The sequence below is a fragment of the Parambassis ranga genome, chromosome 3, assembly GCF_900634625.1.
Source record: "Parambassis ranga chromosome 3, fParRan2.1, whole genome shotgun sequence".
NCBI lineage: Eukaryota > Metazoa > Chordata > Actinopteri > Ambassidae > Parambassis > Parambassis ranga.
The window spans coordinates 6303259-6441410 of NC_041024.1; the positions used below are offsets into that span (position 1 = coordinate 6303259).

The 138152-nt window shown below is 41.1% G+C and overlaps 5 protein-coding genes across 8 annotated transcripts; all 5 read right to left on the minus strand.

Annotated features, from left to right (window-relative positions):
* Window positions 1-26748: 26748 nt before the first annotated feature.
* uacab (uveal autoantigen with coiled-coil domains and ankyrin repeats b) lies at window positions 26749-60944 on the minus strand. Its single transcript, XM_028401356.1, has 19 exons — window positions 60765-60944; window positions 44532-44662; window positions 40931-41019; window positions 40047-40111; window positions 38739-38796; window positions 38202-38272; window positions 37797-37903; window positions 36659-36840; window positions 36028-36065; window positions 35523-35579; window positions 35241-35348; window positions 34808-34840; window positions 34396-34488; window positions 34191-34221; window positions 34009-34058; window positions 31010-33709; window positions 30681-30833; window positions 30343-30408; window positions 26749-29236 (listed from the first exon to the last, which is right to left on the minus strand). The coding sequence occupies exons 1-19, from the start codon at window positions 60810-60812 to the stop codon at window positions 29165-29167; spliced, it is 4152 nt and encodes a 1383-aa protein (XP_028257157.1). The 5' UTR covers window positions 60813-60944; the 3' UTR covers window positions 26749-29164.
* A 2759-nt stretch (window positions 60945-63703) lies between these two features.
* LOC114433222 (mortality factor 4-like protein 1) lies at window positions 63704-70425 on the minus strand. Its single transcript, XM_028401672.1, has 12 exons — window positions 70217-70425; window positions 69749-69795; window positions 69567-69634; window positions 69361-69447; window positions 69090-69170; window positions 68902-68927; window positions 68157-68245; window positions 67322-67423; window positions 66640-66728; window positions 65705-65877; window positions 65221-65305; window positions 63704-64190 (listed from the first exon to the last, which is right to left on the minus strand). The coding sequence occupies exons 1-12, from the start codon at window positions 70254-70256 to the stop codon at window positions 64106-64108; spliced, it is 972 nt and encodes a 323-aa protein (XP_028257473.1). The 5' UTR covers window positions 70257-70425; the 3' UTR covers window positions 63704-64105.
* A 5445-nt stretch (window positions 70426-75870) lies between these two features.
* Window positions 75871-77231, minus strand: rxfp3.3a1 (relaxin family peptide receptor 3.3a1). The gene has a single exon (XM_028401497.1). The coding sequence runs from the start codon at window positions 77113-77115 to the stop codon at window positions 76102-76104; it is 1014 nt and encodes a 337-aa protein (XP_028257298.1). The 5' UTR covers window positions 77116-77231; the 3' UTR covers window positions 75871-76101.
* A 466-nt stretch (window positions 77232-77697) lies between these two features.
* Window positions 77698-119451, minus strand: LOC114433135 (E3 SUMO-protein ligase PIAS1-like). Of its 2 annotated transcripts, XM_028401495.1 has the most exons (14): window positions 119424-119451; window positions 98580-99075; window positions 87842-87926; window positions 87589-87727; window positions 87366-87500; window positions 86812-86917; window positions 86652-86725; window positions 86234-86394; window positions 84830-84966; window positions 84304-84532; window positions 83640-83779; window positions 82820-82860; window positions 82290-82358; window positions 77698-81945 (listed from the first exon to the last, which is right to left on the minus strand). In XM_028401495.1, exons 1-14 carry the CDS (start codon window positions 119445-119447, stop codon window positions 81595-81597), a joined length of 2187 nt encoding a protein of 728 aa, XP_028257296.1. In that variant the 5' UTR covers window positions 119448-119451; the 3' UTR covers window positions 77698-81594. The 2 variants fall into 2 exon arrangements, with proteins under 2 accessions (XP_028257296.1, XP_028257297.1); XM_028401496.1 differs by lacking the exon at window positions 82290-82358.
* Window positions 119452-124381: 4930 nt separating this feature from the next.
* LOC114433410 (SKI family transcriptional corepressor 1 homolog-B-like) lies at window positions 124382-131095 on the minus strand. Of its 3 annotated transcripts, XM_028401964.1 has the most exons (9): window positions 130948-131095; window positions 128303-130094; window positions 127776-127866; window positions 127630-127698; window positions 127390-127458; window positions 126690-126764; window positions 126479-126553; window positions 125857-125922; window positions 124382-124500 (listed from the first exon to the last, which is right to left on the minus strand). In XM_028401964.1, exons 2-9 carry the CDS (start codon window positions 130082-130084, stop codon window positions 124406-124408), a joined length of 2322 nt encoding a protein of 773 aa, XP_028257765.1. In that variant the 5' UTR covers window positions 130085-130094; window positions 130948-131095; the 3' UTR covers window positions 124382-124405. The 3 variants fall into 3 exon arrangements, with proteins under 3 accessions (XP_028257765.1, XP_028257767.1, XP_028257766.1); XM_028401966.1 differs by lacking the exon at window positions 125857-125922; XM_028401965.1 differs by lacking the exon at window positions 125857-125922 and having other exon boundaries at window positions 124382-124503.
* Between the last annotated feature and the right edge of the window lie 7057 nt (window positions 131096-138152).

The window sequence follows — 138152 nt, forward strand, 5'->3', positions numbered from 1 at the left end:
CAAACACTGAGCCTGATTTGCATAGCTTAGGATGTGCATCGCTGCAGAAAAGGGGGCCAAAATGTCCTTAAAAGCTGCAGCAGCTTCAGTAAGTTTTTGTTTTGGTTTTGTTACCCCTGTTTTTTACTTTAATGTGCTAATAAGTTGTCAGAGGCAGTTCTGGATTTTTTGGCACAGGCACACACACACACACTTTCTCATTATTCCTTTATCAGCACTCTCTTTTCACTGCTCCTCGCTCTCAGTGCCATTCTCGCTCATCTCTCACCCGCAGCCCCTCTCGTCGCCCCCCCACCACTCCCCCCCGTCTCCGTCTCAGTCTCCCAGGGGAAAGATGCCCAGGCTTTTCTCATGACAGATCTGCTCCCTGCAGATTTGAACTACACATCCTGCCTGTCTTCAAGGTGACAGACTGTTGTAGGCAGCGCTTTAACCCAATTCGCCCCTAAAGCACGCCCCAGTGTCTCACTCACACTGACTCAGAACAAAGCACACACACGCTTCCAACAGATCAAACACAGTCTCATCCCTATAAACCTTATCAAAGAGAAGCTGGGAACAAGCACGAGGGAAAGATCCTGATGACCTGCCAGAGGGGGCTGTAGAAATGATCAGGAGAGTATGCAAATGCACCTGTGTATTCTATTCAACCCATCAGACATAAAAGCTTTTAAAAAAAAAAAATAAAAGCACATCTTAGCTAAACAGGTAGGTGTGTTAAGTATCATACAGCAATGTCCAAATTATATTTTCAGACAAAGTACAGTGTTTAAGTATGAATCACTTTCGTCCCGATTGCCATGGCACATAAATAAGCTACTCACATTTTATTTCCAACCAAAACAAAACATTAATGACATAATGCCTGACGTTACCAAACGCATCACTCGATCATGGAATGATAAAGGAGCAACAGTTGGCAGGTTGGTGATGGTCGTGGTCGTATAACTGCAGACTTCCACCCAGGAGTCTGAGGTTTGTGCCTTTCTGACACCATTGGTTTAAAAACCAGTAGTAGTAGTCACGGTTACAAATCACTTTACTCACCATAGATGCAATATTACAGACTAACTCCTTTGGATACCTCCCTACTGGCACGTGCGTATTTACTTATGCTGCACATGCTAATGTCGGTCTTCACTGTTCATCTTATTTTATATTATTTTTATTTTCTGCTCTTCTTTTGTAGCTTTTAAACTGGGACTAAGTCCTAATTTTGTACCATAAACATGTAAATGTGAGCTGGTATGACAATAATTTCCTTGTTATTGAACCCTACCAGCATCAAAGGGGTCAGTGTGGAGGTGGTGGAGGAGTACAAATACCCCGGCATGTACTTGGACCACAAACTGGACTGGAGTAAGAACGTGGACACTGTTTACAGGAAGGGCCAGAGTCGCCTCTACTTTCTGAGGCAGCTGAGGTCCTTCAACATCTGCAGGATGATGCTGAGGATGTTCTATGAGTCTGTGGTGGCCAGTGCCATCATGCATGCTGTTGTCTGCTGGGGCAGTCTGAGGGTGAGGGACATAAACGGACTCAACAGAATCATCAGGAAGACAGCCATGTTGTGGGAGAGGACCTAGGTGTGTCAGAGGAGGATGTTGTCCAAAATAAAGACCATACTGGACCGTCCCTCTCACCCGCTCCACACTGTGCTGACCAGCTACAGGAGCTCGTTCAGCAACAGACTCCGACTCCCACGATGCACCACTGAGAGACACAGGAAGTCATTCCTGCCTGTCTCAATCAAACTACTGAACTCTGAACTGAGTGACTCAGACACTGTACATTCATACTGGTACATTCATGTCATGCTCTTTACACAGTAGTAAATATGTTCTTCTTTAGATACAACTCAGGGATTTAAATGCTATCTAGGTATTTATATATTTATTATATATTTCAATTTCATATTTCAATTTATCTTTGATTTCTATTTGTCTGTAACATATAAGGAATTTCCCCCCCGGGGATAAATAAAGAAATTCTGATTCTGATTTCAGAATTCTGGTTATTATTTAAACATAAATAAATGGTGTTATTTATACACCATTTGGTGATGGCAGACTGCTGAAATCATGGCTCTGGATATAAAAGTAGGGTTTGATTTTTGAAGCCAATAGTCAAGGTCAAAGGTCACTAGAGCAGCTAAGAAAATGATGGAGAGGTTTGTTAGATCGGAGAAATTTCCATTTAATTTAGTTTTCTACACCTAACCTGCATCACTGCAGCGAGGGCTTAACTGTGAGTAAAAAAAAAAAAACTGTATGTTCTTTAAATCAACCTTTCGTTCATCATTTGCTTCAATTGCCTGCGTGGGTACCGGCTGAATCTCAGAAGAGTCCAGTTCATCCACAATCACACACATTTAGTGTTTAATGTTTGAGGCGCGATGACAGCATGTTTCTCAGCCTGCACTACAACCCTTCAGGATTTTTAACAAGGCACACAAAAGAATCTTAGATGTCCACCATCTTAGATGTCATCCATCACATCCAATAAAGGTGAAGCGGCAGAAGCTGCAGGATGAGACTCATTTTTCAGCTTTTCTTCACTCTTTTTACCTCAGGCCAGTCAGGGCGAGTTAGCGTCACACCCCGATGTGTTCATAATTCAAACGGCAACACTGTCTGTCACACTGATGTGCCATGCATTATTCAGCACAATACTTTCCGGCTGCAAACAGACAAACATGCAGCTATCATGGCGGCACTGAGGCAAACAGCGAGCTATCAAAGTAGCAGGCATTAATTGCTTAATTAGGAGACAGAACAAATGGAGAGGTGACGATGAGGCAGCAGTCACTTGCAGTGATGCAGTAATACAGATCAACTGGAAAACAGGCTGAGGGTGGCATGTTTCTGCAATACAAGGATGTTTGACTACTGCTGAATAATGTTTTGCCTCTGCTGAGATCATCCACTGTGATCGCAATCAGTTTATCAATATACAGAAAATTATTCAATTTATTAATGAATCATTTTACTCTAGTGAGAGAAAAATTGTGACACATTATTAGCAAGAGAACTTAAACTTCTGAATAGAATTAACACATAATTTGCTCCTTATCGTAGGGATGTTGTCAGAAATAAAGCCTTGGCTGCCTGAAATCTCATTTCCTTTTCATCTGATCAGATTTCCAAAGTTAACAAGGCAACCTGTAAACTCTCACCGAGGTGGCAGCATCTGAAGGTAACAGTGAAAATATGCACACACCACCAGGGAGAGGCTGCCGGAATGAGCCTCACAGCAACGAGCTTCTTCTCTTCTTTATTCATCCGCTTCTTATCAAGCACAGAAACAGATGTGTTCTCCATATGAAAGTGACCATTAGGAATTAACAGAAGCATAATAAAGCAACCAATAGACCAGGTGAGTGACTATTCAGCCCTAATTTATTGATTATTCCGCTCATGTTCTTCAGTTTAAATTTAAACCTTGATCAAATCCACTAAAAATCAAATACTGTGATGGTCTTTGGGAAAACTCAAGTCCAGTTGAACCCTTTGAATGAAAACCTGAGTGACTGAGAATCTTCATCAACAACATAGCAACCACAGAATGATCATAAAGAAACAATGTTTATGTTTTTGATTGGTCAAGTCAAGGTCCAGACCTTGATCCACTATCTTGAGATAACAAAGCTAATTTTCTTATCCTAATGCCACAATTCTACTAAAGATAACAGTTAATCTCATTATTTTAATATCAAAGTTCATTGCCATGTAATGACTTAGATTATCTATGGATAATGAAGATCATTTCCTGGTGATAACACCAGTGGTGTCAGGATGTCAGCCAAGTGCTTAGCCACATGGCATGATGTGAAGGAGTTTGTGCGGCTGACGATGGGTCTGAGGGGGACTCCTCCTCTGTGTATGTTGATAAGATACACAGTACACAGGAGTGTCCTATCCAGGGTAAAGCCAGAAGTAGAGCGTGTAGTTCATGATTTGGTCCTTCTCCAGTTTCTGTAGGTAGCTGACTAGCTTTTTCCTGTAATTGCTAGTGGGATCTCTCTTGAGTGTTTCAGTCATTTTGGAGATGTAGTCCTGTGTGAGGGGGACCATCGTGCATCTTCCTTTATCTGCTGATAAGACTGTAATGTCCTGGTCTTTCTGTAGTGAGGCCACAGCCTTCCTTTCCTCTGTGAAGAGGTTGGATGGCGGCACTCTGGCAGTGGAGAGTGTGGCTGTGACCTTCATCCAGAGCTGTTCAGCCTCTGTGTCTGAAAGGTTCTTGTTCTTGATGGCTGAATGTGGCTATGATGGAATCTGCTCCTGTGATATGGCAAAGTGTGGTCCTTTAGCCTGCACTTCTTTGTCAGGCTGGCTCAGTTCTCTGTCTGATAGGTTTTTCGCCCTCTTCTCTTGGATGTGCTGCTGTGGCGGTGAGTGGTCTCCTCTCTGTGCGTGTGGGTCAGTTGAGTTAGTTCCGAGTGAAGAATTTTCAGTTTCTGACATTTGTAGGATAGTATCTGCTCTATGGCCCCTTGATCGGCATCAACTTCTGCTGTCTAGGTGGTTGCTGTAGTCTGCAAGCTTCCCAGTGTGTCCTTTCCAAAGTGATTGGCAACATGTTAAAGAAGATTCTTGAAGACTAGTTATGCTTCCATATGAAGAAAACATCAGTTTCTGTGCTGGATAAGAAGCGGATGAACAAACAAAGAAAAGCAGCTCATTGCTGTGAGACTCACTCACAGCCTCTCCCTGGTGGTGTGTGCATATTTTCACTGTTACCTTCAGATGCTGCCACCTTGGTTAAGGTGTACAGGTTGCCTTGTTAACTGTTCTGGATGTGTGCACAGACCTTTTGTTTGATAATCTGGGTCAATACTGTCAATACAATCATGAATAAGCAGTAAGGTGAGATAACAGGAGACGTACCCTCAGCTCCGGGCTGATTAAAGGCTGATATTAATCCCAGACAGACTCCAGGAGCCTCGGTGGACAAACACAAGGGAATCGTCTCGACTTTCATCAGGAGCCCCCTTCACTCCACTGTGATCAATCAAAATCACCATCAAATAAAGCAGATACTCTGCTTCTGCGTTGATTAGAAGCTCCTGTTAAAAGGAGCCACATTACATAAACCGAAGCTGATAAACAGTTATCATGTCAGTTCATACATAATGCTGTGTGGGTGTGTGAGGGAGAGAGTCAGTCGAAGGGAGGGGATGTTGTTCCACCCGACACCTCCACCCACCTGACAAAGCGCTCATTTTGGGGAGCGGTTGTTTCTTTGTTTCTCAGAGGAACAGAGCCACCAGGTGGCCGCTGTACCTGTCTGCTGATGTCTCATCACACAAAACACTACATAGAGTTTCTGCACAAACACACCTCTGCTTAATGCTTTCATCGTGACAGACAAAAACACACACGTTCACGCCACACATGGAGCGACAAAAAGAAAAAAAAAAGGAGGAGACACTTGTTCTAAAAAGACACTGATTTATATTCCAAAGTGCTCGTGTCAGATCCCGCCATGTAAAAAGGGTTTTATTACTAATAAATGAACACGCGATAAAAAAGAAAAGATTCCCTTCAAATCTGCCTGTGTTACGTGAATCTTTTATGCAAATGGAATTTCAAATGAGGTGGAGCTATCTTCAGAGACCTTGACTGTTTTTCCACAGCCCTCTATTAAAATTTATGCCACCGCTGATTTATAAAATTTATTAATAGCTTGCTGCTGAGGAAAGGGAAGCAAAAGTGATGAAACAGCTTCACTTCTGTCTTTCTTCTACGTGGTCCCCGTCTCCCATCGCTGGTCCAGCAGGTCCCTCGTCACTCCCTCTTTTATGCTCCCCTCCCTCTGTTTCTCGCACTCTCTCCCTCTCTCCCTCTCACGCCTCTGCGGTGTCTCATAGTGATTTTATAATTGGGCTCTGCTCATTGTTATTCAAAACCCTGTAGAACCAATTAGTGGCAGACCTCCCGACCTTCAGTTGCTATGTAATGGTGGTAACTAAAGACTCTAAGTGAGGCAGCTGAGAGCAAAGGTCTGAATTTTCTTTAGTTCCTGATTAATAATTCTGTCAACCCTATCACATGCAGACATTAAACAGAATGGCTAGTTTGACGCACCCTTCTTCTTTTAGAGGTTTCTCTCTCTTTTTACTGCCTTTTATTAATCTTTTAAAATGGCCTGGATACTCCCTCCCTGCTCTCTTGTCAGATAAATGTTGAGATAAAAGGATAATGAGAGTTTGCAGGGAACCTGGTGCAGTCAGGGAGGGGCGAGAAGCCACCTCTGACCACACCTCTGCCCATACATATTAGTATTTAAACAGAGATGTTGACTTTCATTAAAATGAATACTAACTATGTAAAAACTATGTATTTATTGTCAGAAAGCTGCATGGCTAAATCTTGGAGTTGGATGCAAAAAAATAACACCAGTAACTGTTGCTTTTAATATTTGAAATGCCTTCAGAACTGAGGGTCTGACCACATGAGGTGCAGATCTGCCTGAGGTTTTAGTGTGAAGATTTTGTCAGCTGCAATCATTGAGCCAAGTTAAATCATGATGCAGCATTTGAGTTCACTGACTAATACGATGTTAGACCTTTTTTTGCAGAGCTCCCATTGGCCTTATTCGCCTTTTATGTGATCCTGTACCATAAGCTGGACTTACAGGATCCGTGCTTGATGCAGGAGCAAATGCTGCTTTTCTATATAGCATGCTTCAACTTCAGGCTACCAAATGTCTGGGACCAACACCCCTGCATGCATTAATGCAGTCACTCACCTTATGGTTTCCATTTTACACCCTGTTCTGTCCTAGCATAATCTAAGGGCACAGCAAGCAGAAAACAAAAAGCCAAACACCGGCTTAACTTCCCTCTACCTCCTCAGTGTCAAACTGCACACAGACTAAATTATCTCCAAGATGATGAACCATGAGCAGCTAAAGGGCAAGATAGTTCCTCAAGTGTTTATTTACTGCAAACAGAGCTGAGAGAGAAAATATGAAAACACAGACCAGAAAGTGAGTGAATGTGGCGTGTCTGCTAAAATGTGTACACAACATGTTAATTACTGCATGTCAGCTTCTTTCATTTAAATACTTTTACTACTAAAGCAGTTTAATAAAACAAACGTAAACAGATACAAAACAACAGCTAACTTGATATGAAATCAAACTCAGCCTGAGTTTTAATAACCCTGACCTGAGGCACCAGGCCCCTATAGAACCCTGTGGATGTTTAAAATACAAGTGTCTGGGTGTCACAGTCCATCAAAAGCCAACTTCAATCAATCTGGTTAAAAAAAGTCACCGGGAAGCAAACACAATAAGCCCCTGAGGATATTTGAAAGTAGCAGCAAGCATGATGGTAGACAATTCTCACCATCATCACCACAGGTCATTGTACCACCTAAAACATGCCCATAACTGCTACTAAATTCTCTCGACATGTCAACTGGCCACAAGCACAAACTGAATTTGTGCATATTTGTGATTTGACAAAGCTCATGCGGGTCTCTCCGGCCTCCTTACACAGCAGACTGATGCACACATTTGCAAAATTAAAACAGAAACTAAAGGGGTGTTATGATACGAGTGGTGCAGATTGTGTTTTTTTTCCTCAGCAGTGTGGTGGTTAAAGTCACAGCCCCAATGCATCGGAAACTTAACTGCTCTTGTATGTTTCCCCACTTTATATTACAGTTTTATTTATACAAGACCTCTGTTAGAGACATAAAAAAATAAGCAGCAGCTTGCAAAAAGAGGAAATGAGAAAGACGGAGAGAGGCAACCTAAAAGATTTAACTCCACACACACACACACACACACACACACACACACAGACAACCTGCCACGGCCTATACGTCTCTGACTGGGCCCTGGTCATGCCCCCTGACAAACAGAAGATGAACTTTGTGCAACCTTGTCAACACTGAGTCACAGTCAGGAAGAGAAAAGAAGCCTGTTGTTGACCTACAACAGTAAATACTGACAAATGTCGTGAGACAGTCCACAGTCACAACAGATAACTCGGGTGGAACATTAACCCACTTGTCACCCAGTAACACTTAGGCAGCACCTGACAGCCCTCAGCATCAGAAGAAAATGTCTCACGCAGAAAGAAGGCCTCAGGAAATCCCTATAAATATATCAGCAGAGAGAGACCGACTAACACAGAAATGTAATGCTGACTTATTGATAGACACACAGGCAGATAGGAGCAGACAGACTGGTGCACACAGGCAGTTTCTTTCTGGGCTTTAAAGACTCTTTTCAGTAGCTATGAGATCAAGCTATCATCTTAAATGTCCATTTTTAGTTTTGACTCGTCAGACAAAAGTGACAAAAGAAAATCTGCACTATTCACAATGTACAAAATAACAGTCATCTCACAGGAGGTCATGTGATCTGTAGTCTGATCCATCCTGTACCAATCTGGAATAAATTACTTCATGTTCACTTGAGCTGATCAGCTCAGGGGGAAAAAATGCTAGCAGAGAAGCCTGGAGGCTGAAATATGAACATGTCTTCACCAAAAAAATGACACATTTGGTTGACAACACATCGCCCAGATACGAAAGATGTTTATGTTTATATTCACAGACCACATGGATCGTATGGCCTGTGAGTATAAACATAAACTCTCCAACATCAACACGTAGAAACGGCCGGAGAACAGGCTAAACATGAAACGACAGATTACAGATCCTTAAATGGCGACATGAGGTTGGCTGCTTAGTGGAGTCCAGTCATCCATAGACCATCCGAATACAGATAACTGGCTAAAAACAGGTTATTTCTACATTTTATGCACATTTTTCCCACATATTTTAGGACTGATTGTGTACATATTGGCGTGCTAAAGCCTTAAGACATTCTTCTTCTTTGCTGCATTGATTACAGATCAGAAACATGTGTTGATATCAACACACATAAACACCAAAATAAATGAGCTCATATATAGAAGCAGAGGTGGAGAGAATGGATGAAATAATTCCAAGTACTCCCCCAAAATACAAACTCAGTCAGTCTGTTCAGTTAGTTTTAGATAATAATCATGATTTTCACAACACGTGTTAGGGGGCAAACTTATCTCTGGGACATTTTCTTGGTTACCATGGTGACCATCTCTGTCCATCTGCAGGATTCTGCATGCGCTTTTTTTTTTTAAACAACCACAATTATCTTAACATTTTCCTCTGCTGTTGTGAACAGGCCCGGGTGTCCTGGTGAGGAGAGGCTGTCTGACATCCACATCAGATTTCAACATGAAAATGAATAAATGTGAAAATTATAGGCTCACTTTTTTGGTCATTTTCTGGGTACCCTCTGGGTTAATTGTGAGATTCGTGGTGGTCATACAAACAGAGGTGGGGTAAGTGAGGGCATCTGTGGAGAAACGCACACCCCTCCAGGAGCAGAATATCCAAAAGCAGCAGCCTTATCAGCCAGGGATACCCGTCAAACTCCTACAAGTCCTAATTGACATCTCATATTAAATCCTGATAGACAGCACAACATGTCGTTGACCAGATTGGTCCGAGAACCTGAATTTTGTGTGCACACGGTAAACTGCAGGAGGAGTAATTGGACCTCAAGCCAGATGGAAAATAAATTCTTTTATTGCTGGCGGCATAATGTGCAAATGATTGACATCGAAAAGCAGCGACTGCCATTTCAATAATCTCGCTTTAATAAGAATTCATGAGGGCGGTTTGCCTGATTTTCCCTCTTTATGGCCGTGTATGAGTGCATTTCAGATAGGAGGAGTGTGTGGGTGCACATTTGTATACGTGTGTGTGATTGAGATACCACAGTGTGAGGTAGAAGAGCGGGTGCAGAAAAGACGGGCAGCAAAACAACATCCAACGACTTATTTTCACTCGTGGGCTGCCAGACAAAAAAAAAATTAATAATACAAATAATGAAAAGCAGAGAAGGCCTGTTTTCAGTGCTCCTGTGTTCAGACATCAGGGGCTTGTATGAGAGGAACTAATGACACAGATGAAAAAACAGCCCTCTAGTTAGCCCCATTAGCTTTACTAATGATAAACATTGAGGCTTTTCACACAGTAGTCCTTTAGCTTACATTGCTAAGGGCCATTTTGCTGTGCATAATGCTGACCTATCAAGGGTCTACTGTTCCCCTTAATCAGTAGTAGTTCCCCCTCTTGTGTATTAAATACTGGATCATTTAAGACTGAAGCTCCCTCTTACCAAATTGGCAGTTAAGAAACCACAAATTCTAGTGAATTACATGCATGAATGCATGAGCACAAACAATCCCACGCATGTGAAAAGAACTAATGAGCATCAGATCAATGCTACAGGCCGAAGCGTGAGACTGACATGACTGCACTCACATCATAATAGTTCTAACAACAATGAAGATGCATTCCTTTATAGTTGACTGATATCAAACAACGTCACCACCACTGGCCAAAAACGAAGGACGACATCTGCACACACACACACACACACACACCCCTCCTTTTTATATGCTCGCATGGCATCCTTGTTTACTCAACACCAGCCATGTTTCAGTGTCTTCTTTCATTTAAATCGGAGTGTCCGTACACATATGTGTAAGGAAGGATGAGCAATTTGTTGGCGGGATATAGGAAATGAAGCTTCCTGCTTTTTATTGGGTTGCTGCTGGGTTCACTTGACACTGCAGGGGATTTGTGGTTTGTGGAAAAGCAATGTAAACCCCGGTGATTCCTTCAGATGGCCCCATCTCACCCACATGTATGTTCACTGCACATACACATAACGCTCGTCTGTTTTCTCTATGACTCCAAGTGCAACTAATGAGTAGTGTGAACCCAACTGACACAGACCAAATATATAAATGCTGAATTCAGTGACATCGTAATTTTTTCAGTGAGCAAAACAAGCAGAATTCAAAAGGCCTCTTCGTGCTGTTTGTGAAGGTTTTTCATGTGTCAGCTCCTCAAATGTCTGCGTTTTTGTCTGCATGCATTTTTGGGATTTGTACTGACAGTCGGCATTCTATGCATTTATACTGTGGATACATCACAATTTAGCCACCAAACAAAACACACACACCTCCCTACTGTGCTCTTGCAAATGCTTCCTGCCCAAAAGTCAACACAAACAAGAGGGCGCAAACAACAACACAGAAAGTTGTGCGGTGTAGCAAGAGTAGCAGATTAGTAGATTATTAACTCCCACTTTAAAGTCTTCACACACACAGACACACCAATTGTCAGATTCCTTGATCACCATATTGTAACTTTGTGTCGCTTTGCCATTTCAGCAGCTGCAAACACACACACACACCTACGTGTTACAATAAATCAGCAGGGTGTAACACACTTCACCAAAGAGTTATCAAATTAGGGGAAATGTTTGTGGAGAGCCAGGCGGCACTGTGAACTTTACTTTAGAGAAAAAAAATTGCTCATATCTCCGTTTGGTGTGGGGGATGCCAATGACTCATGGATTCTGAAGGGGAAATGCTGCAATAAGGTTGGGTTATGTGGCCTTGAGAGCAGCAACTGGCAACAAAAACAGGGAAGCTGAGGTTGTACTCTGGAAATAACAGAAAGTTCAGCATGAGAAAAAGACACATTATGGAGTAAAAGGAATGAAAGAGGGGGAGGGAAAAGTGAAGGGGTTAAAGAAAAGGGGAATTGAGAAACGGGAAGTAGAGAGATGATGAAAAAAAAAGTGTGAAATGCAAGTTGAAGTAGTCATTATGTTGGGTATTGGTTGAAGCATCATGTGGTTGTGGTGAGTACACATGGGCATCCATCCAGCCGAGTGGAAAGCAGGTTGTGAAAGACAAATATGCTGACCCAAACCCGAGCTGTTCCGCAAAAGTTAAGAGCGGTTTCATGTTCGCAAAAGGCAAGAGCTGAAATTCAAGTTGACTAACTCGACTGTGTAATGTTCCTCTTTTAAAAAAAAAAAAAAAAAAAAACAGTATTTCTCCGTCTCAAAACATGCTCAGTTAAAAAAGGATTCCGTTTCGGATACAATGTTTTTGCAAGCACGTTAAATTATGATAAATACACTGTTGACTGTGTAGACATGACAACCCCATTGTCCTGGGGTTTTCCTCCAAACCGCTTAAACCACTAAACAGATGGCGATCCACAAAACTGTTTCCCCCCCCTCTACTCACAAGAAGGGAAGCAAATGTAGCACATAGAAATTGGCCAGCGCCATGATGTGACAAGGCGACAGGATTATTTAACCCTCCAAACGACACCAAACTTAATCACTTTCACATTGCAGGGGTGTGACGTTTGCATCAGTTACACTTATTTCTCAGTCGGAGCACCTGCCCTCTGAAGAGTCTGGAGCGTTTGTCTGAGCTCTGCGAGCCCTCCTCCTCCTCCTCCTCCTCCTCCTCCTCTCCGTGACCACTTCTGCAGCCCACCATAAATCCTTAACGACAAACTCTATAAACTTCTCTGGGCTTGAATATTTATGGATGCCTGCGGTTCCCCAGAGTGCCGTTTCCTGTCTGGGGCCTCGACACACAACTGAAACTTCTCTGAAGCAGCTCTGGGCTGTAGCAACTCTCATGGTGGAAAGAGCTTGCGAACACAGACGTGGTGGTCTGCCCGGCTCTGGCCATAAACAAAATGGCTCCCCTGCGGTAAAAGAGGAGTAACATATCGCAGTTTACACAAATCCATAACACAAGCATGAACCAGCGACTCCAGCTGCCTGTGGCTTCAGCACCCAGAGCTCAGGCCACCCAGGCTTCCCGGGATTGAATCAAACTCAAGTCTTTTAATCAAATTTAACTGACGGGTCTTAAAATCACCTCAGGCTGTATTTACCCCATCGTGAGTCATCATGGTTAAAATTACTGAAAACCTGTGAAAACAGAAAAAAATGGCTGCGGTTTTTAACATATGCTAAAAAGGTAACACCCAGAAAGCACTGTGCTCACTCATTGCTACAACAAATAGCTGTTAGATGTATTAAAGCAAGGCTAAACCAGCATAAATAAAACTTGTATAGCGGCGCTGCTGTTAGTCTGTGTGCTTCATCTTCTTTAGCTTGTTCCCCTTTCATTTCAGGACCATGAAGTTTGTACTCATCCCTCTCTGTTGTTGATGCTCTCCTGAAGCATTACTTCTGCTCTAACCTAACAGCTACACATGGCAACTCTTCCTGACTGTCTACTGTACTGATCACCACAAAAGGCCAACGTTAAGCTATAAACTCCACAACAAGCATGCAAAGAATGTGTAACAATTTCAAGTTGGACTAACAGCACAAGAGTCCATCAGTAGGCTGCAGGAAAACTGGGAGTCCTAACAGCAGGATGTGTGTCATCACAAATTGCAAAGTCAATGCAACTGCATTCAAAATCTGCAAAGTCACTTCAAGTATCAGAGCAGCCGTTTCTGTAGACGTTCCACACGGCGTGCCACCACACTACTACACCACTACATTACTTTTAATATGCTGCTCTTGTTCTATATCTGAACCTCACAGCACCTCACAGGCTAAATTGCGAAACAAGTGCTCAATGCAAACTTTATGATGAAAGAGCTGTTTCTGTAACAGACTGCATGCTGCACAAACTGTACACTTTACAATTAAAATGCATGTTGTTCGAGCTCAGAGTTTCCAATGAACTGTAAAAATACATAAATACATAAATATAAGAATGTCATGTTACATCCCTAAAGGAAATATACATCACTGCCCTCCAGAGACTGCATAATAAGAGATTATGCTGAGCTGCAGTACTTTCCCTCATAACTAGATACTCATGTCTCATATTTTATCCTGTTTTTCCAGCTATTTTTTGCCAGAAATAGTTGTCCCTGGAATTTATTTGTGTCACAACAAGCGTCAGGTCAAGTTTAGTCTGGGGATTCCCCACGTTTTACTTAGCATCATTTCTTTTTTTTGCAGAAAACCCCATACACGGAAAGGCTGTAAACGCAGCATGTCATAAACAGCAGCAGCAGTTTTTATATATCTCGTCTTTAGACACTTGTTGTCGCTCAAAAATGGTTTAGGAATAGAAGACTACTTCTTTACAGCACTACTATGCCCACTACTTGTAATAATGCGTTTGTGGGGCCTCGGAGTCTGTCAGGGACTCTGGATTATTTTCAGCACAGGAACAAAAACCCTGCCACACCTCATGAAACTACAGCTCATGTGTGTGCAGAGGTGTTAACGTACGCTGTAGTGGCGGTGGCACAGGTTGAGCTACTGTCCAACTTCTGCTGGTAAAACTTTTGACCTCATAGTTTTATAAGTCTCTCACCACCACTTCACTGCAGTAAGTTTCACTCTTACTTGCACTTTCTAATAACATTAACCCCCCACCCTTTTTTTCCATCTGATTCATACGTTTTGCATCTTTAAAAATGGGGGGAAAACACTATTTGTGGAGGTCTGCCAATACCCAGCTGAAGAAAGTAATTTCCCCGTGGAGTTTGTGGAAGTATGAAGCCAATCTGATTGGGCTCAAAATGAATGTTAGATTACGAGAGGAAGGCGGAGGATGCAGGTGGTGGTGGTGGTGGTGGGGAAGTGGGGGCGTTAATGTGTCGACATGATTACAATAACAATCAACCAGATGCTGACAATACTGAGCATTCCCTGCCAGCATTGTGTTGTTGAGTGACTTACATTTTTTCCCCTCATTTAAAATCTTGTGGTGAGCAGCAAAGAGTTCACCGACAGTCTGAGTGTCAGTGGGCAATTATGAAGGCTTGCTTCACTAAGCATGTGGTTTCCACTGACGAATCCATCCACGCCCTGCAGCGAAGTGCTATTTTTGAATCCTGGCCCACTGTGACTTTAACCTTGTAATGCTAACATTAAAGTTCACAGAGTGTGAAAGGTTTGATTGTCCATTACAAGCTCATGTGGCAGTCGTCTCCAGGTTTTGAGTGACAACGCAGAAGGAAATAATTTTAGCAGGCAGAGGTATAATGTTATCGCAGACTTAGGAAAACATCTCAGTGAAGTATATATACACACTGCACATTTCACTCAGCCAAATCCTGAGGAACGGATTATGGGAATGCAGCATAATGTAAGGTGGACGTCTAGCCTCTTTACTCACCCCACCCTCAGTGTGGCAGCGACAATTACAACGTCCACACACACAAGCTGCATCAGGTGGAGCTCAGTGCCAACCATGATGTGACGGCGTGTCAAACAGAAACTGCAGCCGCACATTAAAGCCACACCATCAGCCGAGGCCAGAGTTCAGCTCCTGGACAAGCCACAGAAACAGCACCCTGTGCAGCAGGAGTCAGTGAGTCACGCTGCGCGTTATTCCTTTATATTCTGTGGTTTTGGTGCATTATTCTGTGCTCCTTTCATTCTAGTGCACTATATTAATGCTATAACATAACAAAAAAAACATAAAAACACTTACCTCTACTGAAGACGTGACGTCTTTCAATGCCCACCTGTTGGAGAAAGAAGCGTCATATTACATATTGCATCATGTTTACAGGAAGTAGTAAGATCAGGTCATTCATTTTGTGTCTACTATACAGTGCATAGTAGAGACAAAGATTGCACGAGCACACAAAAACACATAACTGTAGCATCAGGGCAATGTTTTCCTGGCATATTCAAGTCAGTAAACTGAAGTGTGCCCTTTAAAATCCTTATTAAACATGAGCAGGTATATCTAACATTATGTGAGACTGTTAAACATGGAGCTCAGATCAGGTTCATTCTGTAATAAGTTTAATAATTACTAGTCGGGAAATATTTAGCAAGAACTCCACTATTTACAAAAGCACTCACACTGTCACAAAGCTTTACTGAAGAGCGACTATCTGACAGTTTTATTACCTTTACTTTCTAACAAACACACACACACACAGGCTGCCTATTAAGTCAATAAACAGGCAGTAAATGAAGGAGCTCATTGGAAATACAGCTCAGTCACAATCAACTATTTTCAGAACAAAGCACAAAGGAGATCAAACATCGCAGGAGTTTATTAGCACCCAGAGTATCTCTGCTAACAACCAGCAGATAAATAATTTATAGCTTTTACCCAACTGCTGCCTGCCTATGAACGAGAATGCAAAACATCCTGGTTGGTCTGCAGCAGAGAGCTGTTTACAAACTATAGGAGAAAGAAAACAAATCTGTATGAGCACAGATCCAATAATCTGCTACAGTGAGAGGGGGGGGGGAACTGTGCATCATTAAAGCCATTTCTGAAATGTGCTTGCTCGTGGCCATCTCCAAAGGCAGCAGGATCATCCTCATCATCATACAGTGTTTACTTCCATCCTGGTCGACATATGGATGCTCTAATCCTCAAGGCGCAGTGAGGAGTGTTTTTCACAACCATTTGAGCAGATGTTATGAGACGGGAAGTCGTAGAATTGTGGAAGGATCCTCCTTTTGCCAAAACCGATGCAGCGTTGTGTTGGTGAATCATCACCTGACGCTCAAAGCAATGATTAGTATGAGACACTAAACTCTGAAACATCATATGGAGGTAAGCTGGACCTGACAATGAGCTGAATTACTCTGCAGATACAGCACTCTGCTGTTTAAACCTCCACAGTGACAACTTTTTTTTGCTGCATTGGACCAGGTACTGGTCAATAGGACACTTTTTCCCTGTGTTTACATTGATCAGATATGACGACCCACACAGAGGTGGCTACAGTGGGTTATCCGCTGAGTGCAGCACTGGCGTTTCAGTCAACAGAGCTACAATACAGGGCCCCCTGTATGCCTCCACCACTTACCACCACTGTGAGACTGAGACTGGACTGAACTCCTCACTCACCACAGGCTAACCCCACCCTCAGCATGGCCACAACAACTACAGCATCCACACAAAAACTGCATTAGATGGAACTCAGTGCCAACCACTATACGTGACTGTGAGTCCACCACTTACCACCACTGTGAGACTGGACTGGACTCTGAAGGAGACATTTCTTTTCTGTGCAACGTGTAGGCCACTAGTATTAGTGGACTGTAGTCCTGGATGGAGCACGTATGGTGAGTAATATGCCCAGTTTATTCCAGCCTGAAGCAGACAGCATGTTTGGCTCGCTGCAGGTTATAAACAAGCCGAGTCAAATAAGGCAAGAGGCTCCAGATGGAAACCAAAACCACCGTTTCAGGCAGCCAGTTTCTCAGGACTCCAAAAGATTTCAACTCTTACCATAATAGTGAGACCTGCCCACAGAGCCACAATAACTACAATAATGGGAAAAACAAATTAGCCGGAATTGTCCTTCACATTCAGGCCTAACTGCTCCTGTGGTTTTATCAGAGAACAGACTAAGGGCAGTGAAACTGAGCTAAAATACTGAAGTGGTGTCTGAAAACCAAAACCAAGAGGCGAGAGAAGCTGAGAACTCAGTCTGCTGATAACTCTCTGTGGGTTTGTCTCTCTGCATGATACTTCCATATTCATTTAGTCATGTGAACTTACAAAAACACTGACTACATCTGCTCTGAAGAAGCACCGAAGCAGTTATAAAATACAGACGTTTAAAAAAAAAAAAGCAGCTCTGCTTACAAAACTTAGTTCTGCAACTGTTTTGCAGCAATTAAACTGCTCCCAGCTCTGCACAGCAGACTTTAAACTCAGAGGTATAACTTCAAGATTAAAACTCAAATGAGGGATTAAACAGGCCGAGAAACAATGGAGGTGAAAAAAGAGAGCTAATCTAATTAAGATCTCAATCACTCAATTAGAGTTGAGCAGGAGAAACAAATGGCAAGTAAATTCTTTCATCATAACAACCCGTTTTAATTGCTCCAAGACAGAGCACTGACATCTGGCATGTCCCCTCCAGACTGCTGAGTGTGTGTGTGTATGAACACACACACTCTCAGTGTGAGGGAGTGTTTGGAACAACAACATGAAGGGATTGGAGGGGCGGGAGTTCAACGATGAGTGTGCTGCTTTCACTGAGCCCTGACTGTGTTTACGAGCATGAAGCTGCCCGAGTGCAGTGGATCAGCCGCCTGGTTTATGCATCCACACTTCACCCACATGGTCAGTGGAGAGCGGTTGAATTAATGGGATTGGGGGCCATTTTTTTCTCCCCCTCATGAGTGCAGCGTTCAGACACACAAAACGAGGTCATCTGCTCTCTCTGGGAAAGAGGCGGCATGCTTTAGGTTGAGGCCTCAATCGCCGACAGACAGCCTGAGAGTTTCGTGAGGCACAGGAACTGCTGCGGTGGCCTGAGGTGTCGTGCCAAAAACAAACTCTAAAGGGAACAGCCTCGGTTTCTCAGTACTCAGCTGCAGCAAGTCTTGTTGTGAGTCTGCCTAACCACTTCCTCATGCTGCAGGCAGAGAGGTCAGGGTTCAGTCAGGTCCTCCGACAGCCAGAACAGGCTGCAATAACAAGAGGGCTGGAAACGAGAAGTCTCTTTCATTTTCTCTCCTCAGCTACTGCCTTTTTTCTACTTCTGCCCACAACCTCTTTCCTCCCTGTACACAGGAATCACATTTTTTAATGAATATGTCTGTGTGGGGGCCTCATTATATATAAAGCCTGCATGCACCACGCACCACCCTCCTCATACGCTGATCTTTGTCTATAAAATTATATAGAAAGTCAAAATGTGAATCTGATTTTGAGACAGAATTCATGTAAAAAGCAAATATGCTGCACACAAATTTAAAAAAAAATGAGTCTTCAAGCACACAACCTGCTCTGAGGGGAGTGGCACTGATCGCACTCATGTTGTTTCTTCACAAAGAAACATTACCAACATCAGGACTGAACAGGCAGTGATATGCTGCCCTCTGCTGGTTAAGACTGAAGCTGCAGCCACAACACAACATTGTCTGAACATGTAAATAAACCCTGAACACATCAGCTTACCTAAAGTGTAACATTAAATACATTTGACCAGCAAAGATTCACAGAATAAAACTGCTCCCTCCATACTCATCAAGTTTCCAGCATCATTTATGACGAGCTTTTTAGTGTCACCTATAGGCATCTAGATCACAATTTATGCTGATTTTAAGAGCACATAACAAGATCCCTCTAATGACCTATGTAATTATTCATAAAGCCTGAGCTACAATATTTTAATATTATTGCACTGAACGCATAAAATAACCTTTAAAACTTACCTGCCTGTGTTCAAAGCAGCGCGTGCCTTTGGTTTTCTTCAGACTCTCTGAATCTTTTAAATATGTGATACAGCAGATGATGAAATCCACAAATTCCTCCTGTAATATTCTGAAATTCGACGACTTGCCTGCACCGCCTGTCACAGTTTTATCTTCTCTCCCTGCTAGGACTGAGGCGTTCGTCTTCGTCCCAGTCACTCACCTGTATCCAATCAATGCCATTAGCTGTGAGCTGTACTAGCAGGTGTTTTGTTTTAGCATCACACACACTCGCTGGTTTACTGATTTACATGGTGCACACTGTCCCAGCCTCTTTTTTTTTTAATTGAGGCTGTAAGCAAACCTTCATATACAAGCAACTGTAACCATAAATACAAAGCATATAAAACACTATTATTATCTTATCATGTTTTAAAAATACCTCCCACAATGAGAGAAATACACTGTACCTTACCATGAACCATGTATCCATCCATCTTCTGAACCTGCTTTGTCCTGCTGCAGGATCATGAAAGTCTATCCCAGCTATCTACAGGCGAGAAACAGGATGCAGCCTGGTCATGCCACCAGTCCATCGCAGGCCGATATACACAGACAAACAACCATTTGCACTCCCGGAGCAAACCCACCCAGGCACAGGGAGAACCTGCACCACTGTGGTGACAAATATACTTCCTCAGTTTCAAATGAAAAGCAAATAAAGTGGAAACCGTGGAAAATAAAGTGATCACTGGCATGTTAGGGGTCTTTAATCTGAAGAAGAAGCTACAGTAAGCTTGTAGTGACAATCAAATCAAATGGGCCTGATGGCAACAACAAAAACAACACAAAGCAGCTGCAGCAGCATGTGGAAGAAAGGCGGCTGAGCTGTGGATGCTGGAAGTTGTTTCCTAGCTGAAGTACCAGATGTTTACATTTGATCTTCCAGTAGTTCACAATCCCACAGGGCGCATGTTGGTATTAATAGGTCAGAGTGTTGTTTGTGTGATATACAAGTCCTCTAAGTGGGTCAGAGATGTGGTTCTGGTGGGTCAGCGGGCAGGCTTGGAGGTGTATTTGCACATTTCTGGCAAGGGCGTCCAGTCGAACGCCTTTGCCCTTGCAGGTCGGCTTCAATATTTGTTGTGCGGATGATTTATAAATATTTCCCTTTGGTCTCACCAAAGGCGAGGTATCCTGCCAAGGGAAAGCTCTCTCTGAAGTGAGGCCATGAAAGTCAGGCCTGTGAGATGCCCGCATACTGAAACACACACAACTTTCTGCATAACTCTCTTTCTTCTCTCTGTTACACACACACACTCTGCTCTGCAGCTCGTCAAAGCCAAACAACCCTGATCAGGTGAACAGGAGCACTTCCCACCAGATTATAAACTGAAAGGCAGGAAAACCTCAGATCACTGCAAATTTTCATCAACGCTGAAAGACACAGAGAGGCAGTCATCATCCAGGCAGGCTGAGATCACACAAAAACAAACACTTTAATATCCCGTGATGAAAGCAGCCACTTTATACGAATTAAACACACTGTATTTAAACTCTCAACTTGCTTTTAGTGAGCAAAAAATATAACATGCTGGCAATTAAAGAAGGATACACTGTGAGGGAGAAGCAAAGGTTTCTGCCGGCGCATCAAAAGGTTAGAGGCTGTGATTAAAAGAGTTCACAGTATGGAAACATCACAGCAGCCAATTAGGATTTCATCATTTATATATTTACCTCAGCCTTTACAGAAAAACACCTAGCATGTGAAATGGCTGATGACTAAAGTTCCAAAGGTGAACTAAAATTTTAATTGAATGTGAAAACTTAGCAAGCAGCAGCGCAACTGGCATCTGTATCATGTATATAAATAATCTGAAACACAAACATATTGCAGCAGAAGCATGATGAGAGGATGCAGGTCCATGCTAGGCTAACAACATCCAGAAAACTGCGACAAACCAGTGGACACCACTGTGTTTACATCAACTCTGTGGGAGTTTCTAGTTACTTCTAATCTGTGGTGGAGGAGCACGCCGACTCTGCAGTTCCTGTTTTCACTAGTAATCTGACATATCTGTTGCTATAGCACTGCACATCAGGATTAAAGTAGATTAAGCATGACAAGGCGATTAATCCAAACAATACCAAGTCTACCTGGAGTAAGATATTATGACTTTTTCTTAAAGGTTTTACACATAGTTAAGAATCTATTAAAAGTCGTTTGTGGTTTATAAAGTCTTAATCTACAAAGTGGCTGTTAAATAAACAAACCAAAGTCAGTATTATTTCTGGAAGTAGTAAGTAAAAAAAGTAGTCAAGTAACCTTCAGAGCAAATGATTTAAGTAGTTACTTGGCAACATTCTGTTAATAGTTTTAATTCTGAGCCGTGTAGACTAAAGGTTACCAAATGTGGAGGAAAGGAGCAAAAAGGATACAGATGTCCCTGTTTTACAGCCTGTTTACATCTTGTGAACTCTTGCCCAAAGAAAAGACTTTCCTTTTATGTGTCTAATTAGATGGTGTGACAATATAGCCTTGTATAACTCCTAACCACCAGCTCCATCCTATAAAGCTGATCTGAAGTTAGACTGGGTTAATATCTACGATCCAGCATGACAATAACTCAGCGACTGCAATCACTACTCAAACAGGAAGGAGCTTTGGAGTGTCTGACCTTCTAACCTCCTGGCTACTGAATCCCAGCTCTGCTGAGGAAATGAACCCTCTGAACCACTATATCATCATCAGACCACTACAAAGCGAAACTTGTGCATGTCGGGCAAGAGGCAGCAAATTAAGCAACGAGCTGGATGCTCTAAATTACTCGCAGTCTGCTCGCTCCTAAATGAAAACAAGAACAGGGTTTTATTGTATTGTCTGCAGATTCTTCAAACACAAATAAAGCTTTTAGAACGCCCAGCTGTTGTCCGCTAAGAAACGATCAAGCACATAAAATGTTTACTTTTTACTTTGTCTGTGGAAAGAAGATGCACTGCGTTAGAGTTTTAAAAGCACTCAGAGGTGGATTTTGTTACCTTTGAACACATTCAGGATAGCGACTTCTAGCCTTTATGCCATATATGGTGAATAAACAGGAAGTAAACAAGAAATGTGCACACCAATCATTTAGCCATGAGTTTACATGGCTAGGTCTTGTTTTGTGCCAGCAGGGTGCAGCTCACAGTAAGGTGATGAGCTAAACTTAACATGTAGACACAGAAGCAGAGTGAAGGAGTTAACCTGGGTCACCATTGTCTCTAACAGTCACTGCTGTGTGTTGTTTGTGTGTCTCAAAGGCAGAAAAAGTGAAAGCCCCCACAGGGCTCAGTCCTCCGTCAGTAAGTCTTATACATAAGTAGCATGTGACGGTTTTACCATTTACATATAATAAGCCTTCGTGTCAGTGGTCTGCCTCGGCTGAACTGCCTACCCAACCAGCATGCCATCCCAAGACGCCACAAATGAAAAAAGGAGCGGCTCCCAAATGCCAACAGCCAATCAGCGCCAGTCCTCCAGACTTGCAGCTTTTCATCCTGTCCTCATCATGGAATCAAACACGGCCTTTTCCGACCGCACTAACAAGCTCAAGCTAACACCCCCAGGCCTAACCCAATGTCTTTAAGATGACTGAAGCAGCCAGAGGTGGCCTCTGCCATGTTTCCAAGCATCAAGCAACCCCAAAAGCCTTATCCTATTAAACCACATACACTGTCTCATGTGTTGCGCCACGAGCAGACATGCAAAACTGGGGCGATTTTCCGTTTGAGAGCGAGAGATTATAGTAAAAGAAGTGGTGGGAAGGATGACAGTCAGAAGGGAGAGGGAGATGTGGCGGTTTGGGCCCATCTGTTTCTTGCTAAGTCAATGAAGGGAGGAAGAAAAGCTGAGCAGATACACTGAGCATTAGCGGTTAACCAACTACTAATGAGGGAAAAAGAAAAACATTGAACTCAGATGAAACCGTTTAGCATGCAGGGGTGTACAATGTCCTTACTGGGTTTCAGGGGAAAGATGGCCAACACTCACGTAAGCCTTGTGTGTAATAACCAAAGGGATAAAAAGGCGGGGAGGCCAGGCCTGTTTCCAATCTATCTGTGCGTGTGTGTTTTAACCCATCCTGAGTCTGTTTAAACACATGTATCCCATACATGTACTTCCACACCTTTGATACAGCGAGCATCCGAGGCTCTTGGCACTGCTGTAGCTTTGGCATGTAAAGCCTGATCCTTCTGCCAGGGTTTGGGGCTTTGCTGGTTTTCATTCCTCTGATCGCCTCTCTTCCCTCATCTACCCCCACTGCACTCCCTCCTCAAAGCTCTGGAATAAATCCTGGGAAATGAGAGGGCCTCCTGCCCCTTCGCTGCTACTCATTCCCAGGTGTGCAAATCCCAGGTCAGCCCAGGATCAGACCGTTACACTGCCAAAGTGTTAGAAAGAAGAATAATAAATGACGGTGGATAACAAGTACAGGGGGGGACGTGAGGTGAGGAGCGAAGAGAAAGGTGAGAAGTGTAGGAAGAAAAAAAAACAACATGAAGTGAAAGAAAGAGATGGAGAGCAGGGTGAGAGACAGGAGAGCTGGTTTTGGGAATGTGAGCCATGCTGAAACCATTCAGCTCAAATCAGCACCATGTGTCCTCCAGAGCCTTATTATCCCATAAATGAACTTTATTGAGGCAACAAAGTGCCTTGGAGCTCTGCAAAAACATTAAAGGGGCCTCGCCTGTCTCGGCCTGGAGCCAAGAGGAGTCCAGTTCCTCTAGGGACTAATGAAAAAAGCGAGGCCCCCCCCTGGCCTCGTGTTCGCTGCCCTCACCGTAGCCTCACAGGCTGGCTGGACGGTCCTGTCTGAGTAATAGCCTATTAGTGACAGAGAAATAGTTAGCAATTACACCGGGGAGACAGATATGGCACGGACCTCTCGACCGACCCGACCTGTGGAATTAAGCAGGAAGGAAAGATGAGAGACAAAAAAAAAAGGTAGACTGCAGGAAGGAAGGAAGAAAAAAGCAGATGATGGAGCAGAAAGTGAGAAACCAGCCTGACGGGAACACAAGTTTTCACTTTTGCTTATTTGATCATCTGCAAGATCTGGGTTAAATTCTACATTCATAATGCTTTTCATTCACAAAGTCCTACACAAAGACTCAGCGACCACTTAAAGTGACAGTTACATTAAATTTATTTTCCCTATGACATACAGCGCTTTTGTTTTAATGTAGAAACCAGACAGCGACGTGCTACTGTATCACAACGGTGACTGGATGCTAATGTTATTACAGGGCTATATACAGGCTGATCATCAAGTGTAGACAGGCACACGTGCCTTCTGTGAGGTGGTTTCTGGGTGTTATTTAATTGAGAAAAAATAGTTCCTAGATTAAAACTGGGCACTAATTTGGATTTTGACACTTTAAGCACCACAATCGAAGTGTTATCTACATTTCCTTCTTTGCCCGCTGATTTACAGAAACTCTGTGATTTTCCAGTAGAGGAGCACTGGCCTACTTCCACAAACGTAAGCGTGCCATATGCACTGTAGGGGAACGCTGACTCTACACATCAAAGTCTGTTTACAGGTCTTGGGTAGCACTACTGTACATGGAGCCTTTTGTGGATCCAGAGGGAGCTGCAAAAAAGTCTAATAAACTGCCTCTAGTGATGAGGTTGGAAAATGAAAACAATCTGGGGATGCTTACTTAGAAAGAGTTTATCAGATATCTGAAGCCCGCCACTCATCTCTGCTCCAGGGTACAAGCTTAGCCGTTGCTGGCACAGCACAATTGTGAGAAAATCTTGCAGATTGTGAGAGAACAAAATGTTCTGTGTTTATTTTTGATGCCTCCTGTTTGTTGGAAATTAAAGGAGAGCAACGTGAAATACACGGAGTACTCCTTTAACAAAAAGTTGGAGGAAGAAAAAAAAAACCCAAATAACCACACAGGTGATGAAAGTATTTAACATGTGAGGAAGACAGGAACAGAAACACTGGATGAGAGAGAGAGAGGTGTCTGAGTTTCTGTGTGGCTGACAAAGCGCAGCAGCTCCTCCAGGGAACAAGTGTCGGGAGGAGAAAGGAGCAGCCACTGAGGTGGAAGACTGCTGGGAGAGACAACAAACGTTCGTGACAGCTCGGAGGGCTGCAAGCAAGGATGTGGGCGTGTTATTTGATGTGTATAAAACCACCCGCCTGGCTCCTCAGCCAGTTCACCACTCACAAGGCACGCAGTGGACGGCCGGGGCTTATTCCAACATAAATAATGTCTCTGATCCTTCTCGGGATGACGAATTTTATAAAGATGGGGTCCTTTGCGGTGGGGAAAGGGGGTTACTGTGGTTAACCAAACGGCCACAAGTGGGTGTATGGGACTGATTAGGACCCTGGAAATGAGATTAAAGAGAGATCTAGCAACAGATTGAATTGTATTTGCCATAATTGCTGAGAACAGCTTATTCAGGGCTGACCGCAAAAAAGGGAATCATAAAACCAAGGAAGGAGGAGGAGGAGAGACGAGGCAGGGCTGCCACTTCTCAAAGAAATCCAACCCAGGACAAGTCTTGTATCAATTAGTGGGGTGTGTGTGCATGTTGTGCATTTGTGTGAACAGATGATGGGATAACAGAAGGATTAGCTCTTGACTGAGGTGGTATTAATCTTTTTTAGAAGTATTAGAAATCTTGATTATTTTCAAAAGAATGAAGCCAATTTAAACACGCTGCACTCTTTAAATGAAAAATTCCCCCGCACTCAGTGACCGTGCACGCCACGAAGCGAGATAACTGACGCAGCCCTGACCTCTGTTCTCAGCATCCCGTCAAAAGGAGCTTTAATGAAAAATAAATCTAGTGGAAAAAAAACAGAGCAACAGACAAATCAAAAGAGGCGCAGGCTTAAAGATAAAAGTGAGCGCTGTGTGCCAAAGAGCTACTCGCTCTCATTCCTGGGTTGATTGTGCTCAAAGTGAAACCACATGAACTGAGCTACTCTCACAAAGGGAAATGAGTGGAGCTGAGGGCGCACACAGGCGATACATAATGCTCCACAGAAAGAAGATATTCTTCTGACTAAACAACAAAATAAGCAACTATCACAATAAAGCAGATTTGTCATTTTTGGATCAGTACGGATCGTTTGTGTTATAATGGGGTTTGCTTGTGGTTTTACCTGCAGTAGATGACTGCAAGGACACACACACACACAAAGTCACTTTATGTGTCAGTATGTGATTTTTAGAACATCATCATACTTTTGCCTCACTGTCAGACAGCCTTATATTACACCACAAAATAATTTTACCTTACAAAACACTAGTTACATGATGTACAGCTGTGTAACTCATTTTCCCATTCTAATAACACCAAAGTCAGGTGGTTACCCGGGAAACAACAGACCATTTCTCTTGTGTTATGAGATAAAATTGCAACAACATCTGGAGACAACCGTTCCAGTTACTTATCACAAAAGTCTGTGATTACAAAAAAAATGTAAGAAACTTATATTTCATAAGGGAAAGCTGTGACCTGCTGGTGGCAGTAGGATCAACAAGGTTCCTCTTCTGGGGAACTTTTCTTCCAGTGGGAATTTTCTTCCAGTGGTGTATTATTGAAGCCTGGACAGCACCGGTGATGTGGCTAAAACGCTGCAGGAGGTTCTTCAGTGTGGGAATAATAAACATACACTGACAACAATGTAGTTTTCTATGTTAGGCACTTTAATTGACTTTGTATGCGTGATAAACAAACACAAACATTATTACCAAAGAAAACATCCAGTTTAAACATATTGACTTTGTACATGTTTCATATTTAGAGATTTGACTGGATTGCGTTTATTTTCTGTTAACGTGAAAAGGGACAAACTAAGAAATAGTGTTAATCATTAATATCTGCAGAGCTGTGGCTGAGGTTTAAAAAAACAGTGCTATTTATTAAAGTGTGTTAGTAAAGATAGGAGTGTTTCGAATACCTAATTAAATGGGGTAGTGTATCACATAAATAAAGGGGTCTACTGATGTCATCCTACAGTAAATGTTACCCTGAACATGTTTTGTGCCGTTCTAGTTCCAGACCTGCTGAATATCAGAATTCTCACACTGTAGTACAGTAATTAAAGTAGTACAAAGCTATGAAAAATATATCAGTGAAAAGGCAAAAGAGACTCGCTCCACAATCACAACAGCACTACACTACACCATCAGGAGTCACAATGGGACGGCTCAGGGGTACACAGCTGCTGTCCTCAGACAGCTGTCCAGTTCACTGCTGCACATTCTCTACAAAGCTTTTGTTTTAAAAAAAAATGAGAATAATGTAGCAAAACAAAGCAACAGGTATTAGAAGATAAGGCTATAAATTCACATTTTATGTTATCTGAAAGCTTTATGATTATTTTGTGGAGCAAACATCACAGCTTCCAAGGACAACAGCTGCCTACCCCTGGGCCGCAGAGTCATTACAGGTTCTATCAACTTGGCCTGCCAAGTTTCACCACTAGAGGACACTCTGGTTTCAACAAAAAGACGAAGTGCCACTGCAAACTGTCAGACACAGCAAGAGAGATCTCCACTCCACACCCTCATGACTCAAATCCAGCATGACCAAAGCACAGACTGTGCCCTCCAAAATCCAACTGAAACCACCATCTACAAAAACGGTACCTTTTAGGTTTGGATCAAGTTCAGGTCTTTGGTATCTGACTGTTTTGGACCTTCTGAAGAAAAAGAAAGCAGCTGAAATGTTAAACCTGACATGAACAAGGTTAAAAGGACAGGTTCACATCTTTTCATGTTCATGACTTATTTATTGGTCGCTGTGACCATTCCTTCTGCAAATCTTAAAAATGTACTCATGGATTAACATTAGGCAACAGTACAGAGAGATAAAGATGCTTAGTTACTTAGCACACCCTGCAGCTCAGCGAGGAGAAACAGGCAAGAGGGAGTCATCTGAGCCTCAGCTGCTGAACTGTGATGAGGCAAATCAGAGAATATCATCATTTTATTGCACTGACTGAAAATATTTGAACTCTTTAAATGTATTTTCAGGTTTCAGGTCTTCGTAAAAACAGTTTGTGGTGAAGCCATTTCAGTATAATGAAACAGCACACATGCTGTACACTAGTTAACATTGAGACGCATAAGGGCACTCAACAGTTGTGGATTTTAGTTGGAATAATAACAGTCCTGTTTGAATTAGCCGCCACAAAAACACCTTTCAACCCTGAACTGGAGGGGGGGCACTTATGAGTTGTTCAACCACATCCAATCCTGAAGTATGAGATTTACAAACATATGCCAAATGTGACATGTGTTTGGACCTCCCCCACCATTTAATAACAACTTACAGTTTTCTGGTTATGGAAGAAAATTTGCCACAAAACCAGCCACAATCAACTATCATAAGGATCGTGCCTACAAACCTTCCAACAGCAGTGTGTGGTGCTTTGAAGTGACAGAAAATTGGCATCGGGATGATTAATATTTAGTACTTTTGGTTAATTTTTATGTGTGGAAAGTTCAGACTGCATGTGTACGTATCTTGTGTCACACTAAGAAAGCAGAGTGAGCAAAAGGAATGACTATGAAAAAGTGAACCTGTCCTTAAAATTCTAGCAAACATTGCTGTGGATATGAAAACATTCTGCATCAATGCTGACTGTCAGGTGGGAATGTGAAAAGTGGTCTTTTTGTTGATGTCCGATTTACATTTCAGCTTTCAAGAAAGTGTGTGTAATCTATGAGAAAGACCAACGATTCAAATAACTTCCGCATTACTGAGCATAAGGGGGCAAATCTGAGAAAAACGATAATTAAAGGATTGTTAAACATTTTTATTACATTAGCAGGTGAATTTTTTGTTTTTATCGAGGTTAAAGTATCCCATTTGTGGCGACAGTTATTCGTCTGTACACACAGCACGGAGACCTCAGAATCAAAGTGCAGCAATTCCACAAACAGGAAATAAGATTTTTGGAGCCGCTTGTTGGGAGAAATTTGTTGACAAACACACACAGGGCGCCCACAGGGGCCACAGCAGGGACACTTTTCAGCAAAATGGATGTGAAAACTGTGAATTTGAGTCAGCAGGAGGTATCGTGTTTTTCAAGCTTTAACACACAAACTCCTGCCTCATGCGGATGATCTGTAGTAAGGCGGCCTGGACGTCCTCATCCATGTGTCCCTACAAGAGAACCAAGAAATGAGCTTCAGTTATTCAATTTGTAACACTTCTCACACAAGAGATCTTAAAAGCTACAAACACACAAACTTTCTAGCACCATACTTAATTGATGTTCCCTGCTGTGATTAATCAATGTTCAGTAGCAGGATTTTAACATGACAGTCTCACATACAAAGGCTGCCTGCACTAGAAATTCTAAAAAAAAATTTAAAAAATTTAGAAATTCTCTAAAAATTTATTTTTGAATGGTAAAAAAGTTGCTGAAGTTTGTTTAAACACAACCACAATCTTAAAAAAGTCATGTTTGCAGATGTGGGATTATTCACTGTTGAAATGTGCACTGCCCTCAGTTTCACCTCTACATTTGCATCTTTCAAGCCCAACCGAGTTATGTTGTCAAATCCAGATTGATTTCAGATTCTTGATGGAAAAACAGATAAAAACCACATCTGAGGGTGGTTTTAAATGTGTTTCAATCAGATTTCTATAGATGAGTCTCAGTTTTGGAAGGTCTGGCCGCGCAAATGTGATCACTTCCCTGTCACGAGACAATATCAAATCCATGTGCTGCTCAGAGACCACAGTGCTACGAGCAGAATGAAATGAAAGGCAACAAGCTTTGAGGGTCAAACACTGTTGTTCCTCTAATGACAACATGGCTCCAAAGTACATCCAACTCCACAGACAGCAATAATAAACCTATTAACTTTAGGTTTCTTTAAATAATTTCACTATGATTTCGATCATATTAATCACAACCAAAACGGGAAATGGCCAGAGCCTCCCACAGAACCACTGCTATTACAGCAACACATGAAGAAAGGTTGTTGACGTCTGAACACACTAATCCAATTTGAATCAAATGACATTGGTGCAGTCTGTCCTAAAGATATAATTAAAGCAACAAATTTGATTTCCCTGGAGTCTGAACAAAGCCATATGGATAGTGAAAACAACATTAGTGAAAGAACTTTGGGAACACTCACTAAGCGTTGCACTAGATGTTAACGCCATTATTCTACTTAACTCGATTAGTGTAATGAGACAAATCTTACGTGCCGAGTTTATGAAGAAAAGTGTAGTAGAGATTAATGAGAGGAACTCACCTGTGCTGCACTGAGAAGATGAGTTCGATAAATTGAAACCACCTCTCTGTGTTGCCTCTCAGCATCCTTTTTGAGCAGAAGGGGAGAGAAAGAACATCACACAAAAGTTATTGTCTCTTCACCAGCAACGTACACGTCACTATAAAAGTTCCAGCTACACCTAAGTTCATTACATGTAAGGCTTTTTGAGTCTGGTAGGATTTAGCTACAAGCAACAAGTCAGTCACTTATTGTTAATTATAATGGTAAAATATCGCTATGATGAATCACAATGTATAATGTACATGAATTCACATCATTTCCTGTAGTACACATTTTTCCAGTGTATGTCCACTCACAGCCAGCTGCTGCTGTAGGCTCTTGATCTGGGCTTGGAGTGTGTCAATGTGCTGCGTCTGTCTCTTATTGGGTGTGTTGCTTGTGTATGCCAGCTGGGACAGACCATTCAGCGCCTGCTTCAATCGCTCAACGTCTGTAAGCAACTCTGTGATCTGACACACACACACATTAACATTAGCATTGTTTATTCAACAGGACAGAAGTGAAGCTAGGATTTATCACAACAATTAAAAACAAATGTTTAGAAATCTTTAGTCTGTGTATACAATTATTGCTTGGATTTAAAGCAGGCACAAATATATTTACAAAATAATCAATAATTTTCTACCTTTTTGTCTTTGGCTTCAGTCTGCTGAGCTGATGTCTGAATCCTCCTCTGGAGATCACAGATGGTGCTGAGAGACTCATCATACCTCTCCTTCAGCTCTCTGATTTCCCTCTCAATGGCACGTCCCTTCTCCTGGACAGCCTCCATCTCCGCCCTGGCCCGGCCCTCACCCGCTCTTGCCTGCGCTGCCTCCTGATGAGCCTTTTCACACTCTTCTGCTAAACTCAGCAGCTTGTCGCTCAGGTTGGCGGCCTCTTCCTCCAGCTGCTGCTTTTCCTTCTTCAGCTGGCTCATTTGGTCTTCCTTGTAGCGAATCTCTTGAAGAGTCTGCGTGGCCTGTAGGAGCTCAGTCTGCAGTGCAGATACATCTTCAGCTCTCTGGGCGTTGTTCTCCTCTTCTTCACAGAGAGCCATTTGCAGCTTGGTGACTTCAGCCTCCAGGTCCTCCTTGGCCTTGGCGTGCTGTTGCAGTAGCGATGCCTGATCCGCATGGTGTTGCTGAAGTTCTTTCTGTAAGGCACAAACTCTTTGCGCGTCCTCCTGCTGAGCCTCTCTAGCTTTCTTGCAATCAGCCTGGGCCTGCTGCATGGCATCATGGAGGGCTTTGAGCTCTGTGTCATATGTCGCTATCCGGGTCAACTCTGACTTCAGACGCTCCTGGAGATTCTGGATCTGAGTGTTACAGAGAGCATTCTGGTCTTGAAGTTCAATTTTCTGAAGCGTTAGCTCCTTGTGCTGCTGCTCTAAGCTGACCAGCTGCTGGGTCAGTTCTTCATATTTAACCTTGAACTCTTCCTCTGCTTCTCTCTGCTTTTCACTGGTAACCAGAACAGTGTCTAGTCTCTGCTGAACAGTTTCCATTTCAACTTTTAGTTTCTCTTCCTCTTGTTTGTTGGTCTCTCTGGTGGACCTCTCTTTATTATACTTCTCTTCCATTTCCTGCAGTTTGACTGTCAGCTCCTTCACCTGGGCACTGTAGGAGGTTTCTTTCTCTTCAGCCACGTTCAGTGGGACAAATCTGGATTTAATAGCTTCCTGTATAGTATCAAGTTCTTTCTTCTGGGCCTCCAGTTCATGAGTAAGTTTTACAGTTTCCTCCTGAGCCAATTCATACATTGCTGTCACTTCCTTTGCTTTATTCGTTCCCTCTTCCACAGCAGCAGTCAACTTGTCTGTGACAGCTCTGTGTTCCTTCACACTTATATAGTCTGTTTTCATCTCTAACAGGACCTTTTCCAACTCTTCTTTCAACTTTTCATTTCCTTCTTTCACGTTCTTTAATTCTGTCCCACATTCTTTTTCTTTGGCCTCCAACTTCACCATCTCAGCTTTAACACTCTGTAAGGTAGAACTCAACTCCGTCTTCACTTGCTCGTGCTGCTCTCTGGAAACATATTCACCCTTCAAACTCTGTTTAAGAGTCTGGCTCTGTGCGGTCAGCTGAACACACTCTTTATCTCTGTCTTCGCATCTTTTCTGCAAAAGTTCAAACTTTGCCATCAGTTCTTCATTCTGAGACTTCAGACCATCCTCTTCACTCTGGTGTCTCTTATTGGCACTTTGGATATTCTCTTGCAGTGTGGCCCTCTCGGTTTGAAGCTGCTGGACTTGTGCCTCTGCTTTTCCGTAACGTTCACTGGCTTCAACCAGTTTATCCTCAAGCTCTTCCAGAGCCGTGACCATGTTCCTCTGAACTTCTTCATGCTTCTTTAATGGTATAAAGTCAATTTCAATCCTGCTGCTGAGTTCTTCCAACTGTTCTCGCAGTATATTTCTCTCCTCATCACTGTCTTGAACCTCTTGTATAAGAGCCTGGCTTTTGGCAGTTACATCCACCAGCTTCCTCTTCAGTGAAACATTCTGTTCTTCAAGAGCAGCTTGTATCTTTTGTTGCTCTTCAATAGAAGCTGATCCTCCCTGTGATGAAGGACTGTCCAGCTTTCGATGAAGCTCTGCCACTTCCTCCAGCACACGGTCATAGTCTTCCCTTAGCTCTGCGATCTGCCGTTCCTTCTCATCCACTGCGTTGGTCAGCAAGTTCTTCATGTTGTCAAACTTCTCAGCTGGTACGGTGTTGCCATGTTTTGTCTGGGTTTCTTTCAGCTGGTTCTCTATTTCTACAAGGGTTTCTGCAAGATCATCTCGTTCTGCGGTCAGCGCTTCCAGCTCTTGGTGCAGCCTCTCTGTCTCAGCTGCCAGCTGGCTCTCGCTGCTCTTGTACTCCTCCAAAGCTTTCTCACTTTGTTTGAGGCGGTTACGAACACGACCCACTTCAGCTGAGGCACCTTCATACTTGGCCTTGACATCCTGGAGCTGGGCACGAAGTTCTTCTGTTGCCTGGCCTCCCAAGTGCTCTTTAACAGCAACTACATGGGCTTGCAGCTGTTTGACCTTACACTCAGAATCCAGCATCCTTGTCTGAACATCCCCCAAGGCATCCTCGAGTTCTTGAATTTGCTGGTCAGCCTGTTTCTGAACAGTGTCTCTGCTTTGAGCCAGTTCTTGACACTCTCGGTTTTTACGGTTTAGTGCAGACTGCAGTCGTGCTGTCTCCTCCTCTGCTGCCTGTTGTCTTCTTTTGACTGCCTCAAGTTCACGTCGAAGAGCATCCAGTTCACCAGTGGGGTCCCAGACTACTGAGGGAGGACTCTTCTCTGGAGGTCGAGACATTGATCGAGGCATGGAAGGATTCTGGAGCATCTGCAAAGAAACGAAATCAACGGTTTATTTGACAGTACTGATTTTCTTTGTACTTACATAACATTCACAAAAGATTCAGTGAGGACACCTCAGTCATGTTTTCTTTCATTTGATTTTTCTTTCACCATAGACTGATCAATTTAATAAGTTATAAAAATCTTTTGTTGGAAACCAGAAAGAAAACCACTCAGCATCTGGATACAGCCACAATTTAATGCAAGTCCTTGTCCTGTAAGATCACTACAGTATCTACAGATGTTTTACACACTGCAGTTTAGATATTTCTATATGAAACATACCTGATCTGAATCCAGGCTGTGTGCTTGTTTGACCAAAATGTTTTCTTTACCTGAATGACAACAAAACACAAAAAATACATTTTAATCAACTCATAGTCTGCAGGTAAAGATTGAAATGATGGTAAGATTTTGTAGGGTAGTTGTGTTTATGATCCAAAAAAAATAAATAAAAGGAAGCTGACCTTTGATAACAGACTGTCCAGAGTACTCCCCCTAACAATACATAAACACAAAATAGTCAGTGAGATGTTTTAGATTTAGACACTCTAAATGACATTTTAGCACCATTGACTCACTTTTCAATGTGCAACTGAAAAAAATGTAACCATTACCAGGAGGATTACTGCCTTCAAAAAGAAAACAAAACATATATTCAGTATTACTTACTAAAGTAGTCCTGAGCTGAACCTTGACAGTCTCCAGGCCTCGAGCTCCTTCATCTTTTTCTTTGGCACTAAGTAGCGACTTCAACCGCTCCTTCTGATATATTGAAAAACAAACGAAAAAGGCATGACTGAGTCTGTAGGAACTTTTAGACACCTTCAGATAAAACAGGATAAAAGAGAACTACACACATCAAACTAGAGTGTTCATGAAAAACAAGGCAAGGCAATCCTGATACATCTGGTCAAGATATATGACAGTATCTGTGTTTTCTGTTTGTACACAGAACTCATGGTTGCTGCCCTCTTTTTTCTTGTTGTTGCTTTTTATTAATATAAAGTGACTAGGTCTAAAAAATCAGATGGATAGCTAATAAGACAATTATCAATGTGATGCAATATATTTTGTTTCATACCTCTTTTTGAGTGTCCTCCACGACCATTTTTTCCTGCAGATAAAAAGGGATTCATAATTAACGATATATCAGAAAAATTCATTCATTGTTCTCCTGTTTCCTGTCTGGCAGGCAATAGTGAGGTATGTATCAAATTCTCCAAATATGGCATTTTAAATCACGTCATTAATCATTTTACATAAGCTCTCAGTATTAAATACCCACTTTGCCTCCTCTGAAAACAACACCTGTGGTTGAAAAATTATTACAGATTTCCTAAATCACATATTACCTTTATTATCTTGGGGGCATGACATAAAGCAGTTTGACTACATTTGCTGGTACTTATCACATAAACTGAAAATAGGACTTTCAGCTCTGTCTACTATATAAGAAAACCAGTCAGTCAGATCCAGTCATGTCTTGCTGTGGCTGTGTGGTAACCTGGGCTTACCTGTGTGAGGTGTTGCTGTAGCACATTGACTTTATCTAACAGGGCCCTCTGCTCCTGATGGTACTTCCTGAGACCTTCCTGTAGAGTCTCATTCTGTCTTTCCAGGTCCTAAATACACAACCATTAAAATAAAAAAATCAAAATGAAACAACTGAATGCAATGATATAAATGTCTTGTTGGCATCTTTATTTTCACTTTGTAAATTCAAATAAATATTCCTTGATGGTTTTAAAGTTGCTTATGTGTAAATGAAGGTCTCTGTGCAGAATGGGGGGCCTTACATGTATGATCTGATCCCTTCGGTTGACCTCAGCTGCCTCAGATCTCTCCATTGAATGCTGAGGATGAGACAGGATAGATATACCATTGCCATGAAGCCATATGGTACAACTCTCACTTGTAATCACTAGAGGGCAGTCATGTACAATACAGTAGCAGTGTCTAGGTTGTGAGATAATGTACAAAAAAAACTGTGCTAAACAATACTCCTTCTAAGAATTTGAAACGAGGCACATTTGAATATAAACAGCAGATGACCGAGTTTTTTTTTAGCCTCATAATGTGCTTCTGAATGCTGGACATGAACGCTCCCAACAAAATTACTTTAATTTCATGTCAATGAGTGGTTTTGGATGGCTACAAAAATGTCTTTCCATTGTTTTTTCCATCATAATACATGTGCACATGATGGTGCTCTAAAATATGTAAAGCAGCAAGCTTTTTATTATCCACTTGCGGAGGTTTAATGAATGGTGTGATACAGTAAATTCAATGCTGTGGTGTTACCTGTCGCTTCCACTGTTCCATTTTCCCAGCCTCTTTGTCTGTAATGAAATGAGAAAATAACAAGCTGAGAATTCATTCCAAATAAAATTTGGTAATAAGATTTGACAAAAAAAAACAGTTTTCCTGGAAATTGATGCACACAAAAGAGAAGCGGAGCAAACAATACGTCAAATTTGGTCTCAAGTGTTGAGAAAGGACTTGGTAAGATTAGACTTAAAATCCACAGAGGACCAAGCTATGATTCATTCTGTATTTTCAATAGATAATCTAAAGAATATATTTACATACCAGAGGAAATTGAAAGCAAACAGTTCTAGGACATTATCTTGTAAACAGAACACATCATTTGTTTTCTTAGTTTTTGTTTTTTTGTTAAATCACCTTTCACCTTTTGGGCAATTTGTTCTAAAAAAAAAATTGAATGCAATTTTCAAAATGTCAAACAGACATGTTTTCAAGTTAATATCCTGTCATCTCAACAGCAGTACCCATTACTGTCAGAGAGAAGTTTAAATGTTTACTTCTTCACTGGTCTGACTGTTGCCTTCCTTGGTAATACTGATTATGCTTGTACCCCTGTATTTATTCCAAACAAATGGCTAAATCGCTTCATTATGGTGTGCAATCTAACCTCTGGTGGCTTTGTCGAGGTAACTTTTGACCATTGCGACGAGCTCGGGGTTCTTGCTGAGGCGAGCATAGTGAAAAGCATCGTGACCCAGGCTGTCAACTGCCTTCACATCAGTGCCGCTCCTTAGCAACACATCCACAGCATCCTTGCAGCCATACTCGCAGCCCAGAATCAGTGCTGTCCTGAGGGAGACAACACAGACAGTTGGTGTGCACCATCAAGCTTCATAACAACTGTGTCACTCCAATTTAAGGCTCTCAAACCAAACGGGGCAAGAAAAAAATTCAAACTGCATTTTAAGCAACCACTTATTATTTCAGTGGTCTGATAGATGCAGATTCGAGATTTTATATTTTAAAAGGCAACTGTACATCATTACTGGGTTTTCTGCAGAGACAAGTCCTCTGGTTTCTCTCTGTGTTGCCTGATGCCAGCAGTCAAGGGAGGGGACACTGAGAGCAGTTTGTGAGGAAGCAAATGGATAACAAGCCCAGGGGGCTAAAAACAAACTATAGCTGGCCAGCTTTCCATGTCTACTCCCTGGACAATAAACTGGACTATATGTGGCTTGAGTAGACTATGTAGCAAGAGTGTCTCGACTGATGATTTTTGTTTTCCCAGAGTCACAGCTAAAGTTCTGGATTATGGTGGGTTTACCCCATTCCTTAGAAATAGGAATGTAGGCCTGTCCAGTAATGTTTACAGTAGTGTACACTTACTCTGTGTTCGGTTCTAGCTATTTCTCACTGCAGGTGGACTCGGCAGCTCTTTTTATTATGCATGATGGGATAAAAATGTGTAGTTTTACACTTACTCTGCTTCCACATTAATTTAATTGGTTCATTAATATGTGTGCAGCATAGCACCATATCACGAAAGCCGTTTTAGCATTCCAGGGGTATTTAACAGAAAGCTTATAGAGAAAGATACTATTTCTTTTTTTACAAATATGTTCCGTTAAAAGGTTTCCACACCCCATTTTGCAGGGTAAGAAAGTTAAGAAGGTTTCAAGATAAATGGTTATACTAACTGACAGAACAACAAAATATTGGCAACTCAATACAAATGAATCATAAAATCCAATAAAATCCAAATTCTTTGATGCAGCATGTGCATCAAACATTCTGCTGTATCTTACTTGTTCTGTTTGTCTCGGACAGTGATATCAGCTCCTCGCTCCAGCAGCAGTTGACATATTCGTGGATGACACATTTGGGTTGCCAGCACCAGAGGTGTCCTGCCATCCTACAGTAAAAACACAAACAAAAATTAAATTAAAAAAAAATATTTATCTCTCCATTGAAAAGTCTAGAGAAGTGCAGAAAGTAGAGAGCATTACTTCTAGTGGGGTACACTTAAGATTAGCGAATATCTTTTTATGTACGTCTAACTGACCTTACATGCACTTAAATCACTGGACAAGATAAGAGGCTTTGTAGAGCAAGCAGACGGGTATTATTTTCTATAATGATAACTAAACACACAGAAGAAAGAAAGCTATTCTAACACACTGTGTGAAATCAAGTGCAACATCAATTCTTACAAAATCACTGGCATTCACAGAAGCCCCACTGTCACAGAGTAGTTTCACGCTGGAGGAGCAGCCCGCCATGACTAGAACAGAAAAGAGAAGAGAAAACTACAATCATTTCATCTCATTTACCACTGAGGAACACATGTACAGCCGTTCAGCAGCAGCATGGAGCTGAGTTTAGAGGCAGAAACAACTGGTTCTTCTCTAACAAATGTGGAGAAAAAAATATTATTATTATACTAGAATCTGCAAAGTGGTACACATTAACAGTAATGTGAGCAAGTGGGTGTACTGATTATGCAACAAAGATAGTAAGAGTTGTGGTTTGACAGGATTTTCATTTATTTTAAAAGAGAGGAGTAAAGTACATTGTACAAAAGGTAGTATAATGAAAATCAGGTCACTACTAAAGAACAGAGCGTGCACTAGTATACTGTGAGTGTACTGGTATCAGTGGCAGTAGATTACAACTGAATCTGAACTATATTGGAGTATACAAAGAACTATATTACACATTCAGCATAGATAAACATGCAGTGTTCTTACCAGCATCATGTAGAGCAGTTCTTCCTTGTAGGTCCACATTTCCAACTGGACAGTTGTGCTGCAAAATGATAAAAAAAACATTGTAGTAGTTTTATTTTGCCACATTACAGGAGACTGTTGAGTCATGACATTATTTTTTTCAGTTTTTGCACAGAGCTGTTTGGGTTTAGATCCCTATGCAATGCATCCTGGTACATGTAGGCACTTCAATAACAGCTGTCCAACATAAATAATCAAAAAATACAGTCAATCAGTCAATATAGCACAAATTGCAGAACTGTTTCAACTGACAGGGATTATTAATAACCTTTACTGGACAACAACAGAAAAAGTATCCATTGTACATGGAACACTTTTCACAACACAGGACCTTGTGTTGAATGTACTAAGAAATACACTGTGGTTTCCATAGTAAGTCATCATAAACACCACTTATTTCCAATGGCTGGCAGTGGAACCTAAAAGGAAGCAGCAGTTAGGTCATATTAGGGTAAGTGCTGATATGCTTGTGACATCTTCTCACAGCCAGTCAGCTGGTTGGCCTACACCACTGTGGTGATGAGGGCCTGCTATGAAAGCCTTGAGGACTCAATGCTAACAGGGGCCTGATGTTGCTGGGTAAGCTTGCCAGCAAGCTCTGCCCCCTACCCACTATAAAAACCCAACTCTCTCTAGCAACAAGGACCAAAAATTAGCAACATGCTCAAATGGCATGGCAGAAGAGAGGGGGGGGGGGAGTAGCAACGGGAGCTGACGGTGAAGCATTGAGGGGGGAAATCCTATACCTTGAGGGTTTGGGCTGACTGAGGGAGATAGTGGAGGCAGCGGGTGCTGGCGTCCAGCTGCTATGTCTGGTGTGATGACGGCACTAAGAATGGACTGTAGGTTGGCAGGAGGATAGGCTTGTCAACACCGCTGACAACCTCCTGCCAACAGCCGCAACCTCCATTAGATCATTGCCAGGCGAGAGATTGGGGAAGGGGGGGGGCTACAAAACTATGAGAGCACAATATTGGAGAGATATCCCTCTCATTGTAAACACATAAATCCTCCAGTGGGGCAGGGTGACTCAACAGGGCCTACGGTTGACCAATATGGAGTTTGGCTCAGCAGCCAAAGCTGTCTGGCAATAATTATTTAACGGTGTAGAAAGGGAATCTGCTCTGACTGGCCAGTGTCTGGTGAGCAGTTCTGTGGAACAAAAGTACAATAGAGGGAACAAAAACTCAGAAAAACCCTAATATACAAATAAGAACCAAATGTGATGCGTTTACTCGGTCAGATACAGATGTTATAGAAACATTTTACCTGCAGCAGTTTCTGCACACACAGAGAATGCCCATTTCTTGAAGCCAGATGAAGAGCATTCTTCCCTGAAAATAATAAATCAAGACATTCACAATTTAGGGTTTAGCATGTATTTTTAGAGCCTCATATTACATATTACCGCTGAGCTTTACATATGACTTAAATGTGCCTGTAGGACCTACAAGAGTACATGTACTATGTGTTGTAATTCCACTGAGCAAGCCAAAGCTTGACACATATTGTAGATAGAGAGTCTGCACTGTAGGTTCCATTAACTTCAATATATATAAAAGAAAACTACTGTAGAATCACTGGCATGTGTTCAGATACATTCACAGAATCAGTAATGTTCAGATTTAAATGTGTATAGTATGTGTATGTACACATAAAGAAATGTATTTTATTGACACTGAAACAATATATAATTTATTAGCCATGTACCCTAAAATTGACAACAAGAAATTGCATATTTATATAAAAGGAAGCTCAAAAAACAATGGTTGCTTCCATCTCTTTTTGCTTCCTGAATCCTTATTGTGAATAAAAAGGGATGGATCCAGGTCTTCTCATTACTCAATGACACTAATTTACAGTGTCATTGTGAATACAATGAGCACATGTTCTGCTGAGCAGCACTCTGTAAAGGATTAACACAAACACACCACTAATTAGACCAATTTTCGGCCGAACATATTCCTACCTCGATCTTAAAAAGAGGTGATTTGAGTGCCACCTTAACCTTCCACACCACATCCACATGATCAGGTAATAATGTGGAAATGGTGTGACCTCTACCATATATGACCTCAATCTGGACTTCTTATCATAGCAAAACCTGTACATAAAGACTCTGAATGGGTCCCTTCCATTCAACCTAAACTCACCAGTGGCATCACTTGCAGTGACATCAACATTGTGTCCCAAGATGAGATTGAGACAGTCTAGGTGTCCTCGAGTTGCAGCCAAATGAAATCTGCGAAACAAGAGAGATGGGGAAAAATTAAGAGAGACGGTCAGGCTACGAGATAGATGTGGCAACGAGTTGACAGCACAGACTTGAAAAGGGCAGGTGAAAAAGTGATAGGGTGTAAAGTGAAGGGGGAGAAGGGGTGAAACTTAAGGAAGAGACGGGGACCACAAACGGCCGCCTGGCTCCTTGCTACTGGCAAGATCAGCATTCTCAAGGCAACAAGACCTAAAGTTTGTGAGATCTCCATGGCAACCAACAACTACAACAAGTCGTTTTTCTTAGTGTATGAGCTTCTCTCTGATCAAAATGAACTTAAAATTTGGATCACTAACAAATTCAAAACCAACTGCAAGCCCTAGAGCAGACACAAGGTCAAAGTTGAAATGTTACTGTACTATTTTTTTAGAACAGTGTCAGCAATCTACACTGTTAATTGCCTACTTAGTTAAGCAATTTTCCACTGCATGTGTTTGCCAACATGTATTTAATCATCACTTTTTGCATGGAAACATTCCTGCCGCACATCTGATTTAACCCACAGTCACACTGCTGCTAATACATAGGTCTGTAGAGCACTTGTATGTAAACTAATCTCAGTCTGTCAGCCATCAAGCCACATGAACCTGTTTATACACTAACCCTGAGGTATCTGCCAAGGAGACAGCTAGGCTGTCACCTCAACACTGGTGTGGGTATTAAAAGCAGTGTTGATGGCCTGGAGATGTTGGTCCTCTGGGAAGAACTGGAGAGTCCTGACCTCTGAGGGGCAAACAGCAGACAGGAAACAGACCAGAACTACAGAAGTTAGATGAGTGTTATGACTCCAAGTTCATCAGCCTTGGTTTTTTCCATTTAGTGTCACAACGAATGCTTCTGAAAATAGTTTATGATAAATAATGATGTGGTAGATAATAATGATAAGTGTCTGACAGTGGACTAAAACATAGTGAAATTTGGAGTTAACTGGGAACAGCATGGCTAAGGCTGCCAATACAAACATCGGATACAAGTATGATAGCACAAAGCCTCACATTTAGCCCTGACTGATTAAAAAATAATATCAAATGGGAACTTTGTGTCTTTGGTCTTCTGGAGACCTCAGTGAAACCGGGTAGAGATAACTTTTGGCAGTCTGTCTTTAAGAGAGCACATTCAGCTATGTCATTTCATCTTCACACCTGCTCCTTGGGCAGTTTTCAGGTTGACAGTCTACAAAATATGTCTGCTATTTTTAAAGGAGTGAGAAGGGTAGAGTGAATCAGAGAGTATATGCTGGTAGCTGAACCATATGACGAAGTGTGTCTCTGAGGGCACAATAGCCACAACACAGTGGTGGTAATGTCTCATGTTTTTGTTCTAAAACTAGTAAGATTGATGCTGCCTTTACATATAAACTGGGCAGTACAGTAAATAAACTTTTATTAGACAATAGTAGCAACACAACTATTGAGGTTGTCAATAACAGCATTGTAGACATGCTGGATGTTTTCATGTATCATATCATGTATCATATTTAGAACCCCTTCATCCACTAAGTGAAAAAATATGTACTACTGCTGACTTATATATGATCTCCACAAGCAAGCTCTATGCCTGAGAAGTTAATGGCACGGACATTCAAAAATGCAAGTTTGTATAGACAAAATATGTTATCACCATTACACGTGAAATCCTTATACATAGTAAATTGATCTAGATGTCCAATTGTTTACAATAAACAACAAGAACTGAAGATTTTCAGTCATCCAGGTCATTTTTATTCAAAGCGTTGAAGCGAGGCAACTGGACTGAAACTGAAACTCCACAAGTCCAGTTGCCCTTGTTTTAGCCTTTGAAACTTTTCACAGTTTGACCACAATCTGCCTTAAGATTACACTGATCCAACAGTGAAAATCACAGTTTGCTACTCTTATTCTTAATTATTCTTTTACTTGAGCACAAAATCGATTGCTTTTAATCCTAACAAACAACAGGAACACAGCAGTATCTTCGCTCAGTGCCAGTTGCATTCTGCAGGGCCAAGCAAATGCTTTCATTCAGGTAGTGGGCTATCATGTGGACTTACTTTGTCAGCTAGCTATCACAACTGCGCAGAATGAGGAGGAGTGATGAGCGGGCTTACCTCAACACGATCCAACTAATGCAGAGGCAGAGCCGTAAACTGTTTGCTCAGCTGGAAGCTGCGATAGAGCTGAATTGATGAGCTGAGCACAGTCAGGCTAATCCAGGGTGCACCGAATTATATACTAGGGTAACAGTTTGTAATTATGATTCCATAATTACATGGAATCATGACTCAACATTCCTACGGAGAGAGTGCCACACACACATGTTGTCTGTGTGTGGCCCACTGAACTAAAAGCAGACTTGCTGAGTTGCGACTGTGGCTCACTGTTTGGGGTTGACTGTGCAAAAGCATGACCCTTTGTCCTTAATATTCAGTTAGGTTCATCAATATTAGGTCTGCACTTTGGGAAACACCACATGATGAACATGACTGTTTGGGTTCAACAACCTCTACAGTCAGTTAATGCAAAACTGGAAGCTCTAGCTCTTGATTTAGTTCAACAAATTCTAGCACCTTATTATGAGACCAGGCATCTATCAGGTTGTGTGTATAATTCTGTTTATGCACATGCATGTGTGTACACAATCACTGGTCTAACTGCGGTGCCACCAGAGAATTTCACACACTGCTGAAAATACTCTGCACCTTTTGCTTCTGGGATCTAGCACTCCGTAGTTTTATGGTTTCACAAAGCCTTTTTGAAAATAACGTCAAGCACAGGCCATAGACCAGTGACTTATTCATATATCTAGGATTAAACCAAGGGCGCCGGGCCTCTCAAAATGCTGCTGTTGGAATCTGGTTAAATTTAGGAAGAAAACAAAGAACTTTCTTTTTAAATGGCTTACTACATGATCATTGATAGGACCATAAAGGTCTGTATGAGACCCCTGATTTATCAGATTGTCAGGATGCAACATTCGAGAATGACTTGTACATGTTTTAGTTAGACTGACCTTTTTACCCACACCATCCATCTCTTTCTGTCTTATCTTTAACTCCTTTAAATAAAACCTTGTGACAGGTGTAAATCTAGAAAATAAAACATATAAAACATGGCTCTTCAAGAAAACAACTGATACTGATAATGGCCTGCAGCTGGGCTTAAATGTATTACTTGGCGTTTTGGGCAGAGCAGTGGATCTGATCTGAATTTGCAGGGAGTCATTTCCTGTATGGACTACACAAACAGACTCTGGCCAACGTGGTCAAGCCTTCAGTGACCACAAACATTCTTTATACCAACTCCCACACTGACCTCCAGGCAGATTTTTTGAGATTCATCAAGGCACACTTGGCATTAGTGTCATAGTTTTTGAGTAAGGGTGACTGTAAAAGAATTCACATCCAAAGATGCTGTGTCTATTGGAAAAACTCTGATGTCAATATCATGGACAAGTAGGCGTGACTGAGTATAGACAATACAATTGTGTCTGCGTTTACTCACGCAGAGCGTCCTTCCACATCGAGCTTGGTGGGGATGATGCCCTTCTTGCTGAGAACTGCAGCCACCTTGTCCACCTCGCCACGCTCAACCGCCTTCATCAGCCGATCATCATACTTATTCCAGTCTGTGTTCTGACAATAAAGATAGGGAACTATCACACATGGTGCATGTTCAGGATAATTTAAGCAATTATGCAACAAGTTATTTTAGCGTAGCTTAAAAGTGCAAAGAGAAACCGCACATGTATGAAGAACAAAGTCAATTTCTGACAAAAACATGACAATACACTTTTCCTTTTCTACCATATATACACAGACAAAAATAGAAGTTAATGCAGAACGTGCCAAGAATGTGCTGTACTGGAGTCCTACTAAATCCCCTTGTGAGTGATGGCTACAAAGCATGGGAACAGAGTCCTCTTTAGGCTTCTGGTACTTTAAAGTGGAGGTTAAAATGAAGAATGCATGCCCCATCAAGAAATTATATTCTGATCATAATTTACACACACGACAGCAATGCTGAACTGAAATGTAGCTGTGAAGTCATTAGAGGCAAACTGATTCATCAGGAAAGCATCAAAATAGCTTTTGGTGACAAAGTGAAATTACTGAATGAATACCTACAAAGTGCATGGAGGTGCATTTCAGCCAGCGGCTCATCTTGGGTGAGTGGAGCTGGTCCTTGCACCGTGCTACTGAAAAAGTTGCCACGGTTCCGGTTTACACAAGCAAAAATGGAGAAAAACTATAAAAAAAAATCCCCCCAGCCTTTCAGTGCACTCAACCAGTGAGTACAACAAAAACGACAAGACAGAGGAGTGAGAGTCTATTCTGTAGCGGAGATTCTCCTTTAAAAAGGCTCAGCCTCTGGAGTCACCATCACTTTGAGCAGAGAAGTTCATTTGACAGAATATTTTAAGCATTCCTCTGTTACTCATGAGCTCTGCCTGCAAGTTCATTACTGCACAGCAGTTCGGTTGATGGTTGAAGGGAGGAGAAGGAGGAGAAAGGAATGGAGGTGGAGAAGCAGTAGGGCCAGCCCAGCCAGCCCTGGGACCTGCCCTGGCCGGCAACTGCAACTCCTCCTCAGGGGGAAAGTCAGCTCAGCCTGGCTAACTCTCACCTCCACCAAGTGTTGCTTCCTCTATTCTTGCCTGGCAGTTCCTCTGCTTAACTCAGTCTCCTTTTGTTTTGATATGCTTCCTCTTGTTTCCAGTACTATCTACAGTACAAGACCTGCTAGCTACTTGCTTCTCAAGTGGTAACTGAAGGGCTCTTCTCGTTGCCTCTTCCTTCCTATATCTGTGGTGTCCAGCTTCTTCACCCCAACAAATGACAAGGTCAGTCAGACTCAGTGGGGTAAATATGTGAGCTCTCCTAGGTTTAAAATATCACCCCCTCCCTGGTAAACAGCAGCAGTGCAGACAGCCCTGTAGACTGGTTACCTCTTTATTTTTTGACCCTCCAACCTTTCTGTAGTGACTGATAGGAAGACAGGGGCTAAGAATACATTCTGGACATGCCTGCACCATGAGTAATGGCTTTAGTGTCTATCATCACTGCCAGCATGAAACAAGGCCAGCCAAAAAGACCTTGCTTACATTGCCACCCCCCACCATGCTCTCTGCTTGCCTCCATCTGAAAATATTAATGTCAGAGGGGGATTATGGTTTGCACATTTGAAGTGGTCTTGGCACTGACCCTCAAAGGACACTACTAGACCAAAATCTGTTGTTAACCCGTCCATCTAAAGAGGGTGGTGTGACTCCAAAGCCCCCTGATCCTTGCTGCACAGTAGCAAGGTTAGATGTCAGCCTTTTTACAACTGTCTGACATACAAAAAACTACAAGTATACTGCCACGCGGTTAACACCTCTGAAGCACCACTTTCACTTTTAATGGGGAAACATCTCAAGAAAAAAAGTTGTACAGAGTCAGTAATCCAAGCAAAGGAAGAAGAGGAGCCGTTTAATTTACACACTGCATCAGCTTTTTGTGGGTTCATGTTACTGTCCGCTGCCAGACTGGCGTTAACAGAGCAACACTGATATCCACAAACATGCAAAAAGACCCCCTCCACATCACACGTCATGTCATTTGAAGAAGTAGGTGTCAACTTTCGAAAGCTGCTAACTCTAGCATAGAGACAAAGGCGCCAAAATGGCACCTGGCCATTGCATACATTGGTCAAGTAAGCATCTCACGTGGGTGTGATGATGTGTGTGTTTCTTAGTTAAAAATAAGACTGTTAGCAAGCAGGAGTTTCCACTCCAGTAATCACTCCTCCTCCAGAGGAGAGCTGGAGATTATTGACAAAAAATGAATATGAAAAAAGTGTTTAACATATAACATGTAATAGGTGGTCATTTGTCCTCTCGTAACATATCTGGTCTAAATTAGGTGTGGATGGTGTGACTCCTACTGCCGTCTTAGAGCCAGATAACTTGAATCACTTATTGCACTTTATCCTATAAGACCAGGAAAGACAATGATAATGACAGATGTCAATACTTACATGTCATGGTGTCAATATAGTGCCAATGTATCTCCCTGATTTACTTTCATATTTTTGGAACTAGACCCAGTTGAAATAATTACATATTCATGCACATTCAAAGCCCACATCCTGTTTTGTGTTTGTCTTTGCACCATCACTTGACAGGTTGGTGTGCACCATGGGTCAACTAAAAGAGTTCATTTTAATGTACTATATTAACAGAGCAATTGCCCCAAAATTTATTTTAATCAAAATGACTGAGACACCTTCAGTTTCCACTAAGGCAGTGGATCAGCTGATAGACAAACCTTGCCAACACTGGAGCCACAAAAAAAAGGGAGGACATTTTTAATGTGAGATTTGCACATAAATGAAACACATTACTTAAAACTTCCATTTTAATCCTGTGACCTAAGGGACATAACATCACCTGACATTGGATGAGAAGGGGTTGTTAAGCCCCTACCTGTCTACACACATTATTCTGGGTGTGTAGTGATGCTTAGTGACTCTTGACATCTTAAATTATGGTTTCCATCACTTTCTACAGGCTGTAACTCTTTTCCGACACCTTTGCTTCCTGCCTGTTAGCTCCCGGCCAGACTAATGAGTCCTTACAGGATAAATCACCAGCAGGAAATATCTAGCTGGTCATCTGATAAGAGACTGAAGCAAAATCCAAACATAAAGCCATAAGCCAATATGTGAACTGATAGTAGTGTTCCAGGCCAAACTTGTGTAACTAGGTTTCATATGATATTGACTATGGCGATGATCATGCTCATTGGAGACGTCTGCAAGGTGACAGACATTAAGTCATAGGTTGTTAACCTTTGGCATTTTTTGGCAAGGTGTACACAGAAGTGAGTGGAGGTCAGTACTTTTTTCTTCTTATGCTTTAAGATAAAGGACAAAGACAGGTGTAATAAAGATCCTTTGTTTCCTTGTTTAAGGTACATGTTCAGACTTAACTTTGTACTGTACATAATCCAAGCATGGGTCAATATAAAATCTTCTCCTTCCAAGGTCCTCTAAGTTTAGCATAACATTCTTCAAGAACTGTTGTAGAATGTAATGTATTTTGCCTCAGTCTGTTCACTTGTCATACTTTAAAAGAGTTTATTTCATGGCCACTTTGACCAGACTAAATATTATAACTTTGAGTAACTATGTGCACTTTGGCAAAGATCACTATATAAAGATAGCCCTGAAATATCTGAACGTATAACTGTTTACTTTTGATGTCCTGTGTAGTTCGATAAACAGATAAATAAGAATATAAACATATGCCACACATGACTTAAACTAAGTTGTGATAAACGTATACCTGCTTCTAATATCAATTTTCGGTAAGCTAAGCATAAAATCTATAAGGAAGGGTCCAAGGCCTGACATCAACCCTCTGTTTCTATTTTTATCATTTATCCCCAGAGATACCTGTTTGTGACATCAACATAGCTGCACGCAGTGTGAATTACTCAGGAACATTTAGATTTATTGATGCAATATAGTACCAGAGCAGTTAAAGAGCCAAAACTCTAGCTACAGCAGTGACAACCAGAACCATACAAGCAAGCTCAGATAGCACCAACTGCACCAACAACACCAACAACTTCAGCTCCACAGAATTCTCTAAACCTGTGTGCATAGGTCTACAGTCACACACATCCCTCTTATCTGTGACTGTAGACCTGTGCATAAAGTCACAAGCTGTGCAACTGTCTGGGCATGTGGAGTGTAACTGAAACCCCTCAGGGGCAGAGACAGAAAGGGTGGAGGAAAGAAAGACCGGGAATACATGCTGTAAACAAACGTGAAGAGGAGTGGAGAAGTGGAGAAGTGTGAAAGTGACGAGATACAGCATGCTTGCAATCTATCTGTCATTATGGAACAGGTAAAGTGATGCTTCAGACTCAGAGTCCCTTTGGGACTGTGCCAAGCACATCACTGATGGTTCAGGCCAGGTGGCAGAAGGAAACAGAAACTCAGATTTTGGTATGTACAGTACACTGCTCACATAGCTGCTAAAGGATCAGGGACAGGACCACTCTTTCTGGAATGGATGCAGTAGAATAGACAGACACACCCTCTAGTGGTGAACAGATAATAACAGGTCCAATTATCCAAAGTTGACACAAAGGAAAGGGTGTCCACATATTGGTTTTCCTGCCGAGTCTTGTCTCTTTGCATTATAAATACTAAGCATTCAAACTACTATCATTTACTATATGATCTTGCAAATAAATGTTTTCTTACTCACAAATTGCAATGTACACTTATCTTTAGTGCAATGGCCAGAATGGCTGCACTAGAGACAAACATCTTTGGGGCATAAGAGTAAAAAGTGCCAAGAAGACACTTCCCTCAGAAAATGATAACACAGATCTGTTTTAAAACACTTCACTCAAGCCCAATTGTGCTGAATATGCTGTAAAACCTGTGAGACTGTAGCCCATGAGGTAACATGGGAGTTTCCTGGTGATAAAGATATCCTCACTTGTGCTATCCACCGACCCAAAATGGAGAGTAGTCCATTCAGCTGCTAGGTCACACCATTTTAGATGACTTATGACCCCTAAGGGCAAAGCTTTTCCTAGCTATTTTCCCCTGTACTTCCGGGACCTGCTGCCAGGAGATCAGCTTTCCAGCTGCCCAAAGCCTGTGAACCTTGCCCCTGCCAACTCCCCAGAAGAGACTGTCTCCACATGATCAGGCAAAACAGGAAGACCATAAAATTCTAATATAAAGTAAAACAGACACTGGTGTCACTTATGAGTGAGAAGTAAAACTAATCAACCCTCAGTTGTTGACATGTGAAAACAGCATAGAAATGATGAAAACAAAGCCCTGAGCCTTTCTTAAGATAATACACTCTTATCTCTACTGTCATTACCTCAAATGGATTAGAAGGTTTATACTGTGTCTCATTTGTTACTTAACAACCACAACCACTAAAAAGTTAAAAAAAGTGAAGAAGTGCAACAAGTACTCCTTTAATGGGGTGCAATAAGATTACATAAACCACAAGAGTTCATCTTATCTCTTTAGGTATCTTTACATGATGTTGTACAGTTCACCAATATGACACCTAATATACAGTTTGATAATTAAAAAAAATATGAATGGTTCCCACAGAATAAATTGTATTGACTTGATCCTCTAATTCTTTGGTACTATTGGAATTCCGCAAGAACATGAAGAAGCCTCCTAAGAGACGCCATAATTTAAATTCTCTCCCCAGAAAATGCTTCTTAAAGAGGTCCTACTGGGGCCATTTTGGCAATTGAGAAAGCACAAACTGCACATTTGTGCTGTGTGTTTTACTCACTCAAAAGGCTTGTTAGTTCCTGCAGTGGAAAAAGACATGATAAGGTTACTAAGGAGATGAGGCGTAACCTGTGGTGAATCACAGTTGTCCCATGCTATTCATTATAACTATGCTAATTAATATACATCAGATGTACTAAGATGCTGATCATGGTCAACCTTAGACCTGTTTAACTTAGTTAAATATTAACATTTATTAACAGAATGTATTAACTGGATTCCTGAAATTCATAGGAAGGCATCCGTTCTGGTATTTCAGGTGAAATGTCAGCAGCTTAGCTATCAGATTTTAATAGTCATTATTATAATAACAAGGTCCCCTGCAGGAGAATTAAAAACATGTAGGGTTACTGGGTTTGCCCGCTGGTGTGATTGATGTTATTCCAGCTGCTCTGGTGATGTGGAGAATTTAAAAAAAAAAAAAAAACGAACAGAGCAGACAAAGAGCTGCGGGGGCTATAAAATGATTTCCAAGGAAAATATTTAGGTCAGTAATGCACTAATACAGAGATAATGCAGTGAATTGATAAAATGGGGAGTTTGTTAAAGAGGCAGTGTTTTAAAGAAAAACACAATTAAAATCTGCATTTTAAGGTCCCCCAGGGAGTGCACGTACACATGAGGACAAACAGAAAAAAATTGGTAAGTCTTCTTTTATTGTTTGCCCATGTGTCAGTGATATTGCAAGGCAGTGTGGAGGGGCGATTAAGAATTTCATTGTACAGGGAAAGGTCAGTTTCTATACTGTGCATATGACAATAAACGCTTTGAATCTTGATTCAACGTAAAATTATGCTATTTTATTTGTTATTTTACAAAAGGCAGTGTAAGGGAAAAAAACTACAGGAGTATTTTAAAATGCCTGTATATGGTTAAGGCTGGAACTCTTTAGACATGCTGTAACTTGGGCACAAATACAAGTGTTGATGCTTTTTTGGCCAGCACTTACAAGTCCTCACACATACAAAGGCAGGGTGAGGAATGTGAAGAAAGGCTTATCCAGTGGATTATGCCATATAAAAACATGCTTGACATACAAAAGTAAGACAATTATGCATACTTTTAGAGGTCACACCATTTCTATAGTCACCATCACTATGCAGCACCCTAAATCAACCAGGTCTCAGAGCTGTGCTGGGCAAAGAAAAAAGGAAACATTAAATCTGAGCTCTGGTTAAGAGTCAGGCAGAGCTATGCAATTACTGGAAAACCTTTGAATCCTATGGTGGAAGATAAAGATCAGGTAGATCCAGAGCATGCTTTAACTTGTCCCTGTGACAACTCAAATGCAATACCCATTCTTTGCTATGACTAGAGTCTGACTGAGCAATTCTTCCTGGAAATGTCTTACAAATCTAAAATCTTGGTAACCAGTACAAAAGGATTAAACTCTAAAGAAAAATATAACATTATAGTGTTTAATGTGTATAATTTGATGAAGTTAATATTACTGAAGTCAACATTACCAAAGACATCCAAAAGCAGTGACCAGAGAGTTTTAACATGTATAAAGACAGCTTAACGTAGTAACATGTGATTTCCTACTTTCACAAAAAGCAGTAGCAGCCTAGTCTGCACAACTGCTGCCGAAAACGTTCTTAAACACAAACCTGTTGGTGAGTTCTGGCTGTTAAACTTTGACAACACTCGCTAGACTGCCATCACACCTTATTTATTCATAGTCTTGCTATTCCAGCTCCCATTGCCTGATATGAAGCAGCTTAATAGGACAGAGATTTCAATGCTGTCTTAAAAGACAGAAATGCCAAATAAGAGTGTTTTAGATGTGCAGTAACAACCTTCAGCCTGTGGCCTGGACCACGCAGTGGTGTTCAAGACAAAGACACTAATTGGCCTCAGTGTCCTTTCTACATGACAAAACTGTGACTTTTTTATAATGTAACAAAACTGTCCAAAGTCCAGAGACTTCACATTTTTGATAAAAACACATCTGCTTTGTGTTTTCTGCAGCAATCTGCAGACACAGAAACATACGAACACAAAGAGAGCACAGCTTGATTAGGCTTAGTCTGAGCCACTGCACAGCAGTTTGTCTCCCATCAGCAAAATCTTTGTACTCCTGTTGCCCAGCATGACTAACTGTACGTGCATGGTGGTGAGTGTGTGTGTGTATAGGCTTATGTCAGCTGCAGCCCACCCAAAGTCAGTCAATAAACTCAGCCCCTCTCATATACCAACCTCCCCCATCATTGTTAATCTCTAAATCACTGACCCAACACACACACAGTGGCAGCAACACGGTGGCTGCTCTGGGCTTCATGCAGGCCATCTCGGACACACCATGGGAACACAGACAGGCCACACTGCTGAGATGACCTCATGACTGCCCTGGTGGAGCCAGACGTTAATCCTAAAAACACAAATTGCAGTGCTACCAAGTCCTATACAGCCAAAACAACATCCAGCCTAAAACAAACTTGTGCTGATCCTGTCTGACATTCTGCCTCCAATGGTCATTTTAAGTTGTCCAAGAACAAATGCTGTGAATAGGAAAAAACTGGAGAACACTTGTCATTATTTCTACAGGAATTAGACTGAAAATACAAGGTACAAATACAAAAATAAAGTTTCTGTAGAATTTATCAAAATGTTCTATACCATAATGAAAGAACACACAGCGATGTAGAGTTCACTGTTACAGATGAGTGGGGAAATGCTTTTGAATGACAAAATTGCATGCTGTGAAAAGCATTGTATTCATGTATGACAGCAGTCTTTGCTCTATTGTATAGCATGAACATCTTTCTGACAGGGCAGGCAAGAGGACCAGTAATTTAGTCTGACAGGCGCCTGTCAGGAGATTTGAACTGCAATGTAGTCTGACCATGGATTAACTCAAATGTAACATTCAGTCAATACCCACTCGATCCCCAAAAAGCAAACAAAACACATACTTTGAAGATGAGGGAGAGAGGGGAGGAAAAGAGGATTTTATCAAATCTTTCTCCCACCAGCAAAGGGGGTAAGAATGCCTGCTGGCTGTCTCCAAGTTGGTGCCTAAACTTGCTAAAGGAGCTTCTACTTTAAGTATGTACTCAGGGCCTTAAATGCTGCTCAGCCGCTTGAGAAAGATTCCTCGGGGGTCGAGGAGGATGCAAAACAAGTTCCCCCCAACAGACGTAATATTTATTATTATAAGCTTCTCATTTTTTGTTGAGATGCTATTTCTGTAATTATGTGGAGGTGCAGGCAATGTCACTTTTCTGTGTTCATTTTTGTCTTGTGCACACTGTAATTACTTAACCCAGAGCAGAGTTCATGGTAGTGTGTACTTAATATTAAGTTATAACTTACATAATGTATATAACTTTTTAATCAGTCATCGTGGCATTGGTGGCATGTTGATTTTGGAAACCTGAAACCATGGCTGAGATCCAGGGATGGTTGCAAACTTATGAAAGTTTTATCAGTGCTTACAGAAAAAGAGCCCTCTTTTTGTGGACAGGGATGTACATTCTGAGGCAAATGACCGTAAGGAGCTGAATTTGGCAAAAGCTGATGACTTTTTGAATTTGACAAGTCTTTCAAATTAGTAGCTCATTTGGCACTTGAACACAGAAGCAACACAATATGTATCTTTATCTGCATCACATACACAAGTGAGCCCACCACCCCCTTTGAGGAGGAAGTGCATGAGCTTCACTGCACTGCTGTTCTTTTTCTAACAGGATCCTCAAAAAACTGGATAAAAAACATTTACACATCTGGAGGTTGAAATTGAAAGGCTATTGCAAAAAGAAAAGAGAGCTGCCATTACTGGTTTTCAAGGCCTCAGCCTGAAAGCAGGCAGGTGTGAGATGGAACAAAATGTCCACAAAACTTGAATATCAGTTTTATTTTGATTTGGCTTTTCTGCTGGAACTTTGGTCTGGATTTGTATATCAGTTCAATTAGCTAAACCGCTTCTTTGCATATCATTAACAACAGTCTTTACAGCATACTTCTGGATGCTCTTCATCTTAGACAAGCCCAGTCGCCTTTGTAAACATTGTAAGCACTGCCACTGCCTTCCATAAAGCCTATCTTATTAACCATACAAAGAAAACAATTTCAATTCAAAGCCCGTTACATCCTCTTACTTGGGATTAATTGAAGGTCTGTTGCTTGTTAGAGCAGATTATTTGAGAGCTCTGGTTTAACACTGGTGGTAGGGGTTCATCCTCACTTAATTTACAAAATACCAAAGCTTAAATCACTCCGAATGATTCATGCATTGTGTATTCTATCAGTTACCACATGCACGCATGTGTCTCTCTCTTATTCATCCTCTCTGTCCTGTCTAGCTCTTCTTCCCTTCCTTTACCCAGACGACAATCAGCAGGATGGTTTTCCAAGTTTTTCTTGCCACTGTCTGCTTGCTCAGGGGTTCAGGCTTTGGGTTTCTATAAAGCACCTAGAGACAATTTGGGTTGTAAAAGTGCTATATAAATTAGATTGAATTGAATTAAAATCAAATTAACATAAATCATTTTTTTCCCATCATGCCTCTTCTCCCACCAACACATATGGTAAATAATTGCCCCCCCCCCTCACAAACCACAAATTAATGTTAAAGTCGTTTTTGCCTGGCACCTCTGGCTGTACGGCACACATCATGTGATTGAGAGCCTATTATATCCATCCATCAATTTGTCATACTTTAGTGCTCCACGAATGCTGCAAATGTCACTGTGTCTCATTTTGTAGACACATACTGTTTTCACTCACGACTGGGGTCAAGTATTAAAAGCAACCAGTGAAATGAACGATATTAAAAGCAGGGTTAGGTAAATATGGTTTTGATTAAAACCCAGCTTTCAAAACATTAAACACATTTTACAAGATAATACATTCCCATCTGATGATGCCATTTTCAGCTACCATGGTGATCCTCCACCCAGAAACAAATGGCATGTGTGTGGTAGAAATTGTACACAGCAGCCTGGTAATATAAACCTCTTATTACATTTTCCTGGTAATGACAGGCTGTGAAAATATAATGCTTATGAATGTTTGCCCAAAGAAGAATCAATTTAATCCTTGATATAACACCAATTGGTATTATTAAAAACATTTTAATATTCTAACTCATCTAAAGACTTGTTATTTTGTCACTAAGGTCAAAAATAAAAACAGACTGATCTCTGTGAAAGGCTGGGAACGATCATGCTCCCTTCTCCCATCCCCACCCTTCTCCCATCCCCACCCTTCTTTTTGTTAAAAACAAGTTTGAATTCAGCATTGTTTCACCTTCCCAACAATACATTCCATCTGCATCTGGCTCCTCTATCCTATGCCATCATCAACAGCTTCTAGCCACACTCTCTATTTTGTAAAATAACACTGCTTCAAGGCAAGTGAGAGAAGGTCTTACATTACACCCTTAAGGGTGCATGCCCACTGAGGGAGGAGACAGAAGAAAACTGGGTGAGGCAAACGGCAAACTCGCCTTACAAATGAAGAAAGCATCAAAATCAAGGCTGCTTTAATTTCGTTGTATTCCTTATACAATAAATACTAATAATAAAGGCTTCTGATTCTGAAAACAATATGAGGTAAAAAGATCCTTGAGATTTGATGACTATGACCAATGTGGAGGCAGAAATAATAAGAGGCCAGACAGACTGATGTCAGTGTGAGGCTTGAACAAACCAAACTCTGAGCAGAGTTAAGCACACACCACTTAGTTTTTTAAGGTATTAACCATCATGTTCATAGGTCCTACATAACACTAATTTGTTGTACATTATATGCTATTTAATAAACTATTAGTTAAGGCTAACCAAAAAACAAAGCCATTTATTCACACTTTTATATTCTATGGAAGAAACACATGTCCAGCAACTTGGACCTTTAGGTGTCTCATGCTTTTAGAATAATTTGAGTTCCTATTGTTCCATCTGCTGAAGTGACATGTAAAAATGTCAGACCCCTCTAAATTGCAGACTTAATAGTGGCCCAGTGACGTCTACAATTAAGTGACAATTCAAGTGAATGTCAAAGTGAAAATACAAAGCGGTCATAGAAAACGAGATGAATACAGAACACTTTATGAAACTCTAAAATTGATAAGACAAATGAAAATGACCCATACATTTTCCTAATACTCAGACTTAGTATTTTTTCTGACTAGATGCATGTATATGAGAGCTAGAGGACACCTGCACTCAAGAAAGATGTGAAATACAGGTTCAATGTGATAATCATATTCCTACAGCAGCTATTTGCGTCAATGCACAAATATAAAAGTGAAACCATGAGACTACATACTTGATGATTAAGCTCATTCGAATATGCTCACACTCACAATGAGTGTAATAGCTTAAAGGTCTGTGAATACTGATGATAATTACTGAATAATCACCTTAATGCAGTTATCCCTTTATTAAACTTGATGAAAGAAAATAATAATTATGACAAAGCCTCACCTATTGTGTTGTAATAGAAACAGAATAAGCACGTCTGTGCTTAGACTGAACCTCAAAAGAACGTTGGAGAAACTACCAGCAAATGGGACAAGTTTTCCCTTACACATGTATTTTGGGAAAGGCCTGTTTTAACCCAAACTATATTGTCTTCATAAGATAATATGATATTAGCATAATACAGTATACTGTTCAACAGAGAAAAGCACCTGAGGTACCTGTAACCCAATTACACAACTTCCTCAAGAAAATCTACTTGAATAGCTAATTTTCTGTCTCCTGATATACAGCAGTCTATTATCCTGTAGTGTATTCTCTGGTCACAGCGGTGTCATGGCTGCCAGAGTCACTGTATTATTGGTGCCTCAATCATCTGAGACTCATTTAAGACAGTGTTGCAGCTCTCCTTATTTTTTGCATACTCTTATTAAAACCAGGTCACCACCCAGCAGCAGTATTAAGGATTGTGCCTGCAAGCACATCTGCAACCAATATTCCAATAATTTCAACTATCTTATTATTTCTGATGCAGAACTTTTCAGCCTGTTCCTTTCAACAAGCAAAATGTCTCTCAATAGCTAGATCTTCAGAACAAAATCATATTGTGAAATAAGCCTCAGCAAAGCAAAATGTCAGTTTTCAGTTTTCTCATTAGGATCTGGCAAAGCCAGCATGAATGAATATGCATCAGAAATAATTAATTCCACAGGAGCCTGCAGAACTGATGATTGACAGGTTTAGTATTTTCTTTACTGAGACAATAATATGTTGCCGCTCATCTGTGCAACAGAGTGATGTCTATGGTTGTACAGTACACACAAATCACACAGAAATTTCCTGACTGACAGTCAAGATGTTTGCTGTGACAAGTCCTCACAGTGTCCAGAGTGTGACAGTAATCACTAATCTGAAAACTAACCAAGGAAATCCAGTTCTCTCATCTTCCTTCAGGAGTTTATTTCCTGACTCAATCTCTCTGCAGACACAACTCCTAAATACCACACATCTTTGCGACTGGTAGTTTTGTTGTAAACTAAGGTCAAGGAATGTTGGTCCAACCAGCTTCAGATGTTAAATCTTGTTGAGGAAATTCTTGTCAACACATTTTCTTTTTATGTTGATAAGGATCTACTTTTCATAAGCCAAATTTCTTCTTGGCAAAAGAATTGTTTCTGATTTTACTGCCAGAACCTTTTGGCCCAGGCACACCATTGTGATGGAGGCTGATGAGGGAAGACTATGGCGTTACTCATGTCACTTGTGTCTGGGCCAAAAGGTTGCTCACCACAATGACTGCAACCAATGGCAAAATGAAATGTTCTGTGCCTGCATGAGAGGAAATGACTTTACATTCTAGCAAATGGCAGCAGCAATAAAAACAAAACAAAACAAAAACTGACAAGAGCAAAATGTGAAAAACTGACCAAAAATAACACAGGCCTGGACTGTGCCAATATCACATCAATGCCTTTTATGCTAAAGAAAAACATGATTGCAACATAGGAGTCAAACTTTGGCTAAAATTGCCCAATGTTTTTGTTTTAACAAATATAACAAACTTTGATTGACAAATCAGTTGCAGCCCTTATTGTAGTTTCTTCCTCTGTCAAACTTACAATGTCCATAAATCCATATTCTTTATTCCAAAGCAATTATACATGCCAACACTCGTCACAAGAAGCCTTGTAATGAATCAGTCTTTATAATAGGCTTATGCTCAAAAGAATAACAGAAACTGGAGCCCTGTCTGATGCAATGCTGAGCCAAACCAACAGTCCTTGTCCCTTCTTTAATCTGCAGCTAGTATTGAAGGAACGCCTCTGCATTCAGAATACAGGTTGTTAAGTTTTCATGGCATAGTTAGAATTCTTGAGCTGAAACAAATTTTTGCCAACACTTGACAAGGCAAGCCTGATAGTGGAAAATAATGTAGAACACAGTCAAAATAGCGCAGAGGGGATGTTTAGGGTGCATTCGTCAAAAATTGAGGAGAGGAGAGTTGATAGTATAATCACACTGTGCCACACTGAGTGGGTGGATTTGTTTCTATTGAGCAGAATTAACTGACTGTTAGCTGACACATTAAAAAAACAAGCTTCCTCTGAATTCCCCTCACCTCTCCCACTTGAAAAATGCAGTTGTATTTCCTAATTGTCAGTCACCCCCACCAGGAAGGAGTGAGCAAGTTCACCTCCCAGCATTGTTTAGCAATGAGTGAAGCATGCATCTGAAACATATTTTCTTAATGCCCTGTTGACTGATTGATTGATTTATGTTTCATGACAATCAAGAAGCAGTTAGCAATATGCAATATAAAAGGACTTAGTGACCTCTGTAAGTGAATATCTTTCACTTTCTCATTAGGGATCTGCCTTCACAGAGGAATGCAATGTGAACCTTATGAAATCATCACACAGACATGTGTAAATGTTTCCTCAACACAGCCAACCATGAGCTTCTCCTGGGGGTGCTTTTTGACAAACTGTACAGAAAACGCTGCAGGGAAGTAGGCAGGCTTTTTTTTTTGGCTCAGTGAGTGAGACAGCTATCAATGCATATACAATACATTTCAAACCTGAAAGGCTTCTTTTCTCTCTAAAAAAAATGGCTGGAGAGTTTACCACACACAGCTCCTCTGGCTTTGTGCCTTTCTCATGGTAATTGCTGGGAACTAAAAACACAGTGTAGTGCCAAACACCCACTGCATGCTGAGCTGTGCAGAATTGTAATGAATATCTATTAAGAGAAGCTCATCTGCCAAAGTTGGATTTTAAAGAATTAATTCCACATTATGGTATTACTCAGAAATCATTGACCTGATGTATATTTTGTAGCATACAAATAATTCCAATGTGAAACTCATTCAGTTCTCTTGGCTGTAACACAGGCAGTCTGTAACATTCCTGGAGGCACACGCAGTGTTTCCACGGAGCCCTGATTGCAAACTGCAACAAACACTACAAACATGCGGGGGGTTTGTGACCTAGTTTGTGTATATATCTTACTTATTTTACAAGACTATCCTTAGATAAGGATTCATACAAAGATGTCAGTTTACTAGCATATAAAACCATCAAAAACAAATTTAACAATCATTATGGAAATTATGGTTTACTTTGCAACTTAAAGTGAATTAACTGTTCATCTCCAGACAGCACTGAGAATGTGAATGCACTCTGATGGACAGCCTATGTGATGATACCATTTCTTATCCATTTGTAATCATATATAAATCCAAAAAAATCAACAATAACATCTTAGAAAATAGGCAGTCCTACTTAATCTGATACAATAGAGTGGTTTAATCATTAAAAGCCAACGTGTTTAAACGCAGCACAACTTAACTGGCTGTATTGATTTTACTTGGAGTACATTTTAAACTTGTAACTAGGTGTATTTGGACTGAGATCATCATCCAGGAGATCGCACAGCTTACAGTTGTTGGTGCATTCAATGAAAACAACGATGTGAAAACGTCTAGAGATCATTCCCAGAGTCCTGACAGGACATAAAAGAAGCCACTGTAAAAAGCACTACAACACTTTCGGGTGTCCCCTGTGATAACAACCAGGAGAGAGGGTTTTTTTAGGTGCACTGATTTTCTTTGAACTATCCACCGGACCCCAGCTTTGTGAATAACAGCAACACTTCAGTAGACACTGCTGTAAATTTAGGCCAGGTCATAAAAAACATGGACCTGGACCCGTGCGGTGTAATACAGCTGCGTCGGTCCACATCCTCCACTTGCTGCAGGTGCTCAGAGTTTCTGGCGGTTGTGTTTTCCGAGCAGACCACAGCCACCGTGGAAAGTAACATGACCGCAGTTAACGTGGTTACTGAAAGGAAGGGGAGTTTTAGGGGGTACAAACAAAAACCTCCTGGTGTTCTTAAAAAAACGTCTGGCATTAGCATCAACACAGCTAGCTAATCCAGCGGGAAGAAACGGGGATACTAGCAAAACTAAGCAAACAACTGATCAACTTACTGTGATGGTAACTTCGTGCTTTTTCAATCGATACTTGAGGCTCTTCATGATGTTCCCCGGTGTTAAAAGTTTCTTTTGTTGAGTGACTTCATAAAACACTTTCCTAAAAGTTCAGCCGAAGTGACTTTTATCTGCTCCTTTTCCTCACCCGAGCGAGTTTCACCTGACGCCTAAGCGCAAACTCTGATCACACTTTGATTGACAACCTGCGGAGCCAATCAAATTCAACTATGGTCGTTGTGGTTGAGTTTCTAACCAATCAGCAATCGCGAAGGGCAGGACTTCCTTGTCAAGTGCAGTGGGGAAAGCTGAGGACGTCCTGGGACAAAGCAGGAAAACCCGGCATGACGTCAGGCTTACCTGTAGACCGAAACACCTGGAATAAGTGTCTATAAGTAATAATACACAGCAATAAAACGCCTCCTGCATGTAATTTAAAACAAATATGTCCATGTTGAATATATTTATCTGGTATGCAGTTGTTGTCTCAGCCACGGTACTTATCTGAGTGTTATAATAATGTATAATAATGTACATATCCAAATCCCTGTGTTAATTAGCCCATCATAATATATGGTGCTGTAACTTGTTGTTGATGTTCCTCAAAATAAAAAATAAAAAAAGAGAAAACAAATCTGTTTTTAGGACAATTTTGTGGAAATAAACACTGAAAATATATGGCCTTATTTTATTTTATTATAGTTTATTTTATTTACTGACCTCAAGTGTTAGGTAAATATAGAGTTTCTATGCAACCGTTCCCACAGAAGAAAAAGTAAACTAAACAGAAATGATCATTTTATCCAGTGATGTTTCATATGATTTATATTCAGGCGATTAAATTAATTTGAATAAAGATGATTTCAAAACATGTTAAATGTTGAATTGATTTTTAATATATTCTGTCTATTTTTTATGTTTGGCATTTATAAAGCCTGACTTTGGTTCATAAGAATATATGAAATAAACTAAATAATAACTCCACAGGGGAGCAGGTTATACCAACAGGTGAACCTGTTTTTAGGCGTATCAATTAAAACGAGGGGGAAATGATGCCCCCTTGTGGTCATTATTCCATCCACTGTCCTCACAGCATTAAAAACATACCAGCCATTTAATCTAGGATTGGTTGTAGGCTATAGTAGCATTAGTAGATAATAAAATGCACTTTAAGAAATCAATGTGTGTGAGGTTGGAATAACTGGAATTATGTGAATCAATAGTGTGCCATTTTGTTACAGTGAGGAAATATTATGCTACCTGCCATTCAATGAGCCTCTTGCCTTTTGTCTATGTTTCCATGGCAACATGGTTACCAGGGTGACATTGGCATGGAGACCATTGCTCATCCCCTTGCCCACCCGGGCAGGAAGCACGCTGACCTGACGGTGCATGTGGGACTGCGAATCACACACTCTGCGGAGCAGAGGTTGTTGTTGGACTATAAACAATTACTGAGTGTCAGAGGGTGTTTTTTTTTATCGGGCACACAGTGAGCACACAACATATTTACGTAAACCTGTTAAAGAGTGATTTCTTTTTTTTCAAGCATGTTGCTATAAAATTAAGTTTTATTCTGTACCTGACAGCACACATACATTACATTACATAATAATCTGCATTAAAGCTGGATTAACCTGCAAAAATAACAGGTTCTGTGTGCACATTTCAGGTGCCTGCTGAGTTAAGTGGTAACACATAATCAGTAAAGTAAGTGCTGTATAATTTGACTGCTTTCTTTCCCATTCTTTATACTTTTTTCTACAATTCAGGCAGGGATTTTTTTGCTTTGTGCCCTAATATTATTTAATTTCACAAAACACAAATCAAACTGTATATCTAAATATTGCTATAATAGCTATAAATAAATGTACATAAATAACATGTTACTGAATCACATGTATATAAGTAAACAGATTTCATGTAACAGGTAACAAATGGATGGAGAGTTCATATATATACTTGGTGTTGCTAAACATGAGATGCACCACCTCAATCAGCCTCACCAGTAACCTGCTTAATGTAATAAAATATATTCTACTGACAATTATTCACTGTTGGGATTTGCCAGCTCTTTCAATAATTGATTTGGGAGCCAAAAAGATTTTTTTTTTTTTTTTTTTTTTAAGATGAGCGTTTATTTTAACCTACAGCCTATCTGATACACATCAGAAAAGCCTGTGTTCCTCTTTAGGTGTCCTCAAACTGCTGATCCACAACCAGGAACGCTGGTTACTAAGTTTTATGTATTCTTATTTCTGTTGCTTTAACCATTTTTATTCATTTTTTTGTATGTTTGAAAGGAACAGCTTCTCAGTGTTAATAATGTGGTTTGAATCTGAATACTATCACCATATCAAAGGCTGAATCATGACAATAATCCAGCCTTTGTAAAGATTATATATAATGCAAACTCATTCTATGAGATTTTACACCCTCTTGACTTGACATTCATAATCATTTATTCATATTATGGACTGTTAAAACTGCTGGAATTGTGCATTAAAATCACATAGGCTTCAACATTCATGTATGTAATTGTGGATGTTTTTACATTTGGAACACTGAGTCCTGAAAAAATAAGTTTCTCTTTCACGTGGCATGTGCTTATTTTTCATGAAGCGCACACATGAAAGGTGGCATCTTTGCTCCGCTGTCATGTCAGATGAGCATGAGACCACACACTGCTGTTATAGTCTTTGATGTCTAATGTGCTTGGGGCCAGGAGGGAGTAGCTTTTTTTTCCATCTTAATTCATATTTGAGTGACATTTTGCAAAATGCATCTAGAAGAACAGTCGTAACTCCAAATAATTTACAAGACACAAACAAGACAACACTGCAGAGGTCCTGTAGAAACAACTTTTCTTTACAAATTGATACAAATACACAAGTACAGATACAAAAACTCGCTGACAGCTGAGTGCTGAGCATGTGACCCAGCGTTAAAACTGCACCTCGTGTGGCAGAAGATACACTAATAAATATACACACATGCAACAGTAACAAATATCTATTAACTGGAATGCACAAAAACACCAAAGAGGAGCTGCTTGTGGAAATGGATTGTAGAGAAACATTTTTTTTCGTCTGTCGTTTTGTGTTTTGATATCAAAAGGAAAAAAGGGGAAGGAGAGGAAAAAAGGAAGGTGATACAGCTAAAAAGGTTTCCCATTTTTTTTTCCTTCTAAACCATGACAAGCTCCTGAGACCTTTGAGGGAAAAGCGCATCAATTCAAGTGAAAAATCTCATCCAAGCCTGCACTCAAAAGGGTAGTAATGGTTATTTTACTGGTGGTTTGGGAGACGGCCGACGCATGTCTCGCTGTGAGCTGAGAGCTCTCACACAGCTTTGCGGTGGTACTCTGGGGGTGCAACCTCGTAGTCACTGGCACTGAAGAGGGTGGAGGAATTCTTTACCAGGTACCTAAAGGAAATGTGCAATTGACCATCATCGCAGAGCCAGACAGAAAACACATTAGCTGCTCAGCAGTTGTTTGCTATGCTATTATCTACAAAAATTGGAAAGATACAATTTAATACAACAACAATTTTTACGCTGAGACGCCAGAGGCTGTTTTCAAAATTGGACACCCAATAGGCGTGCTTAGTTTGAGAAATAAGATTTTTCTGCTCTAACAGAAGATGTGAAAAGATACGCAAAAGCTTTTTATGGAAAATTCAGAATCTGTTTGTGTGACATATATAAAGAAACCCACTGAGAAGTAAAGAGTTTGATACAGCACAAACAAAGCTATGAAAAGCTTAAGAAAAGACTGCACTGTGGGCAGCTGATGGGGGCTCAAGGCTAAACCTTTAGTATTTGCTTCAGTAAGTGTTCATGTTCTATGGACAACATACATGTTTTTGGTCAATTACTAGAATGAAGGGCATAAAGCCACTGTAAAACGCAGGCACATGCAGCTAGCACAGTGAAGAAAACCTTCTATATGTTTACCACTTATTCATTTACTGGTCTGGTGCTCCAACTGATCAATCAGACATCGTCTTTCTTTGCTCGGAACTGCTCCAGTTTCTCTTTATTTCTGATTATTTCGTCACCATAAAGACTCTGTACATTCTCAATAGTCAACAAAGAGTCTATACAGTCCTAGATGGCATATTATGTCACTGCTCACCAGCGGGCAGTAAAACTACTTCTGCCTTTGTTTTGATTTTATATTTTACGTAATTTATCAAAAAGGATCAGATAAGATCCACTTGAAAAAACATTTTAAAAAATGCATTCTATCTAAAGTACCCCTAAATCTGCCACAATACAGTCAAATGAAAAACTAAATATCCTAGAGCAGAGAAATTGATTTCCTGACTCATGTTTTTAAGGATTTGCATCAAGCTTGGCTGCACTAATGTGAATGCGGATGTAACAGGACGTCTGGGAATAAGCCAGACCTGACAGCGGAGTCTCTGGTGGTGCGCTGGGAGTTCAAACTTACTTGAGGAAATCTTGGAGGTAACTGAGCAGCAAAGCCAGACTTTTCTCGTCCAGTGGAGTGTAGGCCAGCATGGCTCCAATACGAACTGTTGGTGGAGGAATGAGGCAGAAGAAGACTCTTACAGTTTGAAAGATAAATAAATGCCCATGACTTATTGATACTGTCAATACAATTAGTCTATTATTTTTTCTTTAATTACAGAAAAAGCTGGTTCATCCTAGAGGCAGCTGAATTTGAGAGAATCTTTTGTGCCACGATGCTTTCGACCAATCGGCATCCAATGACGAACTGCTATGACATCAGTAGGCAACAATGGAGGTTCCCACAGAGCATCTGTTCTATCAGACTGCTGCTCATTACTGTTTTGTAGTTCGCAGCTGTCCTACATCGTAGGAAAGCTATTTTTAACTATGTTAAATAGTTAAGAAACAGCAATCAGTCCATCCAGACAATATATTTAATGTATATACTGTGTTTCTCCTACCAAACAGACGCAGCAGGTGTGGCGCTCCGTACACCTGGGACATCGGCATGTCTGGGTGTTCACCCAGGATCTCTGCATACTGTGGCCTCTCAAACTTGTACAGCAGCTGAGTGCCCAGCATGACGTTGAAGTACTCCCGAATTCCCGCCACCACTTCATTTACTGCATACTCCCTAAGTGGACAGGGAGGAGAAGAGTCACGCAATTCACAGAGGAGAGAGTTTACACACAGCTTGACTGTGATAGGAATTTAATCACTGCTAATATAATGCCAGGACACTAGGATCCTATTGTTTATCCCTTACACTTAAAAATGTGTTAAACCTTCTAGATTAAATCAAATAAGGTATATTTTATTGCATTCTACTGTATTTAAAGAAAATATCTTACTGATAAAATTACTGGAGATTCTACTAAAAAGTTTGGATGCCAAACATGGGACAAAAAAAACATGGTGTGCTGAAGATAATGTCACATGCACAGCCCAAAATGTAAGAAAATGTATCCCTATCATGGATAGGCTGCAGATATTCCCATCACAGTATTAGCTAGGATGTAGACAGTTGTATTGACAGTCATTATGACAACTCAATGGGATCTGGGAGCAATGAGGTTAAGTATCTTTCCAAGGACACAGCAGCATGTAGCCGGGCGGGGTATCAAACCACCAACCTTTCGATTACTGGAAACCCGCCCTTTCACTTCATGTAGGTTCAATATTACAATGCGAACAGGTAATTCTATCATGACGGAGCTGCATGAAATGGTGTCACAATCGCATGCAATTTATTCCATGAAAGGAAGTTACATGCTAAAAGGGTAAAAGCATTTTATACAATAGGTGGCATGATGAAGCGGATACATGCAGTGAATACAGACACTAACGCTTTTACATCATTCAAAGAACTCCAGGGTGTTTTTTTTTAAATTCTTACTTATTGTCTGAGCTTCCTTTTGCTTTCTTGTAGTTGGCGTAGTCCTCCAAAACAGTCTCTACATTCTTCTTAGCAGGTAAATGAAACAACTGGAAAACAGCAGAAAAATTACATCTTCATCCCACACCGTACACTCAGAACATTGTGGTAAGTTTTTCTATAATTGTCAAGCCTAAGTGTCTCTGCTTACTCTCTGCATTGTATACAAATGCAGAGATGCAAATGAAAATGGAGTCTGCATCTCTGCATTGTATACAAATGCAGAGATGCAAATGAAAATGGAGTCTGCAAATCATTTAAGCCAAAATGAAAACATATATAGAAATGTATTGTTTACATCCTGGCTCATTTGATTTTGATTCAGCATCAAGTCTACAGGAGGAGGAGACTGCTATAATTTTGAAAGCAATTGCTTTTCCACTTCACACACTCTGCAGTTCAGGACCTACTTTGTCATAGACACATATTCTCTTCTACTGTTGTATAGAATGTTCATTGATGCTGTGTGGTGGTAAAATAACTTGTTCTAAATTACTGGTGCCTTTGCAGAAATGCACATTATCCACACCATCTGCACAAGTGATCCTTTATATTATTACTGATGCAGACCTTTGAACTGTGCATTGATAAGAAGCTGGCCAAAGGTCGCAGTGTTCACGGTTGGAGAGTGTGTTTTTCATACCTGTTTTTGGCGAGTTATGAGGTCCCAGTCATCCACCAGCCAGGGTTTCAACTCCTCAGGGATTTTCACCTTCACCTCCACACGGTTGGTGAACATCTCCTCCTAAACAAACACACACATTTTTAGTTCCTTAATAGATTTGGTTTGGTGGCTCTACTGTACCTCTTTTTCACTGTACAGAAGACGTCAGAGTTTAGTGTTTTTCACACCATCATGACAACAAACACCAAAAGAATTGTTTGTGCTTTAAATTACATGGGATGGAAGCACTAATAACTGTATTGACAGCATGTTAAAAACAGCATACACTCTAAAATGTTCCATTTTTTTCATGACATGATTAAAGGTTTCACCCTGGTCTATATTCGGGTTATAATCACTTCTATTGTTGGATGCACCATATCAACATCTCCTGCTGTTACTTTCTATTTCTTTCCAGAACTGAAGCCTTTTTCCCTTGGGCCACACCATGGGCTCGATATAAAAAGAAATGCTGCCGTGAAAGACTTTATGCAATCACCTATTATGGCCCACAGGTGACATGTGTTCCATTTGTGCAAAGATAACCCTTCAAACAGCTGCAGGAGCTGGCTGAAATGTCACATAAATGAGGATTTATGTATGTATATGTAACATCTGAGTAATTTCCTATTAAGTTCACACCTCAAGAAGGAAGCAGCTTCATGAAAAGTTAATCAGTTGTGGTTTCATCAACAGCTGTGCAGAAGCTGGGTGATTGTAAAGCTCCTGAACACAAAATCTCTCCCCAGGTTTACACACAAACAAGATGCCATGCTAATGACAGTTCAAGGAATCAATAATTGATGATACGTACACTCTCCACAGTTGGATCAACCCGAGCCCTCTTCTTCCGTGGCCCCTGGGGCGTTTCTCCGCTGCTGGTACCTTCACCCGGCCCTGGGGCTGCACAACACACCAGATTATACTTTATGAAGGAAATAAAGCTACTGTGTTTAATTATTTTTTTTAAGTGAGATATGTCAAAGCCTTCTCTTGCAGGGAACAGATTCGTAACAAATTCCCCAAATATGACAGTGCTTTTGTCACAAAGACAAAGTGAGGAGAGATCAACATTAGCGTACAGTTCAGCAGTCAGCATTTGTGATAGAATGGAGGGATGTTAACGCACATAGAGCAGGTAACTTGGGCATCAGTAAAGCTGCCTTTCAAACTAAATCTTAATAGAAAAAATTATAAACAGAAGGAGGGACTGAACTGTTGAGCTGGAGAAATATTTCCTAAAGCATGAAAAGAAACAATCTGCTTTAAAACTACAACAAAAATTTGTTCTATATTGAGTTGAAAAGGTTTGTACATCATTATCTTTCATTTATTTTGTATATGTATTTAATATTTGGCCAAAATATGACAACAATACTCATAGGACCACAAGGCAGAAAATTACAATTAAACAAATAAACTCAAAAATGTCAGATATAATGGGACATTTTTGAGGTGGCTACTCTTTCTTTTTGTAGCACCACAATATTTGCTGTTGTTTATGTTTTAAATCTTATCAGACCTGATGCAAACATGTTGGAAATAAATATTTTACTTACTCTTTTGCTTTGCCTTTTTCACTTTCCTAGGATACAAAAAAAGACATTATCAATATATTATCATACTTAAACAGCTAATGCAGCACCGAGACTTCCATGTTACTCCATTCTTTATAATGTGACACAGCAGCATTTACTAAACGTACATGGTGAATTATTAGAGGTTGGAAAACATGCAGGACACTTACAGATCAACATTTTTCTGCTGCACAGCAGCAATTTTCTTACTTGGTGCTAAACCCCTCATCTTTCCCTCAACATAATGATCCCTGAGGAGGAAGAAAAACAAAGTGACTTCAAACCAACTTGCTGATCAGCATTTAAACAAACAATAACACATTCATGCACACAACTGAAGATTGATTCATTACCAGAGAGATATTTCTTGGCACTGTATAACAGGTAACTCAGAAAAACACTTCTTCATCTCTACCTCTGTGCACAAAAAGGCAGACTCACTGATTGGCCTTTTGAAGCTCTTTTTGTTTCGCAAGGTTGCTGTCCACATATTTGAGAACTCTACTTTCAGGAACCCATTCATCCCAGCTGCAAGAGAAGAAGAAAAAGCCTTCACGGTCATTTTTATTGGACAGCTGATAGAAGACATGAGGTACCTCACACAAAAATATGAGAAATTCAAACTTTATATGAACCTAGCTGCTCACTTTTTGTTCCATCCGCTGTAATGAATGAAGTATTTAATCTGCTTATCCTTTATGTTGATTTTGACGCACTGCAAAGAGAGAAACATACAAGCATGTGTCAGTCATTGGCTGGAATTTCTTTTACAGTTAATAAACAATAACAAACACACACACACACACACACATTAGGTAATGAAACAAACCTTTGCCTCATAGAGCAATGGCCCATGAAAGCACAGGACTCTTTCACCTGCCAAGGAAGGAAATGCACACCATGAAACACAAGATAACCACAACATATTTTAGTGACAACTCCACACAGCGCCATGCCCTTGGTTATATTACTGAGCTATTGTCTTTCATATCGAACCCCCGTGCCTCCTATAGAGCAGGGATATTCCGCTATAGCACAAATAACATGCTAGCTAACTATTAGCTTAGTGCTAACATCGTCTGTACACCTTAAGCTAGCTTCATTTACTTTACTACAACGTTACGTTTATTTTGGGCGTGTTTAAACCGACATGGTTACACACATAGGATGAACAAAGACTCTCTGTTCATCCATGAATATCGCTATTGTCGAGTCACAACATCAACAATAACAACAACAAACCCGCCCCCTTCCCTTCCAGCCGTTAGCATCGTCGCTGTCATTTTTCACTACAGACCTTCTTGAAATTTAGGTTTAGGGTCCTGTTTTGGCGCCATTCACAGACTCAACTGATCGGATCTCTGAATGATCAAATTCGTGCATTGCCAGAGCCCATTTCTTCCAGGCGCAAACTCCTCCGACATTGGAGCCAAAGCGAGGGAGAAAGCCGAGAATGGCCTGCCTGCTGCGGGTCACCTGACCACCGTGAAGACCCGGGAGCTGTGCTGCATTCAGGTGCTCCTCCTAAAACTTGGATAAAGAAAGAAGATTTTTTTTGACCCCAGATTTGTAGTCTTCTTTGTCTTTCATCTCCATTGGAGGACTAACATATTACATATACATTATATAATTTCACAAAAACATAACTTAACTTCATTTTTTTACTTTGTCCTCAACACAAAGGGGGAGTTTTAATGCATAATTTCAGAATAGTTCTCACAAAAAATTAAGGAAACGTGGTACCTCTTTATAAATATAACTACAGCTACAGACTGAAGATAGATGGCATTTTTGTGGCGTCACCACTTCAGGCTTTCTCAGCCTTTTTCTGGCTGCCAGAAAAACCATTTTAGGTCACAAATTTCTCATGAACTCTCCAAGTTGTCACATTGTCATATGAAGATAGATAGAAGACATAGATCTCAGCATACTTTGTTTTTGTATTATTTTTTTTTAACAGTAGTGGACATCTAGGCGGATCCAACTATCATTTATCACAATGTTAGATTGTCATCATCTGAGAGTCAGTGAAGTACCCAATTATAAATGATGTGATGAAGGAATTGTCATTTCCTCCCATGTTTTATAATTATGAGACACACAGGAATGACTTGGATCACCAATTAGGGCAACAGTGGGAGACAGCAGCGCTGACCAGCTGGTTTTTAATTACTGACATCCTCAGACACACCACAGCGTGAAATATAATTCACTTCCAGATCTAATAAAGATATTTTCAACCCTTTGAATTGTGTTTATCTATTCCTGCAGTGGTAATGTGAGTTAAAATGGAAAATACACACTTTGTAGAATTGTGGTTACTGATGATGGTCTGCATGGGAAATGCCAAAAAAAAAACATTATACAATGTCAACAGTACTCAAAGGAGGCAAAAAAAAGGATGCCAGGAACTGCTACCAGTTTTATAAGCTAGTGTTAATGACTTACACTTATGCCTGCAAACCTTTGGCTGCTTTTTAATATTTCCACATGAAAAAGCATCTTAAAATTCAGTCAGTGTCGCCAAAACCAAACTGAACAACCTTGGGCTCTAAAAGAGACTCTTGGGAGAAATTTAAATTAAATAAGCGTCCTTCTTCTGACTACAGGGGAGACTGACAAAAAATATATTTTCACCTCATCCAAATCGTCCAAACCTACAACAGGCATGAAGACATTTTTTAGCAAGAATAACAACCTTTATGCAGCAATGATTGACTTTTAAGGCTTTATGGGATGTGTGTGGACTGAGGGGACAGTGGGCCTGAGTTTTGTGTATGCAGTTATGTTTCACCTATGATTAGAAAAACACTGATTTGAGGTAAAATGGAGGCTTTCACACGCTTTATGTCTATTCCTGAAGAACACATTAGACATGCACTATTTAGTAAAAACCCCACATGGTTGCCATGGTTATCATAAAGACCAGGAAATAACATTTTTTTAGGTTATCCTGGTGAGGATGGGTTAAAAAAAATCAGTTAATTCAACATTTATTATTGCTAACACTAAGCCTTGGACAAATTAATGCAGCATCGAAGTGTAAATTTCTAATGTCCTTGTCCACATAGAACAGAATATGAATAGCTTTATATGTCTCCAACCCCTCATTTGGTGCATGGAAATTGAGTAGTCGCACGACAGCAGCACAAGCTGACTGACAGCTGCGACAGAAAGGACAAACTGTACAAGCTAATCATCATTTCAACATATTCAAAGTTTCATTCATGTGAAACTGATCAACAGCAGACTTAAACACAAACCTACACAAACACCGATGTGTCAAGGCAAATTACTCAGAACTGAAAGTACACAGAATCTATGGTAATGACAAAAACAACTCTTTTGCCTGCAGTGAAAAAAATAATACTGCAAACATTGAATCAGGTGAGGAAGAAAAATGAGGTGGCCTGAGAAAACCCTGAGTGTTTATACGTAATCAGTGTACAGAAAGCTTTGAGTTTCAACAAGCTTCCACTCAATGAATCAACTTGAGTGTTGGTAACATTTAAAATTGCAGCTATTATGTAGTCCATCTGACATCGTGTTCATGTGCAGTCTGAGTGGCAGCTGCTTTCCCTATGTACGCACAACAGTACATTTATCCCTTTAACAACATATATACATATATATACACATTTGCTCCATAAGGACTACATTTCAGAAGGAAATTCTGCCACTAGTTATGTTATTGCAGTCCTATCATCCATACTTTTCACACAACATACTGAATAATAATAGATTTCTTTCATTGTTGTTAATCATCCACTCAGCAGGAATCATCATCCTCACAGCGGTCTTACATCATCCACTGACAGCATAGTACAAAGCTCTTTTATTTACAGAAATTAATGAATGGCTCTATTTTAACACTGCTGGCATCAACACAAAGAGCTTTTTTTTACCTTCCTTTTACCTGTCAGTTATCAGAGTTTCTGCTTCGGGTTAATTAAAGCTGAAAATACTGCACATCACAACGGCAAGACACACTCTAAGTCAAAGAGCGGCTCTATTATAACTTCAGGGGTTGGCTGAGATTGATTAGCTCTTGAAGTTGTTCTCACTTTTATTCTCCCAGGTACACCACAAGCAACAGCACAATTTCATTGTCCTGATTGTTGACCTGATTGGTTCTTTTAACAACTGTGTTTTCTCCAAAATGTCACTGTGTGTCCTCTCTGACCTTTACGAGACCCTGCAGCACCTCCTCATGATTAAAGCAGTGGCGATACTTAGCGAAATGTCAAAAGATTCCTTTTTTTGAGGCTTGAAAGAGCGCACCCACGCACCCCGACCACAGACTCTTGGTCTCAACTTTTTTCTCCCCTTGTTCTGACATATAATTCACATACCTATCAATACAGCTGAAACAAATTAAAAGGTCTGGATTCATATTTAGTCTTTTAGGCACACACCCTGTTGTTGTTGTTTTTAAATCAGAGTACTGCAGGTAGCATCCAGGTTTCTGAAACCAGGACAAGAGAGGTCACTCATGCATATGTAAACACGCTCAGTCGTCTAAGTGCTTTCTGCACCTCCATGCAGCTTCTTTCTCGCCCTGATGAGATAGAGATTAACCACAGTCATCACCTTTCTGACCCAGCCCTCCTTCCATCTGTCCTGGATTAAGTTTTGTGGGTCTATAGCAACCAGCTCCAGGAAAAGTCCAGATTTCTCAGAACTTAGCATCAAAGGATCAAGTAAAAGCATCTCTGCTTCTGAGAACCTTCTATGCAGCAGCATTTTTGTGCGTCCTCACAGAGCTTTCAAGGGCTGCGTTTCTGCCCTGACATGCACGAGGCTGCCTGTGTGCAACTTCTTGCAAATGAAAGCTTATCAGGGAAGGTTTGAAACAAGAAAAGTCTTCAGCATTAACAATTCTAATCGTGTGGAAAAGGGTCTGATGCTTCAGTGTTCTTCCAAAAAACACCAATATGTCTGTTTCTGCCCCCTGGCTCTTGAGAGGTTTTCAGGTGGAAATTTAGAAAAAAAAAATGCCCCGAGGAGCTTAAGGTTTTCAAACAGAACAGATCCTCTGTGTTAATGTGGCAGATCACATTTTAGGAGAAGAAAATCCAGAAAATAATTGAAATGACATTTGGTAGCACCTTTCTACAGCCTGTCTGGTTCTTTGAGCACGTGTTCAAATGCTCCGATATTGTTTCAGGCACAAAAATATAAAATTATTTGAATGAGTCCATCAAACAGTAGCCATTAGCCTATAATTGCCCTGCTCTGTTGTGTTTCATTCACTTCAGAAGACATCACATCCTCACTGATTTACCTGTATTCCCTGCAGATCTTAACTATGTGAACATATTTGGGGTGCAATACCAGAGGACCCACACGCACCTGCGTGAATGAGTCACCAACTTCATGCTCTACATCTGACTGAAACAATAAAAAGAACCATTTAAAATCCAAACTGTGGCAATAAGCTGCTATGAATTGTAACTTAAAACTTTCAGAAAAACAATGCATCTCTCTTACCTGCTCTATGTCAGTGTGTATGTGTGTGCACATGTGTGAGAGACTTCAGGTTGTCCAGCTGCGACCAGTTCCACAATCAGCCACTCCACTCAGGTGACAGACTCTCCCACCTGCCAGTGATGGTTTGAGCCAAATTTGTCATCATTTTTTTTTCTCTTCAGCATTCTGCATTCTGTTCCTGTCGCCTGTTACCCACACCTCTCATCTGGCCTGCCCCATGCCCAGGATCCTTTGAGCTCCCACTCTCCTGACCTGCTGCCTTGGCCTGAGTTCCTGGTCCTCAGCTCCCAGGGTGAGCTGCCTCCTGGCCTCCCAATTATATCTTTGACCTCAATTTTTGTCTCCTCACCCGTGTCTGCACCTGTGTCAACTTGATCCAAAGAGGAGGTCAAACTCACATCCTTCAGTCAAAACATAAAATCAGCAAAGCAAACTAATGAAAACCGACTGACGGTGTAGTCATCCTGTACAGATAAAATTTTGTGCGCTTGTAACAAATAAAGCTTATTTCAGCTTTTTTGCATCATTCCTTTCTGTGACTTTCATGTCAAAGCAGCACAGCCCACACAGTAAAGAGGAGCCCTTCTTGTTCTTTTAATGAAATCTGAGTTAATGCAAAGGAAATACTTCAAAGACAGTACGGGTTTATACAGTACTTGATGTTTGGGTGTTTTGTAATGAGTGACAAATATTTTGATGTGAAATGTAGAAGATAAACTGTGGCACATCATCTGTAAATAAAGCTATGAATCCTTCTGTAGTTACATTATCTGTTGCATTCAGGATTTGACATTCAGTCCACAACTGCGGCCTATTTTTTTACATGAAGGCGTAGACTTCACTTCTAGGTGCGCATGTGCAGCAGCTTTCAAGTCCAATCTGTAAGGCCCACCTGCACGTGTACATGCACTTCTGGCACTGTGACGAGTTCAGGTTTTGAACACAAAAATCCATTATGTGGAGCCCATCATCTTCAGTTTGCAGCTCACAATGCAGCACTGAGAGCTGAAGGAGGCGACTGTTCACCACTCTGTCACCTGGTACTTTTAACACTCCTGCATAATCAGCTATTATGAGGACAACTGAATCACGTAAACGTTTATTGTCACACACACAGTGGATACTATTTTTTGTTGTCTTTTTTTGCGTATTTACAACAATCATATTTCACACATTGTCGTTGTTTTGTGTCCAAACGGTTAGTACTTTTAAACGTATCCATGTCGTCTTTTGTTCAGCACGTGATGGAGTAAATCCACTCATCATACACTGGTTACATTACCTGCAATGACACACATCACGTATGGATGTAGAGAGACTCACTTCTCACCTCTCCAGTAGTAAGACACCGACGCTTAGTTAATTGTCATGCGCAATTACGCATGGATTGCGCACCACAGGTAGCTCACAAGCATCATGTTTATTTAACAAGCGATGCCACAGTGTGAAGTCACAGTGTGATGTTTTTATACAAACAAGCATTTAGCATGTGTGCAGCTCTGAGCCAGCTACAGTGGTTTTATTAGACATTAGCCACGTTACGCACGGTTTCAAAGACAAGAAGCGCGATGAAATTATATATTTTGCTATGAACAGAATCGAGTCTTGACCTAATGCTGCATGTCTTGGTTGTGCGCACTGAAAGGTGTTTACTCTCTGCGTGTTTCTGCTGTGCGCATCTGGCATGTTCCACTATCCCTCCCTGTGTATCAAACCTTTCAGTTTGTTCCTAAACTCCTTCCTCATGAGGCAGTAAATGATCGGATTCAGGCAGCTGTTTGTGTGCGCCAGGCACACGGTGAGTGGAAACACATATGTGTGGACTATGTAGTACGCTCTGTCCCAGTTTGCAACGTTCAGCTTGACCAGCACGCTCCACAGGGTGATGGCATGATTAGGCATCCAGCACAGGAAGAAGGACAGCACGACGATGGTGATAGACTTTGTGACTTGGGACCTTCTTTTTGGGTTGCTTGTTTTCATACTCCGGTTTTGGATGAAACGCAGCAGCATAAAGTAGCTGATGGACACGATGGACATTGGCAGCACAAACCCAACTACTATTTTCTGTATGTGATAAACTGCTAACCAGTACTGTCCGCCTGGAAACCTCAACAAACACAGTTTTTCTCCTGTTACGTTGCTTACTGTTGAGAAAATCGACGTTGGTGCAGTGGCCAGAGTCGCCAGTGTCCAAATAATTGCGCAGATCCACTTGGCGGAACATGACTTATGCACAGTTCTGTTCTTCAGTGCCGTGGCGACTGACCAGTAGCGGGTCACGCTCATGGCAGTGAGGAAAAACACGCTGGCGTACATGTTCATGACGGTGACTGAGAGGATAATCTTGCACATGGCGTCTCCAAACGGCCAGCTGAAGTCCAGCACCGTGTCCACGGCCCAAAAGGGCAAAGTGAGCACAAACTGCAGGTCCGTCACTGCCAAGTTGAGCACGAAGAAGTTCACTTTGGACTTCCTCCGTTCTTGTTTGACTCTGATGAAGAAGAGAACCAGCAGGTTTCCAACTAGACCTGCAGCGCACACGACAGAATAAACAAGGCAAATGAGGAACCTCAAAATCGGACTCCCGTCAGCTGTCACGTCGATGTCCTCCAGGTTGCTGAAAAGGTCCACTTCCGTCAGTGACATGTTCAAACATACACTCTCATTCTCTTCATTCATGTCACCAGCTCTTAAACACTTCATGATAACCTAAACGCCAGTTTTAAATCATTTATGTCCAAACAGAGCTGCATGTTGTGCCAAATAGCGATGCCATCCTAACTGAGTCTGTATGCATCCACCCCACCCTGCAGTTCTGTCATCTCTCCTCCTCTCCTCTCCAAGACGCATAATCATCCAGCATCACTGCTCTCAGCTTCTGACAGTATGAAAGGAACGCTTCACCCACCCTCCGCCCCTCATTCATTCATGCCGGGGGTGGGGTCGTGAGGTTTTTTTTTTTTTATTGGGCGATCATTTTGGCTTGATGCGCCCATCAGTCTTGTGCGTAAACGTAGCTTCCACACAGAGCGCGAGGCTTCCCCATCAGTTTTGATCCCAAAATAAACACGCAGCCTAATTAATGACTTCATAATTATTTATTAAACAACATGTTAATAATAGATTGCGTGGCAGCCAAGAAGGCACTGTTACGTACAGTGTGTGCGTAACAGTGACTTTGTTCCACAGCAAACGGGAAAGTTGAGCAAATCGACTCTCTGCTGCCCCCCAGCGTTGACTTTAACATGTAGCAGTTTGTAAGAAATGAGAGAAAACACAAGACAATTAGCAGAATGCATTTTATTACATCTAAACTTTTCTACATAAACAGGTAACATTCAATAAGTAAACAATTTCTTCCAATGCAGGTAATAAATATTTTTTTCTCTTGGTATATTTGTACAAACGGACATGAGCCTACTATACACCATCTTCCTCTTTCCCTCCTTGAAAAGCCTTTTTGTTTTCTTCATGATTTTTCTCAGATTGGAGCCGTGAACCAGAAACCTGTGAATGTTTTAAGGCAGTGAGTGCAGATGTCGACTCGAGTCTGACTTTGAGATTATTTCAGTTGTGTAAGACTCTTTATTGGCCACAGTCATTTTTGTTTTCAGTAAGAGTACAGCTTACATTTTCTAAAAAATATATAAATTATTTTATTCTCTCGCTCTGAATTGACACACAAAAAGCATACAAACGGACATCAAACACTCACGTTTGGATCTGAATTTTCAGGGTTCCATACAGACATAATATACACATTTGTTGACTTTTCCCTTTTTAATATTAAAGACATGACAACCAAAAGAGTTGAGCTGCTTGTTGAGGTTGTCTGTGAGAGTAAAGAAATGCTTACACGGCACATGTGTTCACACCTGTGTGCTCATCATCCCTGCATGCAAATGAATCCCGTTTGTGTGACCGAAACCGCTTCTCCCAAAAACATCTAACGCTAATAAAACCACAGGAGGGATGTTTAATGGAGAGGAGGAGGAGGAGGGTTGGACTTTTTGGTAATCCCACATAGACCACCTGTGTGTAGAGCACTTCAGCAGAAACACATTCAACACTGTCTGCTCTCACTCATGTCACTGCTGCATGACAAGAAACAGAAGCTTCAAAACATTAAATGGTTATCAAATGCAGTTACTGTGACCACCTCATCAAGTATTCAAATACTGGTAAATCATAATCAACAAGAGATGTAAAGATCTGCTTCATCGGTAGAGAAAATCAGGTAAATATAAAATGAAAGATTCCCGATTAGGAAATGATCAACTCACTTTGTGCTACAGGTTCATGCTTAACTCACTCTGTAGCCAATCACTAGAACATCCTGCTTTATGCTGTCTTCAGTTTAAGAGGTTTGAGTTAAGTGTTTTAAGTGTCTCGGGAAGATTCAAATTTGGACAGATATTTTCTTTGGACAGGCGAACTAGGGACATTTCAGCATTTCTCATTTGATCAGCCTCTCTGAAATCAGAATTGTTAAAACAAAAACACTAAGCTGTCAATACAGACAACAGACGTTCATGTCACATTTACAAACTTGCAAAAGTTTTTTGTTGCTTTTCAAAGACACTGAATGGAACACTAAAACCAAAAGCATCCTGTAAGCGCCAGCTAGCCAATAACAGAACTGACAATGCCTCTGATACTGGTTACTGGGTTTTATATGCATTTCTCCATTGGAATTAATAGACTAATAGGCCACCATCAGTCACTTAAAGGGGCGGGGCAATAAAAAAGCCCATGTGACACAGAGACAGGAAATGACGGTGTGCATAAAATCGTTTACACAAATTGTAATGGTGTAACAAAATGGGTCTCTGTGAGGCTGTGTGTCGAGGGCAGGATCATCTAGCGCTGTTACACACACGTGTGTGTACTGTGTATTAGTTATCCATCTCAGGATGATGTCAGCTGATCAGCTGGATAAAATCAGCTTGAAATTTCTGTACAATCAGTCCTGCACTTTGTCTTCCAGCTGATGTTTCTATTATGAAGCAGATTTGATACATCCTGAACTCATTCATCTTATAAAACATCATGAATCATGCATGTATTAATTAAGCAAGTGTTTTGTGCCATTATTATAAAGAGTTAAAGAGTCAGCTCCCAGGAAAATACGCACACGTATTTCCACTCTGAACTTTGACAAGTTGTGCTGCTCGCAAAGAATAACATATTAAATAAATTCAGTGACTCACACGCACGGAAATCAAACAATCTGTAAAAATATAATATATAGAAATAAGAATACAAAATAAATAAAATACTGCACAACACAGGAAATACACAAGGACTTGCTCTGGTAAATGATTGAGTCAGTGTGTGAGAGGCGGAGCTGGTTCCCATGAGAACAACAGGGAATAAAGTTAAAAATGCTAAGAGCGAGGGCAGGAGGTCATTCTGGGCCGTCTACAGTCTTTGTAGAGGGACAGGACAGGAGAATGGGAGGTGACTGGCGTTGCTGTCAGAAGTGATTTTCTCATCGCGGTGGGGATAATTAGGCTTTGAAGTGAGGCCGCCTGTCTCCGACGACTGCAGCATCGCAAAAAGACTGATAGCGGGGAACTCTGGGAAAGTTTCAAGGACGAAGAAGGAGGGGGGTACCAGGGCTACTGCATGTCAACAGCAAATGAGTCCAGACTGCAGTGCATCTTTTTAACTGAAGACCACGAGTGTCCAGTTTTTAAAAATAATTGTGTGTAGGATACATTCATGAGGAAACCCTGCACGTTCAGCCAGAAGGTGACGACATCAAGGAACGTCTCCACATCACACGCCGACTGTCTCACAGGGCTTTTCCTTTTTTTAAATCAACAGGCTCTGTGCCCAGGTGACATGCTGACATCCCCCCTTTTGTATAAACTGTGGCACTAAATGGTCTGCTTACACTATTTTATACAACCACTTTTTTTCTCAAAAGAAAACTCCCACAAGAGGGAGGAAGGAGAGGAGGAGTGCAAGTGACCATTTAAGATGCTTCCCAAAACACGCACATAAACAGGCACTGGTTTAAACTTGGTCACATGATACGTTACGTTAGACGCCCGTGTCTATGTAAAACAGCCTGACCTTAATTGTAAGGTTTTTTTTGTTTTGTTTTTGAAACAGTCAGCTGTGGAGACGAGACACAAAGGGACAGAGTTTAAGTGTCTGAACACTTGACTGATAACACTGTGGCACACAGACGCAACTGCACTCTGAGTATTGTGATCGTTTCCATAGGTACCGTACCTTAAATTTTTTGGCATTGTGCAAAAAAAAAAAAAACAAACAAAAAAACAAGAAAAACACTTCCAGCTCTAAATTGGCAAATATAAATAGTCTCATTTCTAAATGCTGTATGCTGACAGAGTCCTTTTAAGAAGATCAAGGAGTGAAAATGAAAAACCAGAAATGGCTAATTTCCACCTACACACTCCCCACAGCATTAACCTGAAGGTCAAAGGGAATGCATATATATATATATATATATATTTATATAAACTATATCTATTTATAACCGTTTAAATATCATACATAACTTATTAATAAAATTATTAGCACATGAATAAACTGTAAATTCAGCCTTTAAAAACTTTGATAGAGAAATAAAACACCATGAATCTGAGAAGAGAAGAAGCAAAGAACTGAAAGGAGAAACGGAAACAGGATAGAGAACCACATGGCGACAGGCGAATGTATAAGCTTTGTATCTGTGTGTGTGTGAGAGAGAAAGAGAGAAATGTCCTCCACTTACAAACAGCGACTGAAGCAGCTCACTACACTGAAAATGTCCCAATTTAACATACAAAATTAAAAGAGGAAAATAGATTTTGTTCTCTGTACACGGTGACACGCCTTGTAAAAAAAAGAGCCTTCCTCCTTTTTGTTTTTGCTCCGTTAGCATCTCAGCTGTTTGTGCCAGGTTGGTACCAGTATAGCAGTAAAAGTGGGTCCACATGCTGAGCAGGTTTCTGACCCTTGTAAGAGATGACTCAGTACTGTACTCAGGAGCCCAAAGACCCGCCCGTTATTAGTGCTCTTCTTGAGTCTTGTCTTGTCATCACGACTCCACAAATGTTCAGAGTTTGATGACTTGGGGTCAAAGTCTAGTTTCAAAATGTTACCCTGCAGTCAGTCTGTGATTGGGTTTGTTACCGGGCTCAGAGCGCCACCTTGACTCTTCTCGGGTCAGTCCAATGATATAACATCAGGTATCCCTCCGTAAATAGCTGCCATCGCTGCTTCAGCGCTGCTCCGGCTGGCCACTACTCCGGGATGTGTGTGTGAGGACTGTGAAGATGTGTGAGTGGAGTGACTGTCACGCAAGCTGCTCGTCGAAACCAGGCTGCTGCTGCTGCCCGAGTTACTAGCTCCATTGGTCTGTGCAGTCACCGAAGTGGCCGAGGAGGCTCCTGATTGGTTGAGGAACAGCTGGGAGGCGGCGGAGGAGGTGCTGTAGGGCAGGAAGCGGTTGAGCAGCAGGTCGTGGTCCTCTGAGGCCGAGGCGGCAGCCGCTGCTGCCATTACCATGTTGTAATGCTGAAGGGTGAGAGTAAAAGGAATGTTAGTGAGAAGGAAGTCTTCATTACACTTTGTCTGTAGATCCAGTATTTATATCTAAGCGCTTGTTGGATTTTTGTCACGTGACTGTTGGTCACAGGTGAGCCAATCCTGGTTTGTGTACATGGTTCCTGATTCTACCTGTGTTCACAAGTAATCAGATTACTTTACATTCACTGAGGTGTCTTATAAATTCATCACTGTAAATATTTGTGAGGTAATCTGACCAATGTAGATCATAGAAATATGCTACTATGTCCTGTAGAGCTCAAAGACTAATAAGCTATTTACCCAGTTAATAAAAACATATATATTTAACAAACCCTATTGATATCCAGCCATGTAGGGAGTTGAGGTTTTATGTGTTTCTGCCTCCTCTCCTCTGTGGTGCTCTGCTGACGACATTAAAAATGTGACATTTAAAAAATTCAGAACAACTTCTGCGGGAAAACAAAAACTGTCCCAGTGTGAAGTCCACAGAGTGACGTTTGTGGACTAGTGTAAAACTAGCGATGACTCTCAGAGATCTCAGAGTGAGATATCACTAAACTAAAACAGCTGGATGTGAGGGAGGCGATGTTTTCTGTAAATGACAACTCTCATTTGTCAAGTCTCCTTCCAAATCTTTTTAAAGAGCCTGTAGAGACCATATGTGGTCAAAACAGGAACACTCAGTACCAGGAACCTTTAATGGGAAATTCCAACAAACATCAAGTTTAAATATGTTTTTATTATGTCCATGTACACGAGTGACCTTCCATCACTGTGCTTCTTACAGCAAAGAGGAAGATTGTGTTCTTAACTTTGTAATTCTGTGGGAACTTTCAGTTCTGATTAGCACTGCTGTACCTACCTGATGATTGTCGCTTTGAAGAAACGAGAAGAAGTTCAACTCTAGGAATAAAAAGCAGAAAGGCAGAGTTAGTGCTGAAAGTCAGCAAATGGCCGCATAAATTACAAATAAATGGGTTTTACATTGATGAGAGTCAGAGGCAGATGATACTCAAAGTGTGCTTTTTAGATTTTTTAATAAAGAATTTAAATGAAACTTTTATAATAACAACAACAACACAAAGATAAGTCAGTTTCCACCCTGCAGTTGTTCGCCCACACAGTGTTATTATCTGACAGCTGGCATCTAAAAAGCATGTGGGTTTGTGTCTGTGACAATAATATCAGAAAGATGAAAAACATAAAATCATGAGAAACATTCAGATATGAATATTCTGCTCTCACAAACCAGCTTTTCTGTCTTTACTCTGCTCATTTGTGTCTGATTTTACAAATCTTAATTGTTGGAAGCTTCCTCTTCCTTTTCTTAGTTACCAGGGCGACAATTCCCACACATATGATTGGGTACTTGGAAAAAAAACAATGGCACTAACAACACCAGCATCTTTCTGGAAGGTTTTCAGTTTCGGTCTGGACACATTCACCACCTTTGCTTCTACATTAGATTTACTGTGTATCAGTCAATGAATCAATCATAATAATCAAATCAAATTTGCCTGTTCTTAGACCTCGTAATGATTCTGAAGCTGCATAATTACACCTAATACAAATTTAATCAGAAATACTGCTTGCATGGCTGCATCCTGAGAACGTAAACAAGGAGCAGCTTAAACACATGCATTATCGATGTGAATGTGAAATAATTTCTCATCTCATATTACCTGACAGGTCATTGGGGGTGTGGTAGTAAGGTCTGTAGTCCTGGATCAGTGGTGGGACAGGGGGGATGTAGCTGGTGTCCATTGCTGGCATGCTGGGAGTGCGGCTCACAGGAGAGGCCTGGTGATGCAGGTTCAACACACTGAAGGAGAAGAGGAAGAGGTAATGAAGCCACTTAACTTGTAATTAAGCTTTTATTTCTTGTCATATCTATCATCGCCGTGCTTTTTATCACCTCCACTGAACTCGCAACTGAAACCTCTGAACAAAACCTCTCAGAGGATTCATTAAAGTCAAATAAGCAGCAGATGCACGCAATGAATTTTAATTTGTGCAGAGAATGCAGCTGTTAAAAGTTTAAGGAAATCTTCTGTAAGGTTCACTTCTCATCCTGAGAGCCTTGTTGTCTCAAGCATTGGCTTCTATTGAACTTTAACTCCTGGAGCGTCTCTCCTGTAATCAGCCAAATATTTCTTAGCACACTTGAGTGCGCTGATGTGCAATGTCAAAAGTCACTGAAGTGTTCAAGTGCAAAACTGATGAATCATTTAACAAAACACATAACACAGCTCTGCATACCAGCAGCTAGAATAAGCCTCAGTTTCATGTAATGAAATTCAGACGGCTAGCGGGGATGAAGTCAGAGTCTCTGGGTGTGCAGCTCACCCTTTGTTGATGGGGGGCGGTGAAGTTGGGGATAGAGAGGGACATGCTCTTTTGATTGGAGGCGGCAGTGGCGGTGGCGGAGGCGACGAATCCTGTCCCTCGTCATCCGAGGAGCTGTCCAGCGTCAGGTCGATCACCTCCACTTTCTTGCTGTTGCTGCTGTCGCTGCCGCCGTGGCTGGACGACGAGGAGCTTCGCTGATCAGAGCCTGCCATCGTCCGACATGAGCCTGCAGAGCAGCGGTGACAGATCAGTGTGTGAACAAAAACACAGCACTCTAAACACATGTTGCTTGCTTCCATATAAGATGCAATATGTTTGCTACTATGGAGACAAGACTCGGCAGCATCATGACTGATGCTTCGTCAAATTACCCAAACAAAAAGAGGCAGAGTATATGCACATCTCTCTCGTCTCTCTCTTCTTAACTCCACCTAATCCCATTTGTATCATTTCCAGCCAATTAATGCTGCCATTATATAAAATCAACCTGTCTCATGGTGTCCCTGTCCACACCCCATCTTACCATCCAGCCCGTTGTTATAGGATGCAGAGGAGACCTCTTGCACTTCCCTCTTCGACCTCATGGGGGCCCAGCTGCCGTCCTCCTTAAACTGGATCTCATCACAGTCCATGCAGCTGTTTAGGATCTCCACGAAAAGTCTGGCAGCAAACATACAGGACACACACACACACATTTTGAAACAAAGGCTCTGCACAGAGGAAAAGATCTTCAAGGTAAAATGAATTCTTCAACACCAGAAAAAGGCTGACATCAACCCTCTCCCCACATGAAACACTCAACAATAAGGCCTTTGGATAGTGAGTGAGTATTTTGAAGATATGCATCAGTTCTACCAAAGCATTTCTGACACATTTCTGACATTACTGACTACAGATGCAGTCAAGAGCTACAAGCTACAAGCTTCAAGGTTACAGGATGCTCATTATTTCACACTTTGTTTTGTTACATCTGGACCAAATTAGATTTTAGCAGTTAACTCAGTGCTAACACTTTTTTTTAAACTGTCAACTAACAACAATGCTGCATGACAAGTAAAATACTACTATATTACTTTAGCTGCTCATTGCCTGACATTTTCCAGTGTTCCTTTTATTTATGTCATATACATGATTGTAGTATCACATTGGTGACACCTACATCCTGGGTTTTGTTCATTTAAATATCTTTGATTTGTGCTGTGCTTATATTTTAGTTTAGTATTTAGTATAGTATAGTTTTAGTATTTTAGATTTTGTTTTAATAGTGCTAAGGTAGGGACTTCTGTATGATAAGAACTTCTGTACCCAGTTAAATTTGGAGGTGAAGAAAAAACAAAGGGCAAAAAAAAAAGAGGAAGAGATGGACTGGAACTTTAAGAAGACCTAGTTATTGGTTTTATTGACTTACTGCAGTGACTAAAATAAATTGATCACTCCATGTTTTGGCCAACGTGGCAATTGAAGCTTGAGTTTTTTCTCCTCCTTGTATATCCTTGTATTACTCTCAGCTTATCATTCAGTGCCATATATTCTCCGTATATCCATATTCATCATATATCTGTGTGCATGTCTATACTTGTATACATGACACTTTGTGGCTGGCTTTAACTCAACCAGTCAAGGTGGAGAGATTGAAGCACAGAACAAAAAGGAATGCATGCGTTTGTCTCATTTGCAGCTAGACACACCCCCTCGTCTTTAAAAGTATTTACTTTTGGCCCATGATGCTATATCTCCAGACTCATTTTTGCCTTACATAAAGAATTTAGGTGCCTCATGAGGGCCTGTCCTGAGTTCCCAGCAATGGAAAAAAACCTTTTCTTTCCTAGCAGGTCTTGAATTGCACACCAGGGGACAAATAAAGTTCTTTGATTGATTGATTGATTAAGGCCAAAAAGGTTATACATGGAGATGAGTGACTTTTTACCCGTCGATGATGAGGTGCTCGTAGGGGGCCTTCTTGTCACAGACGGGACACACCCAGGTGGGCTTCTTCTCGTTCATCTGAATGTAGAGCGTGGCGTCAAAACATTGCAGGTGGGAGCATGTCAGCGCCCGGCATGGAATCATCAGTCGCATCTTCCCCAGCTGCACAGCAAGCACACACATGTACAGTCAGAGGACATGCACAGCAGGGATAGAAGGGTATATGGGATGTGCCCACATGGAACAGACACATGATGGGGGTTGAGAAGACAATTTGACAGGTGGATCAGGTTCACCACAAAGAGTTAAGTGCATGAGGGCATGCTGAGTCACACACAAATAATGGACAGACATGTTCTGGCCTGACTGCAATCTCTAAACGCTGGTTTAAATTTATGAGGAACAGGAAGGATGTTTACCGGGCAGAGCAGCGACACTCGGAGACTGGTCGTGGCTATTTCACTGTCTGGGTCTGCTGTTAGCTTCTCCTTGACTGCAGAATAGAGACAAAGGACACATAAGGGACCTAAACATTCTGCTTAATTAAATCTGTAGAGAAAATGTGTAAAGAACTCTCACTGAGTGCTCTGGAGTGGTCTGGGTTTCTGATGCCTTTTGCTCGTAGTCTCTGTAACAGCACTGTGGATGACTGCTGCTTCACCAGGTATACTGCCATGGAGTAACTCTGCAGACACACAGAACACAAATAATTGTTATGACTCAGTCAGAGAGCGTCCATACATTCAGATACACGCCGAGATATCTTTCCAATGTGAAGGTCAGCATGAAGGAAGACAGGGAGACAGAATATCTAACTGCACACTGACACTATGATGTTCAGTTATATTTCCTTTACTGCCCTCTGCTGCCTGTCTGCAGGACTATATCAAGCTCCAGTTCATTTCAGTCAAATAAACAATTCATGTGTATTGATTTTAAATATGAATGTGTATATGGTATAAGTGAATTTACTGTGGGCTATATGATGCAGATAAATATTTAAACAATGAATCGACTGAGCATGGAGTAAAAGCATATAAAGTGTCTATTTAACCATCAATTACAGGAATATAATGCAGGAGTTACATGAAAACTGATCAAGAAATCTTCACGTAAAAAGCGTCCAATCTTACCCTTCCGATCTCAGCAGTCCACGACACCACAATGGTATTTGGGACTGTGGTGGACAATCTGACCAGTGAGGTAATGTTGATTGGCCGGCTCGGCCGCTTGGGCTCGACGCCATTTTTGGTTGGAGGAAGATAACCCTGGAATATAAGACAATCCACATTTTCAGTGATTTCAGTGATTCAATAAAGCTGCGGTGTTTTTATGTGATGATTATTTGTAACTTACGGGCAGGTTACACGGCTTCCCGTTGACTTTCACACACAGATTTGGGGGGAAATGATCTTCCTGAGGACAGCTCGTTTCAGACAGGCAAAACCGCAGCTGAACTTGAACTGAGAAGTCACACTTGGTCCCCGAGATGTCCCTTTGAAGGAAGAGACAGACTTTTATCAGCACACATCTGCAGAATGCATGTACAGTTATACATTATTCATAAACAACCCGGCATCCTGTACCGACAGAGCTGTGTTTCTCTTACATTGAGCTGCTGATCTGCTGAACTTGCTGTGGTGTTAATGCAAAGGCAAAACATGTCTCCTGAAACCGCTGGCTGTTGTCTGACGCTGCGGAGACAGAGTTAGAGAGAGAGAGAGAGAGAGAGAGAGAGAGAGAGAGAGAGAGAGAGAGAGTGGACAGAGAGGAATGTTCAATCAGCAGGAATATTACACAAACACAAAAGCACACTTTCACTGCTGGGCAGTGAGTCATTTTATCTTATTTAAAACAAAAAGAAACATGTTCAATACAGTATATCAAAAGACAGCATTGAATAGGTAGACTTTATATGCATGAATTGACTCACTGAAGAACACCTGGACGTCAAAACCAGACCTCACACTGTGGTAAAGAAGAGGAAAATGTGTGTACGTGCTCTATTAATAGGCCCACCTACAGGTGCTGGAAATAACTGCTGGTACTAACCCGGGCTCCATTAAAGAGACAGCAGGTTCACAAAGCCAAGAAAAAGCAGAAAACAGAGCGTTATGAGGGTTGAATGCTAGCTCCGTAATGCATTAAAGGAACAGTTCTACTATTCAGAGAGCAAGATGAAAAAATGAATCACACCTAGAGGCAGCAAAGTTCACATTTAGACTGGAGCTGAGGCAAGCTTGAGTGTGTCAAAAACATGTTGTATCCTGTTTATTTAAGTAGTTTTCAACCACATGTAAAAATAAAACATTTTGTGTTTTGCACTGTGAGGTCAAACGGTCATCAATCCGTAAGAAGTATACTATTCATAACATTCCTCTGAGCTTTTTTAACTTTTCTCCATCTCAAGTTTATTTCCTACACTAGCACAGACAACCACCTATAGCCACCATTAAACTACTGTCTGCATATTTTACTTTATAAAACATAACTGTGAATCCTTTGGCCTGAAGGCTGTATAAATGAAGGGGGAGGATGACTTACAGAAACATGATGGGTGCATTAATTACCTAAAATAATGTTGGGATGTCAGGGAGTGACAGCTTAGAATACACGCAGAGAATCTGGTGCTTGCTCTGCCTGAACCAGCAGATGAACACACACACACACAGACACACACAGCAGGATAAAGTATACATAGAGATAATTTCTTTCTATGCAGGGCGTTCAGAGACGTCGTCTCCAGTTCCTGTGGATGATTACTGGACCAATCATGTCCCTCCTATCATCAGCCTTTCAAACAGCCATTAATTTTCTGAGTAATAACCCATTTTACCACCCACATGGTATATAATTTGTATAGCTTGTGTTTATTGTATCTCTGTTCCTGTGTTCTTTAAGCCGCAGCTTGTGTACTGCAGAACAAAAATCCTACACAAGTGTGCTTTCGAACAACAGTCTTCCTGCTCTCCGGGCACACTGGTTATAAATAGAATGTGCTCTCTCACTCTCTCACTCTGTCCTTGCTTGCTCTTTTTCTCTCTCTCTCTCTCTCTCTCTCTCTCTCTCTCTCCCTCTCACTCTATAACTCACTGTCTTGCTGGCAGTGGATTTGTTTCTGGTGTTTCAATGTGTGTGGCTAGGAGAGATATGAGAAGGGTTGAAATGAGCTTTGATTGATGTCTTCCTCTCAGACACAGACACATGCGCACATGAGCTCACACACACACACACACACACACCTTTAACTCAACTGGATTAAGATGCAAACTCACAAAAACCCTGAAACTTGATTAACACTGCTCTTTATGGAGTCGTGTTTAAACTCTTAAATATGGAACTACAAGCTGTGACCAGCTAGCTTAGCATATGCACTGAGAACAAGGGAATACTGGGTCTGTCCAAAGCTACTTTAAGACTTTCTAATACATGAAGTTTGTCCTAATGCATACAAGAGAAAGACAGCATGAATGATTTGCATTAGACATGAACTCCTTTCTCCTAATCAGACATGCCTCCCTAACATCTTTCTGGCAAGCAGTTGCATTAAAGGATACACAGGCTTCGGAGGAAATGTGTGGTCTTTTGGTCAGCAGGGTTCAATGAAAGAGAGGCTGTCCACATCCAGGAGCAGCAATGGAAACATGAGGACAGGGTTCATAGAGAAGCAGAATAGGCCACGCAGATGGAAACAGAGAGAGAGTAGCAGACGTGCATCAGGTCACACACGTGTGGTTTCCGTTGTCTTTATGAACAAAGATCTGAGTGACAGCATGGCGACACTTTGTTTTAGCTGCTGACAGTACAGATATGAACAGCTAATCGGAGTGCACAGTGCAGATGTGCACTCTGATTAGCTGTGTGCTGAGTTTGTGTTCGGCTGCATTTAATGCACCAGCATCATGTAATGTCCTCCTGTAGCCACAGAGGCCTCTGTTCAGCAAAGGCTACAGACTCTTGCTTTAATTTGAGAAGAATTAAAGGTAGGGTAGGAGATTTTGAAAACTGAGTGAGTCAGCCAGATTTTGAAAGTAAACACACGCCCCTTTCTCTCGGAGCTCACCCCGAAGCCACGCCTCCCAACCAGTCTGTGACTTCGGCCATCACGCACGTACGTACCTCTCTGGTGCGCGCAGAGCAGGAAGAGAGTGACAACCAGACGATACCCCCGTAGGATTGGCTGATGTTTTTAGCGTTTTATAGCTTCCACAGATGATTAATATTCTTCGTTTTAAAGCGAAACTGCCGAACTAATTGGTTGCTATCGGATTGTAAAGAGAAGTTACACTAATTTAACAAAAAGTGCATCAGAATGAAATCTCCTACCCTACCTTTAACAACATCAGACTCAATAAATATACTTTTTAGACTCACTGAAAGATGAAATAAAATTAATGATGCTTTGAGCAGAACTGTAATTACTGTTCAGAGCAATGCATGCAATCTTATTTCTGTCTAATGGCACTTATTAAAACGCAAACATTAATAAATGACTGGGACATTAATTTTGAGATGCAAGCCTAATTACTATAAATAAATAAGTCTTCTATCAGTGTAAATCTCCTACTATGCATCAAGCTGTGCAGATCATGCTAACCTGCAGCCACCAGAGGAGAACAGCTGAGGGGAGACTGCTAAAAAGTGTTGAGTGGGCATTAAAGTTAATAAGGACTGCGTGGTTGATGTCAAACTTTAAAATCCATCTACTTGTTTTGACACCACTCTTTGACAGTTAAGAATCATGGAGCTAAGAGTGCATGCTGTGTGAGAGCAACGGTGCAGTGCCTGCAGAGTCTCTGTCCTTCATGGTAAACACTGTGAGACCAGCAACTGTGCTGTGTTTTACACTGATTTCGAAACTATAAACTGTACATTAGGCAGATGGTGGGAGGAGTGACAGATGGAGAAATGACCTCCAATAGGCTGATGTTTACAGTAAAGAAGAAATAAACCAAGGAGGACTCAAAATATACAGTCAGCTGTGGATTTATGGGTCACGGTATATACAATTATCCTGACATGGCATCTCTAATATTAATACTTATACGAAGAGGCTAAAAAATAATGAAGTAGTGTATTAGTTAGAGGTGGAAAAGGAAGAGTTTTCCATTGCAGGAACCCAAGGTAGGCGTAAAGATGTGTGATTGTATACAGGCATAGTCCTTTAAGGCCTCACTGTATGTTACCAAAGTCGCATAAGATCCTCCTAATGAGATATTAATATAGCATCACAGATTCATCTTATTGTTCTGCCCTGATTCTGCTTTTTATTCCCTTTAGAAGCTAACCAACAAAGTTTCACTAATCAGCATCAAGCCTGAAAGAGGACCTAAAAGGAAGTTCCAGCTGTAGGGCCCCACAGACAGGTGCTAAATGCCCTAAAACAGTATGTTCCTGCAATGGAAATACAGGACATGATCATCAAAGCGGCAGAAAACAGCAGCTGATGACGCTGAAAACTCTCAACTCACCCACAACTGTCTGCCTGCAGAGGTCTGGGGTCTAACAAAGAGTCTGCACACTGCACAAACCTGAGATACTCCAAACTTTAACCCATTAAAACATAAATATGTTCATGTTTGGTCACATCTCTTTGGAAACAAAGGGGTTGACCCATCAGCATGCTCATATGTGGTTACTAATGCATACTAGATTGCAAATGATGAATATTGCAGTAAGTAGAAACCTTGAAATACTCAGGTTCTAGTTGGAAGAGATGTGTGAGCTAAACATCAGAGAATGTGCTCAGCTCTGTAGCCTGTCTTCAGGACAACAAAGCCCAGCTGGAGTTTATTAACTTGTTAGTGGCTTTGCTACTTTTTCTCTGCATGGTACACCACAGGCACACAGACGCGCACACAAACACACAAAGGCAGCCACACATTTGTGCACAACAACACACAGCAGCATTCGCTGGCAGAACAAAAACAAAAATTCTTTCAGTGTCACTCAAATACAAAAATACAATGCTAGAAGGATCCACAACAAAAGGTCAGATCTGGATGATACACACACATACACACACACAATAAGTGAAACCTTTCCAGAAGTGTTAATCTCTCCCCAACAGCACTGATTATCTTTTATTACCTGCATAAGTAAGTTGTAAAGTTACATATTGACAGAGCTTGTTAGGAATGCTGGTGTACACACCTGGTTATCTCTGTCCACACATATGGTGTATCAAGGATTTCACTTTATCTCTAGAGAGTAGCGTTATGTAATAAAACCACACCCTATTCAGTATTTAATGGCACAACAAGTTAAATACATGGGAACAGTAAGAAGTGTTGCTTATGTTTTGTAAAAGAATGTTTAGAGCTCTAAGGTCTGTGTAATCAGGCAACTTGTGTGGAAGACGATGCACCAACTCCAACAGTAATGCTGGTTTAATGGGCTCCAAGAGATGGAAGCCTTTTTGATCAGCATGTTTATAGTTGAGTGCAGCCAAGGCTCCTTTTGTTGATGTTCATTTGCTGTGAGAACGCTGAGATGTTTACAGTGAGATAAAGATTTTGCTCTGGAGCACGCAGGGGTCAGACTACGAGCTGGTGAACGTCAGGTTGTTTTATGATGTTGAGTGAAGAGGTCGGGTTCTGCACTGTTGATGTTTGGGAACATCACCACCATAACCTGCTGCTTATAGTTGATAACGTATGTGATACAGTATCTGTGCTGATTCACAGAGGAGACATTTGTTCACAGGAGGACAAAACAAGATGTGCAGAACAACTGATTCGCACTGATTACATGTGCTTGCCCAAGGACACTCCAACAGTATTAAACTGTGCTGTGATTTTCTGGTACTTCCCCACACTAAAAATCCTTTAAGGTTATGTGAAAGAGTTACTGCAGCCAACAACACAAAATATATTTGATTATACTGACAACCTATTTTAAATAAAGGGTAATTCCTCACCACTTTTTTCTTTGCAGTTAGGCTTATGATTATTTCCCATAATGTTTAGCAAGCTCATTAACCTTGATCCAAATGAAGAGAGGAAGTATTATAAAATACAAGATTAAAAAAAAAGAGACTGAATAGCACCAAACTGCACATGAAAACTATATGGGAGCGGAAAAAAAAGAACATGTGCCAGACTTTAATAAAAATGTTTTATAGGAGTCAGCATATATTTAAACTTTATCACAAGTGAAGGCACTGGGGTTCAGCACAGTGTGCCGCACGATGAAATGAGACCTTTATGAACCATGTGCTGTGTGTTAATGGATCAATAAATGCTGGTATGATTGACTGTGTATTCATAGATCTCTAATCAGTGTTTTGAGGGAAAGGAATTCAGGAATCTGCAGGCCCAGAGTCTTTGAGGTGGTGCACTTGGTTACTGTATGTAACATCTCATATAGATGCATCATAGCACACATTGGCTGTGTCTTATTTTAGCTGCAGCATCCTACAGAGGCTGTACCTGACAGACCAGATGGTTTGTTACACAGACCAACCTGGGAAATTGTCCTTGGAATCTGTTTGGAAAGAACAGGCGGGTCCAAAACAATATTTGGCAGGTGATTGGATTAAGCATTTGTCAGTCAGGGCTAGGCTGAACCAATCACATTGTGTGATGCCGTCACCACCAGAGACAATTTAGAAACAGGACACGCAGTGAGCAGTCACCTCCTGCATCTGTGCAACTGTAACACAGTTCTAGTAGACATGACCACATACATGAGATCCCATACTCGACAAAATAAAACACATTTTCAAATGCTAGATATATTAATGCCATTCAGATACTAAAATCATGTAATTCCAAAAAACACAGAAGAGATTTTACTTTGTTGGAGACTGTGTCAGAAGTAGCACAGAGCTGAGTAACTTAGACCAAACCCAGCACGAGCAACAAAAATAATCCAGTTTCTGGAGTGCAGACGTTGTTCAGAAACTTTGTATGCAGTCATAATTAATTCATTGAATCATTTTGTGGCTGCTCAAGAGGCAGTAGAGCTGCATAATATTCAACTGTAATCAAAATGATATATGGAGCAGAACTAAATGCAAAAACACCATTAATGTTGCTAATGAATAGAAATAATTTGAATGATTTTAAGGCAAAGATACAGTATTTTACATTTGCACAATGTGGTATAAAAAGGAACCTCAAGTTACATCATGTCAGATAAATCAGGAGGTTTTAGATAATAAGAGAGGTGAGATGTAATCAAAAGGATTAATCATTAATAAAGTTAAAATACTCAAAAAAATGTGCGGCACTTCACATAGTTTTCTTTCCTCCCTGAGCCTTTGTAAACATGCTGATGAAAAATAAGGCTGTGACCTACTACTACAATACCCTGATAGTTTTCCACAAGGTCTTTGAGATTTACTATTCATAAACAAACTCATGTGTTTGAGTCACTTCTGAAGGAGCAGTGTTTAAAACGCACCCTTTACCACATGATGTCCTCCTCATGTGACCAGACATTATGCACAAAATGCTCATCAAGCCACAAGAATTGGGCTTGCATCTTTTTTCCCTGAAGATATGGTGATTATATCATGTATAATGCATGTGCACCACAATGATATCCATAATGAGTACAGAGCCACAGTTCTCCATGGAGGAAGGACAATGATGGAAAGTACACCCAGTGAGGTCGCCATGGTAATACAGGGGAAGCTGGTGCAGCTCAGACTGTTGACCACTTTAGACTGGCAGGGCTAACTAACCTTTATTCCCCAGACTGATAAGACTCTGCAGAAACCACATGGAGGGGGGGGGGGTAATGATAGCGAGAGAAGGAGGGAGGATGTGTTAGAGCGATAATAAATACGTTTCCATCCACACAAGAAACCCGGTTACGGTAAGAAATCAGGTTAAGGCAGGAAATCAGAGAGCACGATCACATGGTCTTCAGTTTCTGTAAACCTAAATATACATGCAGCTAATCAGACACCATATCTGTGAACTACAGCTCCCATATTTGAATCTCATTACTGATATATTCTGCTGCAGCAGGACAGTTGTTAGCATGTGGACTCACGCTTCACTAGGAGGACTGACTCTGAAGGCTGCGAATGTAATTTTCATATGAAGATTTCTTAGATCTAATTACATTATAAACCTTATTCCTATATACTCAGAAACATTACATACTTCATGATGTAATGTGCGCAGTAAAGCATTTAACACAAATCCAGTTTCAAGTAAAAACAGAATGAAGAGAATTCCTGACAAATCCACTTAACATAAACCAGCAAACACGCTGCTTATTAAATAAAAAAGTCCAAAACATAGCAGCTTGGTAACTCTCAAAATAGTACAAATAAAGTAAAAAATGAATTACTGACTTTAAGCATCCAAGAGTTGTTAAAAATGAGGAGAAGCCAACATGTGAGGTATATTAGTATAATTGTTTCATTGCAATATGGAGCTGAAAAAGAGAAGCCAACTTCATACGCTTAAAGAAATGCTCAGAAATCTTTCTAAGGCTCCACAAGAGTGCTTCACAGTGATCACTGATCAATCTCACAACAACAAAAAAGCCAAACAGCTTCAATAGATGTCTTCTATTGTCTTACCAAAATGTTTCATTTAGTATATGAGGGATGGAATTTTGCCTAGAAAACATTAGAAAACATTCATAAATATCTCAATCAATCGAATTACTATTGTTGGCGCTCGAAAACTATTAAATGAGCATGCAGAAATTTGTATAAAGAGGGCAAGATAAAGCTAAGCAGATGACTGATGTGCCAAAAATGGCAGCTCCTTTAATCCCAAAATCCCAAAACTCACTAATTTAGATCATTTGAAGGGTGGGACCTTTGAATGACAGGTGCCACAGATCTATAGAGCATCCACCTGTCCATCCATCCACACCACACATCCCGTGTTTTATGCAACAAACATTTGTGAAAAATAAAAAATTGGCTTTATGGTTTTAAAGATGCCCCGAAGAAGTAATAATCTGTCCTTTCACTGCACTTCTATATCTTCTGCACTGCCTGTTATAAAAAAAAAAATGAAACAAAAAACCCTGGTCTCCACCAAATCAGCTTTCTACAGCTAAAAAAACTGGCAGTCCAGAGGAGCCAGCAAACAAATGGGGGAAGGGAGTCAGAAAAAAATGAGCGAGGGAAGGGAAGAATGGGAGGAGGCGAGGCAACAGGAGACGGATCAACAATAGAGGGGAGAGAGCGAGAGCGAAGGAGGGAGGCAGGAAGAGAGAGAGGGAGTGAGCAGTAATCAGTGGATCATAGAGAAGTACACAAGCAGAAAAGAGACATGTGAAAGAGTGTGATCAGTAAGTGAGGAAAGCCTGGCTGTCTTAATGTTAGAGAAAGAATCCTAATGAGGGGGGGATGAAAATGAATCAAGTGATTTAATTCCTGCCCCCTATTATGATCAGGAAGAAAAAGGGTCATCGCCTCTGCTTTCATTTTCATACATTTATATCAGTTTTAATATGACAGCTTTTTCACTCCCATTCTCATTCCCGTTCTGTGCTTCTCGAATAAGAAAAGGATCAACATGCATTATTCACTGGAAAGTGCATTTGTGTTCTTAAAGTGCTGTATGTGCAGACGTGTGTGAGGAAAGAGATGTGGATGTGTGATTCGGATTCAAACGAGGGGACGGGTGTGTTCTGCGGGCACAGGTGCACGCCTGTGTGATTTCATCACTCCGCATGCAAATTCTGACCGAGAATGGCCGTGGAGACAGAAGACGGAGGGACAGAGAGAGAGAGGAGGCTGGGCGAGAGGGATGGAACATGTGCAGGAAATGGATAGAGTGAGAAAGGGAGGAGGAGAAAAAAGATGGTGTGATGACAGAGCTGCAGGCGCTGTGTTTGCACATGCATCTGCAGGCAAATTAATCACGAGATGGTCTCTTACTCCATTAAAATGCTAATGTAGGAAAATGTAGACATTTCCATATATTTGCAATATATCCCAGAGCTCACAGAGTGTTATTATGCTAAGTGCAGGCTGGGTGGACCTAATGCAACGACAAACCTAACCGAGATAAAGATTAAAAGTCTGTTAAGTAGGGAAATAAGAGACAAGATACAGGAAGTAATGCTTAAATGCTGGGCGCTCATTAAGTCGGACAAGGAATATTGTTCTTATTGAAACATTTAAACATTTCTAAAGCTCGGAGACTTATGTGAACAGTCTGAAAGCTGGAACAGATTTACTCCTTTTACACTTACTCGCGGCGTTTCATCTATCCAAACACCAATCAGGATTTTGAAATGTGTATCTTCTGGACTTACACAAGCTGACCAAGCTGAGTATTTCATTCAGGAAGTAGAGAGGTGTGTTAAGCAGAACTGGCAGAGAGCCGTTTTCTCAGCAGTGCTGAGTGGCAATGGCTCCACTAAACAAATAGAGTACTGCCAACGTATGTTGTGTTGATGGTTCACATGCAGCGAGTCATTTATATCCAAGTGTTTTCCACACAGATTAGTCTCACAGCTAGAATGAAAACATATTGTCAATAAAACCAACTCCTGCACAGCATCTGACATATAGCAAAGATAAAGATCCACAGTTGAAGTCCGTGTCAATTTTGTAATTTTACATTTAAGACATTTCAATGTTTTCACTGGCTTTGAACTCTCATGAGAAGTGCGCAAATTCTAATTCTGTAGCACAACAAAATTAGCGGGGAGCCTTTTAATACAACAAAGGAAATACAAATGTCAATGTTTTCTATCTCTGTTAAAAAATATATTTTAGAAAAGTAGTGATATAAATATCTACAACCTTCAAGGTTTCTTTTTACTTAGCTTTAACTTATAGAAAGAGTGATTTAAAACTACAAGTCTGTTTTAATAAATTAATTAAATACAGGAAAGACCGGTCACATGGTTTATGTAGTCTTTGGTAGTTCACCAGCTTTAAGGCCAGTTGTTGACTTAGCTTGTCTATCATTTGGTTTGAAAAGACTCTTCCAGGATTTGTGTGGCCACAGGTTCCTGCAACAATCCATCTTTCCAAGCTTGAATGAACAACAGTTGTTCAGACCAATCAGCATCCTGTGAGGAATGATACCTTCTGCTACAGGCTTGATTTAGGTGTGATGGCGAGGGCGATGATGTAGATGATGTAGTCTGGGACAGATGGTTTATCCAAACTATAGAAAAGTATTTTCTGCTCTTTGCAAACTGTTTCCAAGGACAACTTCCCAGATGCTTCTGTACAACAAACCACCTGGTGCATCGGGATAATAATGTACTACATTCTTTTTCTGAAAATGGAAGCCTGCTGTGTGCACTGCAACAGCAGAGACTGAAGCACACCACTGAATCTGGAGTAGTGTCAATACAGAGGTTCATCTGTCATCACTACAATTAAAACACACTCACACACATTTCCTCACCTAGACTGGTCGGTTTGATGAGTTCGTCCAGCATGTCGTAGAAGGGCAGCCGCTGTAGCTTCACATCTGGGTGGACCGGATGCAACGTGGCCGAGGTGGTCAGGTGGTGCGTCAGCCCGGTTAACTCGTGCTTTCCAGGACCGAGAAGTGAGAGCGGCAGTAAGGCGGCAGGCGATGGGGCGCCGCCGTGACCGGCGTGACCCTCGTACGCCAGCTGCGTCAGACCAGCAGGCAGCGCCGCACCCCCTCCTCCAACCACTCCAGCTGTTGCTGGGTGGTGCGGCCCAGGCAGGGCCAGCTCTGAGTGTGGCACCATTTTGGCGGGGAAGCGTCGTCGGTAGAGCTCTTTGATCTTCATTTGAACTGCAGGACTGCAGCCGGCTTTCAGCAGATGCAGCGCCTTGGTCAGCAGCTCGTGCTTGCGTCCGTGTTTGTTGCGCCCAGCGTATCCCAGCAGCACCTGCAGCTCTGACACTCGCAGGCTCATCACCATTTGCTGTGAGGGAGAGGAGGAGAAGAAAGAGGGTGAGGAATGAATTCTACACAAATTTGTAGCAGTCCTGAAAAATAATATTAAAAAATGCATCAATGTGCCCCTTTAGGATTATAATTAACTGTCACACTAGTATGTGCGACAGCACCCCTTCAATCCTGCCCTGTGACCTTTTAAATGCAGATTTTAAATAGTTGTGAGGAACAAAGATTTCCATTCCAGTCAGACTTTAAAGGTTTCCTTACTCTAAGGACACATTAGTTAGCTTTACTTTATAAGATGTCTATAGATATGAACTCAAATAGAAGTGGTGGGTTGCTATTCACTGTAAGCATAGTGCTACAGCCTGCTGAGCCACAGAGATGTATCCAGCAGCTCTACAGGGAAATGTTGAGAAAAGCTCAGCACGAGCAAAATGCCAGAAACAACCAGACGAGGGCCGACTGCACCTGGTTGTTTCCCACAGAAACAGGAGAGCAGAGCTGTTGGTAATTGCCCACTGAGGTGTCATTGTTAAATTTCAACATCATATCAGTTTTAAGGGCACAAACGCCAGGAAACTAAAAACGTCCTTGTGTTAAAGTACAGTAAAAGACGAGTGAAAAAGAGAATGAGCTATGTGTGTGTATGTGCGGGCTTCACATTTATTAGATGCCCGAGACTGTAAGAATGCTCTGCTACTCTCATTTCACCTTAGAACACCTGGGGATAGCCTAGAGCGAAACAGGTGGTAGTTACAGTGGGAGAAATTTGGCTTCTTTATTTTTATTAATGATCAGATCAGAAGAGGGACTGAATATTAAATGTAAAAATGTATAAGTGGATGTGTTCATGTTTGTTTGCTGCCTCTCAACAAAACCTATGGCCATTTAAAACACACACACACGGTGCAGTTTTCCTTTGGGCATGCATACCATAACAAACTTTATATTGTATGAGAACTGGACTGTAACTCCCAATTATACAAAAAACATACACAAGAAGTGTGCAAGGTTTCTTCCTTTGATGCAGCAACTGCAAAAGAAAAACCTGAACCAACAACAGAAAACTACAGTAAGGCCTCATCCAACCAAACAGTTATTAGTTGTTTAGGTCACTGTGCATATTCTGCATGCTGTGGGGTGGAACAGTGGTTTCCATATGTGAACCATCTTGCTTCCTGTTGTATAATGGCAACTGGAAAGTGACAAAACATTTCAAAATGTGGCAGCTGGTGTGTTAGAATCACCAAACAATCACCAAACACCATCCAAATATGACAAGGGGGGAGAAAATGGCTCCATATAACATCTGTAAGGCTGAACCTGACATGGGAGCATGTCTGCTATGTTTGAGCATTTTAATGTTTTGATGAGAAGTTGTGTGGTGGAATATATTACACAGGTCAAAGCTTTCTGTGCTTGCAAACAACAAAACTGAGACTATAAGTTTATGGATATGGATACATGTATCAGAAGGTTATACAGTAATGTTTGTGAGGGCGTTGGCAGCAGTTTGCTAACAGAGCGCCATTAATTTGATACTACAGAGTGCTAAAGTAATTCCTTGACACAGCTCGTTCTGAGGTATTGTTTCAGTTCTTGTTTGCATATCGTGGTGCTGATCGTTAGTCCCTTCGCTGGGTGTGGTTTTTAGCATGTGATGCATTGTCCCTTCTTTTTTGCTCTTGTTACATTGTTATTTGATGGAAACCAAAAGCCACTGTCAGCAAACGAAAACAGATGAGGACAAAATAAGAAAGTGTGCGTGCTATTATATAAAAGAGATCAGACTTTAGCTCATTAACTAGAAGACATCTAAATTACAGCGGAGACATACTTTAAAGAACCTTAAACACAAACTACAAAACTTTTTTCTTTCCTCTAACACAAACACACACACACACACCTACAGGGAGACTGTCTTCATCTCCTTTAATGACAGAGCAGGGACGAAAAAACACACACAGACTCACACAAGTCCTGTAAATGACAACGCATAGAAAGGAGTCAGTGTCTGTTAAACTAATCAATTATATACATGCAGATAGTTATTTATATATTTTATGCTGGAGCTGAAGAAAGATAGAAGATTTTATATTTGCTTGTTGTAATGAGGCACATTGTTCTTAGGTTACTTTGGGGTTTTGCATTTAATTGGCATTTAAAATGACATATGTGGCTGCTGTGGGCTGTTTTTTGTGACCTAACCATGGCTGCTGATTTCTAACCTGCAATGCACAAACACCACTTTCCTCATGGCTGTAAAATTAACACACAGCTCACACTTCATGTCGATGAAGAATCTCAATCATCAAGGTCATCTTCATTTAAGTTCCAGCTCCCCTGCACATCAACTTTTGTTGATCAACAAATACATTACATATTTTTTTATGAAGCTGGAACTGAAGCTTGTTCCAGTATGAAGCTAAAAGGTCACTTCATTTTACTATGAGTAGCCCAAGGGTGATAGAAACGTCTCTCTCTGGTCCCACTGCAGGACTGTACTTCAATATTAAAAACACACACACATTCTCACACACACACACACAACAGTAGTTTGGAGTGGAAGTGAAACTCCAAAAGTGTCACAGCTTACAGTAAAAACCTGTTCCACTTTGCATATCTAACTTTCATGACTGCAAGTGCAACAAGATAATTTCAGTTTCAACTAAAAGCACCTTATGAACCCATCCAAACTTCATTCTGCTGACACTGTCTTGCCCTGTACTAATTCCATTTTTATTCCACTATTAATGAAAATTACCTCAAACTATTTGAGAATGAGGAAAAATAAATAAACCACCAGGCAAACAGATGCAATCATTTCCATTGAGAAGAACAAACAGCGACTTTCAGTATTTGAAGTTAAGTTTGTCCTGTGCTGATCCACAGTTTCTCATTGTTGTACCTTAAGCCCCTTTCAAACTGAACAAAGAACCCACTTCAACACTGACATCTGGCTTTTGTCCCAGCAATAGACATCGTACAATCAACATGCATTCTCAGGTGAAGTGACTGCTGCTTCAGGTATTTATTGTCTTTATCTCTGAGCACAAAAGCACAAAACCTGGTTGATATACGTTAAGTTTTACACCTTTTCTAATGCGGCTGAGGCAATTTTTTTTGTCATCACAGCCACAAATTCCATCAGTCACGCAAGTCTTGAACATTGCACTGGGGGAGTCGAGTTCAAATGTGACACCAGGAAAAAAAGAAAAGTAAACTTGTGTGAGAAAAGAGTTGATAACCTATTTAACTGAGATTGCATTAGCACTAGGGTTGGGCGATATTGGCAAAAAAATTAATCACGATTAATTGTGGCATTTAGCCGATAACGATTAATTTGACGATTAATTGATGACAATTGCACTTACATGTTTTTGACTCTAAATCGCCACATTGTTCTGAATTGATACTGACAAATCATCAGTCAAGTTAACTATTCATTCTAACAGGTTAAGCTGGTAAGTAGTGATTAGGAACAAACCAGACATGTTTGAAATATGTATTGATAACAGATGCACAAACTGTTTCAAAGTAATAATGAAGCAAACGTTTAAAGTAACTTTGTCCTTCAAATGTTCTTATCATAAGTCACAAAGCAGTGCATATCAACATTAAAATTAAACAGGACAAATAGGTTTAGAAAAGCCACATCAGCGATTATTAAAGTTAAAAAAAATGTGTCTGTGCAAATGAACCTGTGACTGGAATATGTCCCACACTAGTGCATGTTTTCACTCGTACTGTAGAACAGCAGCAGAAAAAACAAACAAACAAACCAGACAATTCCACATTTAAATGTATGTGTGTGCAAATCAACCTGCCTTATGTTCTTCCAGTGCTTAGTTTGGTCGTAGGGAGCACAATGACTAAATGTATCGCGGATTCTCGGCTGAGTGGAATTCTTTACAATATCTGCTGGAGAAGACCTCGCTGTTGTAATGTTTTCCTATTTTGCTGTGGAGTCCTTAAATAAAGATCGGGAGGCAGCTTCTCCAGTCGGAGTTCATTCCTTTGATCCGACCAAACATCCAGTTGCTATGGCAACAACCAACGCTCCACGCTTCACACCTAGTGCATGTCGCGTATGCGTGCGCGGCACTATACACTACAGCTGTAGCCGGCGTTGTGGCCTCGTCGCGCTTTCTTCGGCTTTCTTCGTGCTCCGGCTTATGGTGACAGACGTTGAACCTCTGTTAGAAACGTGCTGCTCCGCATCATTTAACTGAATACCACTGTCTTCTGCCATTATTGTTATTGTGGGCTCACAATCTTGAGGGTGATGGTGAGTGTACGTCTCACACGGTGACAGTTTTTCTGACGATTAATTGCACACGATACGATTTTGCACAAGCCTAATTAGCACACCACAGAAATGAATGCAACAACAGCCAGTCAGTCAGCATGCAAATGTACACGACCAATTCTTACTGCAAAGCACAGCTTAAACTACAGGTGATGGAAGGAACAGAAAGGAGTGACCTCAGGAAGGAGCATGAAAATAAACACGTTATCCTTCAAAGCTGAGCAAGAAAGGTGACGCAGCATCAGTTATTTAGAAGAGGATTCTAACAGTGACAAATCATGACCAGACAGAGACGGAATGCGGGGGCATGTTAGTCCGTCAACAAGGACAAGCGTGGACATAAGAGCACTTCCTCAGTTCATAGGTGAAGACACAATAAGTATAGTGGAGAGTCAGGAAACTGATAACTTTAATTAAAGACTGGGCTCACCTGCAGTGCTTCATTTACAGACTGCTTCATTTACTTACTATGTAGAAAAGAGTCAGATCCTCAGATAGCTTCAGCTATAAAAAAATAGCACATAGTTGTATACAGTATATCCTGATTGATTTTCTCAACAATTGCCACTGTTCTTTTTCAAATAAGAAGAAAAGCAGTAAGGCTCAGAATATTTTTAGATAAACTACACTGTTTTTTTCAGGCTTGAGTCAAAATTTACTATATTTTGAGATCAAATTGATTGTTTTTTTGAGTTTTTTTGAAGACATTTTGCCACTCTTAAAATTAACAATCCTTGAGTCCAATTGCCTCGATTTAAACTCCTGGAAATGACTATGGCCTGGATGAATGAGAGCATCCGAAGATATATCAATTAACGGTCTTTAAGTAATAATAAATACATGTATATGTTTGAAACCTTTAAATGTCATGTCATGTTTAACTTTAAAACATTTTACACACCTTTTCCCCTCCCAAGCAATTATCAGTGTGACATTTTCTCTCCATTAACTGATCAAATTAACAGTTCAATCAGTTAATTCAATCGTTTCACCTGTACTCAACAAGGTTGAGTCTCTGTTCTAGAAGGAGGTTGTTCAGTGCCTGCGGGAACCATTTTACACAATCTGGGTTTTAACCAAGCTTCACAGTGATCATAGTGACAGAGCACAGGCTGCTGTTTACAGACCAAACACTGCATCTTGTGTACAGCTGCCACATATGCATAACCGTGCACACACAGTCACACACACTTGTTTTTTTCCATCACTTCAGAGGACATTAAATTGTATTCATTTCCTGCACACTTATCTTAACCCTAACGGCTACTTACCTAACCCTAACCACACACATCAAACCGTCAACCTAAAATGTAATGTCCCTAAAATAACTCTGTCTAAGAAGATTCATGCCCTCATAATACATGCTCATACAGTAGACCTGTACTTTGTTACATTCAGTGAAAAACTAGGAGGCAGACGCCCATATGTGAGCCTAATTCTGATGCCTTCTGTCTGAACGACACTGCAGTTATAAAAACACATCAGTCAAACGCAGACGGCTCCTACAGCACGGAGCTCAATCACAGGTGCAGCTCGCAAGCAGCAGTTGTCTGTCTGTGAATTCTCAGGATTAACACATATTTTTTAACACAACAGTAATTTGAATAATGCAGTATTATTTTGTTCAGTATCCCTACATGAGGACAGCGCAGGGTAAACCTGCCCTGCTGGCAACATAAATGACCAGTTCTATGAAATATGCATGTAGGAGCCAAGAGAGGGGGGGGGACGTGAAGAAATGATGACACTGGCTGCCCACCATTTCACACACTGAGACATACACATGCCAAAGCCCCACCACCCACCCACTCCTGCTACAAAGCAAACACACACAAAAGAGACACCAGTACGCACAAACACACAAACCTGACGCACAAACATACACACAGATACTCTTCCACCACACTGCGGATGTGTAACATTCCTCTGGCTTCACCCAAAAAAAAAGAGAGAGAGAGAAAACAAATAGAGGAGAGAAAACAGTGGCAGGAGAGGCGTTGGAGGAGAGATAAATGGAACAGTTCACTGCTCTCACTATCTCCTTTTCTTGCTTTCTCTCTGTCAATCATTTTCCTTCACAGGACAGGTGGCCTCCATCAAACTCCTACATCCTTCCAGTCCACAACTTCTGACTGACACAAGGCTCCCAGCTTTGTTGACGCAGTGATTTATTTGACAAGTTGGTTTTTTTTTTACCCTAAAAATTACCACCAAAATGTTATATATCTACTGCAGCAGTTTATGTTTCTAAACGGGAGGAGGGCTCTGTTTGTCCAACACAAACAAGGCTAAACCTGTCGCAGCTTCCTGCCAGAGAAAGATGACGAACAACTCAAAGACTGACAAAGAAAAAAAAAATAAACCAATTTGTGTGTTGTCCTGGGAGACGTTCACTGTGCTACACTCACCAGCTCATAAGAAGTGTGACAGAAATGAAGGTTTACTATTTACCATGCCACCCTTAAAATTTAATAATAAAATATTCATTTGGATAAAATCACAAATTCTGCAGCCTTTCCTGGCCTGTCCTCATCAGAAAAGCGTATAATGTTGTTTGATATCCAACAATAACAAGGCCATCTGTTGTTTTTAGAGTAGTTGAAAATTGATTGATTGTGCCATTTATGTGGCTTCTGCCTGAAAGCTGGTTTAGTCCAAAGCTATATCACAGACATGTTCACCTTTGTGGGTAGTATAGGAAATACAGCATATGTTCTCAAATCTTACCAGTTTTAAAAGAAAAACATTAACATCATCACTCTAAATCTTCATTTTTGGCTCTGTAACACAAAAGTGCAGAAAAGCCAGGTTTGAACAAAGCATGTTTGTGTGAGAATGCACTCCATTGTATTGTTCTACAGAAACAACTTGACATGTAGGTGCAAAGGGAAGCAGCAACAAAGGAGGAAGGGTGAAAGAGGGAGAGAAGATACGCCATACAGAGAGGAGTGGTAACAGGGGAGTCCTCACACACACACACACACAATGCAGACCGGTGTCTTTCTTTGAAATTAAAGTGCCAATATGGATTTAAATATGACCCCAAAAAATGTTACATGATCCCCTAGAATATTCCAGTCATGACAGCATTCAAAGACAAAACTGAAACCAACAAAAACCCAGAATGATGAAATCCTGTAAGAAAAGTGATGAGAGATCCAGACATGAAACAGAAAAATCACCAGACACAACTCACCCCACCGTCCATACAGGCTCAAAGTGTACTGAGGAAGAGGAACATGATGGGAAGGGAACCAGGTGTACACTCAAATAATAAAAGAGCAAAAAGACACAAAAAACCCAGGAGCTTTTTCGACGTGTGTTATTTCAAGATGAGTCCAAATTCAACCTGGATTTTTATACCAGGCTGCACAAACAGTGTGAGAAGCACAGGTAAAGCAGAACTTGTATTTAATCTGAGATGTACAGATACATTATTAATGCAAACTTTAATAAATCCAATCTCTCAATATTAAAAGAAATGCATCTTTCAGCAGGATAATGATCCAAAGCGTACCAGCTGCCTGTTGGATAAAAATCAATATCTTAGAATGCCGCCCCCCCGGAGCACAGACCTAAATCTTGTAGAGCACCTAGGGGATGTGCTGGAGAAATAAACGTCATCTTGTCAATGCTCTAGTGAAGGAAATGGAAGCTTCACCCGCTGAAAAGTAAAAGGAAACATTCAGCCCCACATGTTTTTAAGTAAACCCAAAACTAAACACCTGTGAAACTGAGAAAAACAACCACAGGTTCTTCGCACGGAAGCAAATGAGGACAACTATACAGCAAGTTCAGCTGTATTTGAAAATCACAGTGAGTAGAAGGGAGGTTTAATGTGAGCAGAGACTGGGCAGAATAACTGAGCTGTTCACTGACCAAAAGAAGAGGACGAGAAGGAAGACTTGACTTGGCATGCCAGTCTAAAGAACTGCAGTCTGGAGACCATATTTAAAGCCTTTTTAATGAGTGCGTTTATTATTGACATTTCCATAATGCTAGTTTTAAATAAAACTGTTTCATGCAAACTAAAACTACATTTTGAGTATTTTTGCACATTAAATTCAAGACTTTTCAATCCATTTGGAAAAAAAACAAATTCATTTTTTTCTGCAAACACCCCGGCACATTCTCCTCAGACCTGAGAGCGATGTGTAGGGTAATAATTTGCTGTGTCCAGAGCATGGTGAGAATGACGGATGGAGGGATGATGATGATGGGGGATGGGGAGGAAAGAGTAAGAGAGAGAGAGCGCAGCTGAGCCTCCAAACCGAATGAAATTCTCCACAGCTCCAGTGAAAACACAGGAGGGCGGGGGGGGGGAAGGGAGGATGAGGAGGGAGGCGAAGCTGGAGGTGGCAGCTTAGATGGACATGTTAGCTGAGACTATCCATATTTCTGTAGTGATAACAAATGCTGCGCTGTTGAAACTGCTAAGCTTTTTTTGATTTTAAATAAATGGTGCAAATCCAGAAATCCTCCACACTGGAGAAGCTGAAAACAGAGAATGTTTTTTTAATTTTCTTGCTGATTTGATCTGGTTTCTACAAAGCGTAAGCTTAAGCCTTCACTTGCTGTTAGGAGCTTTCTGAATTGGGTTCTTAAAATGCAGCTTGGAAGACCGTACAGACTTTAACAGTTTAACATCAAAGCACTAAACTAGTAGTCATTTATTTCCTGCCTTTATCAGGGGGACAGATAGGCAGAGTAACTGTACTATATGTCATTAAAAATCCTGTAGACAACAAACCAATGCAAACCAACACTTGCATGCTCCATCTCTCAAACACCAAAATGACCCTCCCCACCACTGTAAACACACACACCTGTGCAGCAGCACTGCAGTGGAGCCGTAATGAAAGGAAACAGGCAGCACGGAGGCCCGTTTGATGAGGAGAGACAGGTTGGAACTGGTCAGTGGCCGGGCCGCCCTGAAAAGGCTGTTTTATCTTTTGGGAGGAGTGAAAAAAAAAAAAACGGCCCCCGAAACTGCAGACTGGCTGGCAACGAGCTCCAGTTTCTGACGAGGTTGTGATTGCTACAAGTGACCAGCAGCCCCACATACTTTTTTCCAGTGCAGGATTCATATGTGATTTAATTGTTTTTGGGGCATACTGAACTAGTTACATCTTCTAGTCATAAGTCCAATTTCTCCTAACGCTAATATAGTTTCCTATTTTACTGTTTAGTTATTGCTAATAAATGTTTTTGTGTCTAAAGTTTTCATTTTAAACTTTTAGACCACACACAGTAAAGACAGACTGTTCTACTTAAGTGTTACAAAAAGTCATGAAGGTGTGATAGTGAGTCAATGGCCTGATGCGTTCTGCAATACTGCATCTTACTTTTCTGCGTGAAAGGCATGGAGGCGGGAGGCCAGTGTGCCTCTGAGTTGGTATTAAAGATAGTAACAGCGGCAACTGACCACTGTGTGAATAAGCTAGTAAGGCAAAATGCTTCATAGTAAGCAACTGACATGAGTGCAATGTCCTGAGGTCTGTTGAAAGCTTGCACAAACACCAGCTTAGTTTTTTGTGAACAAAAAAGTGAGGAAAGGTGGAGTAAAAGGTATGAGTGTGGCAGACAAATGTAACTGCCATTACACCTGCGATTTAAATCAGTGGTTTTCTTATCTTAAATTTAATCATACAGTCAGCAACCACTCACATTGTAAAAGCAGACATTATAACAGGAGCATGTGCACATGCACACACACCCAGTTATCATGCAAAACTCTTTAACTCAATACACACACACACAGAGGGCTTCCACAAAGAGTGTGCAGTGCATGCATGCCACAGATCTGGCACACAAAGAGTTGGTGGAAGTAAGGTCACACACAGACACACACAAAGCATCAGGAGCCACGCATAACACGAGAGATCATTAACCTCGTAGTGATCACGTGAGCTGAGCAAAACCTCAAAGACCAGTCAAATGACCCTCATATGACACGTACATAATGACACATTCCGCATGTGTGTGTGAATAAATGCCTCCTGTTTCAGTGTGGTGAGACTGATTAGTGTAAAAGATCGTTGTAGTAAATGATGATGATCAACTCCACTTATTGTTTGCAAGACTGAAATGGTCTATAACCAATTTTTGCCTGCAAAGGAAATTTAAGCTTTTTTTCCATTGCCTGAAGTGACACATTACACCATAAATATTTTCCTCTGCTGATGACGACACTGAGAAGTAATGCAGTGAAACACAAATCTCCAGGCCACACCTTGATACTGACTTCAACTTGCAGCCTTGTAGTGTCCTGATTTTTTCACTTAAAGCCTTTAGAAAACATTGGCACTTCACAATGAAATATCCAAATATTCACAATGTGGATGGTTTGTCAAGTTCTAATTGCAATCAATCACCTAAAAACAAACACTCCAACTACAACTTCACCAGACCCAGACAAACAGGCTCATCCTATTTCAAGAAAATATATAAGTGGAATATAACACAATCATATGTATTATCTGAGAAGAGCATAAAAAGACTGAATGATTAAAAACCTCATCTGCAAGACGTTCAAGTGATGTGAAAAACATTCTTTGGAATCGTCTCAATAAAGGCTCAGTGAACTAGAGTAAGTACAGAGGGGTATTTCTTGAACCACCAATCTATATTATATCAACTCTGAATTTTTAAAACATGCTTTAATGTTAATGATGTGATGTTGGGAAAAGGAAAAACTCAAAATCCTGCCCTATTTTCAACTGGCGTTTGTTTCGGCTCGGGGGTGGGGGGTGGTGAAGAAGCTTGACAAGATTTTTTCAATATGCAAGTTTTGTGAAGTGGACACCACAAAGGACGGAGACACTACAAACATGATTTGAATGCTGTCATCCAGACATGAGCTTCCATTATCAGGCCTTTTGTCTGATTGGTTTGCCATACAAACAAGTACCAGTAAAATCAGTGAAGGGTGAACTGATGTTCTCCCTCGGTCTCTCTTCTGCTCCCTGCTTTTGGTAAAATGAACAGAAATATTATTAGATTCAATTTCCATCCTCAACAAAGGCATCCTGTTGGCCAAAGACCGGCAGCGTCTAACCAAGAAACACACTACAAAAGGTCAGCCAACAAAGCAATGACCCATTCAGATCACCTGACAAGTGTTGGTTTAACCCGTGTCAAAGCACCAGGGAGTAGTAAAAGTCTGAAACTTCCGCTGGCGTTCTCCTGAGGCAGAGCGGGTCATTGACTTAACCACACCAAAGAAAGAGCTTTAAGTAACCGTCATCGTTTCCCTTTAAACTCCACATGTTTGTTAGCAGAGCTAAAAAATCTGCTGCTGCACTTTACTTGGTTTTGAGGAGTGTGAACAGTAATGCGGTTCTTCTGGGTCCCTGGAGACTGGGAGATGGTGAGGCTAATAATGTTGTGCCAAGCAGTTTCTGCAGGATGTGTGTTTGTGTGTGGGTGTGCGGAGGTTGTATAGGCGGATGGGGAGGTGCGGGGGGGGGGGGCTTGCACACTACCTGGCCATTATATAAAGCTCCTACTCTCCAGCTAGAGGGCTCTGTACTGAGTGCCAGCTCCCTCCCCATCCTCCACCCCTCTTTGTCCTCCCATCCCCCCACCTCTTAGCCTTCCAGCTTCTCTGACTCAGGCTTAACTCTGAAATACCTCTGCCTGTTGTTTTCTCTCCCTCCTGCCTCTGTAGTATCAGAACCACTGAGCGTATTGCAGATCAAACAAAAGACAGAACATGGGACAAAAATATGGTTGAAGCTATTCTTCAGTAAGACTCTCTTTTAATCATTAGTATGTTAAATGCTGGGCCAACACACCTGAGGCTGCTGGGGTCTAGTCCCAGCACGCCGCAGGCAGATAGTGGATCTAAAAACAGTCCGCTTTATTGCTGAGGAGCCCAAGTAGTGATGACATGGGGCATTTTGTGATCTGGTGCCAAAACAGGGCAGATACATTCTGCTGGTAGCAACCAAACAGCAGTGTTCTGCTGCCATGAAGGCAGACAAAGGCAGCTGGCAAGAAAAAGTCTCACAAAGAATCGCGGTGGCACCAAGTGGTACAAACAAGTGAGCAAGAGCAAAACAGCTCTTTGATTATCATTGACCTTGCCCCTGTGTTAAAGAGAGACGAACGCTGAGAACAAAGACATCAGATACCATGGTCCCACTGCACAGCTCTGCTGAGAAAATGAAGAGGAGTAGAAAGACACCAAGGAGTTGCACTCGCCCTCCACAGCACCCTTTTAATCCTGCAGACTTGGCAGTGGTCGTCAGACATCAAGATGAAGGGGAACAGCAGAGGCAGGAGCAGGAGAATGCAACAAACACATTGCTGGTGGAGCACAGATGACTTTTAATCATTAGAGTGGCCCTCTGATGTTCGGCTGCATCTCATCACCAAGCTTCATTCAGAGAAAGATGGCCACCCTGATGACTGCACCGGGCTGGTGTGAAGCCTCCCAATTCAATTTCTATCAGGAAGAATGTGCAGTAAATTCTTTTGGGTGAAATAGTCAATGTATTTGACCTAATCTGTCTATTTCGAAGCCTAATTTTAATCCTGACCAGTAAATCCCAATGCTGTCGGCATAAGAGGCATGTGTTAATGTCCGCCTTCTGAACAAATACAGCATATACCCATTGCCCTTGGGATCCATTGCCAGTCACTTTATTCACCTAATTTAATGGTTTTTCTCTTTGAGAATTCAACTTGGTAAATAATTACCTCAAAAGAAGCAACAACAAAACCCAGAGCGGTGGCACACAAATGCAGAGCACACTGGTCAGTGTGATCAGCAATGGCTGGTTGTACTGAATGGGTGACGTGTGCTGTTCAGCTGCTACGAGGACCCCTCCCTTTATACCACCTTGTCAACCTTCACTGTCATTTTCTCTACATCAGCAGAAGTTAGCAGAACTTATCAAGCTGACAGATAAGAAATAATACCTTTTTATAGTGTCATGTGGTACCACACACAGCTGTTACTTTCCAGAAATGCCTGCACAATACACATTTAAATAAATGCAGCTGTAACCACTAAGGCCCCGTTCACACTGGAGAAAGTCATTCCAGCTAGAGTAGGATTGAGCCCAGACAGCCTTTAAGCTGGATGCGTTCAGACCTATTTTCAAATCTGGCTAGCACACACTTGTGTCCGCACTCAATCCGGCTTCATCCAGCGCGTTTGCTGTCCTCCAAACCACTAGGTGGCGCCTCGTAATATACAGAGTCCGTTCAGGCCGCGGTAGGACCGTGTGTGCGCATGCGTCGTGCGTTTTTTTGTCCCGTGTTGCGTCCCGTGAACCGGAAGTAGCACCGGAAGTAGCATGTCGCTAGCCGGATTCGCTAGCCACATTTGCGTTCACACCTGAGCCACATTTGAGCCAATCCGGCTAGATCCACCCACGAGAGGTGGATCTAGCCGGATTGAAATCAAACTAGATACTGCCAGATTCGAGGTGTTCACACTCAGACAAAAAACATCTGGATAGGCCCGAATCCCGCTTTAGCCAGATTTTTTTCTCCAGTGTGAACGGGGTATGATACCACAGGTGAGAGGAGACTCAGTGGGCCAACCTGCATCGTTTTCCTTTAATTTAGTCCTTAAGCCAAAACACACAAAAGTAATTTCTTACGCAAAAGGGATTTTCTCACTCACAGCAGGCTACTTTCTGAAGAATGGAGTGTGTGGTGAATCATTGTGTCTTAAGCTGTATTCCCTCAGGTTACGGGTCACTGTGGAGAGTACAGCGTACATTCACTTCTATTATTAGTCATTTACTCTACTCAACAGTCTCACAGTGATCTGCTCATCACTAGAGACAAAAGGCTGCAGGAGTCATAGTTTGACATTAACAGGAGAGGAAACAGTTTTGCACCTGCAGGGTCTCAAAGTGTTTCATTTCAGATTCAATGCAAAATTACTGTAATTTACCTTTTAAATGAAATGCAGGGCGATGTCATGTTGGTTTCAGTAACAATATAATGAATCTTTATGTGATTAACTCAGACATATATTAAATAAAGAGCACCTTTTATAGTGTTTTTTTTTTAAATTTACATTTCACTTTGGTTTAGTCTAATCTTAATAGAAGCAAAAATTGACTGAGGGAACTGCTGCCTATGTTGATGCATAATCCAAAAAAAACTTTACACCTTACTGCACACAACTTGCACAAAGCTGCAGGTGGAGAGATTTATTAACTTCAAGGTGAAAGTCAAACAAACACATCTGACTCCTAATTCCTGTAGCAAGATAAAGAAATATTCTTCTTATCCCTCATGACTCACACCAAAATCTCTTCATTATTTCAATGTTCAGAAATCTAAAAACTCTGCCAGGAGGGTGGCCAGTGAAAATGCCTCTCTCTCTCTCTCCCTCTCTCTTTCTGTCAGAAACACACAATTGAGCTCCAAACTGCAGCCTACCCCATGTCCATCTCAAATGTGACATGTTTCCACGGCAACAGGACCATGTAACAAAAACACCACGGGAGTCAAGAAAAGCTCCATCTCGGTGCAGCCACACAAAAGTCGATGACTGCCGACAACATGTGCTCCACGCAGGGACAAAATATCTCACAATAATGAGCTTAAACGCTGGGCCTGACTGGGCTGAACATGCAGAACACGTATCATGTCGCCTGAAGTGACAAAGCATGTTAGTTATCTTTATCTGACAGCTGAACTGGCAAACTTCACTGGAAACACAGATAAAGGAGAAAGACGATAAAGGCTCCACAACAGTTTGTTCCAGCTGCGTCGACGCTAAACACCACTGACATCTCTGTAACAGACGAGCCCTGCAACATCTGTATCGTGTTTCACATTGGGGGCTTTACACCATCTGCTCTGTACTGCCAGCACATCCTACCTATGCCTATCAGATTTTTTTTTTACAATTACAGGACTTCATGAACATCTGCACACCATAAATGTAAAGAGGACAGTTATCAGTCACTTTTCAAGCTTCCACAAGGCAGAGGAGTCCTCCTGCAACCTGAAAATTAACTGCAGTGATAATGACAATGACAATAAGAGAAATAGGCAGGTGCTCAATGGATATAAGGGGAGCAGAGACAAGGGCCTGTATCATTAGGGATTAACCTTGCCACAGGCTCTACAAATAGACTGTCTCCACCTATAAGCCGCCAGCGCACAGACAGTTATTTGTATTGCCAGGTTGCTGCTGCAGCGGCTCCGGAGAAAAGAGAAGACAGTTCAAAGAAGCTGAGGCGGATCGGAACTCCTGTGTGAAACAAAACACGATGCAACAGGACACATTGAGGAGGGGGGGGCTGCTGACAACAAGAGAAGCTTTCACATGCGCAGATTTTGCACCAATTTACAGCAAAAGCATAACAATATAGAGTCACGGCCATCAGTGTTGTTTTGTGCAAGCTGGTCATGGACTCCATGCGACCTCTGAAGGTGCACAAAGATGTCTGCAGCTGATCATCCTGCCATAATGATCTTGTCAAAGTTACAGAGGTCTTTACACCTGCTACTCTAGCATCCAGCTCAGTCACTACCACACTTAGGTACAGTCAGACAGTTAATCAGCAGGTTTGAACTCAGACAACACAAGGAATTTAAAGGCGTCACCCTGGGGATTAGGGAACTGAGCATTTTTCACCATTTTTGACAACATACAGACAAAAACAACAAGGCACAGAATGTCAGTCTGTCATACTAACACACAGAGATGCCTAGTGCGATTTATTCTTCTCAGTTCTGAACTTTGGGTACAGATATGACATAAGCGGCATCCTTTTATCTCCATGGATATATGAGTACATGAGTATGTGAGTGCATTAGTGCAGATCAGGTAAAACCCATTATAAGCATGAACAAAGACATATGCACTGTTTTCAGAGACATTAGAGTGCAGTCACCAACAATGACTGCTTTTTCAATACTGGTATCAGAACATCTCAACTTAACTAATGGAAGGTAAATCAGCATTTGTTTAAATCATTTGTTGCAATGGTCTGTTTAGTCCAATTATTACAGAACAAAATTATTAGCGCTATTATAAAATGTGTTTCTTCTTAGTACAGATCAGTGTTATGCAATGATACTATGTAGTCTGTCCTGTACGCTCTTTGATTTGCACTTAAAAAAGAGGATTGGTATCTTGCATAACAAGTACTGTTTTGCCTTGAAACTTGTGAAAGCATGATGGCCAAAATGAAAGAAATAAGTTTAGACTTGAGAAAAAGGATTGTTAGGGCCTACAAAGCAGCAGAGGGACACAAGTTTATCAAAGTGCTCCCAAGTTTCAAGAACTGGCATGAGAGGTATTATCAAGAAGTTCAAAGAGAGTCAAACAGTGCAGAACAAGACTGGCAGAGGTAGGAAGTGAAGAAATTCGGATCCGATGGGAAAAAAAACTAGTGAGAGATGTGTCTAAAAAGCCTAAAACAACTGCCAAGACACTACTGAATGATTTAGCCAGGTCTGGGATTGAAGTGTCAGAGAAGACGGTCTCTAGAGTCCCTGCACAGGACCAAGAAAAACTCCACTTCTGCAGAAAAGACACCTCCAAGCCAGACTGAAGTATGCTAGAGACAACGAAGCGAAAGACTACACATACTGGAAGTGTGTCATTTAACCAGATAAAACAAAACTAGAGCTCTTTGGTCACAAAGCTACAGGTGTATAACCCAAAGAACAGAGTTCTCACAGCCAGACACGGCGGTGGCAGCGTAATGCTGCGGGGATGCTTCAGCGTGTCTGGAACTAGGAATCTTGTCAGGGTGAAAGGAACCATGAAAAAAGACCATATACTACCAGATCTGAATGTTCTTTTGTTTTCTCTCCAACATGACAATAACCCAAAGCACAGGTCTCTTCTAGTGAAGAACTTCCATAGAGCAGCACAGTGAGCATTATTGACTGCCCTGCACAAAGCCCTGACCAAAAATCTGTGGAGTGTACTTAAGACCAGGGTCTATGCCATGAGACCATCAAATATGGAGGAACCTGAGAGATTCACCAAAGAAAAATGGACTAATACCTACTCCTCAGGAGACGTGACTCAAACCTTTTGAAAACTACACAGACTACTATACAAGTGACTCCAGGCTGTTCTCAGACAAAATGGACACAAAACTGACTATTAGCATTAGCATGTTTGGAAATGTGTTAAAATGCTCTATGACATTTTCAGAAGGAGTTAAAACGTTTGTCTCCAAGTGTAAGTCTTTTACTGCAGTAGATTTCCACCCTTGGATGGTACAGCAGGCATAAACCAGGGATCCACATCCAAGCCTGCTTGGTGTTTCTGTGACTGAAAAAACACCACATGGTGCATACAGGCAGAACAGACAAATATATTCCTTATCACCATTATCGTCTCCCTATGATCACATAACAAAAGCAACAGGAATAGATATTTATGACAACTGCAGCTTTCTAATATAAACATGTCTGATTTCATGAGCAGTAATCTCTCACTGATGTGTGTGAATGGTTTATGTAAAAATGCATCGCACACAGCCAAACTCAGTATAAGAACCTGAGCTGAAAACGGATGTTTCTTGCTTTTACTGAATGCAACAAACTGTAATTAAACATAATCCATCAATAGTGAGAGCTGCTGCTTGAAAAAGTTGACAAGCTTATAGTCTTAAAAATGACCTTGTCCTAATCCAGATTCTAAAAATAGTTTGAGTGAAGGTTTAAACTGGATTTTGTGACAAACCGAATGCTCTTTAAGTCTTTATCGTTCCTTATGTACGGTACATACATGTTGGCTTGTAAAAACTGTTTAGTTTTCTTTAAAAAATGTAATAGTATTTTTCAATAAAAGACAAAAAGTATTTTCTTAAAACTTCCCCATAAGAGGTAAAAATAGAAAAATACAATCAGACTTATTTTGAGTTAAACAGAGTAGGTGTGAAGTGAATCATCCAAAACTGTGATCCGATTCTATATAATCAGAATCACATTTGCATGCAATGTGGTTAGGTGTGAGCATCATTTCTTTCAAAACATAAGTACTTAAATATACCAGCTTTGATATTTGAAGCATGATATTGGTGCATCATTTTTGTTGGAAAGTTAAAAACATGACAAAAAGCTGCCCATCTCAGCGATGATGTAACCAAGCTGATTCCAAATAAGCTGAGTCTGAAGGAGCCTTGTCTGGTCAAAACAAATGATTCGAAGCTTAAATAGCTTAAGTAATTAAATTGAAACATTTCACACAGCGTGCACATGAATACATGGTTTCAGCTTATGTTCATGTGCTGGTTATTTTCAGATGTAATGTGCCAGTTTCTCCACTGAATTATTTCACACAACATCTGGTTGAATAATGTTTGAATAGAAACAGCTATATTGTGCTTGTTATTATTATTTTATTTTACACTTAAGCAGAGACGTAACAACACGCTATGTAAACGAAAGCAAAAGTACAGATCAATGGTTTTTACAGCTCCCTGAGGTGCTGAAAATTTCAGTCCTGAATAACAAAACGTCTCTGCCAGGTAGCCTGCTGTCTGTTTTGCCTTTTAGGAACTGACTTTTGAAGTAGCACCTTCAGGAGAACAAGAGACAGATCTGACACCAGGGAATCACTGACAGATAACTATTACGCCAACATTTGACTTGCTTTTAAACAGGCCACTGTTGTCAGGTCCTGCCCTGTCTGCAGCTGCTGTATGATACTGCAGACAGTATATCTTTTAGAATCTATGCATCTGAATATTCTCATTAATGTTTAATATTTAGTGCGCAGGCAGAAGGCGACTAGATTAGAAATGACCGCCACGTTCACTTTTTACTATTAAATTGATCTAAAATCAATAATAATAAATCTCCATGCCATTTTATGTTTCAAGCTTTAGTCACAAAATGATTGATTGACTCATAAATCCATTTTGATAATCAATGATTTGATGCAGACCACCAAAACAGCTTCTCAGGTTTTATGGTAAGATGCTTTCCATACAACCTATACGTGGCAGGATTCAAAGACTGATTCAGCTTTAAAACATATAAGCAATTTTTTTTTTGGATGATTTGCTTATTTATTTTGTCAACATTAGCCACGAAAAAGTATTTATCGATTAACTGAGAGTAAAAATAATGCAGCCATATTTAAAAGCAAAACAGATTGAAACCAGTCTTTACAGAGGAAAACCACATCTGGCACTTCATTTGAGGCAGAGGGTGTAGCTGTATGTTACAGTGTGTGTGTGTGTGTGTAGCTGAACAGCAGCTGGCACAAAGGAGCACTTATAGATCCACAGATTCCGGTCAAGCAATCTGGTCTAAAAGCCTAAAAATAGCCCAAGACTCCAATCAATAACTGTTAGATGTGATCAATATGTGCTCTGCGAAGCTAAATTAAAATATAGCTGCAGGACATACGGTACATTAAACAAGGTGCAGGGTGTATGACAGAGGCTGTGACACCCTCAGCGTGGTGCCGATTGTATTTATTGTGTGTGTATCAACAGGTAAAGAGCCGCATGTCTCACTGAACAGGTCAGCTTACGCTGCTTCACCTGCACCTATACTCCGCTCTGCTGCGACACGATGAGCGGCATCGATTTAACTTTAGGAATCATTAATAAATAAGTGATCATCTGTTCATGTTGTCCGTGTTTTGAAACGGAAACCAAGTGACTGGACACCGCTGTCACATTCAAAGCGTCTGGACATTGACGGCGCCTCAAATACTGAAACTAACGATCATTTATTAAATCAAAATTATAGCTAAAAAGCAACACTGACACACACACTGAGGAAGGTCACGGAGAGAACCGCTGTCTTCAGGTTAGAACAACAGACAGGGGGTGGTTATAAAGTAAATACCGCCCTGCCAGCAGCTGGTGTGCTGAAGAAAACGGTCCGTTCAGACAGACCAGCGCGTCTCAATATCAACATAAACATGCTCGTGCAGGCGTTTGGCGCTCGCGGATTCAATAAACTTCCTGCTGAGTTTGGAGGATAACATCAAATCTGAGCTCATCTCAGCCCCGCAACACTTAAACCGCCTCACAACTGTGTGACTCCACAATCAAACGCTTCGCAACCGAGTAAATTTATAATGATTTCAGGCTGCGCCTTACCTTCAGTTCCGCACTCTCCGCCATCTTGTATTTCTATGCGCAGGCGTGGTGAGGTGTTGTCACATGACTGGGACGCGCAGAGCTCTGCGTGAACGCGCACATAAGGACAGTGGTGCGTTCAGGAACACTTAGGACGAGAGAGAAAAAAGGGCATCCACTTGAAAAAACATCAAGTACAAATTATTAGTTTGACGTTTATTAGTATTATTGTTCATAATATAATAATGTTAATATAATTGTAATTAATTTCTGATTAATGATCTCCAACATCATCAGATATTTACTTCATCGATTGTTTTTTACAGCTGATGTAGAGTCTCTTGAAAGTTACTTTTACACTGTGTTATTGAACTTTCTCGCCTTCGTTTTGACCCGAGTTTATTTTATCATATTTCTTAACATAATTACTCAAAATGCAAGTTAAACCAAGTGATTATACCAATGTAGAACAAACACTTTAATCTCTCTTCAGTCTCCAGCATCAACAATCAACCTTTTCCGTCTTAAAATTGGTGCCATGAGCGCCACACCTCGTCCTCAGCTCATGTTCTCTGAGACTGTGATGTTTAAAGATCAGAAGTGACAACTAGAAGACACACCAGGCCCAGATCAGTCTGATATTCTTCACCAACAATGGTGTTTAAATGTATTATTCCATCTGGCCTGTAATAAATCTCCTGCTGATATAAACTCCTTTATTGTCTGGGAGATTAGAAGAAGGCTGACATGTGGAAATGGATCCACTCTTCATTTTTTTCTAGTCTGTGCTTGTTAAATATACACCTGAAAAAAATCTGACAAAGAATGCTGAAATATTGAAAACGTGATATTTTAAAGGAGAGACACTTTTGTCATAGAATGGATGTCAGAATTGTGTAAATATGATACGAGCAGTAGATGTTACACATCAAAAGTCTGAGAATCATATGAAAAAACAGGTGACCTGAGCTGTGGGGTCAAAGGTCAGAGCAGCAGCAGCAGCAGAAATGACACAAAGGTGCAATTTTCTGGAAAAACTGGACATTGTGTTCAAAACAGAGGGGATTAAAAAAAAGAAAATAATGGCTGCTTCTATTCTGTCTGTGGCTGATCTGATGGTGGTGACAGTGTGTGAATGCAGCCTCCTCAGTGTGTCATTACTAATGCAGAGCTCCACCACTGCATTCTTTATGATGGGGTGGGATGGACATCGCTGATCACTCCCAGGAAGCAGCCCTGAAATATTTTTATCCATACAGATAATGATAGTTACCAGCTGCTCTTTAACAGGTTCTTCTTATATGTCCATTTATATTGTGGATTTTAAGGTCTCAGTGGGACTTACTGGTAAAATAAAGGTAGATCCAGCGCTCTCTCTCTCTTTAACCTGAATGACTGGAAGGGTTTTTTCCCCCTATAGCAGCTGAGAAAATGTTCTGAAAATAAAATTATAATTGAATATTTCACCTAATAACCTGTAGTTATTTAATAGCACTGCCTTCCTCTTGAGGTAAACATGGTCTCGAAGCCAGTAGGTGGCGCCCTCTCATTTCAAATGAAGGTGAATAGAACTGACTGAGCCTTCAGTGGTCCCTTTCTGTTCATCCCTGCTCACTGCAATGGTTTTATATATTTTAATATTACACCAGATGCATTAAGCTTTATGTTCAAAACCATTATGAGAAAATGTTCCTTCCCTGCAGGTTTACACAAAGAAACAATTGACAAACTATGGGCTGTATTTCATATTGAAGAGCATCATAGAGGTCTCATTGTATTATGTATCGCTGCCATCTGCTGCATTGTGATGGAACAGGTGTCCACTGACCACACGTGTTTATACAGGCAAATAATTAATCTGCAAATACTCCGAGACAATCAGCCGACAGGAGGATAAGCCGCTGCTCTGCTTTTAAAATGTTTGATATCACAGTGGAGGGATTTAATGTGTAAATACACACGTGGACTCGGAGCTAATGAAGCCAGAAAGATGTGTAGTCCAATGTGAGAGTGACAGATCCACTGACACGTCCAGTGAGAAATAAACGCACCATATATACAGACACATTTCCACAAAACAACTGGAACAATACTGGGTTAAATAGAATCTGACATATAGTAGCTAAGAAGTCACTTCTCAGATGGCATAACACCTATAATATATCTAATGAGTTCAATTAATTATCAAACAGCAGTTTGAGGAGTGGAGCTCATGTTCTTAGTAGTTTCATGTTTTCCCCATCACTTAAAATAATAGTTTGGAAAATGTGTGAATGTCAAAATGTCTAAAATTGGAGGCAGCAGTGGCTCAGTGGTAGGACAGGGTTGTCCAATAACCAGAAGGTTGGTGGTTCAATCCCAACTCCTCCCTAGTCATTGTTGTTGTGTGTCCTTGGGCAAGGCATTTTACCCACATTGCCTCCAGTGCATTCACTGGTGTGTGGCACTACTTGCTGGCAGCCTGGGATTATTAAAGTATATAAAAATATATATATATAAATATTCTGCAGTCCTCAGTGCAACCAGGAAGCCATGATTGTTGTGCACTTGATTGTTGTACACAGTGTGTGCGGGAAAATGTCACACATCCTGTTTCTAGTTTATTATTATTATTATTATTTAGTACAATCAAATAAATTATTTCTGTTTTTCTATCTGTGTCACAAACACACATTATTTTGTACCTGGCTGTGACCAAGTATCTCTGCTGTAAATTTGGATGTGGATTGACTGGTTTTAGGAGCCTGCCCCCAGTGGACACTGGAGGAACTGCAGCTCTCCATAATGCTCCTCAGAGCTGCTCAGCTCTTAAATTCATTAATTCATGGTTCTCTCTCTCTCTCTCTCTCTCTGCCTTTAAATTTTATTATTTGAATGTTATAAATGAGGTTCTGAATTTCATAACTCAGGATTTAATTTGTCATTTTCTGCAGATCTGTTGAGTGCTTTAGTTTCAGCTCTCAGCTTGTTGATCTTCGCCTCCACAGCGTTCTGAGCTGAGAGCTTTTTCTGCTGTTCTTTGTGCTCTTTTTGCAGAGTCTTATTTTTTTTAATTTTTAGTTATTTTATTTAATTTTATTTTTATTAACAGCTGCTTTCTCTGCCTCCACAGAGCCATCAGAACTTCATCCTGCTCATTCAAGTTTTAGAATCACACACTGGTTGTCCTGTTTTGTCCTGGTTGTCTCTAGTTTTCTTCATTTGTCAGTGTTTTGTAGACTACTCTGTGTGTATATAATGAGGTCACTGTTTTGTGCTTTCCTCTGCATCTGCAGAGCAGATGAGTGTCCCTTAGTATCTTATTATGAAGACGTCATGGTCTGCTCTGATGACATGATAGCAGACTGATGACTGGAGCTCCCATGTCTCTTTCTGCAGGGCTCTGTTCTCCTGGCTCTCGTGCTCTGTGATCATACAGGTGTTCTTCAGATCATGGCTGACGTTCTTAGTTTTTTGTTCCGTTCTGCTTTATTTTCAGATTTGTCTTTATCAATAAATTGAGCCAGTCCCCTCAGACCTTCATGGTAAAATGTCCAAATTTATACTTACTGTGACTACTTTAGCAAGAACAGCCTTGTCCTTCTGATTCTTACTTTTTCATATTTTGGTCTCATTTAACTATCAAACTTTTTAAAGATGTTAAGAAGGTGTGCTGTTTTTGTGAATGTTGAATTTTGTTTTAAAATATTTAGCTTTTTCTGAAATGTTCTGTCCCTTAAATGAATAGAAAACATCCTTGTAAATCCTTTATTTACCTGTCTTTAGTTATTTTTGACCTGTTAGCTCAGAGTACAGCACGTTTCAGCTGTGCAGGGCGAGTCTTTCAGTACCACATGCATCATGTTTTAGGAGTGCTTTCACTTCTCTGCTCTGCTCTGCGGGCCTTGTTAGTATTCAGAGAGAATGACACGAAGGGCAATTACATTCACAGAAAATTAACATTCATTGTGTGTCAGTGACATTATGTGAGTATCTGTCTCAGTATGAAGCATCCAGGGAGTGAGACAGAGCCATGTAATCAATAACTATTAGTCGTCCCATCAGAAGAATTAGATTTCACTATTAGATCAGCCCGCTCCCCCCCCGACTCCACGTCAAACATTATAAGTCGACTGGACATGTCATGCACCGATGTGGCCGCCTAATGAAAGAGATCATGTTGAACTCAAATACAATGAGAGGAAATATGATCTAGGAGCAGTTCTGTGTGACGACCAGCAGGGGGCAGAGTGACACCAGAGAAGGAGAAAGAAAATGGCTTTCACTTTTTATTAATTTTTGACATGTGTACCTACATAAATGTGAGAATAATGCATCAGAAATCAGAGTTTCATTCTTTTAAAGTACAAATGAGAGGAAACGGAAAGCAGCTGTGTGAATGGCAGTTTAACAGACTTCATACAGCCTCTTATAAAAAAGATTATGACATGACAGGAGAAACTTTTGGTTTTGTCTCATGTAATGATGGAAAAAAAAATCTATAAAGGTCAGTTTTTTTTAAATTCTGCACTGAAAGAAGTGTTGAAGTAAGTGCTTATTATAATGTGCTCTCTAATGAACTCATATTTTCTGATAAAAGGAATTTGGTTTAGGAACTGCATGAGTCAAATCCAGAAACATTTAAAGTGCTTAACGACAATTACAGTGTTACTAAACAATAAGTTAAAACAAATACAGATAAATTACAAATATAATGTAAAAACTCAACAGTTCAAACTGAATCTAAATAAGGTTTTCAACTTAACATCACAATTATACAAGCCATTGCACATCGTCACATGATATATATATACGTATATAGAGATGTGTGTGTTTTCATGTGGATCTCTTTCACACAAGAGTTCAGTCACTGTTCAAACTTCCTCCTCCAACATCAGTAGTATCTGTACAGCAGGTTGGTGATCCTCGGCTTACAGGTGGGAGGTGTGTGAGTGTGTATTTGTTTTTTAATTCTTTTTTTTTTTTTTGGCTGTGCTGGGGTCGGACGCCTCAGCGGGGGCGCCTTACGGAGGCAGCAGCGGGGGTTTGAAGGTGCAGGCTCCGGTACACTGGCGAGGAGTGAGCATCTTGCAGGAGAAATGGTGAAGGGCGTCGTGAGCTTCTGGGTAGGAAGGAGGCCCATCAGAGTGAACATGCAGAGGGAAACACACACACACATAAATTACTGCTCAATTAATCAAATGTTATCCGTCATGAAACAATACTCACACGTGTGCACTGAAACTCTTTTTGTTCTTCCTGTGTACGTCTCAGTCTATACTGACATGATTTTATTCATAAAGGTGACAAAATGCTTCCATTCTTCCAAATGTAGTACAAAAGGGACAATTTCATTTATTAAATTAAACAGCTGGTGGAGCTACGTCTCCACTTAATACCTTTAAACTGCTGCAGAAGAAGAACAGCATGACGTAATTAGAAAAACAACGCAGGAAACATGGCGGCTACAGTCTGCTTTAATCTCTACACATACGTGTTTTTAGGATGATGCTTATAGTCATCAATGGGTGTTTAAATCAGATGCATTTCATTATTTTATTAAAATAATCATAAATGTAGAAGATAAGAGGCCTGACTCAGACGAGCTCAGATGAACATTCCCACTGAATCCTTCACTTATTGTAGCCTGTATGGACAGCAGGGGTGGTGCTACGAGGTGGACTGAGGTGGCCTCCATCACCTTACTTTACCTCTGGTGACCTCAGCTCCACCCAGGCGTTCTTAAACCAGTTGGTAAATAAGACCTGTACCTTATGTGCCACAGTGAAGCTGTTGGAGTTTGTACACTTGTTTCTTTTTTAACCTGCTAGTAGGTGAGTTATCAGGACTTCATCAGGACTGCTGTTGGTCCAGGTTAAAAGATTTTTGTGGCGTGCTCCACCCATGCTACACCACTTTCATTAAAAAATGAAATCCTCTTAAATCTTCTATAAGGTTTTTGGCGACTCAGATCAGAAATACAAAATTGCTGTCACTTTCACTCATCAGAGTAGTCGATAACGGACCTTCTGGTAACAACAACAGGCATAAACCATCCTATGGGCTGCTGTTGTCTGTACACAGTGTATCACCACTATTTAGCATTACTGCAATTATTAGTAATTATGAGCTTAATAAATAAAATATAGAAGCTTTAAATTTAGCAACTAGTGCATTTTTTTCTAATTAAAAGAAAATGAGATCAAATAAATAACCGATCATACATTGTGTAATTGACAGATGTGTGTAATTATCTCTGCAAACTGAACAGGAGGAACAAATAAAAGTGAGCAGCAGTGCTTTCACTGTTTATATATGAGTACTGCTTTATGACTTGTAAAGGTGTGAACCTTTTTTTGTCTAACAGATAATATTGGCAACTAATCACAGGAAGTGTTTCATTAAAAATAATTTAAAAAAAAAGTAGCACTTGCATATTTATGTTGAAAAATGTTCTTGGACCAGATAAAATTACCTTTTAGCTTCTGCTGTATTGCATAACGAGCCTTTCTCTCATGGTCCAACTCGCTGCACAAAGTGTCTATCAGAAATAAAATAAATGGTCAAAAAGGAATAAAATAAAATGGGGAAAAAGCATCTGAAGTGGAGGAGTGTAAATGTACGCCATCTGCCCCTGTGGTATTTAGAGTGACCCCTCTGTGTACTTGAACCCTGTATTTAAACTACTGTAACATTAAACCAATCCTTTAACGGGTGGCATTAGTTGCTGTCTACTGCATGTAACTGATACAGCACTACATAATGGTCTGTCTATTCAATTTTCCAGAGCATGATTTAGGAGAAAATAACCTCTGCAAACAAAACAACGTGGTTCCGGTTTCACCTTTTGATATCTTAAGAATTTATTCAACAAAATGTGGAGCTTACAGGAAAAAGCCTGCACACGAATCGCCAATAAGTTCAATATGCAAGTGTCACTTTTCCTCTGTCAGTTTTTTGTTGGATCAGATTCTTTGTTATTTACACTTTTCTGTGGTTCTACTCTTCTTTTAACCGTGCATAAAGTTAAGGAGCATTGATCTACATCTGCTTTGAGTGTGTGTGTGTGTGTGTGTGGAGACACAGAGTACACCAACCTCGAACAATCTGCAGCTGCTGGACCATTTCCTCTCTGTAGGACAGCTCACGCTTCATTTGATCCTGAAAATTATCTGAAGAGTACCGAAGGACACATCAGATGGAAACTCTCTGACATTGTTTGGAATTAATTTAAAAACACGTTCCTGGACTGGAAAGGAGTAAAAAAAAAATGAACTCCTCTCTCCACATGTTATGACTCCACCTCACCCTTTAAATGCTGAAACTCTCTCTCCAGCTTCTTCCTCAGCTCCACTTGTTCCACAAGCTGCTTCTGCAGCTCCTCTGCAAATAAACCATCAATATCGACACAAATTAGCCTCCACAATGTTCCTCCAATCCCACTTTACTGTGATATATTTTTTAAATCTTAGCACACAAAGATCCACGTCAGTCTTTTAAAGCGACTTCAGGTGCGCTCACATCCTTTAAAACATCCATTTCCCTGCTTTCCTTCCCCTCTCGCTCCTCGCTGCCACAGTAAATTGCCATGCATCGCCCCGAGGTGGAGACGATAATAATGGAGTCCCAGGGTTTTTCCAAGCGTTGTAAAATAATTAGCTGCCGTGCCTCGGGGTTATGGCTCTGTTCGTTAAAATATTAATAGCCTCTAAACGATTTCCTCTTACAATAATAAGTCAAAAACTCCTACATCTTGTGATTAAGTGGGTAACGACTATGGAAACACAACAGGCCTAAAAAAAATATGTAAATTCAGTGGCAGCAGGCCGTGGGCTTATAGCTCTGTTTAAAATGTATTGATAAATATTAATATAATACAGCTACAGCTGGACAAACGTGTCAAATTAATCAAAAAAATCTGAAGTAAATCAGTTTAAAAAAATATCAGATTTATTTAAATGTAACAAATAAAAATATGTGTTTTTATGATTTTTCTTTTGAGCCTCACCTTTAGCCATGTTCTCCAGATCTCTTTCGTGCACGCTGATATCGATGCGTAAAGCTCCATCTGCTGCACCTAAACAACAAAAACACAAAATATCCCCCACAAATAAATCATCAGTATCATTTTAATATTATAAAAATCTTATATTTAGACACAGATAAGCAGCTAAAAAAAGATTTTAAAGGGTGAAGTTGATTTATTTTTTAAATAATAAAATGAATAATTTGGGGTATAATTAAAAACCTTGTCTGTCCTTTTGCTCCTGATAGGACGCCGCGCTGCGCTGCAGCATGTCAGACACGTGATGAACACCTATAAACACAAACATTTACAGTTAAAAGACATCTTTCATTTGCATTAATAACCATCGCTCCTCCTATAATAATTACCGTTGGATCTGCAGGGGCTGCTCGATTGTTTGGATCCAAAGGAAGAGGGCTCGTTCAGGACCACGTGGCCGTCCTTTTCACGAGAGTACACCTGTAAAATGAGGCGGACAATCCCCTTCAATAACGGACACCAATTATATGTCATTTACTGCAGTTCTTCACATAATTGAGGCCCCTATTTATTTTTTCCTTCAAAAACCAGGAGAGCTGCGATTGTTCCTAAAAGAAACGAGGCTCCGTCTCATTAATACTCTTTAATTAGAATTAATTGAAAAACAATTTCAGGTGAATTTGGATATTATAGGCTGTTGAACTATGGCACTAAAATGGATGATACATTAACTGAGGAAGCTGCTTATGAATATTTTTGTGAATTTCCTGGACTTACAGACACTCACAATGTCAATCTGGCTGCTTTGAATCTTGATTGCGTTTTGTTGGCCTCCTCTCTTGTCATATTTTCTACTACTGTGACAATTCAAGTCCCCCCACGGGGATCATTAAAGTTTCATTTAATCTAATCTTACCTCATGAAGAGGGGAGCCATTACGCATCTGTCTGTCCTCATCTGATGACCCAGAGTGAGCGGAGTCCTCCGGTGATGCTGCGGCTGCCCTGGGGCTGGAGGCATCGGGCTGCTCCTGGCTCTCCTCACCACCCGAGGAGACCCGGTCTGGTACAGGAGAGTCATGACGCTGGTGCAGGTCTCCTCCTCCTCCCGGAGAGATTCGAATCGGCTCGTCATCGTCTTGTCCCCGGTTGGACTCCACGTCCACGTCTGGGTCCTCGTCGTCGTCGTCGTCCACCACGCTGTCTCTGTCCGGTGATACCGATCTGTAACTGGAGCTCTCGCTGATAAAATCCGGGGACAGGTAGCCAGAGCGCACGCCGTAGCTCTCTCGGTTCCCGTAGAGTTTGGCGATGGTCTCCGCGTCTTTTACAACAGGTCTAAAGGCCGAAATATAGCTGATTTTCCGCGGAGAGGTCTCTTCCCCCGACTTGTCCTCGTCGTTCCTGATGGAGGCAGATTGGGAGCTGGGGCAGCGCTCTCCGCTGTCCTGCTGATGGTGAGGATGGTGGTTCATGTCTTTGGGTGTGTTTGCGCCCCGGTCACTTTGGTCAGATAAGTCGAGCTCGCCCTGCCGGACGCCTGGCAGCTCTGGAGGAGGTTTGGGCGGAGAGCCCGGGTAGGGCGGCATGGGCAGGCCGCCGGCTGTGGGCCAAAACATGGGGAAAGCAGGGTAGAGAGTATCCTTTGCGCCAGGCCAAAACACACTGGGGACACTGGTTTTGTTCACGTCAGACACTCCGTCACTCTTTTTCTGACAAAGACTATAACTGGGGAAGCCGTAGGGGTGGTGAGGGAACAGAGGAGGGGGGATTTTCTGGAGCATGCCAAAGCTCTTGCTGGGCACTGGGATGACCGGGTAGCTCCGCGCGCTGCTCGCCAAACTCAAGTTATTACTTTCCTGTTCCTCGTCACACCGTAAAGTCTTGTGGGGGATCTCGGGGGACCCGGTTTGAGCCATGCTGGACGATGCCTGTGATTTCATCGATGAGGACATTCCCGAGCTGCTCATGGGCAGAGTCCTCTTTCTGCTCCCCCCGTTGAACATGGCCTTCACATCCTCCCACGCGTGGATTATATCATCAGAAGGCTTTTTCTCCGTCAGTTTAAGGTGGCGCCTCCAGGAGTTAAAGTTGGCCGCGTCCGGCTGCAGGTATTTGGACTCTGGAGTGCGATGGGAGTGGAAAATGAATTTATTTGGAGAGAAATACATGTTGCAAAGGCTGCACTTGATGCACTTCGCTCTGGAGCTGTTGTATCTCGCGGGTATAAAGCTGCCTCTGCAGCCCCAGGCGCAATCATGAGACACATCAAATGCGAAATTTTCTGGTAGCTTTGGGGGGCTGTGCGCTCCCAGGAAAGATTTGCAGAGCCTCTCGGCCTCCCGTTTGGTGATCATGCCGCAGCGCCTGGAGGAGATGGGCATGGCACCGGCGCGCCTCAGGAGCTCTAGCTGGACCGGCGTGCACTGCACGCAGGTGATGCCCAAAGCGACCCGGCGGTTGTGTATCTCGTTGTAGCTGTAGTTTTTCAGTAGGGTGTTGGAAATCTGCGCCAGGCAGAGTCTCTCCCTACCGTCTATGACCAAAGACACGATAGGCACCCCGTACAGGGAGGTCTCGCTGACTTGGTTTGGTTTTAGGGCGCTGGGGCTGGAAAAGCTCTGTGCGTTCTGCTTCAAACTGGGAGAAGAGCTGGCGTCTCGTCCCGCTTCTCGAAGCTGTCCGGGCATCGACTCCATCCCTGGAAGCCTGTCAGGAGGAGAGGAGGTCATTTATCCGGAAGCAATAAATCCAAAAAATAAAAAATACCCAAGATTAAAACGAAAACTGACCCAAATTATTATGTATCAAAAAAGTAAATATGCTGCAATTTTAAAATAAATGTCACATTATTAAAGAATTACAGTTTTGTGGGTGTGACAAAAACATAATGTTGAAATTTTGGTAATAATAATAACAATAATAATAATAACGTTTTAATGTCCCAACAAAAATGAGTCAGACGCCTCGGCCATTAGTCCTCGCATCATCTGGTTCCTCGGTTTAGTCGACCTCCTCTCTCTCAGGTGTAACGGGTTCCTGGATGTGCGGAGGTGGATCTGCCGCTCATCTTATCTTCAAATCGGCTCAGCACTTACAGAGGGCAACTACTTTAAGAGTCACATAAGATCCTTATGCGCGGATAAGGACAGAAGGAAGATGCAGCCTGAGCTGCGCCAATGCGCTTAGCGGAGAGGAAAAGAACAACCATAAGCTGCTTTCCTGGTAATTACACAGATCCAAGCGTGCGTCTTGGCATTGTTAATAAAAGACTAGCCCCTATATATAATTAAAGCTGCTGCGTGGATTAGCCTCAGCCAGTTGCTCTAAATTAAGTTGGAGCAGGCCTATCTCACGTTCACCTGCGTATACTTACTTTTTGCATCTCGATACTGGGATTATGGAGGCCGCTGACATACATGTAAGCAGCTTCTAAAAAGGTGAATGTGTGGCTGAGAAATCAATATTTCAAATTATGATTAAACTGTGCACGGCAAATTAATAAAAAAACGCAAAGTGTCCATAATTTCTGGTTGAATTATAATAATAAAAAAATGCATACCTTTCTCTCGTGAAACGACAACACACTCCAGCGATGTTTCTGGGTGGAAAAATAATAAACACAAATTTTAAACGGATGAAAATCGAGGCCCGGTGAATCCAGAGGAGACTGACGTTAAAAACAGGATGATCCGAGAGAGAAAAAAAATGTTTTATTATCAGATTCTTTGAGCGCAGGCAGCAGCTGCAGCGCGCAGGACCTCCATCCTGTTGGAGCCCGGGGAGGTGAATGGCGTGTAGACAGGAAGCACATGGCACCTCTCTCTCTCTCTCCCTCTCCCTGTACACCCCCTCACCCTCCCGCGCTCTCTTACCATGCTGATGCGTAAATGGCACTCTCTCTCCTCTCCTCTTTCTCCGTGAGCTACTACACACCAGTTTGTTGATAATTCACAATTTAGCAGCTCAGACACACACAAACATGATCAGAAACACAAAACATCCTACGCTCAATTAGGCCCCTGCTGACCCCAAATGGAGGAAACATTTTTTTTGCCCTGAGACTCATATTGTTACATATAATTAAGAAACAGGCCTCGTGATAAAGGTTATATTATATAGTCTTTATATCTACAAAGTAGAATAAACAGAAGACAGCGCCAAATGTGACCTCCGGGATCCAATTCAAGAGCCCTGCAGGGGGTCCCCGCACCCCACATTGGGCATCACTTTAGGCCACGCGTATCTTGTTTTATACCGGTTAGAGCGAACCGACAAGGAGAGGCGAGGGGCAACAAGAAATAACAAAAGGCCTGCGCTCATTTATCAAGTTACACGAACATCTGTTAGGCTTCCACGAGCGGCCACGCAAATCAATGTGAGGAAGACACGGAGCATATAGAGGAGGAGGAAGAGGGTGATGATGATGATGATGATGATTTTTTTGGAACATTTTTGGAAAAAGTCATTAGTGTTAAAACATCAGTGCAAAAAATAAAATAAAATGAAATAAAATAAAGTCACTCAAACAAAACTTTCCCTGAGGCTCCTACCTGATGAAGATGACATCATCTTCATCCTACAACGTTAGCAGGTGCAGAGGAGTCATTTTGGTCTCGTGTGATTGATTAACCATGAAGTCTCTCACCAAATACATATTTAGTTAAATAAATCAGCACAAATTAACCCATGTGATATTTGTTAATATTAAACATTAAGTTGTAAAATTAATGGCAAATAAAAATATGAATAATCAATATTTCATCAACATTTATATACTTTTCATGACTTCATACATCAACAAGTTCATGAGGGAATATTCACTGGGAGGAACAGCTTATAATAATAATCTGTGTTCAGTTACAGTTACACTCTTAAAAACAACTGAGTGGACATCAGCCGTCGACCAGTTATTTCTCCTTAAATGTTAAACCTTTTCAGAAACATATCATTTTGGTTTGCAAATTATCTTCCCTGTTCTGTGCAGGACTGCAGATTTATTGTCATTTTTCTATTGAAAAGGTTAAAAAAAAGACTTGTCTGCAGCTGTTTTTCCTGATTTTCAGGTTGGGGGATAAAACTAAATGTTGAATGGATTTTATTCTCATCTTGTTTCCCTAAAGGAAAAGCTGGTTTTTTAATCTTTTTTTTGTCAGACCCAACTTGTCAGAGAATTGACTCCTGTGTGAGGAAGCACTATTCACAGCGACTCATAATAATGTGAGGAAGTGTTTAAGTACTCTCAAAGGAGGTTATAAGGTCATGGATTTAGTAAGATTTTAAAGGAACACTCCCAACAGTGAGCGTACTTATCCGCCCCATAAAATAGTCCCTCCTCCTCCAAAGGAGGCTTATATTGTGTGTATTTCTTGGGAGGGGGGGGGGGCTGGTGTAGGGGGGGACCAACGAGCCTATGACAGACCCAGGAAAGCCTCTGTGCGTCTCTGCCTTCTTAACAAGCAAATACTCATGAGCAGCCTAGTTTTTAATGATAAGAGATAAGTGTGTATGAAGTATCATCAGCAGGCTCTGCTGCAGCCTGTGAGCTCGCCAGGTTTTTACCTCCCTGCAATATTGATGCTGAACCCGATCCTGAGCGCATCCTCTCCTCTTTCAACCCCCCCCCCCCCTACACCACTCAGCACCACCACCTCCTCTCCTCCTCTTCTACTCTCTGTCTCTCTCTGCAGCCCCCGCCAATAATTACAATTTTATACTGTAATTATTCCTCTCCTTTTAATTATTTAAAACGCCGACTTGAATGCAGCCATTGTCGCTGCGTATTCCGGGCGAAACGTGAGCTGACGTCGCGGCTGGATCGGCAGCGAGGAGTTTTTAATTAGACATTTCAGCGGTAATTTTAGGCGAGCTCTTTATTATTACCGTTGGATACAAATTACCCGGCCGGCCTCATTGATATGCGCTCAATTGTTTAAACAAACCTTTAACCTGAAATATTAATGCGCTTCAGGTTTTAAGTCATTAGGAGTCCCCCCCCCTCAACATCTCAGCAGGTGAACGCAGACCTGATGGATTATTTAACATCACGGGAGATGCCACACTTGTTTTTCTTTTATAGTAAATGTTTGATTTCCTTATGAGCTGGAAAGTTTTTTTTTGTCCTAAAAAGACTGAAAACCTGGACACAAATGTCAAAGTTTTACATATTTGAATTGAGCTGTTTTCATTCAGAGTGTCTTTTTTTTAAATAAAATATATTTAATATATTTTAAGCATCTTATATTGCCAGCACTTTTGTTGGATATAATCCTAAAGCGCCTGATTTTCCTTCTTTTAGCTCCATTTATTTATAGATCGACTGTCTTAGTTACTACTGGAGATCAAGTTCAGCAAATACTGGAAAATAAAGCGTCTTTTGTGGGTTTTTGTCTGAACATTGTAGCTTTCAGTGCGGAAATAATAAAAAAAAAAACAGCAGCCTTCAGTGTGTATTGAGATGATTCTATCATGGATCAGCCTCAGCGTTATTGAACCTGATCATATTCTCCCCGCCTGGATGCTGTCATGTGATGCATAAAAAGATAAATCCAGGCCCGGCTCAATCAGGACAGCTTTAATAACGGCAGCAATTGAGGCCAAATGTTTTATAATTAACAGTTGTATCAGCACCCTATAAAACCATGACCCCTATAAATCCCATTTTAGAGACCAATCAATCCTCCTCTTGGACTAAAGGGCCTATTGATCCCTCCCTGCTCGGCTCACTTAAACGCTTTCTCCGTATCCTTGTTTTTTTGTTTCCAGTGAAAAAGCATTTCGATTGCACTTTTTTATTGGAGGAAAGATTCCGCCGAGAGGAAAGCGATGGCTCGAAAATTAAACGGTGACATTTTAATTACAGGACATTGATAAAGGGATCTGGGTAATGGCTGTGTACAGCGCGGCCAGTCATTGTCCCGCCTGATGTGCTAATCAAGTCGGACTGCTGCGGAAAAAAAAAAAAAAAAAAGGTCATCGGCCGATACAAAGCAGGAGACGCAGCGCGCAGGGAGTTTGGGAATATGAAGGTCCCCGGACTGCCAGAAATGAAGACGCATCTCCAAACAAAGCGCGGTCAATATCCCGGAGAGAGGTCCGCCAGATGAGATCATGGAGCATCCACATATTCATTCCAGACATATTATTAGTATAGGTCACACGGAGCACAGCCATAGATCATCTAATGCCGCAATTTACATGTCACAAAAAGTGCGTGACGCAGGCAGAGCTGCGGCAGACACTGCTGGACTGACTGATCGCCACCAAAGCACCCTGCAGGCTGCAGGTTAGTTAAATCATCACGTCTGATTAAGATTTACAACTTCATACTACACAGTTACACTATCTGCACATGCTGGGGGTGGGGTCAAACCTCAGACATATGCCCGAATCACGTTCAGATTAGAAAATATATAGAGCTAATCTGGTTTTTAAGGACAGTAAAAGTTGGATTAAAGCCTGATGTGTGTGTTGGTCCGTCGGTCATTTACTATCACACACATCCATCAAGCCTGGATTTATTGTTGGACCTGTGATGACGTCCACTCTCATCAATTCAAATGTTCTACTGACAAAAAGGAGATAAAACATTTTTGCAGAGGAACACCTGTTTTAACTTACAGCAGCAAATTACAGAGCTGTAAAGTCAAAGTGCAGGTGCAGTTCCCCGAATGACCACCTGAGGGTGGCCTCAAAAAATGGTTCAATCCTGTTACGCCTGCTACCTGAACAACAATAAAATTATTAAAGACTGACAAAAGACCAGTGTTAATTTAGGGGTTTGGTCACTTTGAGTGATGGGTGTTGTTCAATGACAGTATGAACTGTGGATGGAGCTTCGGTGATGTCACCTTCAGCAGGGCTGGTTTTAGTCCTTGTGGGAGGTTCCCAGAGGCTCCAACCATTGGCAGCATCACAGCTGTTAGTGTCTGCCTAAACTCCAAGTACGGGTAAAGAGGTGGAGCATGAGTGGAGCTGAGGTACACAGTGCACCCAACAAAACACTACTAATGATTAAAAAAAGATCTGAAATGAGACACAAATTTAGGAAACGTGTCCATGGAGGCTGTTCTATGTATCTTTCAGGAAAGACTGCCGCACACGCAGCCACATGTCTACACAAAAACATTGTGTAAGTTCAGAGAAGATTACTTTGAAGTGAACTTTTTCTGTTTATTTATTAACAACCACAACTTTAGAGGCTTTGAATGAACTCTTTTATGTTGTAGCCGTGATGTTGTTGCCGCACCGTGCGTTGTTTAGCAAATGTAACATAGCAAACACTACACACACAGGAAACCTCTGAATGTCAACCATGTCACTTCAAGTGAGGTGACACACTGACACCAGCCAGAGTCAACACGTGTGTTTTATTTGATCAATATTTCCTCCACAGGTAAGGAGTTTCAAAGGCTTCTGTAAAGTGTTCACTTGTTGGCAGACATCTGAGACATTCCCTTTTGAAGGGACCATCATAAAGACCTTCGCGGTGCCTTTCAGTGGCTGCACGCAGCCCATACTTTAGAAACACTCTCCCATTGATCCAGCAGTAGGTGTCCAAGGTTGTTTAAACAAACTGCAAAAAGCAAATAATTTTCTTCATTTCCAGAGATGCTTTACTGTGTCAGCACTTCATCCTCCTCAAACTCCTAAATGGACATTGGTAGGATTATGATCACACTGTATAGAAGTGATTTTCTTTTGTGATTGGAGAAGAAAAAAAAAACTACAAGGACGAGAAGCATCTGGGCTTATTGTTGGTGTTTGTTTTATTACTGGCTGTGGTGTCCTTAAGGAAATGATTGATGCTTGGATTGCAGACTAAAAGGGGTCACATGGCATGTAAAGTAACACTATAAAGTAACCTCAATCACAAGAGCTTTCTTTCTGAAAGACTGATTTAAATTTAATATAATGATCCAATAAAACAGCAAATTAATTTCTGCATAATCTTATAATATCGAAGTATAGACGGGCTTTGAATGCACGCTGTCCTTCTGCTTTCTGGGGCCCCATTCACAGAGCTGATAATGCATACAATACAACACAGCACTGACTGACAGCATGTGGCTTAGGGGTGTGTGTGTGTGCCAGGTCCCTGGAATGCCTTCATGGCTATGCTGTGTTACACACAGATGCATAATTCTAGTCAAGCTGTCCGTCAATAGATGTGCAGCTGCATTCAGACAGGAACTAGTATAAATACCAGCGCACAAGGTTTCTGAACACCACTAGTGTGTGTGTGGAGCTGAAAAGGAAAAAGAAAAAGATTTTTGTAATTTTGACATTAGCTTGTTTTCTTGGGATCAACACTACTTAATGCTGACGAAAGAAGAGAAGACAGAAGAGAAGACAGTGATTAAACAGGAGGTTTCTCCCATCTCTCTGTAAGCTGTGTTTCATATGAAACAGACTGTCCAAGGTTCTAAAAAAGGAAAAGATAACAAGCAGGAAGCCAGAAATGAAGCTGCTGTTTTTGAACTCAACTCAAACATGTTCCCACTGCTGTGGATCCCAACCGGCGCCTCACAAGAAGACTGAATGAAGAAGCCATGACAGAGGAGGCCATCCGCGGATGAGAAGCTGTATGCTAACATGGAGGTCTATGAGAATTTACTCTACATCATTGAAGGCAGGCTTTGGATTATTTGAAACCGACTACACTCTGACAGCTCACATTTGACTGATCTCACACTTGTGGAGTCAACCTTGAGTGGTCTGCAGCTTTTGGACTTTTTACAATGGTGCAAAAACTCCAGGGGTTGGAGTCTGTTAAACATCAGCTGCCATAAAAAAAACACGCTTCCTGTTGTCAAAGCAAACCACACTCCACATTAATGATTTTACTGCAGTCAATAAAGCAGTTGTCTTTTAGTCGGATGAATGGCTGGCACAAACGATCAAGGAAATAAAACTAAAGACTTATATAAAACATCAATATTTCATTACGGTTTAATAAACTTCTCATGTTTGTGATGTTTCTATGGAATGTAATAAAACATTTTGTATCATAAGAAATATCAATTTATCACTCAAGCTCAAGAAAACACCTAAAGATCTTCAAAGGTTTTTCTTAACCTGAGGTTGACCTTATTTCCTTTATCTGGACATCTATGATGATAGTAGATGTATGTTATTTTATGTTTTGTAGGCAATCAAGTTAAGCATTCAGGAGCATTATGTGAAGATGTATAATAGATAAAATTACTATTCAAGTGTGTTAAGTTGGGGAGGAAGGATGAAACACAGGATGTCCTTGATGCTTCCACAGAAACAAAAGTACATCTCTTGGACTACATTTATGTATTTGGAGCTGCTTTCAACAGGTTAAAACACTAATTAATAACCAAGAATGAAGCATGCGTTAATTGAAGGCTGACTAAGATTAATTATGAAATGTAAATTATAATTGAGCTAAGGTGCTTGCAGGTGTGGGTCACTTGACAGTAAGATGTGCAAATGCCAAACGGTTAATGAAGAAACAATCATTTTTCTTTAGAGTTTACACCAAGTGGGGACTTGGGGATGCATCCTTTCCATGACAAGTACCAGTTTATTCAGTACGCCAGGCTAAAGGTAAAGCAGCTTAGCACAGACCTGCAGTAAATCATCATAGTGTGAAGGTTGTAATGTTCTGTTCTGGCTTTGGAGGCTACATATTGTGCAAACAGGTGTTTCTACTCTGAACTCAATTACATTCACTTTAAATACCTCACCAATTCATAAGCCCCTCAAGTGTTTTCTAATGAGCACACCTCTCAAGCTGCT

Bases quoted from the DNA above. Each gene is read 5' to 3' on its own strand.
- uacab (XM_028401356.1), bottom strand. From the start codon at position 60,812: ATGAAGAGCCTCAAGTATCGATTGAAAAAGCACGAAGTTACCATCACA. The intron at 35,349-35,522 runs GTAAGGCCCCCC...TTGTGTATTTAG, and splicing joins GAAGGGATCAGATCATACAT to GACCTGGAAAGACAGAATGA. The intron at 29,237-30,342 runs GTGAGTTCCTCT...GTTCTCTTGTAG, and splicing joins ATCTTCTCAGTGCAGCACAG to GGACACATGGATGAGGACGT.
- LOC114433222 (XM_028401672.1), bottom strand. From the start codon at position 70,256: ATGGCGCCAAAACAGGACCCTAAACCTAAATTTCAAGAAG. The intron at 69,171-69,360 runs GTGAGTCTGCCT...CTTCCTCCTCAG, and splicing joins GAGCTTCAAAAGGCCAATCA to GGATCATTATGTTGAGGGAA. The intron at 68,928-69,089 runs GTAAGTGTCCTG...TTTGTATCCTAG, and splicing joins CAGCAGAAAAATGTTGATCT to GAAAGTGAAAAAGGCAAAGC.
- rxfp3.3a1 (XM_028401497.1), bottom strand. From the start codon at position 77,115: ATGAAGTGTTTAAGAGCTGGTGACATGAATGAAGAGAATGAGAGTGTA.
- LOC114433135 (XM_028401495.1), bottom strand. From the start codon at position 119,447: ATGGCGGAGAGTGCGGAACTGAAG. The intron at 87,501-87,588 runs GTAAGTTACAAA...CTTATATTCCAG, and splicing joins GGAAGCCGTGTAACCTGCCC to GGTTATCTTCCTCCAACCAA. The intron at 84,967-86,233 runs GTAAAAAGTCAC...GTTTGCTGCCAG, and splicing joins GAGCACCTCATCATCGACGG to ACTTTTCGTGGAGATCCTAA.
- LOC114433410 (XM_028401964.1), bottom strand. From the start codon at position 130,084: ATGGAGTCGATGCCCGGACAGCTTCGAGAAGCGGGACGAGACGCCAGC. The intron at 127,867-128,302 runs GTAAGATTAGAT...CTCATTTTACAG, and splicing joins ATGGCTCCCCTCTTCATGAG to GTGTACTCTCGTGAAAAGGA. The intron at 125,923-126,478 runs GTTGGTGTACTC...TATTTCTGATAG, and splicing joins GCAGCTGCAGATTGTTCGAG to ACACTTTGTGCAGCGAGTTG.